Raw genomic sequence first — 144,179 nt, forward strand, 5'->3', positions numbered from 1 at the left:
AAGAATAGGGCAATTAATTAAAACTGACCAAGGCCCCTCAGCAAATATCAAATGGTGCTGAAACTCAAATTCAGGCAAGCTGCCTCCGGTATTTGTCCTCTTTAATACACTATGCTATACCATGACATAATTCAGAAAACATAATTTGATTTCACTGACAATTGGAGAAAGAATCTCAGGTATAAATAACAACTATAAAAATACTGAGTTGGCCAAAAAGTTTGCTCAAGTTTTTCTGTAAGATGTTACTAAAAACTCCAAACAAACTTTTTGGCCTACTTGATACTAATATTTACACTGAGGAGTTACATAAAGTTTCATAAAAGTTTTGTGTTCATCATCCCTAATGAACTTCAAATCCAAGGTAAATAAATGTTGTTGAATAAAGTTGAAGTTACGATACCAAAAATATATTACAACTTACGAGGTGCTTCACTTTTGTTGAATAACTAAAAAAAAAAAGTTTATTGCCATTCAGAGAGTACTGAATACAACTCCAAATTGGGGAAATTTTTTTGTATTCCTTGCCATGGGAAAGGCAGTGGCCTTTCCCATGCTGAGTTTCATGCAGCTTCTTTTTTATGTTCTTGCAAAAAGATGAATGAGATGCAAGTCAAAGTTACTTTCATTCATAGTTGACAGGCAGAGATCAGTTGACCTATTTGCTCCGTCATCAGAGAGAAGAGATGAGAATTGTGATAGAATATGTGTCTTGGAGAGAGTCTTAAGAGCCTTACTTCAAAGAAGGCTATTCTTTAAAATAGAAAGCACTGTAGATTATGATACAAGGTAATATTCAACCTATTCCAATTCATTGCAGATATATCTTATTTCTTTACACTGGGCTCTCTTGTAAAGTATGGTATCCAGACTGTGAGGTGATAGAAAACAAATGGACAGAAGAGTACTACATAAACTTTCACTCTTTAGTTTTATAACTTTTTTCTTTGACTTTCATAGGAAACAAATTCTAAATATGAGTAATTGACTCTTCAATTTCCCAGCCTTGGCTTCAAATCTATTTTATAAGCTTCAAAATCGTTTTAGTTTGAACAATCAAAATAGATGTCATACATACTTAAAGATTTTTTTAAATCACTTATGAAATCAGACAGAGCAGGTCAGGTACCTTTTCAGTACGTGTATTAAGTACACATTTAAATGATTATATATAACATTGCCACAGTAGGCCTCTCTGCCATCCTGCCATCTTCATGTTCCAATACATTTATAAACCCTTTTTGCTATGCCTTTCATAAACCAGCAGTGGTATCTGTTTTTGTTTGTTTTTGAGCATTTCAATGGTTTTATTGTAGACAGCATGAACAATTTAAGCAGATCATATAAAAATAAATTAGAAACTAATGAAAATAGTCTGTCCTCTATGAAGAGGGGGAAATGACCTGGTATTGGGGGAGGGAGGAACCTGCTGATGGGGCTGCGTCTCCTGAGCCAGGCGGGTGGGGGCCCAGGCCCGACACCTTCTCAGGATGTGGGCCGACCCTCCGCAGACAGGCCTTACTTGGCTCCTGACTTGCAGGCACTTTCTTCTCATTCTACGTGTCGTCCTGTTTCCTCCCAGCAGTTCCCAGCATCCCGACTGCCCGTAGCGGCAGTCCAGACCATGAAGGGGGAATAGCCCCCACGACCGCCCCCACCCATGTGTTGGCGATGCTGACCCTCTTGAGTGGGGTGTAGCAGAAGGTGTACAGGAAAATGTTGAAGAGGCCCAGGGCGCCCGTGAGCAGGTTCACGCCCCAGGTCAGCAGGGCAACTCCGGGAACCACACAGCATGTAGCGAAGGACAAGGCGAGCAGCGGGCTGATCTGTCCACGAACCAGAGGTCTGTTCTTTGTCTTGTTCATGTTTGAATCAAACGGAACCTCAAAAAACTGATTGATGGAGTTGGCATCGCAGGAAGCCAGGCCTGTTCCAACAAAAGCAAGCAGTAAGCAGGAACAGGACCAGTCAAAAGGCGATGGAGCCAGGACAAAGCCGGCCGAGGTGGTGCTGACGACCAGGGCTGTGAGTTTGATTTTGGACAGCCAGGCCAGAATTCCTGGCAAATCATCTGCACGGAGCTACATCTCTTTCCACTGCTTCTCTTCTTTCATCTCTTTCCCCAGAACTATGGAGCCCTCAATTACTGAGGTGGGTTCTAGTTCTATCAGTGCTTTTTCATTTGGCTTTCTGGGCAGAGACAGGCTGGGGGGTACAAGAGGTCTCATCTTGCATATTTCGGCTTTGGCCTCATCCAAAGAAGTTTTTTCAAGGAAGGGAGATTCTGCTGGTTCTGGCTTCGGTTTTATTTGCTGCTTGAGGCTTCTGTTTAGTTGTGTGACATACATGAGCTGGAGGAAGTTAACGTGTTGAAATGTGACCCACTGCTGATTGATGTTCCTGAGAAGATGCAGGAATCTACGAGGTGACTCCCGCGTGGCTCTTCTTTCTAGATACCAGATGCATCCTCCTCCCCATCCTGTCAGGAGGTGTGAGGAGAGATGTGCGGGGATGCAGCCATCACGCAAGAGTCCAGCCGCCCCCTTGGAGCCCCGTGTCCTCTCTCCTCACCAGTTGCTGGGCGCCGCCACCTTCCTTCCCAGCCCCTTCGTGGGAAGAGCTGTTTTTTTTTTTTTTAATATGCAATATACTGAAAGTTCGGAGAAGGCAATGGCATCCCACTCCAGTACTCTTGCCTAGAAAATCCCATGGACAGAGGAGCCTGATGGGCTGCTGTCTATGGGATCGCACAGAGTCAGACATGACTGAAGTGACTTAGCAGCAGCAGCAGCAGCATACTGAAAGTTAAAAGTTGTACATGTATTGATAAAAGGATTTTCTCCTTAATCAAAAGAATGGTGAATGTATAAAGTAAATATTACTCAACCTTTAAGAGAAGCTGTGTTTTCATTCTTGCACCATTTATTATATAAAAGCAAGGTAATAATCTCCTTCAGCTTGATGGAAAGAAACCTGTGCCTAATTCTGATATTCTCTCTGTATTTAGGATTTGTATTTTTTCTCATAATAACCTTCACTTATCTGTACAGAAATTATAAAAGTAACCTGCAGTGAATCTGAGTCAGAATTCCTGATCTACCATTTATTAGTCATGGTAACATTGAGAAAATTAACTTTTCTGAGGATTTACTTCCTCTTCTTTTAGTAAGGTTTATACTACTTACCTCACAGAATTATTGTGAAAATAAAACAAGTTAGAATACTTAAAATATTTAGTAGAGTACTTAACACATACTGTACTCATTGTACATAATGTAGGTGCTGCTGTTGCTTTGGGCTTTCCTTGTGACTCAGACTCTGTAAATAATCTGCCAGCAATGCAGTACACCCAGGTTGGAGCCCTGGGTTGGGAAGATCCTCTGGAGAAAGGAATGACAACCCATTCTATTCATGCCTGGAGAATTCCATGGATAGAGGAGCCTGGTGGACTACAGTCCATGGGGTCACAAAGAGTTGGACATGCTGAGTGACTAACACTTTTACTTTTTCACTGTTGTTTTTGGTATTTTAAGATCTCAAATGACTTTAATAAGTAGCTAACCCAATCTTAGGCAAAAAAAAAAAAATACACAACACTTACTTTACAAAAACCATAGTTATTCTGATTTGGTTAGCTAAGATCCTGAGGGATAAAACCAGGAAGGTACTTCCTTTTCAGAATAAGACAATTAAAGGAGTCATTTATAAATATGAAATCAATGATGGTTGTAAAATTTAAAGCTAATCTATTAAAATTTTTCCTATTTTCAAACATAACAACTGGAACATAACAACTGGGGGAGGGAGTTACTAATTATAAAAAAAAGGTATATTCTAAAATAAATGTCATTCATCTAAGTAGTACATAATTCTTTAATGACTAGGCATATTATTAAAGCTTAGGACAATAGTTGACCTATGCGCACAGGTAAAATGACTAAGCACAGAAGTTAATTCCAGATTCTAACAATGCAATTTCTACATTAAAATATATATTTTTAAAGTTTGGTATTATGAGGCCATGCATTCTTATTTATATACTTATCAACATTTTCACTAGGTATTATCAAATATGAAATGACCGCCTCTCCAAAAAATAAAAAAAAATCAGAATTTGGTATCCTATCATTTTGCCTAGACATTCAATAACATGGTAAAAATCCATTTAATATGGATATCAATTACTAGAAAAGAAAACACATACACACACACACACACACACACATTAGTTTCAGAGTGTCTGAAGAACTTGATTTTCAGTGGAATCCAGTTACAATCCTCAAAGTGACACTGACTCTATTAGAGACCAAGTATAAGTAAACGATCAAGCTTAACAGAAGTGCTTAAAGAGCCATAAGTCAGGAAGAGTTTGAAAGTGAGGCATTATTAAGGTTAACTGTTGTAAGATAAGAAGGTGAGAAGCCTTGACAGAGCAACAAGATAGTTATCACTGCTTTAAGGTAAAAATCATTACTTTAGAAGGGCAATTTAATTTGTTCCTAAATAAAAGAAGATTGATTTTTGTTTTCATTTTGTAGGTTTTATTTTCAAGCTGGGGATGGAGGGTGGTGGGAAGGACAGAATTAGTGACGCATTAAAAAAAAAAAAAAACTTTGTTATGAGAAATTTATAAACATAAGTTTCTTTTTGTGACATTACAAAGTGAAAAATAAAAGTCCCCAAACAATTTAGTTCAACATTATATTTACAAGACTAGAAATTTTCATGAAATAAAGATAATTTATAGAAGAGAGATAAGTCTAGGGAATTGCCAACCTTTTGTATACAAGTTTACCTTAACTGAGTGATTTTACTAATGTTAAGTAATTACTGACAATAGCAAAATGATAGTAATAAGATCTTCAGATGTATTTTATATCTATCTCTAAAAGCAATTGTGAGACAATTTTCAAGGTGGGGATCAGGACTCAAATAGCTCTTTCCTAATTAAGCGAGAACAATTCTCAATTGCCTTTGGTAGAATCTAATCTTCAGAGCATAATGAAACTAAATTGACAGAAAAACACATACAGAGAAACATATAAATACAGTGGATAAATATTGAGTCAGCAAAGTCTATGGTGAAAACAGCTTTTCTTTTTCTCTCTCCCTCTACCTTTTGAAGTGATGACTGTAACCTTGGGCAAGTTTCAGTTAAATATTTTGCTTCTTAAATTGTGCAATAAAAATATCCCTTTCTGCACCTACTATGGGCTAGGTGCTATGTTAGACACTGAAAGTTCAAATACAAATTAAATGTATGTTCTGCTCTCATGAAAATCAAAGTTTACAAATATATCAGATAGCAAAGAACATTCTATAGAATGAGTGTTATAATTGATATTGAATACTTGAATTATCCTCTAAAAATGGATATAAATAGGTAATATCTTTTTTTCATTTCTTCACTACCACCAGCTCTGTCAGAAAGTTAAATATTGTAGAAGATAGTAAGAAACTAAGCTCAATGGAAGTTAATAGCTTTATGAAATTTCTGCAACTGTTTTAAACTTGCATATGATAGAATCACCAAATCTTTCACCTTTCATAGTTGGATTACCATTTCTTTCTTATGTTAGTGCCCCTTTATACAACATCTGGGCTTCCCTGGTGGCACAGTGGGTGAAGAATCTACCTGCAATGCAGAAGGCACAGGTTGATATGGGTTTGATCCCTGGGTCAGGAAGATTCTATGGAGGAAGGAATGGCAATCCACTTTAGTATTCTTGCCTGAAAAATCCCATGGAGAGAGGAGCATGCTGGGTTACAGTTGAAAGGGTTACAGAGAGTTGGACACGACTGATTGACTAAGCATGTATGTATGCACCCAACATCTACTGTGTAGATTACACCATTCTAGTAAGTTTCATATTCATTTCAAAGAGTATTATGATACACTAACCAACCATTGCTGCAGAAATGCTAGTCACTTTAACCATCAAACATTATATGGCATTTTCATTTAAATCAGGAACTATTAGGGCTTTTGCATTCACTACCAAGTTGAACTTCTTCAGAATACTCTACCCAGGGTTTTATCTAAATCCACAATGGGTTGGTTCGATGCAGGATACTAGATCTTGGGGCTGGTGCACTGGGACGACCCAGAGGGATGGCATGGGGAGGGAGGAGGGAGGAGGGTTCAGGATGGGGAACACATGTATACCTGTGGTGGATTCATTTTGATATATGGCAAAACTAATACAATATTGTAAAGTTAAAAAATAAAATAAAATTTAAAAAATAAAAGAAAATTAGAGAGTCATAGTCTACCCTCAGTGGACTGGGAGATGCTGAAATTAATTTTTCTTGTTTAATTTGTAGTCAGTTAAATCTGATTTATCTCACATCCTTGTAATCTTTGAAATTCTCCAATTTGAGAGTCCTTAGTCCATCATCATAGTCTACTTTGCTCCTCTCTTTATCCAATCCTATCAGGCATGTTATCTGAAAACTCCATTATATGAATAACAATTTCACATAAATCTTCAGTTCTTCATTCTTGTTTTTAATTGAGAAAATGTCTTGTTGAGGAGGGAATGACTTTACATAAACTCTTTTCAAGTCCTAAGTCTGGTGAACACTAAAATTGTGACCTAGAGCTCCTCTAGTCTGACTACTTTCCAGGCTGTTTCTCTTATTTGCTCATGAGTAGGGATCAGTTAGATGTTGTTTCTCTGACACTTTATCTACTCGACTAAAATATTCTTCCACTTCTTGAACTTGACTCTTCTAATACAATACAGATTTCAGAATTTAACTTATGGTCTTTCTTTCCACACCATGTCAATTGCCAGCCTGACTTAACAATTCCTTTCCAATAACCTCCAAATATTATTCAAAGAATAATTTGAAATAATATTTTCAGACTACTATCCTTTTAATTATCCAACTATAGTATGATCCAACTCCAATATTTCTATACTTCTTTCCTACTTAACAGATCCTTTACTTTCTTTCATTTCTAGATCAAATTTCATATTCCAACAGCTTACCTAATCTCTCATCAAGGTTCTTAACTCACTTTTTCAATATCCTGTCAGTGTCTGTTAGTGTTAATATCTGTTAGTGTCCACAAGGGGCTCATAGAGCATTGTGAAAAATGGCCCATTATGGCCATCTGACAAACAAGGGATGAAGTCACAGGGGCCACATTGCCCTGGTGACATCCTGCTTTTTCCTTAAGGTGATATCCTGTTTTTCCCTGCTGGTGCCAGTTTCTCAAGACTATGTGACAACCTGACCGTAAGACCCCTCTATGTGACCACAAGACCCCAGCTGCTGCTCAAGATAAACTAAGGCCCTCTCCCTTTGGGGCACAATTTCCTATCAATGGGGTAAAAGAAGGGTTAGCTGTAAATGGAGAGCACTGGTTTCTCTCTAAAGCCAGTCACTTTCTTTCTTCCTATAATAAATCTTTGTCTGCCTGAATGCCTGGCTCACCTTACACTATTGATCTGATAAAATCACCCATTTGTGAATTTGGCCACATTCTTTTTCCTTGCCTCTAGATTCCAGGGGCAGCCAGTCTCAAATTGGCCTTTAGTGATTCAAAGCTCTGGGTATGCAGCCTTCTCCCACATTGTACCAAGATTGTTTAGTGTGAAAAGTAGAATATGGCAAAAGTGATAGTATTAGGTCCTAAAAGGCACTGTAACTTGTGATTCTTTCTGTCTCTGTCTTATCACTTGCTGTAGGGAAACCATGTTTTGATCAGCTGTATGAAACCTCTTAACGGCCATGTGAGTGAGCTTGGAAGTGAATCCTTTGGTCCTCATCAAATCTTTAGAAACTATAGCTCATATAAATCAATATCACGACATAAGCAACCCAAATAAAAAATGATGGCTCACACAGTAAAGAATCTGCTCCAACGTGGGAGACCTGTGTTCGATCCCTGGGTTGGAGAGATTCCCCGGAGGAGGCCATGGCAACCCACTCTAATATTCTTCCCTGGAAAATCCCCATGGGCAGAGGAGCCTGGTGGGCTACAGTCAATGGGGTCGCATAGAGTTGGACACGACTGAGAGACTAAGCACATACATATATAGGAGACTTGATTAGAGCATTTACTTCAGAAAACTTGCAATGTAATGTCTTTCTCTTCCCCTTTGAGTTGTAAATCTCCCAGGTATTTTTGTCAGTTTTATAACCTAGAAATATCTTTCTCAAGTACCAGGGAGCCATCCCTTTGAAATGTAACCATCAAGAAATACAGTGCCCCTATTTTCCAGTCTCTGTTGGGGCATATGAGCCTAACAATATTATGTGCTAATTTAGAAAACACAGAAGACCTCATTACTTTGACCAGCTCTTAATGTCCTTCAATACTTTTCCACTAGCTTAAGTCAACATTTCAAAACTCTCCTGCCTTTTGGTTAATAGTTCACTTCAGTCTCTCTTTCTTGTTGCAATAGTATTGAATAAAATCTTCCTTACCTGCTTAACTTATTGGGTACAATCTTTTTGACAGCACCCCTGTGTATGTGCTGTGATTACCTAGGGGGGCACCAAGGTGTTAAGTTCAGTTCAGTTCAGTCAGTCACTCAGTCATGTCCGACTCTTTGTGACCCCATGAACTGCATACCAGGCCTCCCTGTCCATCACCAACTCCTGGAGACCACACAACCCAATGTCCATTGAGTCGGTGATGCCATCCAACCATCTCATCCCCTGTCGTCCCCTTCTCCTCCTGACTTCAATCTTTCCCAGCATAAGGGTCTTTTCAAATGTCACCTCTTCTATAAGGTGGCCAAAGTATTGGAGTTTCAGCTTCAATATCAGTCCTTCCAATGAACACCCAGGACTGATCTCCTTTAGGATGGACTGGTTGGATCTCCTTGCAGTCCAAGGGACTCTCAAGGGTCTTCTCTAATACCACAGTTCAAAAGCATCAATTCTTCGGCACTCAGCTTTCTTCACAGTCCAACTCTCACATCCATACATGACCACTGGAAAAACCATACCCTTGACTAGATGGACCTTTGTTGACAAAGTAATGTCTCTGCTTTTTAATATGCTGCCTAGGTTGGTCATAGCTTTCCTTCCAAGGAGTAAGTGTCTTTTAATGTCAAGTCTGCAATACCATCTTCAGTGATTTTGAAACCTAGAAAAATAAAGTCAGCTACTGTTTCCACTGTTTCCCCATCTATTTGACATGAAGGGGTGGGACCAGATGCCATGAACTTAGTTTTCTGAATGTTGAGCTTTAAGCCAACTTTTTCCCTCTCCTCTTTTACTTTCATCAAGAGGCTCTTTAGTTATTCTTCACTTTCTGCCATAAGGGTTGTGTCATCTGCATATCTGAGGTTATTGATATTTCTCCTGGCAATCTTGATTCCAGCTTGTGCTTCTTCCAGCACAGCGTTTCTCATGATGTACACTGCAGATAAGTTAAATAAGCAGGGTGACAATATATAGCCTTGACATACTCCTTTTCCTATTTGGAACCAGTCTGTTGTTCCATGTCCAGTTCTAACTGTTGCTTCCTGACCTGAATACAGGTTTCTCAAAAGGCAGGTAAGGTGGTCTGGTATTCCCATTTCTCTCAGAATTTTTCACAGTTTATTGTGATCCACACAGTCAAAGGCTTTGACATAGTCAATAAAGCAGAAATAGATGTTTTTCTGGAACTCTCTTGCTTTTTCCATGATCCAGCAGATGTTGGCAATTTGGTCTCTGGTTCCTCTGCATTTACTAAAACCAGCTTGAACATCTGGAAGTTCACGGTTCATGTATTGCTGAAGCCTGGCTTGCAGAATTTTGACCATTACTTTACTAACGTGTGAGATGGGTGCAATTGTGCGGTAGTTTGAGCATTCTTTGGCATTGCCTTTCTTTGGGATTGGAATGAAAACTGACCTTTTCCAATCCTGTGGCCACTGCTGAGTTTTCCAAATTTGTTGGCGTATTAAGTGCAGCATTTTCATAGCATTATCTTTTAGGATTTAAAATAGCTCAACTGGAATTCCATCACCTCCACTGGCTTTGTTCATAGTGATGCTTCCTAAGGCCCACTTGACTTCACATTCCAGGATGTCTGGATCTAGGTGAGTGGTCACACCATCATGATTATCTTGGTCATGAAGATCTTTTTTGTACAGTTCTTCTGTGTATTCTTGCCACCTCTTCTTAATATCTTCTGCTTCTGTTAGGTCCCTACCATTTCTGTCCTTTATTGAGCCCATCTTTGCATGAAGTGTCCCCTTCGTATCTCTACTTTTCTTGAAGAGATCTCTAGTCTTTCCCATTCTATTGTTTTCCTCTATTTCTTTGCATTGATCACTGAGGAAGGCTTTCTTATCTCTCCTTGCTATTCTTTGGAACTCTGCATTCAAATGGGTATATCTTTCCTTGTCTCCTTTGCTTTTTGCTTCCCTTATTTTCACAGCTATTTGTAAGGCCTCCTCAGACAACCATTTTGCTTTTTTGCATTTCTTTTTCTTGGGGATGGTCTTGATTCCTGTGTCCTGTACAGTATCACAAACCTCATTCCATAGTTCATCAGACACTCTGTCCATCAGATCTAGTCCTTAAATCTATTTCTCACTTCCACTGTATAGTCATAAGGGATTTGATTTAGGTCGTATCTGAATGGTCTCGTGGTTTCCCCCACTTTCTTCAATTTATGTCTGAATTTGACAATAAGAAGTTCATGATCTGAGCCAGTGTCAGCTTCTGGCCTTGTGTTGGCTGACTGTATAGAGTTTCTCTATCTTTGGCTGCATAGAATATAATCAATCTGATTTCAGTGTCGACCATCTGGTGATGTCCATGTGTAGAGTCTTCTCTTGTGTTGTTGGAAGAGGGTGTTTGCTATGACCAGTGCCTTCTCTTGGCAATACTCTATTAGCCTTTGCCCTGCTTCATTCCATGCTTCATTTGCTCAAAGGCCAAATTTGCCTGTTATGTCAGGTGTTTCTTGACTGTACCTTTCAGAAACTATCATTCTATGCTTACTTTAATTCCATGGACCTAAGATGTAAAAACAGGGAATAGTAAAACAAAAACAATATTATTTATAGAATGCCTCTCCCTGGGAAAGATTGAGGGTGGGAGAAGGGAATGACAGAGGATAAGATGGTGGGATGGCATCACCAACTCAATGGACATGAGTTTAGGTAGGCTTCAGGAATTGGTGATGGACAGGGAGGCCCGGCATGCTGCAGTTCATGGGATCACAAAGAGTCGGACATGACTAAGTGACTGAACTGAACTGAACTCCCTCCCCAACCCCTTTCTCTGTTCCTCCTCTCAATTTCTACCCCATTTAACCTCAGTTTCAAAATAAACAGCTGCAGAGAAAAGTTAGCTAATATAATTGGGACTTTGTGATTCTAATAAAAGCAAAGGAAAATTTTTCTTCTTCTCATTTCTTAAATTGTATTGTGCTTAAGGATTCTCCGTAGCTCCTTTCTAATCCAACAAAATCTCCAAACAATTTCATCTACTGCCAGATCTTCAATTACTATCTGTCATTTATCTTAAATGGGATAGAAACATGCAACTTCCACTTGGAAGGGGAAAGCTAATATCAAGTCCATAATGGGGAATTTCAAAATTACATGCCCCTTTCCACCACTGAATATACAACATAATCCAAGAGAATATAACCACTATATATATATGATTGGATATATAATATGTAATCCAATACTGAGGGGAATTCTTAACATGAATTCTTCTGTATCATTTTTAACGTGAGTTACTGCCATAAAAAGGGTTATTATATAAAGAGTACTGGTAACTGTTGAATGCTGTTGATCTTCATCAGAATTCAATGTATTTTTATGCATAAAACTTCTTTCCTGAGATCAGAACATGTATTTCGAATGGTCTGTGGACAGCTGATATACACTACAAAAGAAACAAATAAGAAGTGAAATTATTCTTTCTTTATCCAAAATTAATTTTGCAATAAACAAGAATTAATTTTTGTTTATTAATTATTGTTAATTAATAAGACTCATGTTATTAACTTGTTATTAATTAACTCACATTTTTAATGAGTTAATTAAAAATGAGTCAAACTGATTTTAGTTTGAGTCAAACTGAGTCAAACTGATTCTGCCCCCTTACAAAACTGAACATGGAATATGATTACCCGTCTTCATGTACACTATTGCTATTCAAGATCAGGTTACCAGGTTTTCTCAATTGGATTTTTAGAAGTCTTATCACTGTTATACAGGCTTTTAATATGACACTATATTAAGTATGGTAAATAGAAATAACATTCTACACAAACTCCTGCACACAAGCTTTACTCACAATTTCCAAAACTTGGAAGCAACCAAAATGCCCTCTAGTAGCTGAGTGGATATATAAACTGTGGTGCATCCATACCATGGAATTCCTTTCAGCATAAATATCAATGAGTTATCAAGACATGGAGGAACCTTAAATGCCTATTAGTAAGTGAAAAAAGCCAATCTAAAAAGGAAAAGACAACCTTCAGAATGGGAGAAAATAATAGCAAATGAAGCAACTGACAAACAACTAATCTCAAAAATATACAAGCAACTCCTACAGCTCAATTCCAGAAAAATAAATGGCCCAATCAAAAAATGGGCCAAAGAACTAAATAGACGTTTCTCCACAGAAGACATACAGATGGCTAACAAACACATGAAAAGATGCTCAACATCACTCATTATCAGAGAAATGCAAATCAAAACCATTATGAGGTACCATTTCACACCAGTCAGAATGGCTGCCATCCAAAAGTCTACAAGCAATAAATGCTAGAGAGGGTGTGGAGAAAAGGGAACCCTCTTACACTGTTGGTGGGAATGCAAACTAGTACAGCCACTATGGAGAACAGTGTGGAGATTCCTTAAAACCTGGAAATAGAACTGCCATACGACCCAGCAATCCCGCTGCTGGGCATACACACTGAGGAAACCAGAATTGAAAGAGACACGTGTACCCCATTGTTCATCGCAGCACTGTTTATAATAGCCAGGACATGGAAGCAACCTAGATGTCCATCAGCAGATGAATGGATAAGAAAGCTGTGGTACATATACACAATGGAGTATTACTCAGCCATTAAAAAGAATACATTTGAATCAGTTCTAATGAGGTGGATGAAACTGGAGCCTATTATACAGAGTGAAGTAAGCCAGAAAGAAAAACACCAATACAGTATACTAATGCATATATATGGAATTTAGAAAGATGGTAACAATAACCCTGTGTACGAGACAGCAAAAGAGACACTGATGTATAGAACAGTCTTTTGGACTCTGTGGGAGAGGGAGAGGGTGGGATGATTTGGGAGAATGGCATTGAAATACGTATAATATCATATATGAAATGAGTCGTCAGTCCAGGTTCAATGCATGATACTGGATGCTTGGGGCTGGTGCACTGGGACGACCCTGAAGGATGGTATAGGGAAGGAGGAGGGAGGAGGGTTCAGGATGGGGAACACATGTATACCTGTGGCAGATTCATTTCGATATTTGGCAAAACCAATACAATATTGTAAAGTTTAAAAATAAAATAAAATTTAAAAAAAAATAAAAAGGCTCCATATTCTATGATTCCAGTTATATGACGTTCTTGAAAAGGCAAAACTATGGTGGCAATTAACAACAAAAAAATCAGTGGTTTCCAGGAGTTGAGGTTGGAGGGATAAATAGGCAGAGCACACAGGATTTTTAGGGCAGTCAAAATACTTTGTATGATATTCTAATAATGGATATATGTTCTTATGCATTTGTAGAAATTCATAGAATGTACAACGTCAAAAGTAAACTGTACCTATTATACAGAGTGAAGTAAGCCAGAAAGAAAAACACCAATACAGTATACTAATGCATATATATGGAATTTAGAAAGATGGTAACAATAACCCTGTGTACGAGACAGCAAAAGAGACACTGATATATAGATCAGTCTTATGGACTCTGTGGGAGAGGGAGAGGGTGGGGAGATTTGGGAGAATGGCATTGAAACACGTATAATATCATGTATGAAATGAGTTGCCAGTCCATGTTCGATGCACGATACTGGATGCTTGGGGCTGGTGCACTGGGACGACCCAGAGGGAGGGTATGGGGAGGGAGGAGGGAGGAGGGTTCAGGATGGGGAACACAGGTATACCTGTGGTGGATTCATTTCAATATTTGACAAAACTAATACAATATTGTAAAGTTTAAAAATAAAATAAAATTTAAAAAAATCATTAGATTTAAGTGCTTGCCACATTAGTAAAGCTGATGTAATCTCTAAATAATGTTATGAAAATTAAAGATATTTAAAAAAAAGTAAACTGTAAAGTACTATATATACAGTTCACTTTTGGATGATTATGATGTGTCAGTGTAAGTTCATCAATTCTAACAAGTATCCCTCTCTGATGGGGATGCTAACTAATCGAGGAGTCTATGTCTGTGTGGGGACAGGAAGTATATGGGAAATCTCTCTCAATTTTGCTGTAAAACTGAAAATGCTCAAAAAATAAAGTCTTAAACCACATAATATAAACTTTACCATCTTAACCAGCTTTAACTGTATAGTTCAGTGGTGCTCCACTGCTTTGCAGCAGATCTCTAGAAATTTTTCATCTTGCAAACATGAAAGTACTGTCTACCCATTAAGCATCTCCCTATTTCTCCCTCACCTAGTGTTAGTAACCACCACTGTACTTTCTATTCTTATGAATTTGACTACTTTAGATACTTCACACAAGTGAAATCATACAGTATTTGTCTTTTTGTGCATACCTTATTTCACTTAACGTCCTCAAGGTTCATCCATATTGTAGCATGTGACAGGATGTCCTTCTTTAAGGTCAAACAATGTTCCATTGTATGTATATAGAACATCTTGTCTATCCTTTTTAACTTTTCAACAGACATGTAGATCAGTTTTATGAAATGTAATGGTATCATTCACTTCCTTAAACACCTTTAGTAACATCCTTGGATAATACTTGGATAACATATTTGGATAATCAGTATAAGTGATATGCAATTAGTAATTTGATCTGCTTTTTAATTTAACCTACTTAGTCTCATATCTCACCATTCTCCCTGCCTTGCATTCTTCCTGTTAACCTTTAATTTGTTTATAGTGAACTTCTTTTAGATTTTCAAGCTCCTCAGGATTATTCTCATTTTTGGACTTTATATTGTCTTCTCTATCATAAACACTGTTTTTGTTCAGCAAATTTCAATTCATCTTTCATATTGTACATTAAATGCTAATATCTTTGTGAGGACAGCAATAGAACCTATATTTTTCATTACCTTATCCCCCAAAGCTAACAAAATAACTGCTTACTGAATGATTAATGAATAAATTGAATAGCAAAGAAATTAAATAATGAATGAGGATTCAGCCCGGTCAGTTATTTTTCACAAGCTATATTTTTAAAATAATGAAATAAACTGCATTGTACTAATTTATTAAGACATGAGATATCAGAATGAATCTTTGTGATATAATCTAGGAAGTTGTTCAACAATGTTAGAGGGAAGTGTTTGCAATTAAACAGGAAGTCCAATCAGCAGAACTCTACACAAGCATTGAATTTGATTAAGAATTCATCAGTAATGCAAGGCTGAGATGATACAATAACAAATTATTGATGTCTAGCTCTAATTCTCTGGCTCCACAGACTTTCAGAACAAATATTTCCTTAGCAAGTGAATACAAAGAGTACTGGAACTCAGAAAGAAGTACAAATTCATGTTTATCTGATTCTGGCTGTTGAACTCATTTCACAGCTGAATCCTTGGTAGTTTTCATTAAGTCCAAATATACCTTCATATGCTTTCAACTATTTGATGTTACTTTTGGAAAATAAAATTCTATCCTAAATTTCAGATCCACTAGTAAAATGGTATTTTACCCAGTCTCAGTTACACTGGCTTACTCCTTATGCACTGGGATCTTTACATATTCTCTTTCTCTGATAGCCCATTACAGTGATAACCCATAACAGTAATAAACCCATTTGACTTAAATACCATTTGCCCCATACTCACCTGCATCCTTACTCTATTTTCATATATAAATGCTTGTTTATTTATTTAACAACTCTTTCTTGATTGCTTACAGTGAACAAGGCATACATATATAATTGCAATTATAACATAAATGAGCATCAGCATTAAGAATAGTGAACTTCAAAGAGTACAGATTCTGGAACTGTATGGTCTAGATTTGAATCCCAGTTTTGCCATTTGCAAGGTGTGTGCAATTGGGCAGTTTACTCAACTCTTTTATTCTAATTCCTTGTTACATGTGGTCAGGTCACCAAGGAAAGAGCCTATGTAAGCCTAAAATACTTTACAGCTAACTAGGATACCTCTCTTCAAGTCTGTAAAGATCTCTAGCTTTTACTGTATCCAAACATATCGAGCCTATTAAATGGAAGATAATACAACTCAGCCCAGAAATAAATTTAGCTTTAAGTGCCTTATACTCATACAATGATAGTACTGATTTCCTCCCCAAGTTCATCTCTTGAGTCTTCTGAATCCCTTAGCTTCCTCCTGTCATTTTCCTACAGCTTCTTAACCGTTTTATTCTAATAGACACTCTATCTTAGAGAGAAACTTGGACTGCATATTAAGATTAGAGTAAATCTCCCACTGTTGTACATGAGTTAATAACTAGCATATCAAAAAAGACATTACACCTGAATATACTCTAGGCATCACTAAATACCTGGATAGAGCCCTTTTATACCTTATCCCTATTCAAAAATGTTGAGTGGTTTTTCTTTTTATTTTTTTTCTTTTGGTTTGTCTGTTTTATGAAAGAGGAGCATGAGAGATCTGCCTATCATGATGTTTCTTTAGGACACAGATAGAGACTATCATCAGACCTGTTGGTTGTCTATACCTACCTAAAATTAAGTAATGCTGAACACTTTAGAAAAATGTGAGCCATTAGCTAAACAAAAATAAATTTAAAACGTTCTTATCAGGTAGAAGGCATCTAAATATTGCAGGTGTCTCAATGATCTCTTAAGTTACAGGGAAGATGTGTGCATAAAGAACACCAATTTAAATTTCACAGCACTAAAAAAGGATGTAGAATTGACTGAGTTAGAATATTTAACTTCAATTTCCAATTTTGTTCTAAAATATTCAGTGCAAACTAATACTATGTGAGCTGTCTGTTGGGGAAGAAATTAAAGTCCTGAGTTTCACTAATGTATAAGCAGGGAAACACAAGAGAAATACAATATGATTCCCAAGTTTAATTAATTTAGCAAAGCAGAAGCTCAGAGCCAGCAGTAACCAAGAAAATGCTAGGGCTAGGAAATATGAAGCTCAATCTTTGAGAGAGCCTCACATCCTTGTTCTTCTGCAGGGATGTAAAAAGATCCTTTACATATTAAAGGACAAAAAACCCTACCTGGCATCTGGCTATAAGTGCAAGACTTTTTATTTGTCTTACAAGCATTTTCCAAGGTGTTTCAAGGAACTAGGAATTCTCAGATAAAATTAAATATGCAGTATTAGTTCAACTGCCTTTCTGCTTTTTATCCAAAATACTTTTATTTGTTCAGAATCAGAGGTACTTTTAGAAACAGTGTGAAAACAGTAATGCTGAATATTTTAGAAAATATGAGTCATTAAAAGTAAAAATGCTAAACAACTATTTCAGTGGTAAGATTGTAATCTTATTGGAGGAGAATGGTAAGATTGCAGATAATGCTGGGAATAAGGCTCATGAGTCCAAGACACTGAGTTAGAAAATACCACCTGGGACAGTGCAGTCTTAAAATATTTCAAATTAAATTTTTCCAAATATTTGAGAGTCACTGTGAATTTTAGTGAACTGTTCTTCCTGAAAGGAAAAAATTTTGCTATTGGTAGAATAAAGAAACTGACTGAAGAACAGCCCATTGCTTAATTATAACAAGTATTATTATACTATAGTTCATTGACTAAATTCCTTGAACTTTCGCTTGCTTTGAATTTAATAATTATGGTTGATACAATAGTATATGTTCTTTCAGCTATATATTTGCATGTTGGTAATTTTGTTTACATTGATTCACTGGAGGCAATTTCCTTATGTTGTGAGTGAAAGTCACTCAGTCTTGTCTGACTCTTTGCAACCCCATGGACTATACAGTCCATAGAATTCTCCAGGCCAGGACACTGGAAGAGCTAGCCATTCCCTTCTCCAGGGGATCTTCCTAACCCAGGGATCGAACCAGGGTCTCCTACATTGCAGGTGGGTTCTTTACCAGCTGAGCTACCAGGGAAGCCTTTGTTATGCTATCATTGTTTTATTTAGACTGAGACTGTTTATAGGTCATACCTATATTTTCCACAGAACCATGTTCCTTAAATACATTGCATAAGCAGAAGCCCATTCAAAGAAAGGCAGTCTCCCTTTCTGTTAGGCACAGCAACCTCGAGGAACTGATCTCTGGAACATCCTTACCTAACTGAAAGGACTGCACGGTCAAAATTCCCTCCTGGTGAAGAAAAAGGAAACAAAACCACAGTCTCTCTTCCTCCATAATTCAAAAAACCTCTTCTTTCCCTATCCTAGATTTATGGTAGTCCAAAGAGGGCAGCCTTTTCATGGATCACTGCCCTGTAGTGGTGAAGAGGCTTGCGTAACTCAGATTAGATTAGGTAGACAGAGTGCCTGAAGAACTATGGATGGAGGTCTGTAATACTGTATAAGAGGTAGTGACTGAAACCATCCCAAAGGAAAAACATGCAAGAAGGCAAAAGGGTTGTCTGAGGAGGCTTTACAAACAGCTGAGGAATGGAGAGAAGTGACAGGCAAGGGAGAAAGGGAAAGATATATCCAATTGAATGTAGAGTTCCAGAGAATAGCAAAGAGAGATAAGAAGGGCTTCTTAAATGAACAATGCAAAGAAATAGAGGAAAACAATAGAATGGGAAAACTCAAGATCTCTTCAAGAAAACTGGAAATATCAAGGGAACATTTGATGCAAGGTTGGGCACAATAAAGAAATGGTAGGGACCTAACAAAAGCAGAAGAGATTAAGGAGAGGTGGCAGGAATACATAGAAGAATTATACAAAGAGGTCTTGATGACCCTTATAACGATGATGGTGTGGTCACTCACAAAGAGCCAGACATCCTGGAGTTTGAAGTCAAATGGACCTTAGGAAGCATTACTATAAACAAAGCTAGTGGAGGTGATGGAATTCCAACTGAGCTATTTCAAATCTTAAAAGATGATGCTGTTCAAGTGTTGCACTCAATGTGTCAGCAAATTTGGAAAACTCAGCAGTGGCCACAAGACTGGAAAAGGTCAATTTTCATTCCAATCCCAAAAAAGGCCAGTGCCAAAGAGTGTTCCAATGATCATACAATTGTGCTCATTTCACATGCTAGTAAGGTTATACTCAAAATCATTCAAACTAGGCTTCAGTAGTATGTGAACTGAAAGCTTCTATATATACAAGCTGGGTTTAGAAAAGTCAGAGGAACCAGAACTCAAATTGTCAACATTTGCTGGATCACAGAGAAAGCAAGAGAATTCCAGAAAAACATCTACTTTTGCTTCACTGACTACTCTAAAGCCTTTGATTATGTGGATCACAACAAACTGTGGAAAATTCTTAAAGAGATGGAAAGACCAAACCACCTCAAGTACGAGGGTCAAGAAGCAGCAGTTAGAACCAGACATGGAAAAACTGACTAGTTCAAAATTGGGACATTCTACCTATTTAACTTATATGTGGAGTAAGTACATCATGCAAAATGCCAGGCTGGATGAAGCAGAAGATGGAATCAAGATGCCGAGAGAAATATCAATAACCACAGATATGCAGATGACACCACCCTTATGGCAGAAAGCAAAGAAGAACTAAAAAGCCTCTTGATGAAAGTGAAAGAGGAGAGTGAAAAAGTTGGCTTAAAACTCAACATTCAGAAAACTAAGATCATGGCATCCAGTTCCATCACTTCATGGCAAATAGAAGGGGGAAAGTGGAAACAAGACAGATTTTATTTTCTTGGGCTCCAAAGTCACTGCAGATGGTGACTGCAGTCATGAAATTAAAAGACACTTGCTCCTTGGAAGGATAGTTATGACAAATCTAGACAGCATATTAAAAAGCACAGACATCACTTTGCTGACAAAAGTCTACATGGTCCAAGCTATAATTTTTCAATATATCATGCATGGATGTGAGAGTTTGACCATAAAGTAGGCTGAGTGCTGAAGAATTGATGCTTTTGAAGTGTGGTGTTGGAAAAGATTCTTGAGAGTCCCTTGGACTTCAAGGAGATTCATCTTGTCAATCCTAGAGGAAATCAACCCTTAATATTCACTGGAAGGACTGATGCTGAAGCTGAAGCTTTAATACTTTGGCCAACTGATGCAAAGAGCTGACTCACTGGAAAAGATGATAATGCTGGAAAAGATTGAAGGCAAAAGGAGAATATGGTGGCAGAAGATGAGTGAGATGGTTAGGTAGCATAACCAATTCAGTGAACATGAATTTGAGCAAACTCAGATTTGCTTCTCTGGTAGCTCAGTTGGTAAAGAATCCACCTGCAATACAGGAGACCCTGGTTTGATTCCTGGGTTGGGAAGATCCCCTGGAGAAGGGAACGGCTACCCACTTCAGTATTCTGGCCTGTAGAATTTCATGGACAGAGGAGACTGGCAGGCTACAGTCCAAAGGGTTGCAAACAGTCAGACACAAATAAGTGACTTTAATTTTCACTCAGAGATAGTGAAGGACACGGAGGAGCCTTGTGTGCTACAGTCCATGAGGTCACAAAGAGTTGGATACAACTTACTGATAAAGGAATCTCAATATTCCTCTATGATGAAGCTTTCTTGACTCCTCCTAACCTTTAATTTGCATTTCCAGTTGCCAAATGCTTGGTAAAAACAGTGAAAGTCCAGTCAACATCTTATCCCTTGTTCATAGAGGAATTGTAACTTTTTGATAGAATATGCTGCAAATAAGTCCACTGACATTTATTTTAAATACTGTTCATAAATAGATTAATAGGTGGAATTCAATTACTATAAGATATTAATTAAACATATGATACAGTAGATATTTTAGTATTTTGGAAACTAAAACCATTTTAAAAAAGAACAGCAGAAAAAATAATAGGGGAACCACTGATCAAAACCACAGCCCTGGCCAGGCACCATAATAACCACTTGCATGAGTTATCGTACAACAGGAGGTACTGGTAAGGAATTCAGAACCAACAAGCTACCACCAACTGGAAGAATTCAGGAAAAGTCAAAAGGAGAGATTAGTAGCCAGTCCATATGTCAGACCCACCACCTAGAATTCTCTCTTGAACCCATCTTGGCTGAGCAATGCCTGTGCCACCAGGAAGGACTATGAGTCAGTGATTGGCCAGACACACCCCCAAAACTAACCCCATTACCATAAAACCTGAGACTGCAAGCCATGTGGCAGAGCAGTTTGCCAAGGTCCCCTTACTCTGCTGCTCTCCACCAAGGTGCTGCTGCTGCTGTTGCTGCTAAGTCACTTCAGCCGTGTCTGACTCTGTGCGACCCCATAGATGGCAGCCCACCAGGCCCCCCCATCCCTGAGATTCTCCAGGCAAGAAAACTGGCATGGGTTGCCATTTCCTTCTTCGATGCATGAAAGTGAAAAGTGAAAGTGAAGTCACTCAGCCCTGCTTGACTCTTAGCAACCCCATGGACTGCAGCCTACCAGGCTCTTCCATCCATGGGATTTTCCAGGCAAGGGTACTGGAGTGGGGTGCCATTGCCTTGGTGCCCCTTCCCAATAAAGTCTCTTGTTTTGTCAGTATGTGTGTCTCCTCAGACAATTCATTTCCTAGCGTTATACTACAGCCCACTCTTGGGCTCTGGAAGGGGCCCTGTTTCTTCCAATAAAAATTCCCTTAAAGAATTCTCTTTTCTTCCTTTTTTTTCACACCCTTCCCCTCCCCCCCTCCCCCATGCTAGCCACTCTTAATTCTTCTCACACACAGATATACACACTTTAAACTATCCCAAATTCAGGACGCACTGCTGTTTTCTAATTTTTTGATATAAAAAAAGAAACTACTGCCAAAGGACACAAAGTAAAATATACTGTCAAAGAACTATTTCTGTAAAGATTTATTCCTCCATAGACATATTTTAATAGCAATTATACTAGGAAGAAGACGTGTATAAAAAAATCATTTTTAAGTTTGGAGATGCACAGAGATATATATACTCAGAAGATACAAAACTTATACAGATTGACTCAGGTTTCCTTATGTCTAAAGTATATGCTTTTTTGACTGGTGTCTCCATGTCTCATTAGCATGGAGACCACTCCAATCTTATAAAGATTAACTTTAGAATAACAGACCATATTTTCTTTATTATTAAATAAATTCAGGAAATTCTTACTGGTACTTCAGATTTCATGTTAAAATATGTTCTCCAATTCTATAGAGTTACTAAATCAGAACCAACTGAAATTCACAATTTTACAGGTTTAATTCAAATTTTACTGACTCTAAATATGATTTAAAAGAAACTATATAGCTTCAACTCTTTTTTGATTTTGTGTAGAGAGATACTGTAAACAAAACTGACACTTTTTATCTAGCAATCAAAACAACATACTTCAAACTATCCTCATGAAAAAGGACTATGAGTTGAGTAAGTTTTTGGGACAAGGTAACATTAAAAAATCCTATTTATTCATCTCATAATCTGTACTACTAGATGACTAAAAAAATAATTTAACTGCTAGATGACTCATTTTATTGATAAATACCTCCATGCAATAGAGCATTATTATTGTAGTATTTGCTACAGAGCAAGATACTGCATATATCTTTTTTTCCCTCAGACATCTCCAATGGAAAGAGTTTAAAATTTTATATATTTAAATTTGTACAGATGTATACTTACACATATGTACATGTATATGTACATACATATATACCTGTGTGTTTACATATCTAACATGTCAGCCTCTTCCTGATATGCTTGTGCTTCCTCAGAGGGAGATATGTGGGTTCCAAGGAGTATTCTAAGATGCAAATGCAGAACTTCTGGTTCTCTTAAAATTCGACCTTGAAAGTTACACAGCATTGCTTCCACAATATACTATCTGTCAAAATATTTCAAAAGGTCAGCTCATATACCCAGAAAGAAGAAATACACTCCTTCATTTGATGAGCCAAGTTACATTTCAAAATAGAATGTGGAGTTGAAAATATGTTGACCAATCTATAATAGATATTCCTCATACTCAGGGTTTATATATTTTGAAAACATAAAAATACTGTTATAATCTTTCTCCAACTAGATATCTAGTATTTAGAAGTGGTTTATTTTAATTGAATTAATAAATATATGCACTGTGAGCAATCTGGATACTGTTTGTGTATGTATGTGCAATATTTTAGATGCCTAAGAAAAAAATGTATTTTATTCTGTTATTTACTGCTACCTGCCAATCTCTGTCTTCTTCCACACACACACTTCTTTGCATACACTATGGTATTAGACTGTTTGATACTTACTACATAATGAAAGGAATGTTACCATAGAAAACAGAAAAAAAACTGACTTTTAAGTTTCAAAAGCCTTTGTCCTGAAAAGCGACATGGAACCTCGGAGTCTGAGGCATAGAACAATTATCCCTTCAAAACAACCAATAAATCAGAGGAAGGTTTCCAACTGTCAAAACTACAAAGAGATTTCTAAGGCTGGAAAGTTTAGCTTAGGTGATTGTATTATGTAATGTTTTAATATTACATGGTACTCAGGATTATTTCCAGCCCTCAATAAATACTTGATAAATTAATTAACTTTCCTTCAGGAAAATCAGAGAAATAAGTAACCTATAGTACAATGTGCAAAAGAGAGACTCAAAGAGAGAAATCTCACAATAGCTCAAAACACCATATGTGACCATTTCAATTCAGTTCATTGCAATCGCTCAGTCATGCAATGAGTCAGCTCTTCACATCAGGTGGCCAAAATACTGGAGTTTCAGCTTAAAAATCAGTCCCTCCAATGAACACCCAGGACTGATCTCCTTTAGGATGAACTGGTTGTATCTTCTTGCAGTCCAAGGGACTCTCAAGAGTCTTCTCCAACATGACAGCTCAAAGGCATCAATTCTTCCATGCTCAGCTTTCTTTATAGTCCAACTCTCACATCCATACATGACCACTGGAAAAACCATAGCCTTGACTAGATGGACCTTTGTTGGCAAAGTAATGTCTCTGCTTTTTAGTATGCTGTCTAGGTTGGTCATAACTTTTCTTCCAAGGAATAAACGTCTTTTAATTTCATGGCTACAATCACCATCTGCAGTGATATTGGAGCCCCAAAATAAAGTCTGCCATTGTTTCCATATTTCCCCATCTATTTGCCATGAAGGGATCAAGACCATTCCTAAAGAAAAGAAATGCAAAAAAGCAAAATGGCTGTCTGGGGAGGCCTTACAAATAGCTGTGAAAAGAAGAGAAGCGAAAAGCAAAGGAGAAAAGGAAAGATATAAACATCTGAATGCAGAGTTCCAAAGAATAGCAAGAAGAGATAAGAAAGCCTTCTTCAGCAATCAATGCAAAGAAATAGAGGAAAACAACAGAATGGGAAAGACTAGGGATCTATTCAAGAAAATCAGAGATACCAAAGGAACATTTCATGCAAAGATGAGCTCGATAAAGGACAGAAATGATATGGACCTAACAGAAGCAGAAGATATTAAGAAGAGATGGCAGGAATACACAGAAGAACTGTACAAAAAAGATCTTCACGACCCAGATAATCACGATGGTGTGATCACTGACCTAGAGCCAGACCTCCTGGAATGTGAAGTCAAGTGGGCCTTAGAAAGCATCACTACGAACAAAACTAGTGGAGGTGATGGAATTCCAGTTGAACTATTCCAAATCCTGAAAGATGATGCTGTGAAAGTGCTGCACTCAATATGCCAGCAAATTTGGAAAACTCAGTAGTGGCCACAGGACTGGAAAAGGTCAGTTTTCATTCCAATCCATAAGAAAGGCAATGTCAAAGAATGCTCAAACTACCCCACAATTGCACTCATCTCACATGCTAGTAAAGTAATGCTCAAAATTCTCCAAGCCAGGCTTGAGCAATATGTGAACCGTGAACTTCCTGATGTTCAAGCTGGTTTTAGAAAAGGCAGAGGAACCAGAGATCAAATTGCCAACATCCGCTGGATCATGGAAAAAGCAAGAGAGTTCCAGAAAAACATCTATTTCTGCTTTATTGACTATGCCAAAGCCTTTGACTGTGTGGATCACAAACAACTGTGGAAAATTCTGAAAGAAACGGGAATACCAGACCACCTGATCTGCCTCTTGAGAAATTTGTATGCAGGTCAGGAAGCAACAGTTAGAACTGGACATGGAACAACAGACTGGTTCCAAATAGGAAAAGGAGTTCGTCAAGGCTGTATATTGTCACCCTGCTTATTTAACCTATATGCAGAGTACATCATGAGAAATGCTGGACTGGAAGAAACATAAGCTGGAATCAAGATTGTCGGGAGAAATATCAATAACCTCAGATATGCAGATGACACCACCCTTATGGCAGAAAGTGAAGAGGAACTCAAAAGCCTCTTGCTGAAACTGAAAGTGGAGAGTGAGAAATTTGGCTTAAAGCTCAACATTCAGAAAACGAAGATCATGGCATCTGGTCCCATCACTTCATGGGAAATAGATGGGGAAACAGTGGAAACAGTGTCAGACTTTATTTTTCTGGGCTCCAAAATCACTGCAGATGATGACTGCAGCCATGAAATTAGAAGACGCTTACTCCTTGGAAAGAAAGTTATGACCAACCTGGATAGCATATTGAAAAGCAGAGACATTACTTTGCCAACAAAGGTTCGTCTAGTCAAGGCTATGGTTTTTCCTGTGGTCATGTATGGATGTGAGAGTTGGACTGTGAAGAAGGCTGAGTGCTGAAGAATTGATGCTTCTGAATTGTGGTGTTGGAGAAGGCTCTTGAGAGTCCCTTGGACTGCAAGGAGATCCAACCAGTCCATTCTGAAGGAGATGGGTCCTGGGATTTCTTTGAAAGGAATGATGCTAAAGCTGAACCTCCAGTACTTTGTCCACCTCATGGGAAGAATTGACTCATTGGAAAAGACTCTAATGCTGGGAGGGATTGGGGGCAGGAGGAGAAGCGGAGGACAGAGGATGAGATGCTGGATGGCATCACTGACTCGATGGACATGAGTCTGAGTGAACTCCGGGAGTTGGTGATGGACAGAGAGGCCTGGTGTGCTGCGATTCATGGGGTCGCAAAGAGTCGGACACAACTGAGCCACTGATCTTATCTGATCTGATCTGAAGGGACTGGATGCCGTGATCCTAATTTTCTGAATGTTGAACTTTAATCCAACTTTTTCACTTTCCTCTTTCACTTTCAACAAGAGGTTTTTTAGTTCCTCTTCACTTTCTGCCATAAGGGTGGTGTCATCCGCATATCTGAGGTTATTGATATTTCTCCCAGCAATATTGATTCCAGCTTGTGCTTCTTCCAGCCCAGCATTTCTCATCATGTACTCTGCATATAAGTTAAATAAGCAGGGTGACAGTATACAGCCTTGACGTACTCCTTTTCCTATTTGGAACCAGTCTGTTGTTTCATGTCTTGTTCTAACTGTTGCTTCCTGACTTGCATACAGGTTTCTCAAGAGGCAGGTCAGGTGTTCTGGTGTTCCCATCTCTTGAAGAATTTTCCACAGTTTGTCATGATCCACAGTCAAAGACTTTGGCATAGTCAATAAAGCAGAAATAAATGTTTTTTCTGGAACTCTCTTGCTTTATTAGAATTGGAAATTTTAGGCCAAAGCACAATGCACAGAACAGAGTTTCTATATATGTTTTTTTTTAACCTTCACATAATCCTTCAGCCTTTGAAATTTATTAATATTTTATATTATAATGTTAATCTACAAATTAATATAGCCACATTCTGAATCATCTGGATAATCACCCTAAAACTCAATATTCAATTTCATTTTATTAACCAAAAATTTGTGCTTCTAATTGTCAATTGACACGATTTTACTGTGTAGCATATGAGTAAAAAATTTCAGATTTTAATATAGATATATAAAGGAACAATTGAGAAATCATACTGCAAGTTCGTAAAGATGAGTCTAATTTAAAAGAACTTGTGTTACTGTATACTATGCTATGTACATATCTTTCAAGCAGATGTTTTGTAACAGCACAATATTTCTTTGAAGTAAGTTTATTTATAAATACATCTCTAAATCAGAGAAAATACTCCAATATTTTTGAGAATTTATTTATAGCATGTGTTAGTAAATAGATAAAACATAGTGGACTTCAATTTAAAATTATCTTTTAGAAGGAGACACATGTATGTATAGCTGATTGATACTGATGTATGGCAAAAACTATCACAATATTGTAACATAATTGTCCTCCTATTAAATAAATAATTAAATAAAATTATCTTTTAAATTCAAAGTAATAGTTTTTTGAATTATTTGTGAATAACTCAGAATTTTTCATATATCAGAATATTTTCTACATTACTTATGCTCCATGTCCTAAAAGCCCAAGTCTATCTGCTGCTGCTGCTGCTGCTAAGTCACTTCAGTCATGTCCAACTCTGTGCGACCCCATAGACGGCAGCCCACCAGGCTCCCTGTCCCTGGGATTCTCCAGGCAAGCCATTTCCTTCTCCAATGCATGAAAGTGAAAAGTGAAAGTGAAGTCGCTCAGTCGTGTCCAATTCTTTGCGACTCCATGGACTGCAGCCTTCCAGGCTCCTCCATCCCTGGGATTTTCCAGGCAAGAGTACTGGAGTGGGGTGCCACTGCCTTCTCCTACAAGTCTATCAGAGAAACACAAAATATAAAAATTCATTAGTACTGTGTGTTAATTGCTCAGTCATGTCCGACTCTTTGCAACCCCATGGACTATAGCCCACAAAGCTCCTCTGGTGGGATTCTCCAGGCAAGAATACTGGAGTGGGCTATCATTTCCTTCTCCAGGGGATCTTCCTGACCCAGGGATTGAACCCAGATCTCCTGTATTGCAGGAAGATGCTTTACCATCTGAGCTACAGTCCAAAGTAATACCTAAGCATCTATCCAATTTTAAATTTTATTGAATCTATTAATGTTTTACTTTTATTTGTATTGGTTGGTTAGAGTTTTATGTAAACTGAAAATAATATAGTTTGTATTAATACAGTAAATGTCAAAGTAGAATAAACCATTCCATACTGTAAATGTTTCTATCTTATAATTAAAAAATATTTAATTCAGTAGTGGTAGTCCTCATGATTTTTTTTTTTTCTCAAGAAGATTAAGCTTGAGATAAAGCCACTCAAGACAATTTCAACTATTGATATTATTTAGCATTTAAATAGTTTGTTTCTTCCTATTAATTTGAGGCACACATATTGATATTTGCATCTCCCAAATTTGGTAATTAAACAAGAATTGAGCTCTTTGTTAAACATCTTACTACAATTTTGCCAATAACTAAATTACCACTCAAAGTTGTCAAGCTATATGCACTCAATTTTTAGGATGTTAGCAATTTGTTCTACTTGGGAAACCAGATTAACAAAGAGGATATTGTTGTGTGGAGATTAACTGCTTTGATCGTGTGAATGATGGATGGTTACTTTTGAATGTGTTAAAATACAAATATCTTTGTAAAACAATAAAAATTATTCATTTTATTTAATTGCTTATTTTCATTTTCAGTAATGTTAGTAAGTAAAATAGCAGATTTTCTGGCATCTTAGATGAGATACTTGACCTTTACTCAGTCACAGCTTTCAGGCTTACTAGTTCAAATTACAATCACATTAAGAATCCTAAGAACTTCACTATCTATCATTACATTGAAATTAAATGCTGTATAATTTAAGTACAAATATTCAAAATGAGACAATATCATAAATACTTTTTTCGTAAAAGCAATTTCTTTGAATTAGCAATAGTTAATAGTATTCTAGTTGGTTTGCTGATGATCCAAAGATAAGTGAAGTCACTCAGTCGTGTCTGACTCTTAGCAACTCCATCGACTGTAGCCTACTAGGCTCCTCCATCCATGTGATTCTCCAGGCAAGAATACTGGAGTGGGTTGCCATTTCCTTCTCCAGATCCAAAGATAATTACTGCTTAACAAAAAAAAAGAGTGGAAACTACATGTTTTTAAATATTTAATGAAAACCTACCATTTTAGTGATGTTTTGATAATTGCATATGGGCTTTAAATTGTGTTTTGGAAGACCATGAAACTTGGCCCTCAATACTATGTATTTTCTCCATAGAATAATAAATCTTTCAACAAAAGAGTAGAAAAAAGGATAACCAAAAAAAAAAAAAGAAAAAAGGATAACCATATGAAGTGATTTTTAAAAGTCACATAAATTTTAAGTATAATATTATAAGATATACAAAGTTGTGTGATGAGACACATATTTAACACCTTTTTGAATTAATCTGTACCATCTATTTGTGTATCTGGCATTATTAAGATTTGTGGTCAATGGAAATCTATAGTAGTAAGAATCCACAGTTCCTTATGCTTCCAGTTCTCAAACATTTTGTTTTCAGGACCACTTAAAACTCTTAAAAGTTGTTGAGGGCGCCAGTGAACCTCAGTTACTTAGGTACATGTATAACTTTTTCACAAATATTTCACATATATATTTTTTGTATTAAAAAAAAAACTCAGAAATTTATACATCTTAATATGTATTGAGTTTATTAATAATTCATTTAATAATAGTAAACACATTGTTACTAAAAATTTTTAACCAAGAAAAATAAATGTAGATATGCAAATCAAAGTGTGTCATGAGTAACTAACATACAAAAAGCTGTAAATATTTTATGTATTCAACTTAATGAGTTTACAGACATATACAGATAATATATGAAGTTAATATGCAATAAACATATATTTCCTTCTAAAATTTTTCTCTTGTACACTTTATTTACTATTATTTATTATCCAATAATAATTAATTGATAAAAGATTTACCCTCAGCAATTTTTAAAGTGTGTAATATAATAAGTACTATGTTGTACAGTATATTTCTACTGTCTTTTTCTTGCATAACTAAAACTTTGTACCTTTTGACTCAGTTCAGTTCAGTCGCTCAGTCATGTCCGACTCTTTGTAACCTGTGAATCACAGCATGCCAGGCCTCCCTGTCCATCACCAACTCCCGGAGTTCACTCAAACTCATGTCCATAGAGTCGGTGATGCCATCCAGCCATCTCATCCTCTGTTGTCCCCTTCTCCTCCTGCCCCCATCCCTCCCAGCATCAGGGTCTTTCCCAGTGAGTCAACTCTTCACATGAGGTGGCCAAAATACTGGAGTTTCAGCTTCAGCATCAGTCCTTCCAATAAACACCCAGGACTGATCTCCTTTAGGATGGGCTGGTTGGATCTCCTTGCAGTCCAAGGGACTCTCAAGAGTCTTCTCCAACACCACAGTTCAAAAGCATCAATTCTTCGGTGCTCAGCCTTCTTCACAGTCCAACTCTCACATCCATACATGACCACTGGAAAAACCATAGCCTTGACTAGACGAACCTTTGTTGGCAAAGTAATGTCTCTTCTTTTCAATATGCTATCCAGGTTGGTCATAACTTTCCTTTCAAGGAGTAAGCATCTTTTAATTTCATGGCTGCAATCACCATCTGCAATGATTTTGGAAACCAGAAAAATAAAGTCTGACACTGTTTCCACTGTTTCCCCATCTATTTCCCATGAAGTGATGGGACCGGATGCCATGATCTTCGTTTTCTGAATGTTGAGCTTTAAGCCAACTTTTTCACTCTCCACTTTCACTTTCAACAAGAGGCTTTTTAGTTCCTCTTCACTTTCTGCCATAAGGGTGGTGTCATCCGCATATCTGAGGTGATTGATATTTCTCCCAGCAATCTTGATTCCAGATTGTGTTTCTTCCAGTCCAGCATTTCTCATCATGTACCCTGCAGATAAGTTAAATAAGCAGGGTGACAATATACAGCCTTGTTGTACTCCTTTTTTTTTTTTTTATTTTATTTTATTTTTAAATGTACTCCTTTTCCTATTTGGAACAAGTCTGTTGTTCCATGTCCAGTTCTAACTGTTGCTTCCTGACTTGCATACAGGTTTCTCAAGAGGCAGGTCAGGTGGTCTAGTATTCCCATCTCTTTCAGAATTTTCAAGTTCCTTGTGATCCACATAGTCAAAGGCTTTGGCATAGTCAATAAAGCAGAAATAGATGTTTTTCTGGAACTCTCTTGCTTTTTCCATGGTCCAGCAGATGTTGGCAATTTGATCTCTGGTTCCTCTGCCTTTTCTAAAACCAGCTTGAACATCTGGAAGTTCACAGTTCACATACTGCTGAAGCCTGGCTTGGAGAATTTTGAGCATTACTTCACTAGAGTGTGAGATGAGTGCAATTGTGCGGTAGTTTGAGCATTCTTTGGCATTGCCTTTCTTTGGGATTGGAATGAAAACTGACCTTTTCCAGTCCTGTGGCCACTGCTGAGTTTTCCAAATTTGCTGGCATATTGAGTGCAGCACTTTCACAGCATCATCTTTCAGTTAAAATAGCTCCACTGGAATTCCATCACCTCCACTGGCTTTGTTCGTAGTGATGCTTTCTTAGGCCCACTTGACTTCACATTCCAGGATAATACCTTCTTATTTTCCCTGTGCCATCCGGGCTCTTAACAGCTATGATTCTACATTCTACTTTTTGCTTTTATGAGTCTGAGATCTTTAGATTCTTCACGAACATGGTATGAAACAGTATTTGTCATTCTGTTCCTGGTTTATTTCACTTAGTATAATGTTCTCCAGTTTCATCTATGTTGTTGCAAAAGGCAGGATTTCTTTCCTTTTTAATGCTGAATCATATTCTACTACATGTATGCATATATGTGTATATTTTCTTTCTATATTCATTAAGCAATGGGTATTTAAGTTACTTTTATTTCATGACCATTGTGAACAATGCTGATGTTATTATGAATATGAGAGTGCAAGATATTTCTTTGAGATACTGATTTCTCAATATCTATATATATAATTATATATTTCTTTTGGTATAATATATAATATATATATTCTTTTATTTATATAGTCTTATATGTATATTCTTTGGAATAATATATATATATATATATCATATATATAAGTAAGACTTAGATAGATAGATAGACACACACAGACACACACACTTTAGAAGTGAGATTGATGGATTATTCAGTACTTCTATTTTTAAAGTTTCAAACTAGTGTTAGATGATATCTTATTGTGGTTTTGATTTGCATTTCTTAGGTAACTAATGTTGAGCAGCTTTTCATACACCTGTTGGTCATCTGTGTATCTTCTTTTAAGAAAGTCTAATCAAGCTCTTGCCCATTTTTAATGTAGGTATTTGATTTTCAGCTGTTGGGTTGTAGGAATTCCTATATATTTTGGATATTAACCCTTTATCACATATTGGGCTTACAAACATTTTGTACTGTTCTATAGCTTGTCTTTCATTTATTGCTTCCTCTGCTATACTAAAGTTTTAGTTTGTTGTTTTTAATTTGATGTTAGTCTTATCTGTTTTTGTTTTTGATGCCTATGCTTTTGGTTCCATATCCAAGAAATCATTACTAAAGAACCTTTCTCCTATGCTTTATTCTATACGTTTTATAGTTTTAGGTCTTGCATTTAAATATTTTGAGTTGATTTTTGTGTATGGTGTCAGATAAGGGTCTAAATTCATTTTTTTTTTTGCAAGGATATGCATTCTGTGGTAGATATCCAGTTTTTTCAAAACCATTTATTGAATAGATCATTCTTTCCTTATTGTGTATTCTTCTACCTATTTTTAAAAATCTCTGTGGGACATCTGTTGACTATCTATGCATGGGTTTATTTCTAGACTGTCTATTCTGTTTCAGTGGTCTATATTTGTTTTTATGCCATTCCCACAGTATTTTTATTACTTTAACTTTGTAATATACTTTAAAATCAGGAAGTGGAATGCCTCTAGCTTTGTTCTTTCTCAAGATTGTTTTAGCCTTTAGGGGTCTTCTTTGGTTCCATATAAATTTTAGGACTGTTATTTTCATGTCTGTAAAAAATGTCACTGGAATTTTATAAGGACTGCATTGAATCTGTAGGTCACTTTGGTTGGTATGGACATTTAGTTTTCCATGAACTAAACAGCTAGTACAGCTCACCTCCAAACATGCAAGTGATTTACTGGATCCAACCATCATTATGGGGCATGAATCATAAATGTGTTATGGTCTCTTCTCATTTCAGCACTAAGAATATTCTTTCTTGAAGCTGTCAATTATCCTTTGGTTTCACTCTGTGTAGGGTTTGCAGTGAAGAATACAACAACAACTAAAAAGTTGGATGCCATCTTTAAATCAATCAGCTTTATAATTCAAGAGCAACAATAATTCTTTAATATATTTAATTATTCTATAACAGTATTTATCTCAATAATATTTTACACTTCTGAATGTACAGATTAAGAAGATATTTTCTAAAATTTATTCCTAAGTAGTTTACAGTTTCTAGTGATATTTAATTGGTATTTCTATGAAATTTCATTTTTTACATACACATATATTTCATCTGTACAATATAATATTCAAAATCTTATTTTTCAGTTGTATGCTTCTTACCTATATTTATCACTTTATTACACTATCTGTAATAAATAATAATCTGGCCCCCCATGTTACTTGATAAAATTGTTGCTATCAGATATATTTTTATTCTTGAATTCAGGAAAAACTATCAATAAATCACATTAATATATATATATATACTCTATTGTTGTTGTTCAGTTGCTCAGTCATGTCCAACTCTTTGTGATCCCATGGTTTATAGCACACCAGTCCTCCCTGTCCATCACCAACTCCTGAAGTTTACTCAAACTCATCTCCAGTGAGTCAGTGATGCCATCCAACCATCTCATCCTCTGTCATCCCTTTCTCCTCCCGCCTTCAATTTTTCCCAGCATCAGGGTCTTTTTCACTGAGTCAATTCTTCACATCAGGTGGCCAAAGTATTGGAGTTTCAGCTTCAACATCAGTCCTTCCAGTGAATATTCAGGACTGATTTCGTTTAGGATTGGATCTCCATGAAGTCCAAGGGACTCTCAAGAGTCTTCTCCAACACCACAGTTCAAAAGCATAAATTCTTTGGTGCTCAGCTTTCTTTACAGTTCAACTCTCACATCCATACATGACTACTGGAAAAACCATAGCCTTGACTAGACAACCTTTGTTGGCAAAATAATGTCTCTGCTTTTTAGTATGCTGTCTATGTTGGTCATAACTTTTCTTCCAAGGAACAAGTGTCTTTCAATTTCATGGCTGAAGTTACCATCTGCAGTAATTTTGGAGCCCCCCAGAATAAAATCAGCCACTGTTTCCACTGTTCCCCATCTATTTTCCATGAAGTGATGGGACCAGATGCCATGATCTTAGTTTTCTGAATGTTGAGCTTTAAGCCAACTTTTTCTCTCTCCTCTTTCACTTTCATCAATACTTTAATACTTCTTCACTTTCTGCCATAAAGGTTGTGTCATCTGCATATCTGAAGTTTTTTATATTTCTCCCAACAAGCTTGATTCCAGCTTGTGCTTCATCCAGCCCAGCATTCCTCATGATGTACTCTGCATGTAATTTAAATAAGCACAGTGACAATATACAGCCTTGACATACTCCTTTGGTTTTTGGGAACAGAATTTAGAACAAACTAACATAATGTTTATTCAAGTAATGGTTTTTTAAAATGGGTCAACTGAATTCTATTGCAAAATGTATAGAAAGTTTCTAAAGTTTTAAGGAAAAGTCAGCTTATTGATAATCACTAAATTAATTTCTCTACTTTATGCCTGGACTTGAATTGTTCAATTAACTAATTTGAATGAATGAGCCAGCAACTGGTCAATAATGAGGTACTGAAGATTAGACGTGATGTTTAGAAGAGTGGCTTTCCTTGACATCCTTTCCAGTATTCATTGAAAACGTAGCTCTGTTTAAGTACTAGAAACTGTTCTCTGAAATCATTGGTTTAAGTGTCAAAAGTGTCACAAAATTTAAGGGATCCATAATCATCTCACACGCTAGTAAAGTAATGCTTAAAATTCTCCAAGCCAGCCTTCAACAATATATGGACCGTGAACTTCCAGATGTTCAAGCTGGTTTTAGAAAAGGCAAAGGAACCAGAGATCAAATTGCCAACATCTGCTGGATCATGGAAAAAGCAAGAGAGTTCCAGAAAAACATCTATTTCTGCTTTATTGACTATGCCAAAGCCTTTGACTGTGTGGATCACAATCAACTTTGGGAAATTCTGAAAGAGATGGGAATACCAGACCACCTGACCTGCCTCTTGAGAAATTTGTATGCAGGTCAGGAAGCAACAGTTAGAACTGGACATGGAACAACAGACTGGTTCCAAGTAGGAAAAGGAGTACAACAAGGCTGTATACTGTCACCCTTCTTATTTAACTTATATGCAGAGTACATCATGAGAAACACTGGACTGGAAGAAACACAAGCTGGAATCAAGATTGCCGGGAGAAATATCAATAACCTCAGATATGCAGATGACACCGCCCTTATGGCAGAAAGTGAAGAGGAACTAAAAAGCCTCTTGATGAAGATGCAAGTGGAGAGTGAAAAAGTTGGCTTAAAGCTCAACATTCAGAAAACGAAGATCATGGCATCCGGTCCCATCACTTCATGGGAAATAGATGGGGAAACAGTGGAAACAGTGTCAGACTTTATTTTTCTGGGCTCCAAAATCACTACAGATGGTGATTGCAGCCATGAAATTAAAAGACACTTACTCCTTGGAAGGAATGTTATGACCAACCTAGATAGCATATTCAAAAGCAGAGACATTACTTTGCCAACAAAGGTTTGTCTAGTCAAGGCTATGGTTTTTCTTGTGGTTATGTATGGATGTGAGAGTTGGACTGTGAAGAAGGCTGAGCGCCAAATAATTGATGCTTTTGAAGTGTGGTGTTGGAGAAGACTCTTGAGAGTCCCTTGGACTGCAAGGAGATCCAACCAGTCCATTCTGAAGGAGATCAGCCCTGGGATTTCTTTGGAAGGAATGATGCTAAAGCTGAAACTCCAGTACTTTGGCCACCTCATGTGAAGAGTTGACTCATTGGAAAAGATTCTGATGCTGGGAGGGATTGGGGGTAAGAGGAGAAGGGGACGACAGAGGATGAGATGGCCAGATGGCATCACTGACTCGATGGGCATGAGTCTGAGTGAACTCTGGGTGTTGGTGATGGAATGGGAGGTCTGGCATGCTGCGATTCATGGGGTCGCAAAGAGTCGGACACAACTGAACGACTGATCCGATCTGATCTGATCTGAATCATATCAGAAATAATTATTACATCTTAATGACTCTTCCTAACTAACTTCTTCTAGTGAGTGCATTTCAGAGTCATGGAAGAAAAATTATGTTCATATACGCATAATTTTTACTGGTTAATTGATGTTATTCTATATGAGGAGAAAAGTGAAGAGAAGATATCATTATTTTTTTTAGACATTAGGGACTTCATATAAATAAAAACAAATGCAGCACCAGTGCTAAGACAAAAAAAGAGTCTAAATAAAAATGCATTCTGTAAAAATGCTAATATTCTGGCCTGAAAAACTCTTTTAAAAATTTGCTTTACAAACTTTCTCTCTTAAGTAGTTTCACTGTTACCTGTCTCCAAAGGGTATTTGCATTTTAAGTACCTTCTGTAATTATGTAAGAATGTGTTTGCATCCTATAATCATCAAGAGGGATGTGTAGAAATATAGCTAAAAAGTTGCAAGAATTTAGTAGAAATCTGAGTAACACAAATTGTAACAGGAGTGAGGGGAGCATCTGAGGCTCATAATGTGAGCTCATGTGTATATAAAAAATGAGTAAAATTTCCCAGGTGCTTTAAATCTGAACTATTTCAAAACACAATGTCTGTTAAATATGAAATATATGACTACATTCCCAAACCTCCACTCCATTATAAGGAAAGTGATAAGAAGTCACAGTGCTTAAGAAATGTTTATCATATTCTGCTGTCTAATTTTGTTTCCTAATAGTTATTGGCTCTTTCCATTATCATTCAGTAATGAATTAATTTGTCCTTAAATAACAACTCTAATATTTTAAAAGTATGACAAAGTGTCTGATTTTCATAAAATCAGAGTTTATGAGACTTCTAAATGAGAAAATAAATACATAGTACCATTTTAAATAGTTTTGGATTCAATAGGAGAATCACAGCCGGATAAGGGGTATGGAACTATAAATGACAAAGTATAGTACTTCAGTGATGCTATGGACTGAATATTTATGTTTCCCTCAATCCAGACATTGCAATTCTAATCTCCAATGTAGTTGTGTTTGGAGATGGGGCCTCAAAAGAAGCAATCAAGGTTAAATGAAGTCATAAGGGGTGGGGTCTTCATTCAAAAGGACTATTGTCCTTATGACACCAGAGAATTTATACCCTCTCTGCCCCCATTTCCCAGGAGGCACCGAGGAAAGGCCCTGTGAGGACATAGCAAGAAGGCAATCATCTACAAGTCAAGGAGCATTTCCACTCTAGAAATTGAATTTGCCAGTACCTTGAACCTGAATTTCCCAGACTCCAGGGCTGTAAGAAAAGAAATAATTGTTGTTTAAGCCATCCAACCTTGTGGTTGTCAACTACAAATTGGCACTTGCCAAGAGTATTTGCCAGCAACTGAACTACAACTACAAGGGCATTTACCATTTCCCTCTGTGGAGATTGAACCCTGTGCTCCTGCAGCTGTTTGACTTTCAACATCCCCTTAGGAAGTTCAGGGTGGAGGTAGGCACTCTGGGCTCCAGGGAATCTGGTGAAATGGGTCTTTAGGTAGATATTTCCAGGAACTGAGTTCATGATCCCAATATTTTTGCATCTATTCATATCGAGACTAGCACTGAAACACTTCATGATGACATCAGTTCCTCATAACTAGCAGAAAACTTTTTGTATGGTACACTCTTGATTGCATTGAACTTTCGCTTCACCAAAATCCTATATATTGACCTTTCCTCACTACCTCTCAGAGCAGTCTCTCAGAACTATCTAAGGTGCTGTCTCCTAGGCTGCAGTCCTTATTTTGTCCCAAATAAAACTTAACTTGCAGCTCTCAAATTGTGCATCTTTTTAAGTCGATATGGCATTCTGTTTTGTAGACTGGGCAGACCAAGAGAAGTGCCAACAAAGACTTCTCTGAGATAAGCAATATATGTATTTCCTACATGAAAAAAGATACAAACGTGAAAAAAGGAGACAATAATCATAAGGTTTTAAAGCATTAATCAGATAGGTATGTTTGACAAATATTAAGAAGTTCCATGTAGCTCATCTGAAATACACCAGGGAAACAGGGTTGGAAATTAGAAAACTTAATTTTAAAAATTGACAGGGACCAAATTATATAAAACCTACCTTCTAAAACTGTTACAGAGATTTTGAATTAGATTCCAAGGATGATGTGAAACTCTAGGAATGGTTTGAACAAAGTAGAGACATGGTATTACTTATGTTTTTAGAAGACGACGATAGCAGTTGTAATTATGTATAGGCATGGGTGTGTTTAAGGAGACTGATAAGGAGAATTCTGAAATACTTCATGTCATCTTAAATAAATACTCTATTAGGTCAAATGGCAAAAGAAATTATTGCATCTCATCTGAGCAGAATGTTGAGGTTTACGGAGAAATAGCAGTGTACCTTAAATTACTAAGAAACTTCTCTGGCTCATTTTACAAAATAAAAACCAACACACATTGTAAAGCACTTTTTCTCCAATTAAAAATAAAAAAGAAGAAATCTAAGCTATAGGGGTATTTTACATTTCCATATCACTTTCTTAATAAGCTGAGAATATAAACGGATTCACATCTTTATGATAGGAATTCAAAATTTTATTTTTTATTTTGCTAAGAAATGTTCAACATCCATTCTCAGTGTATTAAGACATTTTGCTGTGAATGTTTACCAGTATAAAAGTAAATATCTTTATCTAAAAAAAAAATTAAAACCTACTGTACCAACTTATTGAATAATCTGTTCTAAATTCAGTGCTGTGTCCAGTGTTAAGGCAGAGGACAAAAATATATATAGAGAGATTGAATATATATCAATGTAGTGCTATTTGGTTCAGTTCAGTTCAGTCACTCAGTCGTGTCCAACTCTTTGCAACCCCATAAATTGCAGCACGCCAGGCCTCCATGTCCATCACCAACTCCCGGAGTTCACTCAAGCTCATGTCCATCGAGTCAGTGATGCCATCCAGACATCTTATCCTCTGTCGTCCCCTTCTCCTTCTGCCCTCAATCTTTCCCAGCATCAGGGTCTTTTTCATTGAGTTAACTCTTTGCATGAGGTGGCCAAAGTATTGGAGTTTCAGCTTCAGCATCAATCCTTCCAAAGAACACCCAGGACTGATCTCCTTTAGAATGGACTGGTTGGATCTCCTTGCAGTCCAAGGGACTCTCAAGAGTCTTCTCCAACACCGCAGTTCAAAAGCATTAATTCTTCAGTGCTCAGCTTTCTCACAGTCCAACTCTCACATCCCTACATGACCACTGGAAAAACCATAGCCTTGACTAGATGGACCTTTGTTGGCAAAGTAATGTCTCTGCTTTTAAACATGCTATCTAGGTTGGTCATAACTTTCCTTCCAAGGAGTAAGCATCTTTTAATTTCATGGCTGCAATCACCATCTGCAGTGATTTTGGAGCCCCCCAAAATAAAGTCTGACACTGTTTCCACTGTTTCCCCATCTATTTCCCATGAAGTGATGGGACCAGATGCCATGATCTTAGTTTGTAGTGCTATAAACATATATATATATATATGTAATTTTATAATTACCTATATATGTATGTATGTGGAGAAGGAAATAAATCACATAATTATGTACCTTTTTATAAAGATATGTCCAAAAAATGTCATTATGACTTGGATAACATGACTTTAGAAGATAGAAGATGTTAGATTCCTGCAGTATAAAATAAATTTATTCCACAGAAATAAGAGAGAGCGAGACCTTCCATTCTAAACTTTCAGAAACAGCACCAGGATATAAGAAAGCGACTAGCAGATTTTTTTTTAAAAAATAGGCTGAAAACTTTGAATAACAAGATGGTAAAGTGAATTACTTTTTTAATATCATGTAATTTTTTTAAATTTATTTTTAATTGGAAGACAATTTCTTTACAATACTGTGTGGGTTTCTGCCATATATCAATGTGAATCAGCCACAGTTATACATACATCCCCTCTCTCTTGAACATCCCCTCCCATCTCCTACTGCATCCCACCTCTCTAGGTTGTCACAGAGCACCAGGTTGAGCTCTATGTGTCACACAGCAAATTCCCACTGGCTGTCTATTTTACATACGGTAATGTATATGTTTTGCACTATTTCTTTGCATTGATCACTGAGGAAGGCTTTCTTACCTCTCCTTGCTAATCTTTGGAATTCTGCATTCAAGTGGGTATATGTTTCCTTTTCTCCTTTGCCTTTCACTTCTCATCTTTTCACAGCAATTTCTAAAGCCTCCTCAGACAGTCATTTTGGCTTTTTGCATTTCTTTTTCTTGGGGATGGTCTTGATCCCTGCCTCTTGTACAATGTCATGAAACTCCATCAATAGTTCTTCAGGTACTATATCAGATCTAATCCCCTTGAATCTATTTGTCACTTCCACTGAATAATGTGTAAGGAATTTGATTTATGTCATACCTGAATGGTCTAGTGGTGTTCCCTACTTTCTTCAATTTAAGTCTTAATTTGGCAATAAAAAGTTCATGACCTGAGCCATAGTCAGCTCCTAGTCTTGTTTTTGCAGATTGTATAGATCTTCTCCATCTTTGGTTGCAAAGAATATAATCAATCAGATTCCAGTATTGACCATCTGGTGATGTTCATGTGTAGTCTTCTCTTGTGTTGTTGGAAGAGGGTATTTGCTGTGACCAGTGTGTTCTCTTGGCAAAACTCTATTAGCCTTTGCCCTGCTTCATTCTGTACTCCAAGGTCAAATTTGCCTGTTACTCCAGGTATCTCTTGACTTCCTACTTTTGCATTCCAGTCCCCTATAATGAAAAGGACATCTTTTCTGGGTGTTAGTTTTAGAAGGTCTTGTAGGTCTTCATAGAACCATTCAACTTCAGCTTCCTCATTATTACTGGTCAGGGCATTGACTTGGATTACTGTGATATTGAATGGTTTGCTTGGAAACAAACAGAGATCATTCTGTCGTTTTTGAGATTTCATCCAAGTACTAAATTTCAGACTCTTTTGTTGACTATGATGGCTACTCCATTTCTTCTAAGGGATTCTTGCCCACAGCAGTAGATATAATGGTCATCTGAGTTAAATTCACTCATTCCAGTCACTTTAGTTCACTGATTCCTAAAACATCAATGTTCATTCTTGCCATGTCCTATTTGAACACTTCCAATATACCTTGATTCATGGACCTAATTTTCCAGGTTCCTATGCAATATTGCTCTTTACAGCATCAGAGTTTACTTTCATCACCAATCATATCCACAACTGGGTGTTGTTTTTACTTGGACTCCATCTATTCATTCTTTCTGGAGTTTTTTTCTCCACTTATCTCCAGGAGCATACTGGGCACCTACTGACCTGGGGAGTTCATCTTTCAATGTCCTATCATTTTGCCTTTTCATACTGTTCATGGGGTTCTCAAGGCAAGAATACTAAAGAGGCTTGCCATTCCCTTCTCCAGGGGACCACGTTTTGTCAGAATTTTCCACCATGACCCGTCTTCTTTGGTGGCCCTATGTGGCATGGCTCATAGTTTCACTGAGTTAGACAAGGCTGCAGTCCATGTAATCAGATTGGTTAGTTTTCTGTGATTGTGGTTTTCAGTCTGTCTGCCCTCTGATGGATAAAAATAAGAGGCTTATGAAAGCTTCCTGATGGGAGAGACTGACTGAGGGGGAAAATGGGTTTTGTTCTAATGGACAGAGCCATGCTCAGTAAATCTATAGTCCAATTTTCTGTTGATGGGTGGGGTTGTGTTCCTTTTCTGTTATTTACCTGGGGCCAAATTATCGTGGCGGTAATAAAGATAATGGAGACCTAGTTCAAAAGGTCCCATGCATTCACTGCTATATTTTGCCCCCACCTCTGCAACAAGCCACTGTTGACCCACGCCTCTGCCAAAGACTCATGGACACTCCCAGGCAAGTCTGGGTCAGTCTCTTGTGAGGTCACTGCTCCTTTCTCCTGGGCCCTGGTTCACACAATATTCTGTTTGTGCCCTCCAAGAGTCTGTTTCCCCAATCCTGTGTGAGTTCTGTCAGCTCTACAGTGGGGCTAATGGCGACCTCCTCCAAGAGGGCTTATGCCATACTAGTTCTGCACACGCAGAGCCCCTTCCCTATGGCAGGAAATAGAGGTAAAAAAATAAAATGGGAAAGAATAGAGTTTTCTTCAAGTAAATTAGAGATACTAAGGGAATATTTCATGCAAAGATGGTCACAATAAAGGACAGAAATGGTATGGACCTAACAGAAGCAGAAGATATTAAGAAGAGGTGGCAAGAATACACAGAAGAACTATACAAAAAAGATCTTCACAACCCAGATAATCATGATGGTGTGATGATGCACCTAGAAACAGACATCCTGGAATGCAAAGTTAAGTGGCCCTTAAGAGGCATCACTATGAACAAAGCTAGTGGAGGTGATGGAATTCCAGTCAAGCTATTTCAAATCCTAAAAGATTATTCTGTGAGAGTGCTTCACTCAAAATGTCAACAAATTTGGAAAACTCAGCAGTGGCCATGGGACTGGAAAAGGTCAGTTTTCATTCCAATCCCAAAGAAAGGCAATGCCAAAGAATGTTCAAACTACTGCACAGTTGCACTCATTTCACAGGCTAGTAAAGTAATGCTCAAGATTCTCCAAGCCAGGCTTCAATAGTACATGAATTATTAACTTGCAGATGTTCAAGCTGGATTTAGAAAAGACAAAGGAGCCAGATATCAAATTGCCAACATCCTCTGGATTTTCAAAAAAACAAGAGAGTTCCAGAAAAACACCTACTTCTGCTTTTCGACAATGCCAAAGTCTTTGACTGTGTGGATCACAACAAACTGTGGAAAATTCTTCAAGAGATTGGAATACCAGACCACCTGACCTGCTTCTTGAGAAATCTGTATGCAGGTCAGGAAGCAACAGTTAGAACTGGACAAGGAACAACCAACTGGTTCCAAATTACGAAAGGAGTACATCAGTCTCTATGTTGTCACTGTGCTTATTTAACTTATATGTAGAGTATATCATGAGAAATGCTGGGCTGAATGAAGCACAAGCTAGAATCAAGATTGCTGGGAGAAATATCAATAATCTCAGACATGCAGATGACACCACCCTTAAGGCAGAAAACAAAGAAGAACTAAAGAACCTCTTAATGAAATTGAAAGAGGAGAGTGAAAAAGTTGGCTAAAAACTCAACATTCAGAAAATTAAGATCATGGCATCTGGTCCCATCACTTCATGGCAAATAGGTGGGGAAACAATGGAAACAGTGAGAGACTTTATTTGGGGGGCTCCAAAAACACTGCAGATGGTGACTGTAGCCATGAAATTGAAAGACGCTTGTTCCTTGGAAGAAAAGTTATGACCAATATAGACAGCATACTAAAAAGCAGAGATATTACTTTGTCAACAGAGGTCCTTCTAGTCAAAGCTATGATTTTTCCAGTAGTCATGTATGGATGTGAGAGTTGGACTATACAGAAAGCTGAGCACTGAAAAATTGATGCTTTTGAACTGTGGTGTTGGAGAAGACTCTTGAGAGTCCTTTGGACAGCAATGTGATCCAACCAGTCCATCCTAAAGGAAATCAGTCCTGAATATTCATTCAGGATATTGAAGCTGAAACTACAATACTTTGGCCTCCTGATGCAAAGAACTGACTCATTTGAAAAGACCCTGATGATGGGAAAGACTGAAGGTGGGAGAGAAGGGGACAGCAGAGGATGAGATGTTGGATGGCATCACTGACTCAATGTACATGAGTTTGAGTAAACTCCGGGAGTTGGTGATGGACAGGGAGGCCTGGTGTGCTGCAGTCCATGGGATCACAAAGAGTTGGACACTACTAAGTGACTGAACTGAACTGAATGTTTATGTTCCCATGATGAACTCTCAATTCCTCCCTTCCTCTCCTTTCCTCACTGGGCCCACAAGTCTGTTCTGTCTGTCTGTGTCTCCACTGAGGCCCTGCAAATAGGCTGCACTTTTTTAAGGTATCAGTTTATCATTGAAGGGAAAAGGATAGCCACCAGTTTTCTGAAGTTCATTGGAGAATGATGAGCTCACCACAGACCTAAGATACGAAGATTTATATTCATTTTCAAGTGGATAAGTAACAGGAAAAAGGTAATGACACAGTTAAACAATGAAAAATATCTTTTCTAATTGAGTATAGATTTAATTCTTCAATGGATAAGGAAGACAGATGGCATTATTAAAACAGCTTCAATAATAAGTAGATTTCTAAAGATAGGATATAGTTTAGACACAGAAATCAAAACAAAAAGTGCTTTGCAAAAGGACTCTAGATAAACTTGTTCAGATACTACAAACGGGCATGTGTCACAAAATCTCTTTATATAATATAAAATCTTCAGTGTTTTATAAGGAAGATTGCTTGCATCAGTAGCCATGTTTTTAGGCCCATTTGAGAATAGATACAACTTGTCCTTGAAATATTAAAAATTTCCGAAGAAGCTAGGATATACGGCAGTAACAAATTTACACTCTCATCTCAGTGGCTCATATGACAAACAGTCTCACTCAAGGTTCACAAGAGTATGCAGGGATCCAGTCTCAGGGAACCTCCACAAACATCAGCTGTACAATTTTAAATGTACGCTGATTTGACTTAAAGTTTTCTTCTCAGTGTTAAAGACCTTGGAAAAGACTCTGATGCTGGGAGGGCTTGAGGGCTGGAGGAGAAGCAAGTGACAGAGGATGAGATAGTTGGATGGCATCACTGACTCAATGGACATCAGTTTGAGCAAACTCTGGCAATAGTGATGGACAGGGAAGTCTGGTGTGCTCCAGTTCTCAGGGTCGCAAAGAGTCAGACATGACAGCAACTGAACAACAACTACTCATCAGATCAGATCAGATCAGTCACTCAGTTGTGTCCGACTCTTTGCGACCCCATAAATCGCAGCACACCAGGCTTCCCTGTCCATCACCAACTCCTGGAGTTCACTCAGACTCAAGTCCATCGAGTCAGTGATGCCATCCAGCCATCTCATCCTCTGTCGTCCCCTTCTCCTCTTTCCCCCAATCCCTCCCAGCATCAGAGTCTTTTCCAATGAGTCAACTCTTCACATTAGGTGGCCAAAGTACTGGCGTTTAAGCTTTAGCTTCATTCCTTCCAAAGAAATCCCAGGGCTGATCTCCTTCAGAACGGACTGGTTGGATCTCCTTGCAGTCCAAGGGACTCTCAAGAGTCTTCTCCAACACCACAGTTCAAAAGCATCAATTATTTGGCGCTCAGCCTTCTTTACAGTCCAACTCTCACATCCATACATGAGCACTGGAAAAACCATAGCCTTGACTAGACAAACCTTTGTTGGCAAAGTAATGTCTCTGCTTTTGAATATGCTATCTAGGTTGGTCATAACTTTCCTTCCAAGGAGTAAGCATCTTTTAATTTCATGGCTGCAGTCACCATCTGCAGTGACTTTTCAAGCCCCCCAAATAAAGTCTGACACTGTTTCCACTGTTTCCCCATCTATTTCCCATGAAGTAATGGAACTGGAAACCATGATCTTCGTTTTCTGAATGTTGAGCTTTAAGCCAACTTTTTCACTCTCCACTTTCACTTTCAACAAGAGGCTTTTGAGTTCCTCTTCACTTTCTGCCATAAGAGTGGTGTCATCTGCATATCTGAGGTGATTGATATTTTTCCCGGCAATCTTGATTCCAGCTTGTGTTTCTTCCAGTCCAGCCTTTCTCATGATGTACTCTGCATGTAAGTTAAATAAGCAGGGTGACAATATATAGCCTTGACGTACTCCTTTACCTATTTGGAATCAGTCTGTTGTTCCATGTCCAGTTCTAACTGTTGCTTCCTGACCTGCATACAGATTTCTCAAGAGGCAGATCAGGTGGTCTGGTATTCCCATCTCTTTCAGAATTTTCCACAGTTGATTGTGATCCACACATTCAAAGGCTTTGGCATAGTCAATAAAGCAGAAAAAGATGTTTTTTTGGAACTCTCTTGCTTTTTCCATGACAAATTAAATAAGAGATGAGTAAATTATTCAAATATCTGATCTTCCCTGACTGCTTATTGTATACAGTTTACTCTAGCCTTGGTCATAGACCTTTTAAACTGATGGAAGCACCAATCTTATTCTGCCTGTTGTCTTCTTTAGTCTGGTTAGGTAATTGGCTGATAACTTATATTGCTGTTTTGTTTTAAAGGCATTTTTGGTACATCTATCTTTTTACAGAGATTAATTAAAACCTCATTAATATGAAGAATAAAAGATGACAATGTCTATCAAAATATTTTAAAACTTTTATGAAGACTAGCATTTTTTCTCTATCACTATAAATTTCATAATGTAACAATTTCACTACATTGATGAAAAGCAACTCACACTGTTCATATAGAATAATCAAAACTCACCCTGGATACAGCAGAAAATTTATAAGTGAATCAATTATAATATCCAGTATTAAATCAACCCCATATCATTTGTAGGATTGTTATGAGAAATTACATTTCACAAAACAAGTGAGTAAGATGTTCACTGACTCTGAATAAGTTAAAAGAGAGAAACATCCAGATGTCAGCCAACTCATTCTCAGCCTTATACCTTGGTTTTAGATGATCCTATTTAGGGGATATAATTATTTATTCAAGGATGTTTAAATCCATCTATTTCTTGAGCTGACAGCAGGAGTAGCTATAATTCAGGGAAAAGTCTTCTATTTTCTCTAATAAAATTGTATGTATTAAGGAAGTATGCATACATCCAAAGGAAAAATCAGTGATTTTTCCTTTGGATGTAGTGATTAACCAAAACTTCCATCTCAATGCTTTAAAAATACAGATTCTTAATTTAAAATGTAAATCTTACACAAATATTTGAACTGAATATTAAAGTATATGGGCTATAGGTTATTAATTTTATGTATTGCTCAGAGTCCTTTATACTTCTTATCACTTTGTGTATGTAAATAAAAGTTTATTTATTGGTTATCCATCATCAAGAATTGCTTCTAAGTTGTACCTCATCTGAAAAAAGATAAGGTTCTCTCAATATACTTGGAGATGGCTGGATTCAGAAAGAATCACTCACATTAGCCAAACTTACATAAGACAAATGAATTACCCAGAATATCAACTTCTTGAATGTAAATGAGAAACAGAATTATTAAGAAGATGGTATCATGCATACCCTTCCTAGGAGTTAAGGGAGTAATGTGATATTTTGCTTTTCAATATTCCCTGGACATAGTATATATCATGTTCATATTCTAGATTGTAATAAAGGCCATTTATCATATTTTCCTAAATTTTAGTTGATTAAAATTAATTGGGATTTCAATGTCAGTTTGGAGATATAATTTAAAAGTAAATTATACATTAATTAAATAGACAAATGAATATTATAATATTTATTTTGCTTTCTTCCTTGAAATAATTATATATAATTGTGTCATTTCTCTTGATTTTCATCACTTAAAATTGCCTAACTTGCATATTTTCTCATAATATTTGAAAATATACTTAGTGTTCATAAGATTTTTTAAGCATAAAGTAAGCTGAAGCATGTTTACTAATAAGGAATTATGTTACATCCTTACACACACAAAATAAATATTTATTGACTAACAGGTAGGTACTGCTCATAATTACTGGCATGAGGTTATAATTTTGAATAATACCACAAGTGTTTACTTTCACATAGGGCAGATTTTATTGGACAAGATGGACCATAAGCAAGAAATAACATAAAACTACTTGACATGCAATGTTAAGTTCTATTCCCTTTATAAAGAAAATAAAGTGAGATAGATTCAGCAGAGAATAACTGATGATTGTGATAAGGGTTATGTTTCTTTATACCAACAATGATCAAGAAATGTCTTTCTAGTAACATGACATTTAGTAGAGACAAGAAGAAAGTGAAAAAATCAGACATGCAGCTATTGAGTGGAAAGGTAAAAAGAATGATAATATATGGTCTCCAATGATAGAAAAGGCACACTGATTAATGGATGCATAATAAATTATTGACAATTTTTTTACATCAAAACATGAGTAAAGTGCTTCTATTTTCCCAAGGAAAGAATGGATGATCAGTTCAGTTCAGTCACTCAGTCATGCCCAACATTTGCGACCCATGAATTGCAGCACACCAGGCCACCCTGTCCATCACCAACCCCCAGAGGACACTCAAACTCACATCCACCGAGTACGTGATGCCATCAAGCTACCTCATCCTCTGTCGTCCCCTTCTCCTCCTGCCCCCAATCCCTTCCAGCATCAGAGTCTTTTCCAATGAGTCAACACTTCATATGAGGTGGCCAAAGTACTGAAGTTTCAGCTTTAGCGTCATTCCTTCCAAAGAACACCCAGGACTGATCTACTTTAGAATGCACTGGTTGGATCTCCTTGCAGTCCAAGGGACTCTCAAGAGTCTTCTCCAACACCACAGTTCAAAAGCACCAGTTCTTCAGCGCTCAGCTTTCTTCACAGTCCAATCCTCACATCCATACATGACCACTGGAGAAACCATAGCCTCGACTAGACGAACCTTTGTTGGCAAAGTAATGTCTTTGCTTTTGAACATGCTATCTAGTTTGGTCATAACTTTCCTTCCAAGAAGTAAGCGTCTTTTAATTTCATGGCTGCAGTCACCATCTGCAGTGATTTTGGAGCCCTCAAAAATAAAGTCTGACACTGTTTCCACTGTTTCCCCATCAATTTCCCATGAAATGATAGGACCAGATGCCATGATCTTCGTTTTCTGAATGTTGAGCTTTAAGCCAACTTTTTCACTCTCCACTTTCACCTTCATCCAGAGGCTTTTGAGTTCCTCTTCACTTTCTGCCATAAGGGTGGTGTCATCTGCATATCTGAGGTTATTGATATTTCTCCCGGCAATCTTGATTCCGGTTTGTGCTTCTTCCAGCACAGGATTTCTTATGATGTACTCTGCAGAGAAGTTAAATAAGCAGAGTGATAATATACAGCCTTGACATACTCCTTTTCCTATTTGGAACCAGTCTGTTGTTCCATGTCCAGTTCTAACTGTTGCTTCCTGACCTGCATATAGGTTTCTCAAGAGGCAGATCATGTGGTCTGGTATTCCCATTTCTTGAAGAATTTTCCACAGTTTATTGTGGTCCACACAGTCAAAGGCTTTGGCATAGTCAATAAAGCAGAAATAGATGTTTTTCTGTAACTCTCTTGTTTTTTTGATGATTCAGCGAATGTTGGCAATTTGATCTCTGGTTCCTCTTCCTTTTCTAAAAACAGCTTGAACATCTGAAGTTCACGGTTCACGTTTTGCTGAAGCCTGACTTGGTGAATTTCGAACACTACTTTACTAGCATATGGGATGAGTGCAATTGTTTGTTTCAAAGTAAACCATTCAATATCACAGTAATCCAAGTCTATGCCCCAACCAGTAATGCTGAAGAAGATGAAGTTAAATGGTTCTGTGAAGACCTACAAGACCTTTAGAACTAAAACTTTAAAAAAATGCCCCTTTCATTATAGGAGACTAGAATGCAAAAGTAGAAAGTCAAGAAACACCTGGAGTAACACGCAAATTTGGCCTTGGAATACGGAATGAAGCAGGGCAAAGGCTAATAGAGTTTTGCCAAGAAAATGCACTGGTCATAGCAAATACCCTCTTCCAACAACATAAGGGAAGACTCTACACATGGACATCACCAGATGGTCAACACTGAAATCAGACTGATTATATTCTTTGCAGCCAAAGATAGAGAAGCTCCATACAGTCAGCAAAAGCAAGACTGGGAGCTGACTGTGGCTCAGATCATGGACTCCTTTTTGCCAAATTCAGACTTAAATTGAAGAAAGTAGGGAAAACCACTAGACCATTCAGGTATGACCTAAATCAAATCCCTTGTGATTATACAGTGGATGAGAAATAGATTTAAGGGACTAAATCTGATAGAGTGCCTGATGAACTATGGACTGAGGTTTGTGACATTTTACAGGAGACAGGGATCAAGACCATCCCCATGGAAAAGAAATGCAAAAAAGCAAAGTGGCTGTCTGGGGAGGCCTTACAAATAGCTGTGAAAAGAAGTGAAAAGCAAAGGAGGAGAGGAAAGACATAAGCATCTGAATGCAGATTTCCAAAGAACAGCAAGAAGAGATAAGAAAGCTTTCTTCAGTGATCAATGTAGAGCAATAGAGGAAGACAACAGAATAGTAAAAACTAGAGACCTCTTCAAGAAAATTAGAGATACCAAGGGAACATTTCATACAAAGATGGGCTTGATAAACGACAGAAATGGTAGAGACCTAACAGAAGCAGATGATATTAAGAAGAGGTGGCAAGAATACACAGAAGAACTATACAAAAAAGATCTTCACAACCCAGATAATCATGATGGTGTGACCATACACCTAGAAACAGACATCCTGGAATGTGAAGTCAAGTAGGCCTTAGAAAGGATCACTACGAACAAAACTAGTGGAGGTGATGGAATTCCAGTTGAGCTATTTCAAATCCTGAAAGATGATGCTGTGAAAGTGCTGCACTCAGTATGTCAGCAAATTTGGAAAACTCAGCAGTGGCCACAGAACTGGAAAAGGTCAGTTTTCATTCCAATCCCAAAGAAAGGCAATGCCAAAGAATGCTCATCAGATCAGATCAGATCAGGTCAGTCGCTCAGTCATGTCTGCCTCTTTGCAACCCCATGAATTGCAGCACGCCAGGCCTCCCTGTCCATCACCAACTCCTGGAGTTCACTCAGACTCACATCCATCGAGTCAGTGACGCCATCCAGCCATCTCATCCTCTGTTGTCCCCTTCTCCTCCTGCCCCCAATCCCTCCCAGCATCAGAGTCTTTTCCAATGAGTCAACTCTTCACATGAGGTGGCCAAAGTACTGGAGTTTCAGCTTTAGCATCATTCCTTCCAAAGAAATCCCAGGGCTGATCTCCTTCAGAATGGACTTGTTGGATCTCCTTGCAGTCCAAGGGACTCTCAAGAGTCTTCTCCAACACCACAGTTCAAAAGCATCAATTCTTCGGCACTCAGCCTTCTTCACAGTCCAACTCTCACATCCATACATGACCACAGGAAAAACCATAGCCTTGACTAAACAAACCTTTGTTGGCAAAGTAATGTCTCTGCTTTTCAATAGGCTACCTAGGTTGGTCATAACTTTCCTTCCAAGGAGTAAGCGTCTTCTAATTTCTTGGCTGCAGTCACCATCTGCAGTGATTTTGGAGCCCGGGAAAATAAAGTCTGACACTGTTTCCACTGTTTCCCCATCTATTTCCCATGAAGTGGAGGGACCAGATGCCACGATCTTCGTTTTCTGAATGTTGAGCTTTAAGCCAACTTTTTCACTCTCCACTTTCACATTCATCCGGAGGCTTTTGAGTTCCTCTTCACTTTCTGCCATAAGGGTGGTGTCATCTGCATATCTGAGGTTATTGATATTTTTCCGGGCAATCTTGATTCCAGCTTATGCTTCCAGCCCAGCGTTTCTCATGATGTACTCTGCATAGAAGTTAAATAAACAGGATGACAATTTACAGCCTTGACGTACTCCTTTTCCTATTTGGAACCAGTCTGTTGTTCCATGTCCAGTTTTAACTGTTGCTTCCTGACCTGCGTACAAATTTCTCAAGAGGCAGGTCAGGTGGTCTGGTATTTCCATCTCTTTCATTTCCCACAGTTTATTGTGATCCACACAGTCAAAGGCTTTGGCATAGTCAATAAAGCAGAAATAGAAATTTTTCTGGAACTCTCTTGCTTTTTCCATGGTCCAGTGGATGTTGGCAATTTGATCTCTGGTTCCTCTGCCTTTTCTAAAACCAGCTTGAACATCAGGAAGTTCACGGTTCACATATTGCTGAAGCCTGGCTTGGAGAATTTTGAGCATTACTTTACTAGCGTGTGAGATGAGTGCAATTGTGCAGTAGTTTGAGCACTCTTTGGCATACTACCTCACAATTGCACTCATCTCACACGCTAGTAAAGAGTGGATAATAACCGTCTTTAAAAAACTCACCTATGATTATTTTCTCAAACTACATTTGAGATGTGGAATATGAAAAGCTTCATTACCTCATCAATGCAGAAAAAGGTTTTAAAGAAAATTTTAAAAATTTACACTTTCGCTACATTGTTTGGTACTCCATTTCACTATTTTAGCCAGCATTGATTGCTACGGAATACTATTTTTTTCCTATTTTAAATTGTATTAATATGAAAAGCAAACAAATGTAAAATTCTACATTTTTCTGGTATCTGATAATTACTTTTGTGAGTTGTGTTTCAAAAACTTTCTGTGTTATTATTTACGTAGCAAAAACTCAATTAGCACTTATAGGAAAGTGGCCAAGATGGCAAAGTAGGAAAACTCTGAACTCACTGTCTACCCTGAACACACTAAAATTAAAACTACTTGAGAGCAACTATCTATAAGAATGTCCTGAAGATTAGCAGAAAAGATTTTCCATAACATAACTAAATACATAAAAAAGGAACCACATGAGTAGAACCAGTAGAGACACAGTATATTTAGATCTAACATCCCCAGGTTAGCAACTCCAAAATGGGAGGAATATTACAACTTTAGAGGTCCTCCCCATGGAGCCAGGATTCCAAGCCTGAGCTCCACACCTGGGCTCTGGCACAAGGAAGATGAACAGATAGAATGCCTGGCTTTTAATATCAGCAAGGTTTACATTTAGGAGATCCAGATAACTATAGGCAACACAAGATTCTTGACTCAAAGGGTGCATCCAAGCTTGCACATGCTCCAAGATTCAATACAGAGGCAGCAATTTGAAAAGAATCTGAGTCAGATCCACTTTCTGATTTTGGAGAGCTTTTCCAAAAGGCAAGAGGCAACTGGTACTCTCCCTGGCTGTAGAGATAGAGGCAGGAGCTGACACTGAAAGCCTGTTATACTGCAAGAACATGGGTGCTGGCACATGCCATTTTGCAACCCTATCTCTGGCCTATTAGCCCCAGAGACCTGGCTCCACCCACTCACATAGCACCAGCTAGGGGCCCCTTGAGGCTTCATAGGCAGCGTGTGGGGATTCAGCCCCAGTCCCTAGTGGGCTGGCCCTGGCTCTGAGGCCCCCAAGCTATGAAGACAGCCACGTGGGGAACTTGCCTTGCCCAGCGATCGGCTGAATGGCAATAACTCCATACAACCCCTAGGCCAAACAGACAGCCATATTCCTACGAGCAGACCAGTTCCTACCTACCAGCAGACCAGCACCAGCCTGGGACTGCCTGGGCCATGAGCCAACTCTGTAGGAAGCCTGAAACACACTTCAGTGACCTCACAGCTATAACACAGTCTTACAGCCAACAGGACCAGGAGCCAGTCAGGCCCACCAGCCCGGCGTACCAGCCCAAAGTATTTAGCCTGGCCACAAAAGAAGGGTGTCCTCAATCCACATGGGGGCATCTAGGAATATAGCTCTGGTGAGCAGAAGGGAGTACACTATTGGCTCCCACTGAACATCTACATAAGGCCACTTCTCCAAGACTGGGAAATGTAACCAATCTACTGAACACGTAGAAATAAACACAGAATTGGGAAAATGAGGTACAAGAATATGTTCTAAATGATAAAAAATGATAAAGCTCAGAAAAAGAGCTAAATGCAGTAGAGATAAGCAATATATCTCATCAAGAGTTCAAGGTAATGATCATCAAGATGCTCAACAAACTCAAGGAAGAATGGATGAATCCAGTGAGAATATCAACAAAGACAGAAGATATAAATAGTAACTAAACAGAACTGAAGAATACAATAAGTGAAATTTAAAAATAAAAAAGAAAAAAAAATTAGAAGGAGTCAACAGTACGTCATATAATACAGAGGAACAGATCAGTGATCTGGAATACATAGCAGAAATCACACAAGCTAAATAGAAAAAAGAATTTTAAAATATGAGGATAGTTTAAGAGATCTCTTAGACTATATCAAGGGTAATAACATTCATATTATAGGGCTCTCAGAAGGAGTAAGAAAGGAATGGAGAACCTATTTAGAGGTAAGAGCTGAAAACTTTCCTAAACTGGGGAAGGAAACAGACATCCAAGTCCAAGAAATCCTGTGATAACACAGATAGACCATAAGTGTATTATCCTTAGTGAAATAAGTCAGACAGAGACAAGTACTATATATTCCACTTATATGTGGAATCTAAAAAACAAAACTAATGAACAAACATAAGAAAAGAGAAACAGAATCACAGATACAGAGAACAAACAGGTAGTTGTCAGAGGAAAGGGGGTTGGAGGGAGGAGAGAAGTAGTTGAGGGAGATTAAGAGGTACAAACTTCCAGTTATAAAATAAATGAATCATGGGTATTAAATATACAGTGTGAAGAATACAGTCAATAACTACATAATATCTGTCTGTAGTGACAAATATTAATGTCTCAGATGGTAAAAAGATCCTCCTGCAATGCAGGAGACCCAGCTTCAATCTGTGGGGCAGGAAGATCCCCTGGAGATAGGGGAATGGCTACCCACTCCAGTGTTGTTGCCTCGGGATTTTCATGGACAGAGGATCCTGGAGTGCTACAGTCCATGGGGTCGCAGAGTCAGACACAAGAGCGAAACTAACACTTTCACTTTTTTCACTGTGGTGAATATTCTGAAATTCATAGATATAGCGAATCACTATGTTGTGCACCAGGAACTAAAATAGTGTTGTAAGTCAGTCATATTTCAAAAAAACTAAACTCACAGAAAAAGAGATCAGATTTCTGGTTACCAGAGGCAAGGGTGGAGGGTACAAACTTCCAGTTCTAAGATAAGTACTAAGATATATGTACAACATGATAAATATGATCAAAATTACCCTAGGTTACATATGACACTTTTTAAAAGAGTAAATCCTGAGTGTGATGAAAATCACACACACACACACACACAAATTCTATTTCTTTTACTGTGTATCTGTATGAGATGCTGGATGTTCATTAAACTTACTGTGGTCATCATTTCATGATGCTGTACACCTTAAACTTATATAGTGAGTTATGTCAATTATATTTCAATAAAACTAGAAGAAAAATTTTTTAAAAATTTAATATGGGAGAAGATGAGGTGATTCTCTGATTACTGGTTAATAAAATGATAGTGATGATGATATTATTATGGAAATATCTTCCATCTGTTCATTCTAGCCAAGCCTGTGTTAAGTTAAACTTGGGATTTTACCCTTAGTAAGTAGATATACTACATAGGTGAAGAGATTAGTTTTAGTCTCCCAGGAATAAGAATAGTGTCAGTTGATCTGTCTGTTTCACAGAAACTAAAGTTTTCAAATAACGAATACACATATTGTCTTATAGCATAAGCTACTTTTGATAATAATAGATACAACACTTTTTGAGATGTTCATGCTTTTTTTCTTTTGGTGCTTAAATAAATAAAGAATTTTAATATTTACTTTTGCCAATACATTTCAATATCTTAATTCGGACAGTGTTTTTTCACTCAAAGAGTTTTAGGACTTGATTTACTTGTATCCTTTATTAAATCATATCCACAGTTATCATCAAATGTTACCCTGGTATTCCTCAAACTCTGTTGAACAATTTCTGACTACTAGGCATTAGATTTAATATGCTTATTTCAGTTTGATCAGAACACTGTTTGCCTGAGGAATCATCCATATCTTTTTGCTGTTCACTATAATTAAAATTAATCAGGTCTTTCCTTTTCATGGTCTTGAGATTTAATATAAAATATGCTTGAGGCTTGGGATTCTCTATGAGGGAAACTCTTATTATTACATTTCCCCCCTTCGTGAAAGTGAAATATATTTTTAGAAATAACTCAAATTTTTCAATTAATAGAAAGTGCATTAGTAAACATACTGTGTAAATCCTGGGCTTAAGTTCAGTATACCCAGGCAATTATTACAGAAAGAATTGTGTTACATGCTAATAATTTATCAATGAAACATACATTGAAATTTACCATTTAAAAATATAAAATCTTATTTATTCAAATTATATTGCTTCGATGGATTTTTGGAATTGGAAGCCCTTGTTAGATAGTATAAAATTTAGGATACAGAAAAACTTAAAGTCTAATGCTAATCATTTAATGTAACTTAAGAGATTTGGGTCTTTGTGAAAACAACAAACTACTTATTTAAAAAAAAAATAGTTCAAGCTAGGGAATGCATAACAAGTTTAGGAACCACAGAATTTTTATATATTATCAGAGTAGTATAGAAAACTATGCAGAACTCATCTTGGTGTGTCTCTAGCTAGTCATTTCTTATCACCAGAATTATAAAGAAGCCCTTATAAATTGAACACTAAGTTTATCTTCTGTTCCAATCCATCTTGCTGATTCTTTTTTCTTGTTTTACAGCCTAAACTCTTTACCCCTAAACACAACTTTTCCCATTTTTGCTATTTGGCTTTGCTCCAGTATTGTCTATGGCATATGGGAGAAAGTAACAAATCTAGAATATTAATTTGTTCACCATTTGCCAATGAAAGTAATTGAAATCTTTCTGAAGTTACTTTCTGAAGTTACAAACTGAAGGTCAGAAGAAAGGTCTTAAATTTGAGAACTTAAAATAGTATCAGTAGGGTTTATGCCATTGTACAGAAATCTTTTTCTTTCAGAACGTCTGCTATATGAACTAAACTTATTCAAAAAATAACAATAATTGATATTTACTGAGAGCTTCATAAGTGCTGAATAAAAATACCAACTTTTTCACTTTTTTCCGTATAGTCAAGGATTGGAGAAGGCAATGGCACCCCACTCCAGCGCTCTTACCTGGAAAATCCCAGGGATGGAGGAGCCTGGTAGGCTGCAGTCCATGGGGTCGCTAGGAGTCGGACACGACTGAGTAACTTCCTTTTCACTTTTCACTTTCATGCATTGGAGAAGAAAATGGCAACCCACTCCAGTGTTCTTGCCTGTAGAATCCCAGGGACGGGGGAGCCTGGTGGGCTTCCGTCTATGGGGTCGCACAGAGTTGGACACGACTGAAGCAACTTAGCAGCAGCAGCAGCAGCAGTCAAGGATATGGTTTTTCAAGTAGTCATGTATGGATTGAAGTTGGACTATAAAGAAAGCTGAACACCGAAGAATTGATGCTTTTGAACTGTGGTGTTGGAGAAGACTCTTGAGAGTCCCTTGGACTGCAAGGAGATCCAACCAGTCCATCCTAAAGATCAGTGCTAAGTGTTCATTGGAAGGACTGATGTTGAAGCTGAAACTCCAATACTTTGGCCACCTCATGCAAAGAACTGACTCATTTGAAAAGACCCTGATGCTGGGAAAGACTGAGGGCAGGAGAAGAAGGGGACAACAGAGAATGAGATGGTTGGATGGCATCACCGACTCAATGGACATGAGTTGGGTAAACTCCAGGAGTTGGTGATGGACAGGGAGGCCTGGTGTGCTACAGTCCATGGGGTTGCAAAGAGTCAGACATGACTGAGTGATTGAACTGAACTCTGAGTTGTTATTATATTCCAATTTTATAGATGGGAAAAGTGAGATACAGAGAGATTAAGTGGCTGACACATGTCTCTCAGATTCATGCCACTGTCTAAAGCCTGCCCAAATGGTCATTATGCCACAATGGTAACTTTAAACAAAATCTTAAAATTAAGGACAGAAATTATATACCTTCACTGTTCTGATCGTCACATTTAGAAATCTATGGCAAAACCAATACAATATTGTAAAGTTAAAAAATAAAAGGAAATAAAATTAAAAAAAAAAAAAAGAGAAATCTCATCTCAGCACCTGGACCTCTCCTGTCCCATGGACCTCATCCTCTGCCTTGCTTCAACCATTTACTAGATGCATACACCTGGGAGGGCTTTCCTGGTGGCCCAGACAGTAAATAATTCATCTGCAATGCAGGAGACCTAGCTTTGATCCCTGGGTTGAGAAGATCCCCTGCAGAAGGAAATGGCAACCCTCTCCAGTATTTTTGCCTGGAGAATTCCATGGATAGAGGAGCCTGGCAGGCTATAGTCCATGGGGTTGCAAAGAGTCTGACACAACTGAGCAACTAACACGTTCAATACTTTACACTAGAGAGGTCTATACTCATAATCATCCCCCAAGCTTCCATTGTAAGCATCGCAGTCTCCAACCAGCACCTTTTCACTTTACAACTTACTCCTGTTAGTATCCTGACTCCACATATCATTGACCTTCTAAGTTAAATTAGTTAAAGTTAAAACTGCATTGATTATACCAACTTTTCACTACTGCTTGTCCGATTCATATCATCACTTTCCTTCTTAACAAGTGAAAATCTCACAGTCCAATGTTAATCATCCCTTCACTGTATCCTTACCTCATTTGCCATGTCTACTTTCATCACACCTATCCAACAAAAACCTCAAAATCATCTAATTCCTACCTTCTTCCTACTCTTCACCTGCAGGTATATTGCTGTGGCTAATGTGTCTGAGCAAAACAAAACCCATACACTAAACAAAAATGTACTCACAAACATGCCAACTGCCCTCATTGAAAATCAACAAATACTTTAGGTTGTTCTCAGTGCTTCCCAGTAACCATTCTATATTTTCCCAACCTACTAATTCACATGACTGTTTCACACCATCTCATCTATGTTCAGATTCAAACATCTTTCCACTATGAGTTGTGAACTTTGCAATTCCCATGGTCACAGTACTGTTTTTGTTCTCCATTTCTCTGTGACAGTATTTTCTTTCTTTTCTCTCATTGTTGTTATTTAGTCATTCAGTGGTGTCCAACTCTTTGTGGCCCCGAAGACTGCAGCCTGCCAGGATCCTCTGTCCATGGGATTTTCCATACAAGAATACTGGAGTGGGTTGCCATTTCCTTCTCCAGAGGATCTTCCTGATGCAGGGATGGAACCCGCATCTCCTGCATTAGCAGGTGGATTCTTTACCGCTGAGCCACCAGGGAAGACCTCTTTCTTTTTATTGTTCTATAAAATATGCTCACATTTGCAATGAACATCATCCTTTGTCACTTACCTAAGAATCTCTCCAGTCCATCTATGTATGTGCAATTTTTCTCACCTTAATTGTTTTCTCTGAAGCCAATACTCATCTAGCTACTAACTCAGTTTTTCTGCTCCCCTTCCAATTCCTGGTCTTCCCCCCCCCCACCTTTATCAGTTATTTGAAGCAGATTTCTAGCTCACAACCTCACCTAAACCATTCCTGTCAAGGTTACCAGTGATCTCAACATTGTTAAATCTAATTGTCTATTTTCAGTCTTCATCTTACTTGGTCAGCAGCAATCAACATAATTGATGACCTGATTTTTTTTTTTCCAATTTGGCTAAGGAACATTCCACTATGATTTTATTCCTAATTCATTAATCATTCCTCTCAATGACTTTTTTCTAGTTCCTTCTTATCCCTTGATTTTAAACATTTGAATTCCCTGGGGCTTTAAATTTTTGACCTCCTATCTTCTCTGACTTCACTCAATTCACTCTTTCATAATGATATCTAGACTTATGGTTTAAAAATCATTTATGCACAGATGACTCCCCCAAGGTAGATACTGTACTTCTCCAGCTGTACTTCTTCCATATATTTTAGATAAATACATCCATGCTTTCAATATCTCCATGTGTATATCTAATTCACATCTTAAACCTAATATACAAAAATTAAAATTTACTCTTTTTATCCCAAATTATTCTTCCAATTTCTTCCTTCACTGTTAATTGAAATTCTTTACAGTGGAATAGGCAAAAAAATGTTGAAAACTCTCTTGATTCTTCCTATCTCTCATACTGTACAGCTAACCATTCAAAATAAATTTGCTTTTGAAATAATTTTGTAATATAATAACATCTTATTACTTTCATTGCTTCTACTCGTGTGCTTAAGCTACCACCATATCCCCATACTTTCAAGACAATGGTTACACTGATGTATATTTATATATTTTAATTGAAATATGGTTGACTTACTAAATCCATTAGTTTCAGGTATGTAGCATAGTGATCCAGTGTTTTTATAGATTATACTCCTTTTCAAGTTATTACAAAATAATGGCTATATTTCCCTGTATATATATCTTTGTTGCTTCACAGTCATGCTGATATTTTTAAACATAAGTGTAAGCATATCTAACTGCCCAATATTCTCTAAGGAGTTTTTTGTGCTATAAAAAATAAAGATAAATACAGTGAGACATAGTTTCCTGCATAAGCAGGACACTGGCTCTGTCATATATTAATTACTAGCACTGTCTTCCTGGCAGACTCTTTCCTATCCATGCTGCTACTGCTAAGTCACTTCAGTCGTGTCCGACTCTGTGCGACCCCATAGACGGCAGCCCACCTGGCTCCCCCATCCCTGGGATTCTCCAGGCAAGAACACAGAAGTGGGTTGCCATTTCCTTCTCCAATGCATGAAAGTGAAAAGTGAAAGTGAAGTCGTTCAGTCGTGTCTGACTCTTAGCGACTCCATGGACTGCAGCCTACCAGGCTCCTCCGTCCATGGGATTCTCCAGGCAAGAGTACTGGAGTGGGTTGCCATTGCCTATCCATACTTCCTTACAATACCTGTATCGTAAGGATGTTCCCACCACAGGGTCTTTGCACTTGCCATCCTCTCAGTCTAACAGCTGTTTCTTCTTATGTCAATGACCCTTTGACTGTCTCATCTTTTCTGGATTTTTGCTTAAATGTGAGAGTATTAGAAAAGCCTTTAATACTACCTATATTCTTCATTGCTCATTTTTTCTTTAAAGGACACATCACTACCTATCATAATGTGTGTTTTACTTTTTATTAGTTTACTATCTTCCTTATGAAGATGTGTACTGTGAGGTCAGGTAATTTTTAAACTTTTTTACTGCTATATTCATTCATTATAAAAACACTGCCAAAATAGAAAGGTACAATATGCATTGTTGAATTAATTAACAATAAAATAGACAAGTGTCTTATAAAGTATACAGATAAAACAATACAGTATTGTAATTCCAGAGAATCATCAATAAACAAAACAAAAATTAACAAACAAAAGGCCAATAAGTACTGGGGAAACCTGTACAGATGAAGTGGAGTAAAGAATAAATTTTAAAAATGGTTTAGTTTGCAGATACCCACGACATCCCCTGCCTCCAACCCTCAACACATACATAAACTAGGGAGATACTAAAGAAAAAAAGAAAACAAACCAAAAATAGCCAACCAACCAAACAAAAAAGTAACTATGTGCTGGGAGGCATGGTAGGATATATTCCTAAAAGATTAAGTACTCAACTGGGGTATAAAATACCATTACAAAGTCTGTGAAAAATAGTTCAGTTCAATGTAGCTTTTTAATTAATTTCAATTAATGTTTCTAATACAGTATTTCAAGTCAAGCCTGGGATATTACTTCTGATGTATCTTTAAAAAACAAAAATATATAAAATTTACAATGAAAAGTATCAAGAAGCTTTTCACAGTGTGATAGCCAATTAGGCTGTTAACTACTTCCAGTTGTAATCCATTCCTGATTTATCATAAGATTAAAATTCTGTCCTCCTTTTGGTTGAGTGTAGTTACCACCGCTGGAGAAGGCAATGACAACCCACCCCAGTGTTCTTGCCTGGAGAATCCCAGGGACAGCGGAGCCTGGTGGGCTGCCGTCTATGGGATTGCAGAGTTGGACACAACTGAAGTGACTTAGCAGCAGCAGCTATCACTGCAACTTCGGATCAGTGAGTTGTTAGCAGATATGTGCCACCTGTGGGCCAAAATATTAATTCCTAGTCTAAGACACTCCAGAGCTGCTTTCTTTCTGGCACACTGCTCAGTAACATGTCAAACTGGTGAGTGTTTCAGTAATAACCTTGGAGTCTGACTATGATGAACAGATGTTTAATCCCCAAACTGCACTAATTTGTAATACAAGTAGCATGATAGAGTAGTAAACTATACATATATACCTATACCTCTGTATCTTGGTTTCTATTTCTACCTTTATCTCAGCATCTATATCTAGCCTATTTTGAGTGATGCAAAGAGGAAGCCAAGAAAACATCTGTGTCTCTTACTATGGAGTTAGCTATGCTCAAATTACCACACAATTGCACTCATCTCACACGCTAGTAAAGTAATGCTCAAAATTCTCCAAGCCAGGCTTCAGCAATATGTGAACCGTGAACTTCCAGATGCTCACACTGGTTTTAGAAAAGGCAGAGGAACTAGAGATCAAATTGCCAACATCCATTGGATCATGGAAAAAGCAAGAGAGTTCCAGAAAAACATCTATTTCTGCTTTATTGACTATGCCAAAGACTTTGAGCAGATCACAATAAACTGTGGAAAATTCTGAAAGAGATGGGAATACCAGAGCACCTGACCTGCCTCTTGAGAAACTTATATGCAGGCAGGAAGCAACAGTTAGAACTGGACATGGAACAACAGACTGGTTCCAAACAGGAAAAGGAGAACGTCAATGTTGTATATTGTCACCCTGCTTATTTAACTTCTATGCAGAGTACATCATGAGAAACGCTGGGCTAGAAAAAGCACAAGCTGGAATCAAGATTGCCAGGAGAAATATCAGTAATCTCAGATATGCAGATGACACCACCCTTATGGCAGAAAGTGAAGAGGAACTAAAAAACCTCTTGATGAAAGTGAAAGAGGAGAGTGAAAAAGTTAGCTTAAAGCTCAACATGCAGAAAATGAAGATCATGGCATCTGGTCCCATCACTTCATGGGAAATAGATGGGGAAACAGTGGCAACAGTGTCAGACTTTATTTTTCTGGGCTCCAAAATCACTGCAGATGGTGACTGCAGCCATGAAATTAAAAGATGCTTACTCCTTGGAAGGAAAGTTATGACCAACCTAGATAGCACATTCAAAAGCAGAGACATTACTTTGCCAACAAAGGTCCATCTAGTCAAGGCTATGGTTTTTGCAGTGGTCATGTATGGATGTGAGAGTCGGACTATGAAGAAAGCTGAGCGCCGAAAAATTGATGCTTTTGAACTGTGGTGTTGGAGAAGACTCTTGAGAATTCCTTGGATTGCAAGGAGATCCAACCAGTCCACTCTAAAGGAGATCAGTTCTGGGTGTTCATTGGAAGGACTGATGCTGAGGCTGAAACTCCAATACTTTGGCCACCTCATGCGAAGAGTTGACTCATTGGAAAAGACTCTGATGCTGGGAGGGATTGGGGGCAGGAGGAGAAGGGACGACAGAGGATGAGATGGCTGGATTGCATCACCGACTCGATGGGTATGAGTTTGAGTGAACTCTGGGAGTTGGTGATGGACAGGGAGGCCTGGCATTCTGTGATTCATGGGGTCGCAAAGAGTCGGACATGACTGAGCAAGTGAACTGAACTGAACCAATACTTTTTAAAAATATCGCAAGTGATGGCTGTGCTATTTTGAAAATGAAAGTCAAGTCCGACTCTTTGTGACCTCTAGACTGTATCCCACCAGGCTCTTTGTCCATGTAATTCTCCAGGTGAGAATACTGTAGTGGGTTTTTATTTCCTTCTCCAAGGCATCTTCCTGACCTAGGAATCGAACCCAGGTCTCCTGCATTTGCAGGCAGATTCTTTACCATCTGAGCCAACAGAGAAGCTCTAGTTTAGTATACTTAAATAGTTAACATTAGGAGAAACTGAGTGAAAAGTATGGGTTTTTTCTATATTATTTTTTATAACTGCTTGTAGATGTACAATTATCTGAAAATTAAGTTTTTTTAAATGCCAAAAAAAATATTGCAGGTGAAATCACTCCTTTATTACATTTATTTTTTCATAATCATCTGAATATATTTTGAAGTCAGCTGGGCTTTTTCTTATTGTAACAGTCATAAATTGCTGCATAATAAAAAGTAGCAGCATAAAACAGCAAAATATATTCTTATAGAGTGTCTGTGGGTGGGGAATTCATGATTGGCTTAATTGGGTCCTCTGTCTTTGGTCTGCAGTTAAGGGCTTTGGTCATCTCAAGGTTTAACTTGGGGAAAACACACTTCACTCCTCCGTCCATGGGATTTGCCAGGCAAGAGTACTGGAGTGGGTTGCCATTGCCTTCTCCAAGATTATTTTTGCAGGCCTCAGATTCTTGCTGACTGTTTGAAAGAGTCATCTGTTTCTTACCTCATGGGCCTCTCTGTAGGATAGCCTATAACATGGGAACTGGCTTCCCTTCAGAGCAAGAAAGACAGTAAGAAAAGAAACAGATTTTAAAACCTAATCTCTGATGTCATAAACCTTTTTTGTATTTGTTTGATATTAATCATTACATCTAGTCCACTCTCAAGAAGAGGAGACTCACACAAAGGGGTAAACATTAGCAAGTGGAAATAGCAGGGGGCTATTTCAGAGGCTGCCCACCACATCATTATCAGATCCTTTGCTGTCTCTAACCCACTGCTCTGGTCAATAAATGCTTAGTTGCCTTTAAGAAGGTAACTTAGAGCACATTATATATTATCTGTGCTTTTAACCCCCACTGTTGCTTTTTAAAAAACTAAACCTAATATTCACAACTTGAAAAAAATGTACTCTCTTGATCTTAATAAATTTAAAGGAATAAATGTAATAACTTCCTATACCTTAAATATTCCTGATCTATAAGAATTTGTATGGTAGATGGTATTCTTTAAAGACCAATATCTGCAAATCAACCTCTAATTGCTTACTTTTTTCCCTCAAATCAAGTTATAAAACTTACATAAGTTGAAACACTTGTTGTGGATCTACTGTTATAAACTCTGTGACATGAGTCATTATGCCTTTTGTTTTACAAGCTATTTTCCTATAATAATTTTAGTATAAAGTACCTCTGTGTAAATTTCAATTATTTAGGGAAAAAACTGAGGAAATTATATAACCTAAACATAGACACAAGGGAGAGAGCAAAGAGATTGTTATATGGCAATTAGAACTCTGAGACACAGAGTAATTATTTAAAAATTGAAAGGCTTGATAGATAATAGCTATCCATAAAAATTTTTGTTGTTGTTCAGTGGCTCAGTTCTGTCCAACTCCTTTTGACTCCATGAACTGCAGCACATCAGGCTTCCCTGTCCTTCACCATCTCCTGAAATTTGATCCAACTCATGTCAACTGAGTAAGTGATACCATCCAACCATCTCGTCCCCTGTCATCCCCTTCTTCTTTTGCCTTCTATCTTTCCCAGCATCAAGGTATTTTCCAATGAGGTGGTTCTTTGCATCATGAGGCCAAAGTATTGGAGCTTTAGCATCAGTTCTTCCAATGAATATTCAGGGTTGATTTTCTTCAGGATTGACTGGTTTGATTTCCTTGCTGTTGAAGGGACTCTCAAAAGTCTTCTCCAACACCACAGTTTGAAAGCATCAATTCTTTGGCACTCAGCCTTTTTTATGCTCCAATTCTTACATCTGTATAGGACAACTGGAAAAACCATAGCTTTGACTATATGGACCTTTGTCAGAAGAGTAATGTCACTGCTTTTTAATACAATTATACTGTTGAACTGTTCAAATCCCATGCTCTGTGACAACATAGAGGGGTGGGACGAGGTGGGAAGTGGGAGGGAAGTTCAAAAAGGAGGGGACCTATGTATACCTATGGCTAATTCATGTTGATGTATGGCAGAAACCAACACAATATAGTAAAGCAATTATCCTCTAATTAAACATAAATTAAAAAAAAAAATAACCTGTGCCTAAACTCAGTTGAGGGATATTCATAATCCTTCAAAGTCTAAGCATAAAAATTTTCAAAATATTTCAGTAGGTTTTTCAATTATACTTAAAAAAATGAAAATCCCTGTTAGACAAGCTAGAAAATTCTGCCAATCTCACCATTTGCCTTTTGCATCAATGCTCTCTTTCTTTCTATGAGGCACACTTGATATAGAGTAGGGTGATTATATAATTTAGAAATCCCACTAGAGGCTTAAAGACAGGGGATTTTAAGGAAGTTTGAGAGACTGTTGTGAGCTACTGACCACCCAAGAAAAGAATCCAGTAACTTAGCAACAATCTAATCTACCTTGAAGGAAGATAGGTGCATTCAAGTGTCAGGCACACTCAAGCCACAAACCCTGATAGTCATAACTCAAGACAATAGATCTTTCCAACGAGCAGCCATGTTTAAAAACAACTGGACTATATGATGATCTGTTACTTTAAAAAAAAAAAAAAAGACAATAGATCTGGGGACTGAATCTTGTTACATAAAGTCAGGGAGTTAACGGTTCTTGAAGAGTTACATTTCTGCATGTTGTCAAGACAGGAATACCTGAAAGGGAAAGGAAACTAGGTGAAAGGGGACATTATACTAAAATCTGAGGCGAATTAGCATATTTTAGTACATGTTACCACCCTCCTGCTAATATACATATGATTTAAATAGCATCATAACTGGCCCAGTCAGACCATGTAGGTCCAAAGGAGAAACTAACAGTATAAGTCTTCACGTCTACCCAAGAACGAGGAAGAAGGTGATGGTCTCTTCTCTCTGTTTTTTCCTATTATTATAAAAATGAAATTTTTTTCTCTAGGCTGTGCTCCCTTGCCTGCCCACCTGTATATCTCACAACTGACGCGTGCTAATAAACTCACATTTTTCCTGTCACTTTGCCTCTCGCTGAGTTCTTTCTGCCACGAGATTAAAGACCCTGAATGTTTGTAAGTCCTGGCACCAAGTGAGCAGTTTCAATTAAAAGACAATGGGTTTGAGTCCCCTCTTAATTCAGGCATTGTGGACTCAAGTCCCAATCTGAGTTATGGCTAGGTTCGAGTCTCATCTGAGCAGGAATGCGGTTTCATATTGACCTTTGCTTCTGTTCCCATAGTCACTTCTGTATCCTCATAAACACAATTATACTTATTTTGAGAAAAGAGTGAGCAAATAATTTATACATTACATATCCAAAAGACAGATACTACAGAGAGATTGCTTGGTGATATGGAATCTCTTAGCCATATAGTATATATTTCTAAACTGAAAGAGGTTTATACGATACAGGATACAAGGAAGGTTCTTTTCCTGATAAGCTTTATTTTTTTTAACACATACACACACACACGTGTGTGTGTGTGTGTGTGTGTGTGTATAATGATGAGCAATTGAATTAAAAATTTTAAAAATTGAAGGATAATCAGGAAATTAAGCTTCTGTGTATCCTAAAAACATCAACTTGTAGTTGAAGTGAATAGAAAGTAGAAAAGTTTTTCATTTTTTGGAGAGAAGTACAGCAAATCCTCTTGGAAATTATATTCATTACAATTGTTCTCTTACGAAAGATTTTCTGCTAATTGGCATTGGGTATTTCACAAGCCAGCTGTCACCTAATTACAGAACCTGAAAATATTTTAGGAAGTTTTACTCTGAATTGAAAACTCCACATAAAAATAAACAAAACTGCTGTCACTTATAAAATCATAAAGCCTAGTTTCATTTCTTACTTGGTTTCATATATAATAGGGTTTAAAATAAGAAGAAAATACAGTGTGACACATGAGAATGAAAAAAAAATTTGGTTTTGGCAGGGAAAGAAAAAATGATCCTGAAGTTTTGAGTGAATAAACAATGTTCTTAATGTTAATTTCCCACATGGTGCTCACTAGTTTCATTTAACCACGTGCAACTCTTGAATCTGGCAAGTAAAACAAAGTGCTCCAGTCTGCTTGAAAATAAACCACCTGTATTTGTTTATATTTAAATCAGTTATCTCTGGAATAACAAGAATATTTCATTAAACTCTCAGAGTTTTGCATTTGTTGTTCAATAAAAGTAGATTTAGATTTTCATCCATAATAAAAAACAGAAATATTTTAAGTTGGACTAGAATAACTTGCACACTATATCAAAACTTAGCTGTGCACAAACTTTACAAATGCAAGCCACCTTATGTTAAAAAACAAACAAAAACTATTACTTACAAAAGGTCAAATTTATAATATTGAAAATTTTAATTGTCATATCAGATATTTCAATATCCATAAAGCAATTATATGGCAAAATAATTTATCTTCAGTGTTGGTGCATTAAATGAGTTAGCATTGATTTGTGATAACAGAATAAACTATGACTAATATAGATAAATAAATCCCAGGATAGCTTAGATACTGGCTGTATTTCTACTTTAATTCCCTATGAGTTTTGGATTTCATTGTGAAAAACAATTATCAAGGTATTTTCAAAAATCAAATGCCATGAATTCTCAAGATAAATTACAACACTCTTAAGACAGAAGTGACTGCATTCAAATAAATTATTTAGCAAATCCTCTTGTATTTCTGTATTTTTATAATTAATATATCTCATATTTTAGTACATTTTTAGATTTACAGACTAACTGACCAGCTATATAATGAAATTCCACATAACCACCTCCCACTTAGTTTCCTCTATTAATAACATCTTGCATTCATAGTGTATACTTCTTACAATCAATATTGATACATTACACATAATCCATAATTTACACCAGGACTCACTCTTCATGCCATACAGTTCTATCAGTTTTGAAAAATGCATACTGCCATGTATCCACCATTATAGTTTCATACAGGATAGTTTTAACCACCCTAAAAATTCCCTGTGCTTCATCTATTCATCCTTTCTGATGGAAAGCAAAATATATAAACCTAAGATGTGGCACTTTGGCATACTATTTTGAGCTGGTTATTTTTAAGAAACAGCAGACGTAGGAGAGGCTCTGAAAACTTACCCTTCTGTAAGAAATATTTACACTGTAAGAGAAATGTCCATTTGTAAGAGTTTCTCCCTTTCTGTACCAGGAAGAGGACTGAGATAGGCTGGAACCTGGGACCCTTTGCTGAAGTGCTTGTACCTGGACAAATGTCTCCTCAGGAAACAAAAGGAGCTATAAAGGAGTAAAAATAAGTGCATGCACATGCAGCTGGGGAAAATTCTGGACAAAAGACACAAAAAGACCAAAAATAATAATAAAAATAATAACCAAACAAAGCCAACTGCCACTTCTGAAGAGCTTTCAAAACACAATGTTGGGAGCAAAACCAGGGTACTGCACATGCCCTCTGCAGTAACACCACCAAAGAGGTTGGCAAAACACTTATGCCACCCCTCTGGTCCAACCTCTAGACATACCTCTTCCCTCGTCTCATATAAGGAATCAGCTCTCCCCCTTCTTAGGAGGTGAGCAAGGGAACATGTTACTTGCTTTTGCTCCCTCTTGCAACTTCAAGAGCCCCAATAAAATCTTACCTGAATGTCCTGTCTGGCCTCTAGTCAATTTCTATTGATTGGGGAAGGCCAAGAACCCTGGTCAGTATCAGGATTGCCTACACAGCTCCAGAAGCTCTTATCAACGGACACGGCAACAACTTATATCTGCAAAATAACTTACCCCCCTTTTACTATGCACTTCTTGATATCCTCCTATAGTTGACTCCCTCTCACCTCCAACATTTTCTTTTGTCTTTAGCTAGAGTTGGTATTTAAGGTGGTGGCTTGGGCCATTTAGGGAAGTTACTCAGTTTTCCTGGGTTAATCCCATGTATATAGGAGGTATGCATGTTATTAAACTTCTGTTTATTTTTCTCCTGTTAATCTGTCTTTCATCACAGAGAGTATTTCATCCAAGAATCTAGAAAGGTGTAGGGCAAATTTTTTTTCCTCACCTACACTTCCCTCCCTTCCAAAGAACATCTGACTATCACTCATCTTTTTACTGTCTCTGTAATTCTGGCTTGTCTATGTTATATAATTAAACACATTCATTACTCAGACTGACTTCTTTCACTCCAGAATATGCATTTACCTTACTTTGCCAACAAAGGTCTGTCTAGTCAAGGCTATGGTTTCTCTAGTAGTCATGTATGGATGTAAGAGTTGGACTGTGAACAAAGCTGAGCACTGAAGAATTGATGCTTTTGAAGTGTGGTGTTGGAGAAGACTCTTGAGAGTCCCTTGGACTGCAAGGAGATCCAACCAATCCATTCTAAAGGAGATCAGTCCTGGGTGTTCTTTGGAAGGAATGATGCTAAAGCTGAAACTCCAGTACTTTGGCCACCTCATGTGAAGAGTTGACTCATTGGAAAAGACTCTGATGCTGGAAGGGATTGGGGGCAGGAGGAGAAGGGGACGACAGAGGATGAGATGACTGGATGGCATCACTAACTCGATGGACATGAGTCTGAGTGACCTCTGGGAGTTGGTGATAGACAGGGAGGCCTGGCGCGCTGCAATTCATGGGGTTGCAAAGAGTCGGACACAACTGAGCGACTGAACTGAACTAAACTGAACTGAATGTTCTTCCATGTATAAAATTTGCTTTATACAGAAAAAAAAAAAACATTCAATACTGGAAATTTCATTTGGATCAAACTAAATACAATGTGACTAAAATAATGGTCTTTCTTGAAGAGTAATTTTGGCAACCAACCTCTTTATGATGGAGCATTGTAAAAATATAATAATATTATAAATAATAATTATTTATTATTAATTGGGCCCAGATTTTTTCAGTGTTACAACTTTATAAAAGGGAGTGATCTAAAAATAATTCCTACTTTACTGAGCAATTCCACTTGCATTATTCCACATGCAAGAATAATAAAAATGCTGATTCAAAAAGTGCCTCCCAGTGTTCAGAGCTGCATTATTTACAACAGCTAAGATGTGAAAGCAAGTGTCCATCAACAGATGAATAGACAAAGAGGATGTGGTATCTTTGGCCCACACCAGAATGGTACTCAACCATTAAAAAAAGAATGAAATTTTGCCATTTGCAGCAACATGAATGGACTTGGACAGTGTTATGATAAGTGAAGTAAGTCAGACAAAGAAAGAGAAATACCATCTGAGATCATTTATATGTGAGATATAAACAACATAACAAACTAGTGATATTTTAATAACAATAAAGAAACAGACCCACAGATATAGAGAACAAACCAATAGTTACCAGAAGGGAAGAGGGAGGAGCAAGAAGGGGTAGGAGATTAAGAAGTACAAACTATTAAGTATAAAGTAAATAAGCTACAAGGATGTATTGTACAATTCAGGGAATATAGCCAATATTTTATAATATCTATAAATGGAGTATAACCTTTAGAAATTATTAACCACAAATTTAAATCACAAAAAATTAATCACAAAAATCTATCTTCATATGTGAAGGTGCTTGTCTCCCAATTAGCATCTAATATGCCAGAGATAAACAGAACAGATGTATGTTCAGCTGAACATTGCACATAAATATGCATTTTAATCATTTGTCACTTACCTACTTTTGCAATTGTAAATTATAGTCTTTTTAAATTAGAGTACACAACAGATGGTTAAGAGTTAGTTAAAAGTGATGTTTCCTTTAATATAAACTACTGTGCCAAGCGATCTCACAGTACAACAATTAATTCATTCAGAACACCAATTTATATACTGTATTAAAATATATTGACTTAAATGAGCATTTCAGCCACATTTGCCATATCATGAGTCTGGCTTTAAACACTTTGTTACTGTAGTGTACTCAACATATCTAAAGGAAAGAAAAAATTTTAAGAAGAGAAGCTAGTAAGAAATCACACTCTGTGAAATGACAAGATTCAACATGGTAAGAGATTAAATTTCTATCCCCACTTTCCTTTGTGGGAAAAAAAATCTTACATATACATGATTACAATAATAATATGATTTTAACTAAAGTGAGTTTCATAATAGAAAATTAATAGCCTGCTGAAGCACTTTAGTTTCTTCCTCCGTATGTCATTATGTTTGTAAATAATAATGATAATAAAAAAGACACACCATATCATACATACAGAAGAGAATGATTACTGAGTGAGTTTTTGACTCATAGGTGGGTACCAATGTATTCAATACAGGTCATATAGTATTTATACATACACACACATGCACACATGCACGCATATATATGTATTATATATATATACACATATGTATTACCTTGTTTGTGCAAGAGTGTTCGGACATTATCTGCCAAATAATCTGATTATTACACTTTAGAACTCACTCAATTACCCTCCCCCCAGTATAAATATTTTAAATTCACTAATGATGCACCCATACAAAGGACCGAAATATTTTGAATGGGATATTAGTCTTTTTTCTTGTTATAAAGATAATGAAGTTAATTTTATAGGAAATGAACATTGAAGCACATTACAACAGCCAACGTAATCAGACCTTTCCACACTTTTACAAATCTAAATTTCTATTACATTAATATATAGAGTCTAACAGAAATCAGATTGATTATATTCTTTGCAGCCAAAGATGGAGAAGCTCTATACAGTCAGCAAAAACAAGACCGGGAGCTGACTGTGGCTCGGATCATGAAGACCTTATTACCAAATTCAGACTTAAATTGAAGAAAGTGAAGAAAACCACTAGACCATTCAGGTATGACCTAAATCAAATCCCTTATGACTATACAGTGGAAGTGAGAAATAGATTTAAAGGACTAGATCTGACAGACAGAGTGCCTGATAAACTATGGATGGAGGTTAGTGACATTGAACAGGAGACAGGAATCAAGACCATTCCAAGAAATGCATAAAATGCAAAATGGCTGTCTTAGATGGCCTTACAAAGAGCCGTGAAAAGAAGGGAAGCAAAAAGCAAAGGAGAAAAGGAAAGATATAAGCATCTGAATGCAGAGTTCCAAAGAATAGCAAGGAGAGATAAGAAAGCATTCCTCAGCGATGAATGCAAAGAAATAGAGGAAGAAATTAGAATGGGAAAGACTAGAGATCTCTTCAAGAAAATTAAAGATAACAAGGGAACGTTTCATGCAAAGATGGGCTCAATAAAGGACAGAAATGGTAGGGACCTAACAGAGCAGAAGATATTAAGAAGAGGTGGCAAGAATACACAGAACAGCACAAAAAAGATCTTCATGACCCAGGTAATCATGATGGTGTGATCACTCACATAGAGCCAGATGTCCTGGAATGTGAAGTCAAGTGGGCCTTAGGAAGCATCACTATGATCAAAGCTAGTGGAGGTGATGGAATTCCAGTTGAGCTAATTCAAATCCTGAAAGACAATGCTGTGAAAGCGCTGCACAGAGACTGAAGTGCCTTCAATCTTTCCCAGGATCAGGGTCTTTTCCAATGAGTCAGTTCTTCATATCAGGTGGCCAAAGTATTGGAGTTTCAGCTTCAGCATCAGTCCTTCCAATGAATATTCAGGACAGATTTCCTTTAGGATGAACTGGTTGGATTTCCTTGCAGTCCAAGGGTCTCTCAAGAATCTTCTCCAAAACCACAGTTCAAAAGCATAAAATTTGGAAAACTCAGCAGTGGCCACAGGACTGGAAAAGGTCAGTTTTCATTCCAATCCCAAAGAAAGGCAATGCCAAAGAATGCTCAAACTACCGCACAACTGCACTCATCTCATACGCTAGGTAAGTAATGCTCAAAATCCTCCAAGCCAGGCTTCAGCAATATGTGAACCATGAACTTCCAGATGTTCAAGCTGGTTTTAGAAAAGGCAGAGGAACCACAGATCAAATTGCCAACATCCGCTGGATCATCGAAAAAGCAAGAGAGTTCCAGAAAAACATCTATTTCTGCTTTATTTACTATGCCAAAGCCTTTGACTGTGTGGACCACAAAAAAACTGTGGAAAATTCTGAAAGAGATAGGCATATCAGACCACCTGACCTGCCTGTTGAGAAACCTATATGCAGATCAGGAAGCAACAGTTAAAACTGGACATGGAAAAACAGACAGTTTCCAAACAGGAAAAGGAGTACATCAAGGCTGGATATTGTCACCCTGCTTATTTAACTTATATGCAGAGTACATCATGAGAAACGCTGGTTTAGATGAAGCACAAACTGGAATCAAGATTGCCAGGAGAAATATCAATATCCTCAGATATACAGACGACACCACCCTTATGACAGAATGCAAAGAATAACTAAAGAGCTTCTTGATGAAAGTGAAAGAGGAGAGTGAAAAAGTTGGCTTAAAGCTCAACATTCAGAAAACTACAGTCATGGCATCTGGTCCCATCACTTCATGGGAAATAGATGGGGAAACAGTGGAAACAGTGCCTGACTTTATTTTTGTGGGCAAAAATCACTGCTAATGGTGACTGCAGCCATGAAATTAAAAGACGTTTACTCCTTGGAAGGAAAGTTATGACCAACCTAGACAGCATGTTAAAAAGCAGAGACATTAGTTGGCCCACAAAGGTCCATCTAGTCAAGGCTATGGTTTTTCCTGTAGTCATGTATAGATGTGAGAGTTGGACTATAAAGAAAGCTGAACACCGAAGAATTGATGCTTTTGAACTGTGGTGTTGGAGAAGACTCTTGAGAGTCCCTTGGACTTCAAGGAGATCCAACCAGTCCATCCTAAAGATCAGTCCTGGATGTTCATTGGAAGGACTGATGTTGAAGCTGAAACTCCAAAATTTTGGCCACCTGATGCAAAGAGCTGACTCATTGGAAAAGACTCTGATGCTGGGAAAGGTTGAAGGCAGGAGGAGAAGGGGACGACAGAGGATGAGATGGTTGGATGGCATCACCAACTCAATCGACATGGGTTTGGTGGACTCTCGGAGTTAGTGATGGAGAGGGAGGCCTGGCATGCTGCCGTTCATTGGGGTCCCAAAGAGTTGGACATGACTGAGCGACTGAACTGAACTGATAGAGGCTAAAGATGTATGATATGTGAAACTGGAGAATAATTTAAATTCAGTTATTTACCTGGCTTTAGCCATTTAATTATAACCACCCCAGATTATTTTCCAGACAATAAATACTGTGCCAAGTAAACAGAGGTGTGTGAGAAACCACTGAATTCATCATATAGAAATATCAGTGTAGATATATTTACTTCCACTCAAAACACCTTTATGAAACTTTTAGATCAATATCTGGTATAACCTTTTTGAGTGAGCTGATTTCAGTGAGGGTATAAATAGGAAAAGCAGTATGTAATGGGACTATCAGCTTTTCACCAAGTACCTCTCTTTGTATTTTTCCATAGTCAGATGCTCTCTAGCATCAGATGTCCTCCTTTGGGTTATTTGTTGGAGACCTGATGTGTGCCTTATTCACTGATCTTGGAGGACCCTCTGAACTACTCAACTTTCACATTCTGTGATGCACTTTCTCAGCTCTTGTCCACCCCCACCTAGTGACTTACTCTATACATTCTTTCTGCTGAAGTTACTTTGTTTCAACAGACCCAGCCATTGGTTGTTGCTACTGCTGCTGCTAAGTTGTGTCAGTCGTCAGTTGTGTCCAACTCTGTGCGACCGCATAGAGGGCAGCCCACCAGGCTCCCCAATCCCTGGGATTCTCCAGGCAAGGACATTGGAGTGGGTTGCCATTTCCTTCTCCAATGCATGAAAGTGAAAAGTGAAAGTGAAGTCACTCAGTTGTGTCCAACTCCTAGTGACCCCATGGACTGCAGCCTACCAGGCTCCTCTGTCCATGGGATTTGCCAGGCAAGAATACTGGGTTCCCATCAAATGGCGAATATTCAGCTCCTATTCTGGATATACATGTTGTCCACTAGAAATTTCTGGAAAATTACAGGTTGTACTGACTTCTCTAAAGCTTTCTTCCTTCATTCTGCTTTGACAGAAAGTTCTAGGTAGCCACTATTGTCAAAATTCCCCAGTTTTTTTTTTTTTATACAGGCTAATTAATGTATTAATTAATACATTCAATTTTAGAAAACAGATGGTGACTTTTCCAAAGAACTCCTCACTACTTCTCTGTCAGATACACTGAAGTGGTTATACAATTTTCTACTGCTTACTCAGCAAATACCTAGCCAGGAAGAAAGAGACCCTTCTCTTTATGAAGAGACCTCATTCTCACAACCAACTTTGTATAAAGTGGGGCAGAAATATCTCTAAATAGAAGAAGAGGGATTTGTAGTGACAATCCACTATGCCAACACACCACAGATTCTAGACTTGTCCTTTTTTATTTTTATTTCTTACAAAGGCTGGAAGTGATAGCCAGTAAGTTACTGTTAGGACCTTTTCAATTTATTTATTTTTTTGTATATCTTTCATGAACTGGTCAAGCACTTCTCTTCAGAAAGTGGAGGTATTTATCACATATTATTCCAAGATAACAAAGACAAAATTTAAAACTACTATCTTGGTGCATAGGATTTTGTTTTGAATATTTTGGTTACTTAGGGTTACACCCTACTTTTTGAGCATACTGTTAGGTTGATTTTTAACATAACCAAAATATGTTAAATTGCACTTTTTTAAACTTAAGACAGCAATATTTTATATTAATCATTCCAAATCTAAAAGATTAAGCATTATTTTTAAATGTTGATATACTTGACATTTCCAAGACTGTGCCAATACATGAAGTGGATTGCATTTTTAAAGTCTGAATGGAATGTATGGTAAACATGGTTCATAATTACTAGGTTACAATGCATATATATACATAAGTATTTGAATTTACCTTCTTAAATGTCACTTTTACATATAATTAATTAAAACATAATTAAGTCACAGTAGAATTTTATGTCTTGTAATTTTTTCCACAAACTGAATATTTTTAAAGAAATTATAGATTAGAATACTTAAATTGTTTTTAAAGCACCTGAAAGAGGCTTAAATTATCTGTATGTCTTAGTCTGTTCAGGCTGCTATAACAAAATACTATAGGATGGGTGGATTACAAACAATAAACACTATCTAACCTTACTCTGAAAGCAACTAGAGAAAGAAGAAAAAACAAAACCCAAAGTTAGTAGAAGGAAGGAAATCATAAAGATTAGAGTAGAAATAAATGAAATAGAGACAAAGGAAATGACAGAAAAGATCAATGAGTCTAAAGTCTGGTTCTTGGAAAAGATAAACAGAATTGATAAACCTTTAGTCAAACTCATTAAAAAAAAAGAAAAGGGCTCAAATCAATAAAATTAGAAATGAAAAAGGAAGCATTACAACTGAGAACACAAAAATCCAAAGGATCATAACAGACTACTACAGGCACCTATATGCCAATAAAATGGAAAACCCAGAAGAACTGTTGTACAAATTCTTAGAAAGGTATAATCTCCTAAGACTCAACCCACAAGAAATAGAAGATATGAAAAGATCAATCAATCACAAGTACAGATGTTGAAACTACGATTTTAAAAAAATCAAAGAAACAAAAGTTTAGGACTAGATGGCTTCACAGGAGAATTATATGAAATATTTAGAGACAAGCTAACACCTATCCTTCTGAAACTATTCCAAAAATTTGCAGAGGAAGGAACTCATTCTATGAGGCCACCATCACCCTGATGCCCAAACCAAAGACACCACAAAAAAAAAATAAATAAATAAATAAAAAATTTCAGACTGATATCACTGATAAACAGACAAAAAAAAAACTCAACAAAACACAAGCAATCCAAGACAATACATTAAAAGGATCACAAAACATGATCATATGGGATCTATCCTAGAGATGCAAGGATTTTTCAATATGTGCAAATCAATCAGTGTTATACACCACATTAACACATTGAAGAATAAAATCAAACAGGTTGTCTCAATAAATGCAAAAAAACCTGTTTAAAAAATTCAACACTCATTAATGATAAAATATCTCCAGAAAGTGGTTATAGAGGGAACATATATCAACCTAATAAAGGTCTTACATGAAAAACCCACACTAACATAATACTCAACAGAGAAAAGCTGAAAGCATTTCCTCGAAAATCAGGAATAAGACAAGGATGTTCACTATTGCCATTCTTAATCAATATAGTTTTGAAAGTGAAAGCCCTAGTGAAAAAATCAGAGAAGTAAAAGAAAGGATCCAAAGTGGAAAGGAAGTAAAACTGCCACTGTTTGCAGATGACATGATACTATACATAGAAAATCCTAAAGATGCTATCAGAAAACTACTAGAGCTCAATCAACAAATTCGGTAAAGTTTCAGGATACAAAATTAATATACAGACATCTCCTGAATTTCTAAACACAAAAAATGAGATCAGAAACAGAAATTAAGGAAACAATCCCATTTACCATTTCATCAAAAAAGAATAAAATACCTAGGATAAACTGACTTAAGGAGGCAAAAGACCTTTACTCTGAAAACTGATGAAAGAAATTGAAGATCACACAAACAGGTGGGGAGATATACCAAGTTCTTGGATTAAGAAAAGCAATATTGTCAAAATAAGTACACTACCGAAGGCATATATAGATTCAGCACAACCCCTGTCAAATTACCTATGGCATTTTTCACAGAACTAGAACAAAAAATTTTACAACTTGTATGGAAAAACAAAAGATCATGAATAGCCAAAGCAAGTTTGAGAAAGAAAAACAGAACCTGAGGAACCAGGCTCCCTGATTTCAGATTATACTTCGTAAGTACAGTCATTAAAACAGTATGGTACTGGCACACAAAACAGAAATATATATCAATGGAACAGGACAGAAAGCCCAGAAATAAATCCATACACCTATGGTCAACTAATCTGTGACAAAGGATACAGGAATATAAAATAAAGAAAAAAAAATCTCTTCAATAAGTGGTGCTGGGAAAACTGGACAGATACATGTAAAAGAATGAAATTAGAATATTCTTTAACACTGTACACAAGAATAAACCAAAATTGATCAAAGGACTAAATGTAAGATCAGATAACTCTAAAACTCTTTGAGGAAAACATAGGCAGAACACTCTTACATAAATCACAGTAAGATATTTTTTTGGTCTACCTCAAAGAATGATATAAATAAAAACAAAAATAAACAAATGGAACCTAACTTAAAAGCTTTTGCAGAGCAAAGGAAACCATCAAAAAAAACAAAAAGTCAACACACAAAACGGGATAAAATATTTGCAAACAAAGCAACCAACAAGGGATTCATCTCCAAAGTATACAAACTACTCAGATAAGCTGAATGTCAAAAACCAACAACCCAATCAAAAAATGGGCGGAATATTTAGATAGATGTTTCCCCCCAAAAGCATGCAAATGATGGCCAAAAGCACATTAAAAGGTGTTCAACTTTGCTAATTATTAGAGAAATGTAAATCAAAACTATAATGAAGTATCACCTCACACTGTTCAGAATGGCCATCATCAAAAAATCTACAAACAATAAATGCTGGAGATGGTGTGGAAGAAAAGAAACCCTCCTACACTGTTGGTGGGTATGTAAATTGGTACAACCCATACTAATAATAGTATGGAAGTTCCTCAAAAAACTAAGACTAGAACTATTAATATCATATGATGCTGCAGTCCCATTTCTGGGCCTATATTCAGAGAAAAAAACGTACTTCAAAAAGATACATGCACCCCAAAATTCATTGCACCACTATTTATAGTATCTAAGACATGGAAGCAATTCAAGTGTCCATCAACAGAGTAATGGATAAAGATGTGGTACACATACAGTGGAATATTAATCATAAAAAAGAATAAAATAATGCCATTTGCAGCAATGTGGATAGACCCAGAGATTATCATATTAAGTGAAATCTAAAAAAAAAACTGATACAAATGAACATATTTACAAAGAAAAACAGATTCACAGACATAGAAAACAAAACTATGGTTACCAAAAAGGAAAAGTATAGGGAAGGAGTGATAAATTAGGAGGTTGTGATTAGTATATATGTACAGCACTATATATAAAACAAATAATCAACAAGGACCTATGTATAACATGGGGACTCTACTCAATGGGCTTCCCAGGTGGCTCACTGGTGAAGAATCCACCTGGCAATGCAGGGGACACCAAAGACATGGGTTCAATTTCTGTGTTGGGAAGATCCCCAGAAGAAGGATATGGCAACCAACATCAGTATTATTGCCTGGAGAATCCCATGGACAGAGGAACCTGGCGGGCCACAGTTCATGGGATCGCAAAGAGTTGGACATGACTGAACAACTGAGCACTCATGCACTTTCCTCAATATTCTATAACAACCTATATAGGAAAAGAATCTGAAAAAGAATGGATATATGTATATGTAAAACTGAACCATTTTGCTCTACATCTGAAACTAACGCAACCCTGAATTAACTATAATATAAAATAAAAATTAAATTAAAAATATTTTTAAAGTACTTATCTCTGATTGTTTTGGAAGTTTATAAGTCCAAGATCAAGGGACCTACAGATTCACTGTCTGGTGAAACGCTGCTTCCTGGTTCTTACCTGGTGGAAAGGGTTAGGGGTCTCTCCGGTACCTCTTTTACAAAAACACAGATTTCATCCATAAGGACTCCACCCTAAAGAGCTAATAACCTTACTACAGATACCACCTTCTAATCCTGTTACCTTGATGGTTAGGATTTCAACCTATGACTTTTGTGGGGACACAAACAATTCAGTCTAAAGCAGTATGGCTGTTTCACCTCTCCAGTTTAGTCTAGATTTATTAGTTTTCTCTTAGAAAGAGAAATACAAAACACTTCTTCTGCTTACATTTGTCAAATTTTGAAGTTGTATGAGTTAATATGCAATATTTATGCAACTTGCATGTGTGTGTGTGAAAAACCACTGGGAAAGGGAATATGCTGTATATGTTGCCAAAAAATTATTGAATATTGTATATATTATTCTACCTCTTGATACTGATCTTCACTCATTTATGATTCCAATGCACAAAACAGCTTTTAAAAAGTGTTTGTTATAGACCTTTTCAAGATCACACTATATATGATAAAAGCCCCTTCACTACCAGTGCCATCAAAATTACACCAGCAAGTCCCAATTTACAGTACTTTACCTTAATAAGGAAAATAATAGAAATTAAATATGTTTGTTTCCCTGTAATCAATGTAAGAAAAAAAAATATGGAATAACAAAAAACTTTCTGAAAAAAAGACTTATATAGATAATACATACAAATGTATGAGATATATTTGTATAATTGGGAGAAAGGAGGTTCCCTGGTGGCTCAGAGGGTAAAGAATCTGCCTGCAAAGGAGGATACCCAGGTTCAATCCCTGGTTTGGGAGGATCCCCTGGAGAAGGGCATGGCAACCCACTCCATTATCCTTGCCTGGAGAATCCCATGGACAGATGAGCCGTCAGGCTACAGTAACGGTGTTGCAAAGAGTTGGACGCGACTGAGCTACTAACACTACTACTAATAGCATAAGATAAAAGGTCTAGTTAAAATACAAACCATAAAAATAACATCAGCAAACAGCATATTTTATAGTATATTATTAGTAGAAAAATATTTATTATACATTGTTAATCAGCATTTATTTATAAACCATTTTTAAGCTGACCATTTCTAGTTTACATTTGAAAATAAATACTTTCACTGTGCACAGTTTTTCTTGTAATGAAAAGCACTAAAGCTTTAATAAGTACTGAGTATTGCTGATTTACATCATGGAGTATATATCCATATAATAGATAACTTGCAATGTAGTAATCATGCATAAGAGTTAACCTAATTTCAGTTAACAGCTAACACTTTAGCAAAAGTCAAAATTTTTATGGTATATTACTTTCAAAACCAACAATGAAAAAAGTGATAATAAGAAAGCAAAAATCTCTAATAGGAAATAAGGAACATTTCCAGGATTAAGCCATTATAGCTGAGTGATGATAAATAATAGCAACTGGGTATACAAATATTAACTCCATGACACTATTCTGATTCCTGTAGCTCAATGATGGTAGAGTTTTATTATAATTTCTCATTATATTTCCTGTACCTCTAATGAACATCACTAATTGTGTCATTCTCAGGCAAAGCTAACATCAAGAGCAAAAATTTGATGAGAATGTTATGTTCTGGAAAGAGAAATTACCCTTGAACAACACATAGGGATAGGTTAAAATCAGGAGTATGAGTCAGAATGATAAAAACAACTCAGGTTCTTGGAATAAGAAAATAAGAAGGGGTCAGTAAGAATATAAATAATGTCAGAAAAAAGTAACATAAGTTAGACAGGCACTAGTCAAAAGTACACAGAACTACAGAAAAGAGTAAGTTGAAACACTTCAAGTTCAATATCAAGCAACATTTAGCATGACTTAAGCAAGAAACTGATTCAATGCATTGCAATCAATAAAAATTGCATATATATGAAAGAAAATAAGACATTATTATGATATAGACTATAGGAAATGAAGTGATTAGAGAAGAGACTTAAATAGCCATAAAAGCATATGTATGAAAAGCTTTGAGGACCAAGCTAAGGAAGGTGAAGCTTGATGGTAAGCTTTAAGAAGCTACTGGGAGTTTGAAGAGACAGTTAGAAAATCATAAGGTAAAATTGTCCATAATATGGGATCTAGTGTTAAAGTACTTAGGTTTAATCCTTGTTTTGTCACTTACTAGTTCTAGGATCTTGGGCCAGGCAGTTAACTTCTCTGTGCCTCAGATTTCTTTCCTGTAAAATAGAAATAACAACTATAAGTATATAATGTTATACAAACTAAACAGACTAAATAATTTAGTATTTATAAAGCTTTTTAAGCAGGGCTTCCAGCACAGCAAGTGATAACTGCATTTCAATAAACAAAACATAAAAGTACATAAAATGAGCAAAGAGAATGTTATTGGCTTTTGGAAAATGATGAACAGTTACAAACAATGTACTAACTGAAATTTTGTCTAGGAGATGGTGATGACTGGATTGCTAAAGCTTCTTGTGCACTCCCTCTGGAACCTCCTGAGACAAATGAGGAGGTTTTATTGTCTGCATTTATTTTAATAAAGAGAGAGTCTTTCATTGTCGATTTTGGGTTTGGCACAGTTACTCAAATATCAGGCAACCTCTGGTGGATTAATAATCTGTACAGACTTCTGTCAAAACTTCTGATCATTGATGGGAGAGACTCAATGATAATCAACAGTCTAATGTCATACAGTGATGAGGCTAGGTGGAAGGGGATACCATGCTAGACACTGAAATAGAATTGTCACGTTTCAGAGATATATCTCTCTCCCCGCTTCTGTCTTACATGGACACACACACACACCATGTTGCTGCTCTTGTTTGCTGACACATAAGAAAACAAATCACAAATATCTTTATATTCCATGCCAAATATTTCAGTTTTAGCATAAAGACAGACAAACAGACCAATGGAACAGAACAGAGTGCCAGTAAATAAATCCACATATATTGTCAACTGATGTTCAACAAGGGCACCAAGATTACACAATAAGAAAAGGATAATCTCTTCAACAGGTAGTACTGGAAAAATTAGATATCTACAAGCAAAGAATGATATTGGACCCTTATCTCATACCATATGCAAAGCAAACTCAAACAGGATTAAAGATGAACACATAAGATTGAATCCATAAAGCTCCTAGAAAACAGAGGAATATCTTCTTGAGATTCGTCATGGCAGTGATTTCATGGGTATGGCACAAAAAGCACAACAACAAAAGCAGAAATAAACAAGTGGGACTATATCAAACTAAAAAGTTTCTGTGATGGTTGATGGTTTAGTTGTTAAGTCATGCCAGACTCTTGCAACCCCATAGACTGTAGCCTGCCAATTTCCTCTGTCCATGTAATTCCAGGCAAGAATACTGGAATGGGTTGCCAACTTCCTCTTCCAAAAAAAGTTTCTGTAAAGGAAATTAACCCTTTATATATAGATATATGGCCTGCCGGGGACCAGCCCCGGCTGATCCAGGGTATTCGAAGGAGAGACGGCATAGGCGAGGATCAGGATACAATAGCTTCAATTAGATATTAATTAAAGATATAAAGAGTAATAGAATAAGGATAGCTCAGTAGGAAAATTCAGTGGAGAAAAGAGGCTGAGTAGCTTGGTTTACGCGGGGGACCAATAAAACTTCAAGACAAGAAGCTTGCACCACTTACGTAGGCCGCAGGCGTCCTTCCGTTCTCCCGAAGGAGAGGAGACACTGAGGCCTCCCCGGTCGGATCTTAGAAGCCCAGGCATAATTAGTAAGCATGGTGGGTTCCGCGCTCCAGATGGAGACTCAGCCAGAGTGAGAGAGAGAGAGCGACATGGGGAGACCAGTATTTCAAGAAACTGATCCCAATTCTTTATTTTCCAGAGTCTGTTTTTATACACTGAGATATTATACAAAAGTCACGTGGGGACAGCAGTCCTGACTTTTATCAAAGTCAGGTGCTTCATACAAATGTATACAGAGGTCTTAGGGGTGTTACATCATCTTCTGGCCAGGGGGGCCTGCTGACAATTTACGACCCTCTCCTTGTGACAGCAGTCAGTCAATCAGGACACTTATTTCTCCAGGGCTGATTATTCTCAAAACAGACGCCACCCAAATAAAGTTACATTCCTACAGGGTGAGGGTGTAATGGGTTTTAGTTAAGGAAAGAATTTACTTAGCCTAAGGTCTAACGTGATTAATATTAAAGGTTAATACTTATTTCTTCTATATATTCATTAATGTGTGTAAGGGCAGGGGATGTGGAGACTTAGCAACAAACATTGGCTCAACAAATGAAAAACCCTTCACCAACACAATTTCTAATTAGCCCATTATACTTATACTAATAGTTTTCTAACTTCTCTAAAGAACCTGTTTTTAGAGGGTTTAAAGCATCTTGTGCCTCTCACGGTTGGGAGGCTGTGAGCAATCACATGTGGCTGGACGAGCCTGTCAGGCAGGCTAGAGAACCTTCAGAGGAGTTTGTAGGTTAAAACACTCTTATCACGCCCAGGAATTATTATTAACTGGAGCTCTAGGTTAACTCCTTCTCCGAAAGAGGTGGTGGGGGACAGCCCCCTGTAAAGTCAGAGATGTAGGTAAGAGCACAAAGTAGTAAAGTAGGCAGGCTCTGGTTATGGGGGTAGATGCTCGAGGAGTTCCAGGGGGACTCCTGAGGCTCGATCCCGCCTTTGCGTATGTCGAGCCTCCTTCCTCATGACCTTTGTCACGGGCGGAGTACCTCACTCTGGCCCCCAACAATATGGTTTGCAGATATTTTCTCCCATCCTTTTCCTTTTGTTGATTATTTCCTTTGTGCTAAGTTGCTTCTGCTGCTGCATCGCTTCAGTCGTGTCCGACTCTGTGCGACCCCATAGATGGCAGCCCACCAGGCTTCCTGTCCCTGTGATTCTCCAGGCAAGAACACTGGAGTGGGTTGCCATTTCCTTCTCCATAAGTTGCTTCAGCCATCTCCAAATCTGTGCGACCCTATGGATTGTAAGCCCATCAGGCTCCTCAGTCCATGGGATTCTCCAGGCAAAAATACTGGAGTGAGTTGCCATTTCCTTTTCAAGGGGATCTTCCCAACCCAGAGATAGAACTCTTGTCGCTTAAGTCTCCTGAATTGGGAGGCAGGTTCTTTAGCTTTACAGCAGCTTTACAGACATGTTTTCTGTATAAGCAAAAAAGACAAAAAAACAAAAAAACAGTTCAATTAAAACATGGGCTAAGGACTTGAACAGACATATTTCTAAAGAATACATACAAATGGCCAACAAATATACAAAAAGATGCCAACATCTCCAATCATCAAGAAATGCACATTAAAACCACAAAGGTATCATCTCACACCTCTTAGGATGTCTGTTATCAAAATATAAAAGACTAGTGTTGGAAAAGTTATAGAGAGATTAGAATTTTTTTTTTTTTACACTACTGGTAGAATGCAAAATGGTATAGTTGCTATGCAAAATAGTACAGAAGCTCATAAAAATGGAACTACAATATAGTTCAAAAGTTATACTTCTGAGTGTTTATCCAAGAGACCTGAAATTAGAATCTCAAAGAAATATTATCACTAGTATGTTCAGTGCAACTACTAACAGCCATATCAGACATCAAGAGTAATCAGATATTGAGGATGGAGGGTTCTTACTAAACTGAGAGCAAGATTGCTACAATTGAGTTTTATAAGGAAGAACACAGATGGGCCTTAGAAGAGGGTTTGGGAATCTGACTAAAGCTTGAAAGTTTGATCAAGCAAAGAATTTTTTTTCATCAGTGAAATTGGACTCTCAATAGTTAATGAAGCCTGAGTTTAACTGTATCAATACAATTTTGACAACTGGAAGCAAACAAAAAGCTAAAGCATGATGAAGCAGTCTGGACAGGTTCAAGTAGTAAAAATAGGTGCTGAGAAACAAGATTATTCAATAGATGTAATTATTATCTAAATAAAAATCTTGATAAAAGACAAAAAATCTTTCAGTATCCATAATTCAGGAAATGTAAGTTAATTTCCCCAGGACTAAAATAAAATTCATACATGAACATGTATAATATCATGTATGAAACGAGTCGCCAGTCCAGGTTCGATGCACGATACTGGATGCTTGGGGCTGGTGCACAGGGACAACCCAGAGGGAGGGTATGGGGAGGGAGGAGGGAGGAGGGTTCAGGATGGGGAGCACAGGTATACCTGTGGTGGATTCATTTTGATGTTTGGCAAAACTAATAAAATATTGTAAAGTTTAAAAATAAAATAAAATTTAAAATAAATAAATAAATAAATAAAATTCAAACTCATTACAATGGAAAATTTAGTATGGGTATGTTTTTCTGTGAGAATAGTTACAACAAATTTATTTGGTCTGTGACCTGTTTCTCTCATATTATTGAATGACTGGCCTTTATTTTTATTTTTTAAATGTTATTGGTTTTTGGCTTCAAGACAGTTTACTGAATTCATAAAAATAAGTTAGAAAGCAGTCCTTTGTAAGCTGGTTTTGACTCTCTGGAAGGTTTCATTAAAATTGTTGACATTATTAATCATTTCAAATAAATTACCACTGAACATACTTCTCTTTATAGAAAAGTTTTTATTTACATTTTAAATTTAATAACTAGAGGACCACACTGTTTTTGCTCTTTTTTTCATTTGTCACATTATGTTTTGCACAAATATCCTCATTCATGCAAATGTTTAAATTTATTTTCTTAAACTTGTGCAAGCTATATAAATTTTATTATTTTTAATATTAAAATATCCATAGTGGTAATCATAGCTTTTGTTTCCAGTACTGGCAATTTGTACTCCTTTATTTTATTCATAAGATGTCCAAGAAGTCAAACATTCTTGATTTTCAAAGAATTTAATCTTTGGTTTGCTGACCTCTCTGTATATATTTAAATTTTTATTTCTGATTTTGTCTCAATTATTTCCTCCCTTCTACTTGTATTTATATTTAATGTCTTTTTTCTAGATTATTAAGAAAAATGAAAGCTCCTTTACAATGGTTATTAATATTTTTTATGTTTCCATTTTTCATTTCAAAATATCTGCAAATTTTTTCATTTAACCTATGAGTTATTTAGAAATGTACTGCTTGCTTGCTTAATGACTTTTCTATTATTTTATTATAGCTTAATCAAACTGTTGTAAAAACATTTTTTTTTTCAAATTTTAGTCTGACTTTGAAATTTGTGGAGCCATACTTTTATTAATCAGTTCATGTTCCATTTTGGTAAATGGCTCAAGTACATTTGAAAATTGTTTTCATTGTGAAGGTGAGAGTTGATGTGCTTTATATGCATCAACTCACACTGCCTTTGTTCAAGTTTGTTTTTCACGTTGTTCAGTTATATATATATATATATATATATATATACACACACACATACACATTTGGTTTATGCCTATCAGTTACTAATAGAAGTTTCCCTTAAGCTTCCAAATAAAGACTTTCCTGGTGATCCAGTAGCTAAGATTCTGTGCTTCCACTGCAGGGAGCACAGGTTCCATCCCTCCTCTGGGAAATAAGATTTCATGTGCTCCATATCTGTACAGCATGACCAGATCAATTAAACAAACAAAAGCAACAAAAAACTTCTAAATATGATTCTGAATTTATCTAATAATCTTTTTATTTCTGTCAATTTTGCCTTATATCTTTGAAACCATGTTAATTAATCATATTATATATGGAAGTTTAATTGACCTTTAAGTTTAGGATGCTGGAATTACTAAATTGTCTTAGTTATTTTTATAGTTTTCCTAGCTTTTTATTTTTAAAACTTCTATTTTCTAATACTGAAGATAAATCAGGAGGAAATGATGTACCTAGATGAAATGGGACATTTTCCCTAATCTTCAACCTTATCCATGTAATATTTATATTATGGTAAATGTAGGAACATAACATTTGTTTAATAATATATTTTAGAAGAAGATTGAAAATATTATTGGATTTTTATGTAATGTTATGAATTTATCCACATCACAGATCACTGTTCAATTAAACTGTTTCATAATACTGTCAAGAAAAATTTAATCATCCTTCAAACAACATAAAGCTTAAGCAATACACCTTGCCACTTATAGAATTTAAAATAAGTTAATTATTCTTATTTTTATTTCATGTTTGGGAAGGATTACCAATGAACTGGGGGAAAACGCATGATTCAAATTAATATGAACTTGACAGGTGATAGGGAAATAATGTAACTGAGCAGTTCAGTGATATGGAAGCTTTTAAGGTGGAATGTTTATAATTTAGACAACTTCAATATGAACATCACTGACAAGAACAACCTTTTAGTAGTTTCTCTTTGATGCTAAGAATAAAACTTTGCAGAAGCATGCCATGAGTGCCCTCACTACCTCCAATATGATAATGCAGTGTTTTATTTGAAAAACTGAAATAAATCAGGAGCTGCTTACTTTGTGGAAAAGAATATGAAAAATATGCTTTTCAAACCCTTTCACAAATAAAGGCAAACACCTTTTACAAATAAAGGAAAAATACCTTTTTGCCATCTCATTATGTCTCAAATGACTTGACATTTAATAGCTTAAAATGCAATCAGCACTAAAAATTAAGAATTAAAGAAAAATTGTGATCAAATATTTATATTTCATACTTTAAAGGAAAAAAAAAAGTTAATAGCACTAGACCAGTGATTTCAATTACCAAGGGAAATGCAGGATAATTAGACTTAAAATGTTTACAAGACAACCTTTGTCTTTTCATCCAGAATCATTTTCTCTACCTGCTTGATGATCAGCAGAATAAGTTCTTCATAGTGTAATTCTATGTCCATCTATTTGTTATTCAATCTCTCACACAGGTGGGAAAAGGGAGACAAATGTAAATTGGAATACTGATTTGCTTAAAATATTTTTTAAAATATTTTTTATGTTCTTGGTTTTATAATATACTGGTTGACTGAATTTAAGAGACTCCTAGAATGAAAATCTTAGCCCAGCCAAAAACAAGTTTAGTGAAAATAAAGATCTTATATAAAATCAATGATTCTCATGTTTTCTCATATGTAAGTGGGAACGGTAATGCCTACTTTATGAACTGCTTCACTGCAATGGTTACTTTTTTTTTTTTTTTTTGCTACATTGATAGATGCCCATTACACTTACATACTTTATCAACTGGCACTTGGACTGTTTCTAGTTTTCATTATCTCTGAATAGTTCTGCTATGAAGTTCTTTACACAGCTTACCTTTGGTCATCTTTTAGCCTAATTCCTTAGGATGTACCCTTCAAAGTGAAATTATAAAGTATCAAATATAAATATCTTCTGGTTCTTTTTCTCATATTGCCAGATTTCTTTCCAGACTGAAACAACTTATAATATCTACAGTAATAGTTGTATTTTCCCACAGAATTGTGAAAATATTGGGATGTGTTACTTATATTTATTTTAATAGGTATATATTACTATTTTGTGGTAGTGACTTTTTCTGTCATGGTGGCCTGGTAGAAGGAATTTGGATATGTCCCCTCCTCAATTTTCTGGAATAATTTGAGAAGAATAGGTATTAGCTCTTTTACTATGTTTGGTAGAATTCCCCCTGTGAAGTTGCCTGGTCCTGGACTTCTGTTTGCTGGGAGATTTTTTTTATTAAAAATGTAATGTCACTACTGGTGACAAGCTTGTTCAGCTTCTCTATTTCTTTCTGATTTAAACTTGAAAAATTGCATATTTCTAGAAGTGTACCCATTTCTTCTAGGTTATCCAATTTGTTGCCTTATAAATGTCTGTAGTATTCTCTTATAAATTTTTTGGTATTTCTGTGGTATCCTTTGTTATTTCTCCTCTTTCATTTCTTACTTTGTTTATTTGAGTCCCTTCTTTTCTTCTTCTTGAGTCTAGTTAAGGCTTACCTTTTTGTTTCTCTTCAAAAAATTAGCTCTGGGTTTCACAGTGACCCAACAGGAGACTGAACCAAAACAACCTGCTAGTGTCGAAGGGCCTCCTGTGGAAACATGGGTAGGCAGGGGCTCACCACAGGGACAGGAGCACTGGAAGGTCCCCCTTGGTGTAAACCTTCCAGGAGTTCCTCATTTACCCTACCGTGGAGCTCACAGACCCCAGGGCTGGGTTGCCTCAGGCCAAATAACTACCAGGGAGGGAGTGCAACCATCAGCAGATAACTGGATTAAAGCTTTACTGAGCAGGGCCCTGCCCACCAGAGCAAGACCCAGTTTTTCCCATTGCCAGTCCCTCCCATCAAGAGGCTAACACAAGCCTCTTAGCCTCATCCATCAGAGGGGAGGCAGATGAAGCAAGAAGCACAGTCTCACAACAGCTAAATCAAAAGCCATATCACAGAAAGTTAATCATGATTAAAAAACAGAAAGTTAAGTCCCAGATGAAGGGACAAGTCCAAGAAAAACAACTAAATGAAGTGGAGATAGGCAACCTCCAGAAAAAGAATTCAGAATAATGATAGTGAAGATGATCCAGGATCCAGGAAAAGAATGGAAGCAAATATTGAGAAGATATAAGAAAAGTTTACCAAAGATCTACAAGAACCAAAAAACAAACAAACTAAATGAATAATACACTAGAAGCAATCAAGCAGAATAACAGGCAGAAGAACAGATAAATGACCTGGAGAACAGAATGGTGGAAATCACTGCCACAGAACAGAATATAGAAAAAAGAATGAAAAGAAATGAAGACAGCCTAAGAGACCTTTCTGAACAACATTAAATGCACTGACATTCACATTAAGGGTCCCAGAAGGAGAAGAGAGAGAGAAAGGACCTGAGAAAATATTTGAAGAGATAATAGCTGAAAACGTCGTGAACACGGGAAAGGACATAGTCAACAGGAAGCACAGAGAGTCCCAGGAAGGATAAACCCAAGGAGGAATACACCAAGACACATAGTAATCAAAGTGACAAAAATTAAAGTCAGAGATACAATATTAAAAGCAACATGGGAAAAATAACAAACAACATACAAGGGAACTCCCACAGACTGTCAGATGATTTCTTCAACAGAAACTCAACAAACCAGAAAGGAATGACATATTTAAAGTGATGAAAAGGAAGAACTTACAACCAAGAATACTTTATCCAGCAAGACTCTCCTTCAGATTTGATGGAGAAATCAAAAGCTTGCCAGACAAGCAACAGTTAAAAGAATTCACCACCACCAAACCAACTTTACAACATATGCTAAAGGAACTTCTCCAGACAGGAAACACAAGACAAAGAAAAGACCTACAGAAAGTACACCCCAAACAATTGAGAAAATAGTAATAGGATCATACATATCAATAATTACCTTAAAGGTAAGTAGATTAAATGCACCAAGCGAAAAACTGACTAGATGGATGACATCATGTACAGGTGTGCACATCCATTTATCACATCACTCTTCTTGACCTCCCCCCAGTTGTATGTAACTATTTTATATTGTTAAGTTAATCATGTTCCCATTATGACTTGTAATTGTACTTATCTTTTATTTTCTGTCTGGCTATTGATTGTGAACACTGATAAACAACTTTTACTATTGGATTATGTAACTATCACTCACTTAATACCATTGTATCATGATTGGTCAACAGAAAAATAACAGAAATCGGTATCACCAAAACTAGGACCTAATAGAAAAACCTGTAATCACTTTTTAAAATTCAGATGCATGTCTGAATAATCTTAAATTTTTTTGAAAAATATAAATTCTCAGATGTTGCTTTTTTTCTCCAGAGCTTCAGATATGTTTCTAATGAGTAGTCATGTTTAAAACCACCTGGACTATATGACAATCTTTTATTTTTACCTAGTTTTACTTTTTATATTTCATTTTCAGTGCTCCCATTTCATTTAGTTTATGCTCTCCAATTTCTCCATCTCTCTCTCTCATTTTTTTTTTGCTATTCTTTCTCAAGCTTTATCAAGTGTAGTAGAAAAGCTTTTGTAAACATATAAATATGTATAATATGTATATTTTAGAAAGCTTATAAATTTTTGCCAAAAAAAATTATGACATTTTGACTCCACTTGTTTGACTTAGTATGATAGAATGCTATATTCATAATTAAAAACTAGATATGCAACAAGCAACAAATGTTTACTGTATAGCACAGGGAAATATAGTCAATATCTTACAATAACCTATGAAAGAAAATAATATCAAAAGTAATATGTGTATTTTTATAACTGAATCAACTTGCTGTGCACCTGAAACACTGAATAAGTTGATACTTCAATAAAATATATATTGAAAAAAATTAGCTCCTGGTTTCACTTATCTTTTCCAATTTTATTTTTCTAGTTTCTGTTTTATTTCAACTCCAGTCTTTATTATTTCCTTCCTTCTGACTTTGGGCTTTGTTCTTTTTTTCCCAATTCTTTTTTTTTTTTTTTAGTTTTTTTTTTTTTAATTTTATTTTATTTTTAAACTTTACATAATTGTATTAGTTTTGCCAAATATCAAAATGAATCTGCCATAGGCATACATGTGTTCCCCATCCTGAACCCTCCTCCCTCCTCCCTCCCCACACCATCCCTCTGGGTCGTCCCAGTGCACCAGCCCCAAGCATCCAGTATCGCGCATCGAACCTGGACTGGCAACTCGTTTCTTATATGATATTCTACATGTTTCAATGTCACTCTCCCAAATCTTCCCACCCTCTCCCACAGAGTCCATAAGACTGTTCTATACATCAGTGTCTCTTTTGCTGTCTCGTACACCAGGTTATTGTTACCATCTTTCTAAATTCCTTCTGTTTTTCCTTCTGGCTTACTTCACTCTGTATAATAGGCTCCAGTTTCATCCACCTCATTAGAACTGATTCAAATGTATTCTTTTTAATGGCTGAGTAATACTCCATTGTGTATATGTACCACAGCTTTCTTATCCATTCATCTGCTGATGGACATCTAGGTTGCTTCCATGTCCTGGCTATTATAAACAGTGCTGCGATGAACATTGGGGTACACGTGTCTGTTTCAGTTCTGGTTTCCTCAGTGTGTATGCCCAGCAGTGCGATTGCTGGATCATAAGGCAGTTCTATTTCCAGTTTTTTAAGGAATCTCCACACTGTTCTCCATAGTGGCTGTAGTAGTTTGCATTCCCACCAACAGTGTAAGAGGGTTCCCTTTTCTCCACACCCTCTCCAGCACTTATTATTTGTAGACTTTTGGATCGCAGCCATTCTGACTGGTGTGAAATGGTACCTCATAGTGGTTTTGATTTGCATTTCTCTGATAATGAGTGATGTTGAGCATCTTTTCATGTGTTTGTTAGCCATCTTTTAGATGTTACATTTATTTATAAGTTAATTTTTCTTTTTCTTGTCATCCTGAAGAAATATGCCAGAGATTTATCAATTTTGGTAGAAGTTCCAAAAAACATTTTTAGGGTTTTGTTTTTTATTCTTGTCAGTGTATTTTATTTCTTCATTAATTTTTACTTCTTCCCCTACCTCATTTTTTCTAATTTATTTGAGTAGAATGTGCTTTTCTTCCATATTCTTTAGATGTAGACTTTTTCTTGCAACTTCTCTCTCCCTCCCTTCTCTCTCTTCCTGTTGTTTATCATTATCTCTTTGATTGGGAGTAACACAATATTAAATCCATCAACTGAACTTTAATTTTGATTACTATGCACTTCAGCTGTGAAAGTAGCTAGGTCTCTGCCATATGCTTAATTTTTTATATATTTTTAAATATAAAACATAGTTATTTTATATTTAAGTCTGATGACTCCATTATCCAGCACTTCTATTTTCTGTAACTTTGTTTCTGGTCATGTTGCTCTTTCTTTTCTTCTGGCTGTTTTTTTTTTTTTTTTTTTATGAAGCACCATGTATGCATGAAAATTGTAGAAATAATGTGAAGTACAACATATCATATTAATCTTTGAGGAACTTATCTTTGTTTCTGCCCTGTCTTAGAGGCACATTTAGTTTGCAATCACTTAATCCAATTTCAGGAATGGAAATTATGTGAGCAACTGGGTTCATCAGGGTTCCCTCTTGTGTTCTTGACATAACAGCCCAACAATAATGTTAAAATTTTAGTTCAACTTTTTAATCTACTCATTCTCCTTGCGGGGGGGGGGGGGGGGGGGGGGTGGGCGGGGGGCGGGGGCGGGCGGGGATTGATTTAAAAAACAGAGCAAAGGGGATCAATTACTAGTCTCATGTCATTGGAATGCCATTCTGTCCAGATATGGCCTTATTTCTCCACTAAATTGTTAGGTATCTAGTACCCACAAAGCACACCTGTTACATACTTTTCCAAGGGAATGTGTGGTCCAAACTATGTGGTCTACCATCACTCAAACTCTGTATATTGCTTTTGACTCTCCAAAGAGATCTTTAGCTACCAGAGAACATAGTTATATTATAACATTTTTGGATAAAGATAAGCACAAAATGTAGCATTTAAGTAACTATGAATAGTGTATCACCATCTTCTCATGGCTATCAAACTATTTCTTTTCTTTCCTAATTATCCTATTTCAGTGCCTTCTCCACAGACTCCTTTGATAGTTTATTTCCTTAAATTGTAATTCCCCAGGGCTCTGCCTCTTGACTTATCTTACATTTATGACCACCTTCTTCCTGACAGTCACATACCTTTATCTACATGCTATGTTCATGTATATTTTGCATATTTCAAATTTATATCTCCAGTTAGAATTCTCCTCTGAGTTCTGAGCAGATTTGTTGTTGTTCAGTCACTAAGTTGTGTCTGACTTTGAGACCCCAATTACCTACTAGATATTTCCAAACTTATCCAATTTCCTGCTTGACAGAAACTCAACATGTGCTGAATTGATTTACTGTTCTTGTTTATCCTTAAACTTGCTTTTTGCATAACATTTCCCTTCTCATTTAAGAAGAACTCCATCCCCAAGTGAAAACCTTACAATTCAACTCCAGTCTTTCTCTTACACCTTACTTTGTTGTTTGAACACATCCTTTTGCCTCTGTTTTTGAAAAATTAAAATACCCATTCACTTCTTCTTTTTTTTTTTGTTGAATATTTTCTTGAATATTTATTCAGGATCAGAGGAAAAACCCATTCACTTCTTACCACATCCATTGCTATTTGCCAGGTGGAAGTCACCACTGTTTCCAATCTGGATTAAGAAATTAGAAGGTTTAAAAGCTAGAGTAATCTTGTCACAACATAAGCTGGATCTTACCACTTGATCCTGTTGTTGGTGTTATTCAGTCAGTTGGTCATGTCCCACTCTGTGTTCCAGTCCAGACCCCATGGACAGCAGCATGCCAGGGTTCCCTGTCTTTCACCATTTCCCAGAGCTTGCTCAAACTCATGTCTATTGAGTCGGTGATGGTGATGCCATCCAACCATCTCATACTCTGTCATCCCCTTCTCCTCCTACCTTCAATCTTTCCCAGCATCAAGGCCTTTTCTAATGAGTCAGCTCTTCTATGAGGTGGCCAAAGTACTGGAGCTTCAGCTTCAGCATCAGTCCTTCCAATGAATATTCAGGATTGATTTTTGTTAGGATTACTCCAAAGGCTTCCTCTGACACTTAGGGTAAATGTCAAAGTCCTTTCAATCAAAGTCCTTTCAATCCTTGATCTCTTCAAGTACTAATTTTCTTATTTTTCAAAGCCCCAGCTTATTTTATTTCATCATATACTCAAATGGTTCTAATTCAGAAACAGTAACTAATGAAAGTAATTCATAAGAATTAAATAAAATGTCAGTTTCCCAGGTGGCTCAGTGGTAAAGAATTTGCCTGCCAAGCAAGAGACCCTGAATTTGATCCCTGGGTCATGCAGATCCCCTGGAGAAGGAAATGGCAATCCACTCTAGTATTCTTGTCTGAGAAATACCAAGGACAGAGAAGCCTAGTGGGCTATATATAGTCCATGGGATCACAAAGAGTCAAACATGACTGAGTGCACATACACACAAATAAAATGATGCATATCTAAATATCTGACACAACTGCTAGTGAGAAATGGATAATCAGCACTTTCCTGGTGGCTCAGTGGTAATGAATCTGCCTACCAATGCAGAAGATATGGGTTTGACTGCTGGGTTGGGAAGATCCCCTGAAGATGGAAATGGCAACCCACTCCACTATTCTTGCCTGGGAAATCTCATGGACAGAGGAGCTTGGCAGGCTACAATCCAGGGAGTCACAAAGAATTGGAGAGGACTTAATTCACTAAAACAACAACAACAAATGGATAATCAATTGCTTTTTGTTCTTGCTGTTGACCTTGTATTTATTATATTTAAACGAACCATATTTTGGTCATGGAAGCACACACTATTTTAAGGATATATGTTTCCAAATCCTTGAATCTGCCTATCTAAATGTCTTGAGTGATTCTACAAAATATTAATTAATTTTCTAAAAGTGTATGATCTTTATGATACTTTTTACCTAAATTAATTAAAAAACAACAACAACAACAACCCACTTCCTGTGATTTACAGAATAATAAGCACTTAAACTTGTTTGGATTTCACTGTTTTTGCCTCTTTCCATGTACCTATTATAAAACTAGTAGAGATTTGTAGAATTTGTGATTTCCACTAACCACCATTTTTTAAAAATCCATCTGTAAATATTGAGAGACAGTTCCTCATCGATTTGTCCTTGTACAAAGTCCATTACCTGACCATGTTTTGACCCTTAAAGATATTTTCTCCAAAGAAGAACACAAGGTGCCCAGTATGATTATCTCAGCAGTATAACAAATCACTGCCTCTGTGAACTTTTAGTCACTGACAGTGGCCTTCCAGACTTTATTGCTTTTACAATAATTTTACAGGATTATTTGGTCATACGTTTTACAAAAGAAACCATTGAAAGGCTTTAGGTTAAATTTTATCTAATATTTAATTATTGTGTCATTTGTATTATACAACAGTAGATGAAGTATTTTCTTAATTAGAAAGTGAAGTTGCTCAGTCCTGTCAGACTCTGCAACCCTATGGACTATAGCCTACCACACTCCTCCACCCATGGGATTTTCCAGGCAAAAGTACTGGAGTGGGGTGCCATTTCCTTTTCCAGGGGATCGTCCCAATCCAGGTTTTACTCTTAATTAGAGTAAACCTCAATTATTTCTCAGAATGACTATTTTGATCTGTACTTTATAACATATTAGTAAACATTTTAACACCTACAGTATTTGAAGAGCATATTAGTAAAATACATTTTATCCAATGAATATAATATATTGAAGACCTCAAAGGAAAAAAAGTATATTTTTTACCATAATGATTCCAAGAAAATATAAGTGAAACCACTATGCATTCTGAATTAGTCACATATCAATGACAACTTTAGGTAAATAATAGTCAAACAGCACTAATTTTCATGGAAAAATAATTAAGGACTATTTTTAAGGTAAAATTCAACTTCAAAATAATGCCCATTTTCTTATTTGTTTCAAGTTCTAATATCACAGAATAAATCAGAATCTGTTTATCCTGAAAATTTTGAAACATTCATAGTTATTCCCAGTTCTGAATCTTTTAGCAAGACAATACTGAGTTTTTTTTTATTTTTTTTTCCTAGCCTCTTTTGGAATATATGGACTTTAATATCCTGCTACCAGTTCTTTTATGGCTCAACTGGTAAAGAATCTGCCTGCAATGTGGGAGACCTGGGTTCAGTCCTTGGGTTGGGAAGATCCCCTGTAGAGGGGAAAGGCTACCCATTCCAGCATTCTGCCCTGGAGAATACCATGGACTGTATCGTCGATGGGTTTGCAAAGAGTCAGGCACAACCGAGCCACTTTGACTTCACCAGTTCTTTGGGACAAAAATGATCATATTCTTGATCAATTAAACTCTAAACCTGACCATATTTCTACTTTTATTATTCCATGGAAGGTATAGAAGAATGCATTCTGCAATTTTATGTGATTAAATACTTTTTCCAGTTCCAAATTATAAGTAATTCATTTATTCCTTTTTAAGGAGCTACTAGATGCTATATGGGGGCTTCACTGGAGGCTTAGTGGTAAAGAACCTGCCTGCCAATGCAGGAGATGTGGGTTCGATCCCTGCATCAGAAACATCCCCTGGAGAAGGAAATGGCCACCCACTCCAGTATTCTTGCCTGGGAAATCCCATGGACAGAGGAGCCTGACGGCTACAGTCCATGGAGTCACAAAGAGTCAGACACGACTGAGCAACTAACACATATGCAAAGAGTCACACAGGACTTAGCAACTAAGTAACAATGACAACAAACAGATGTTGTGTGCCCAAGAGTAAATCACACTGCTCATACCTTTAACATCCCCTGGAGTCTAATGGGACAGTTATCACTATTACTAACTTCCTTTTCTGTCTTCTGCCACTGCCACTAATTATTCCTTGTACAACATTTTTCATATACTAGACACAGTTTTAAATTCTTTACATGTTCAATTTTATATGTAATATCTCATGTTGTTTATTTATAACAACATTGTTCCAGTTAAAGTGTCTGCGCCAAAGTAGTTAAAAGTGCTATTCATGAGTAACTATTATGACTTTTATTTCCTATGTAGAAGAATTAGAATGCATGAATAACATGGATAATCTTCCATAAAAATGCACTGCTGCATATATTTTGGCAATCACTTGTCAGAGAAAATAACTCAAAACTGAATATTCATATTTTAAAATAACTTATTTCTCACCCTAGACAAAGATGCAAAAATAGCTACTTAATTCTAGGGGAATAATGCAACAAAGAGAGTAGAAATTATTGTAATGGTTTTTCCTATTTATTTCTTCTTGGCAAAGTTAAGCTACAACCTCCTCCCTCTACTGAACTCAATTAACACATATCTATTTATCTTAGTTGTTTTTTGATACATGTAAATCTTATGATATTGTTATTTCAACTATTACAAAGGAAAAAAAAATTAACTTGTGAGAGGGTGTGTGTCTCATCTACAGATACTGAGTTAGTATGCAGTTGAATGAAAACATACATTAGTAAGTCTAGCTCAAGTTCCTGTGTACTTAACATTACACAATCTTGCCTTCACACAAGATTAATCAATTTTACCTACATGAATTTAAGAGAGGAATTTCAGAAGAGCCAATTTATCGATTCTGAATGACCAAGACAAGTAAATGAGTAACCCGGATGAGATGGCTGGATGGCATCACTGACTCGATGAACGTGAGTCTGAGTGAACTCCGGGAGTTTGTGATGGACAGGGAGGCCTAGTGTGCTGCGATTCATGGGGTCGCAAAGAGTCAGACACGACTGAGCAACTGAACTGAACTGAACTGAAGAGTATTAGAGACATACAACCACCATACCAATTGAAAAAAAAAAAAAAAAAACCAAAAAACCTGCTGCACTACGAAATTATGACAAAGAAGAAAAGATGAGGCGACATTGTAGAGTTAAGTAGTGGCCGTTTGAAGTAGAGATCCTGGTCTTTAATGTTATCTCTGCAACTTAAAAAGTTGTGTGTGCTGTGCTTAGCCACTCAGTTGTGTCTGACTCTTGGTGACCCCATGGACTGTAGCCAACCAACCTTCTCTGTCCATGGGGATTTTCCAGGCAAAAACACTTTACTGGGTTGCCATGCCCTCTTCCAGGGGATCTTCCCAACCCAAGGACTGAACACAGGTCTCCCACATTGCAGGAGGATTCTTTACTGTTTAAGCCACGTGGGAAGCCCAGGAATACAGGATGGGTAGCCTATTCCTTCTCCAGGGGTCTTCCTGATCCAGAACCGAATCAGGGTCTCCTGCATTGCACGTGCATTCTTTACCGGCCGAGCTACCAGTTAGTTCAGTTCAGTTTAGTTGCTCAGTCGTGTCCGACTCTCTGAGACCCCATGGACTGCAGCAGGCCAGGACTCCCTGTCCCACCAACTCTTGGAGCCTACCCAAACTCATGTCCATCGAGTCGGTGATGCCATCCAACCACCTTATCCTCTGTCATCCCCTTCTCCTCCTGCCCTCAATCTTTCCCAGCATCAGAGTCTTTTCCAATGAGTCAGCTCTTCGCATCAGGTGGCCAAAGTATTGGAGCTTCAGCTTCAATATCAGTCCTTCCAATGAACACCCAGGACTGATCTCCTTTAGGATGGACTGGTTGGATCTCCTTGCAGTCCAAGGGACTCTCAAGAGTCTTCTCCAGTTCAAAAGCATCAATTTTTTGGCGCTCAGCTTTCTTTATAGTCCAACTCTCACATCCATACACGACTACTGGAAAAACCATAGCCTTGATTAGATGGACCTTCGTTGGCAAAGTAATGTCTCTGCTTTGTAATATGCTGTCTGCTGCTGCTGCTAAGTCGCTTCAGTCGTGTCCGACTCTGTGCGATCCCATAGATGGCAGCCCACCAGGCTGCCCCGTCCCTGGGATTCTCCAGGCAAGAACACTGGAATGGGTTGCCATTCTTTCTCCAATATGCTGTCTAGGTTGGTCATAACTTTCCTTCCAAGGAGTAAGCGTCTTTTAATTCCATGGCTGCAATCACCATCTGCAGTGATTTTGGAGCCCAGACAAATAAAGTCAGCCACTGTTTCTACAGTTTCCCCATCTATTTGCCATGAAGTGATGGGACTGGATGCCATGATCTTCATTTTCTGAATGTTGAGCTCTAAGCCAACTTTTTCACTCTCCTCTTTCACTTTCATCAAGAGGCTCTTTAGTTCTTCTTCAGTTTCTGCCATAAGGGTGGTGTCATCTGCATATGTGAGGTTACTGATATTTTTCCCAGGGCAGCCCAAAAAGCTGTATGACCTTAGCCAAATATCTCAATCTCTCTGAATCTTAGTTTCTACATTTTTAAAAGAGACAACAGTAGCAACTACCTCATAATGTGGTAATAAATAATAACTGAATTAATATATGTAAATTATATAACAGTGCCTGGTATGTAGAGTTATTGGAATTTTAATTATTGACATTATTATTACACAGTATTGCTCAGCAGATATTACTCAATTTATAAATATTCCCTCTGTAAAATGAATATATATGTGTATGTATATATATATATATATATATATATAATCCTCATGTAATGTACTTTAAAAACCTATTGTTTTTATTTGTTATAAATGACTACTCGGGTTGGTCACTAAGTTGTACTATGTCCTTAATAAGAGAGCCAGAAATATTCTATTTGGTCACAGTACCAAAAGCAATTGTACATCTCATTAACATCTTAATCTGTTTTAAAAAATGTTTTAACATGGTATGGATATTGATGAACATGTGATAACAACAGGTACTAATTTGTTAGTATCCACTGATAGCAAGTTCAGAGCAAGTTTTTACCTATCATTCAGTGATAATTATTTTTAAACTAACATTTAACTTGTCACAATATGATATTTATCATTTATTTTTCTGCTCATTAAATCTATTTCTTTTTCAATTACATTGTATTGTGGTTTCCAAAGTTTGCTGATACTATGCACTACAAAATGCATTTGCTAACAGTTGCAGATTACTCTCTCTGGAACAGACACTATGATAAATGCTGTATGTATATTAATATATTCAAACATGTCAATCATTAGAACTTTTGAAGTAGATTCAATTATTATTAGAATAAAACAAGAGAATTGCTCCCTGGGAAGTCAAAACATACCAAATAGTAACTTTTCTGTAGATTCATTAATATTTAGAAAACCAGACTGCCTGCAAATATTTTTTTTATTCTTCCTTTCCAATTTTTCTTTTATTTCACTTTTTTAACATATTGCATTGTCCAAGATCTTCAGTGCAATGTTGAGTAGAAGTCATTAGATTAGAAAATCATACCTTGTTCTCCATGTCAGAGAGAAGATATTTAGTCTTGCACTATCAACTATGAGATGGCTGGATGGCATCACTGACTCAATGGACATGAGTCTGAGTGAACTCCGGGAGTTGGTGATGGACAGGGAGGCCTGGCGTGCTGCAATTCATGGGGTCGCAAAGAGTCGGACACGACTGAGCGACTGATCTGATCTCATCAATTATGCTGTTAGCTGTGGGTATCACATGAAAGAAGATTGATGTTTGCCAAATTGTTTTTATGTTCCTACCAAGGCAACCATATAGCTTTTCTTCTTTAGTCTGTGAGTATAGTGAATAGATTTTTGTGTTACCAGAAAAATCCCTACTTGGTCATGATGTATTAATCTTTTAATATATTACTGGATTTGATGTGCTAATTTTGTATTAAGGACTTTTGTGTTTAAGTTCACAGATTTTGTTCTTTCATAGTTTTTGTTTTTTTGTTTTTTTTCCTTTGGTGGGGGTTTGTTTGTTAATGGCTTCATTTGAATCAGAGTAATACCAGTCTTAAAATATACAGTTTGCAGTAGTTTTCTCAATTTTCTAGGAATATCTATGTGGTGTTAGTATTAATTATTTCTTAAATATTTTGTCTAATCATCCATGATGTAATCTAGGAGTAAAGCTATTTTTATGGAAATTTTTTGACATGACACCAATTTCTTAATAGATATAGGACTACTCAGTATATTTAATTCTCCTTGAGTAAACTTTGGTAATTTTTGTCCTTCAAAGAATTTTTCCATTTTATTTATCTAACCAGACTTCTTGATGGCTGTTAATAACATTCTCTTATTGTTCTCATTGTGTAGGTAAGAGCTGTATTAATGTCACCTCTATCATTCCTGATACTAAAGATTTATATCTTCTTACTTTTCTAAGTTTATTGGTCATTTCAAAGAAATTGTTTCATTGTTTTTATCTATTGTATGCAAATGTTTACAGCAAATATAAAAATCACCTAAAACATGTAAATACATTCCATCATTTAAAACAGAGAACAACCAAAATGTCTACCAACAGTTGAATGAATAAACAAACAGTGGAATATCCATCCATACAAGGAGATACTAGTCAGGAATACTATGATACCTGCAAAACCATGAATGAATCTCAAAATAATTATGCTGAAAGAAAGTCAGGCCAAAAAGGTATCTACTGTAATGATTCCACTTGTTAAAATATAAAAAAGATAAATTATCCAGAGAGACAGAGAGTAACTCAGTGATTTCCTGGAGAAAAAGATAGGGAGATAAGGATTTAAAAGGGGTACAAGAAAAATTTCTGGAGTGACTGCTATGTTTAAATCTGTTTATGGCAATGTTTTCTTAGCTATTTATGTATTTATGAAAACTTACCAAATTTCACACTTTAAATGTGTGTGTGTGTGTGTGTGCATGCATGAACACTAAGCAGCTCAGATTTTTTGTGATCCCAGGACTGTAGCCTGCCAAGCTTCTCTGTCCATGGAATTTTCCAGGCAACAATACTAGAATGGGTTGTCATTTCCTTCTTCAGGGAATATTCCCAAGCCAGGGATTGGACCCACATCTCCCATACTGCAGACAGATTCTTTACCATGTGAGCTTGTTGTAAATCAATTGCACAGAAATAAAGCTATAAAATAGGATAGCCAAATATAACAGTCTCATATGGTTTAGCCTAATATCTTCTCCATTTCACAGAAAAATATCCAGAGACAGAAATAGAATTGTCTAAAGTCACAAAGCTAGAATGTTACAGAGATAGGATTCAAAGCCATAGAATATGTCTTCAGAGCCTGAATAACATACCATGCCCCTTCAAGTGTGTGTTTTTTAAATTACATTCCCTTTACCATCCTTCTTTCCCTTATCTTTTTGTGTATGACTTGCTAACATTCAAGATTAGCATATTTACATTTATTTAAACAATTCAATTTTACTTTATGTTATTAGCAGTACTATTGAAACTATATCACACTATTTTTGTTTTCCTGAAGGTACAAGATGGATCAAATGGGTTTTTTTAAAAATTAGTTTACTTAAGGGTATTAATCTTTAAGTAAGCTCACAAATCAACATATGTTATCTATAGAACAATATTGAATTGCTCTTTACAGGTAATATATCTGAGGGGAAATTGTCATCCAATTGGTAAACACCTATCGTCATATACTCTTTCTCATATATGTTGTTCCTATTTAACAATAATGGAGACTCCTCATTCCTCTTAAATGCTTTGACAACAGTTGAGGTCTATCCTTATTATAATATTTATCCTACTTTATTAAAATTAGTGATATAGTAAACAATTTATTTTATTTATTCAACAAAATCTTTAAGACAAAAGCTGTTACATTGACACTTGCTTACCCAGGGCAAAGACACAAATATTCAGAAAGAATCATTACAGTTAATATAAAAGATGCATATTTTAGATGGAAATCCTGAAGACTCTAAGTAGACAATATGCTAGAGCTGAAATATGAGAACTGTCAAAAACTGAGTTTAATTTCAGTAGATAAAAAGATCAGATTAGCATGATGGATATGTATACTGGAGAGATATCTGTCTAGTTTTTCATGTGCAATTACAAAAAATTGAAATACTTTCAAAGAATAATCTTGTATTGAGTTCACTATGCCACACATATATGACTCTGCATACAGTGGTTCTAGAAAATGTACCTTTAAAATTACACAGAATTTTCAAGCAATAATTTGAAGGTGCACAGATATGTTCATAGCACAACTTTCACATACATATGTAACTTGGGAAATATTGCATAACACAAAATTACATTACAATTTTTCTCTAATGAAAACAATTGATCACTGAAGTAATGAAGATTTTGCATTTCAGAATTCCTCAGACTAATATATAATTATATAGCATAAGATTAATAAATCTTAAATGATAGCATTATATGGAATGAGAATTAAAAATCTTGAAAATTATTATTTTTTTAAAGTATTATTCCCTAAGATATAGGAAATTCATGTTGTTACAATTAACAATCTGTAGTCATTCTCAGCATCTTAACTATCTCTTCCTTTAAATCAACTTAATCTCATTTTCTCCTAATTCTGTGTTTTTTTCTTAATAGCCAATACCTAACTCAAGACACACAGGTTAGATCTCTAGGTGGGGAAGTGGAGTAAGAAGTGGAGTAAGAAGTGGCAACCAACTCCAGCATTCTTTCCTGGGAAATCCGGTGGACAGAGGAGTCTGGTAGGCTACAATTCATGGGTCAAAAAGAGTCTGATGAGACTTAGTGACTAAAACATTAACAACAACAAAAATTGGGACACGACTCCCAAATACTCTGCTTATATAGTGGCACCCCAACCACTCTTCCCAAAAGAAGTTCACAGGATATCTGGAGGGAAGTCCTGGGATGAGAAAACACCTTGGTGTCTTTGGTACCATAATATCCTCCTTTCTTGCAAATACTAATCCTCTAGAGAGAGACTGCTTCCTCTTTTCCACACTGCCCCCTCAATCTCATATTTCGACTCACAGGGCAGCAGCTCCTCGCCCCAATAGGCCGCTTTAGGAGGGTGTAAAGTTTGGGTGTTACGTTTAAGATTTTTGATTTTTTCTAATTCCTAAGTAAATAAAATAAAATATAGATATTTTTTGGAGTGGGTGTAGGGTAGGGGCCGTAGGTGACTTGCCCTCCCAGTATCATTCCTCATCACAGTTCTGGTTCGGGAGGAAAATCGCAGATGCGGTCAAGTGCGAGGGAAGAGCGTTAGCTTCGGCTTCAGGCTAGTGCAGAGAGACAGCGCTGGAGGTGCGCTCAAGACGCTGGCGCAGGACCAAACTGCGCATTCGCGGTTTGGAAATCTCTAGCTTTTCAGGTGCTGGAAGTGCCCTGTGTGGCAACGAGGGCTTTCTGCATGGATCACACCATCCGCCCAGTTCCAAGCCGCGGGAACCCACAAGCACTGTGCTTCACATCCTCTGGGCAAGATGTTCCTTCTAGCGGCTGCGAGGTAGGATACTGTTGCTACCTGTTCCTTGAGCTTTTCCCGTAAGAGCAGCTTTGGGCATTAGTCTTTCTCTTTGACCCAGTTCATCTGGCAACACCACGGCAGGAGGGGCCTGACTCCTTAAACTTTTATTTATTTATTTAACTTTAAAACTTTACTCCAAAATCTTTTTCAGAGACACATTTCTATGCTGGGGTAGAGGGTGGACTTGACCTGCAGAGAGGCTCTGACCTTATTGCTTCTGAACCAGGCAGTACAAATTAGACCTCTCCTTTCCCAGTAGAAGGATACAGGCTGGAGGTCAGGACCAGACAGTGGAAGGGGCCTCAGGACTCCAAGTGCTCACCCCAGATGGAAAGATTTGAGTCATTCCAATGGCGGATCAAAGTTTGGGGCTCTGACTTCCCCTCACTCTGGAAGAGGGGTAGGGACGTCTCAGGGGTTCTTCGTGGGTAGAGAAAGCAAGCACCTACCTCTCTGGCAGGCTGCAGGAAGCTGCGACAGTGGCCAACAGGGGCCCATCTGTCACTTCCATTCCTGTCAGGAGGCTGAGCTGGTTCAAAGAATTGGAGACAGTCATCTGACCTGGGTCATCTCAGGCTAAGTTGGGAATGGGGCCCCTTTAGGAGGGTGGAAAGTTTGGGTGTTATGTTTAAGATTTTTGATTTTTTTCTAATTCTTAAGTAAATAAAATAAAACATACATATTTTTGTGGAGTGAGTGTAGAATGGGGGCTTTGGGTGGCCTGCCCTCCTAGTATCATTCCTCATCACAGTTTTGGTTCAGGAGGAAATTGCAGCCAAGTTCTCTGGGGTTTTTTTGTTTGTTTGTTTGTCTGTTTGTTTGTTTTTTCCACAAGAAAAGTGGTTCTGGATGACCAGGTTCTCTGGAAGCCCCAGGCTTTCATCTTCCCTATATAGCTTCTTTGTCCTGCATTTTCATTTGGATGTAGTTCAACTGCCGGGTTTCCTCTCCTGTGGACCCACCTCATGCTCCACCTCTGAGATACCCACCAGCTCCCCAGGGTGCTCTTTTCAGCATCTGGATGATTGGCTCTATTGCTGGCTAACTTGCTAAAAAACAGTTCTTCTGGCCCACAATTAAATAAAAGGATGTGCACGGATTTTAACTCACTTTCAACATTTCACAGCAAAAGTCAATTTCATAGGGTAGAGGGTATAAATGAGCAGTGTGCATTTATCAGGCAAGAAATTTTTTATTTGCTCACCTACATTGGCAGGTATAAGATTATCTTTGTGGGTAATATTTTATTTATACATTATAAAAATATTCTGACTGAAATTTTATGTGTAAGGTTTGGATCTAAGCACTGGGGAAACAGTGATGAACAAGAAAAAATAAAAAATTCTTCAGTATTGTAAATTAAATGTCACATGAAGACAGGCAGCACCATAAGGGCAATGAGAACATTTGATTATAGAATATGAACTTAGCTTACTTTAATATTTCTCCATGGATACACAGAATCAAAGAAAGCTAGTAGAGGGATCTTCTAAATTACTGAGTGTAGCATTCCCAGTGCTTGTTACAAGGCACCAGAAGAAATCACCAGAAGAGGCTTTGCTGTGATTTCCTTTGTAAATGCGTCGATGTTAAAGCCTTTTGATGGGAAATGCATTTTACCTCTTTTGCCCTTATGTATTCAGAAGATCAGAGATAACAGTTTAGAGAGCATCACTTATTTTGCAACACTCCACATAGAACAAGAAAGCAAAACAAGTTTCCTCATGAAAAAATAAAAAATCCCTGTGCTCCCTTTATGCTTATATTTAATTGTGAATAAGAAAAAAAAATTATGGAAAAAGTACTTGGATGTAATTCAATATATATATATATATATGTATATACATTAACACACACTTAAATATACATATGGGGAAGGCAATGGCAACCCACTCCAGTACTCTTGCCTGGAAAATCCCATGGATGGAGGAGCCTGGTAGGCTGCAGTCCATCAGGTCACTGAGGGTCAGATATGACTGAGTAACTTCCCTTTCACTTTTCACTTTCATGCATTGGAGAAGGAAATGGCAACCCACTCCAGTGTTCTTGCCTGGAGAATCTCACGGACGGGGGAGCCTGGTGGGCTGCAGTCTATGGGGTCGCACAGAGTCGGACACGACTGAAGTGACTTAGAAAATATACATATATATGTAAAATATTGACAGTTGATCTTTGGGAAAAGAAACTTTAATGCCATTGGATAGAGAGATAAGTACTGGAAAAATACAGAACACTTATAACAATAATTAACTGAAAAAGTAGATTTTGCTATAACTTAAGATAGATAAAACTATTTAAAAATTTTTAAATTGAAGTATAATTGATCTTCAACACTATTGATTCAACAATATTGATTCTAGGTGTATCACATAGCGATTTGATAGTTCTGCACATTGCAAAGTGATCATTACTACAACTCCAGTAACAATTTGTCACCATATAAATGTATTACAGTATTGTTGTCTACATTCCATGTGCTGTACATTTCATTCCTATGACACATTTTGTAACTGGAAGCTTGTGCCTCTTAATCGCCCTCACCTATTTCAGTTATTCCCTCACCCACCCTCCTCTCTGGCAACCACCAGTTCTATGAGTATCTATGAGTCTGTTTCTGTTATGTCTGTTCATTTGTCTAGTTTTTCACATCTCACATATAAATGAAATCATATGGATTTGTCTTTGAATTATTTCACTTAGTATAATTCTCCCTTGCCTCAGGAGACAAATCAAAAGATGTTGTGAAGGCCAGTGTAAAACAGCTTACTGACTATGGTTTCTTCTAGAACTTTTGTGTTTTCAGGTTTCAGGTCTTACACTTAACTCTTTGATCCATTTTGAGGGTTGTTTTTTTTTTTTTTTTAATATGTGAGAAACTAGTCCAGTGTGCTTTTTTTTTTTTTTTTTTTTTAATGTAACTGTCCAGTTTTCCTGACTCCATTTATTAAAGAGGCTGTCTTTTCCTGGTGATAATATCCTTGTCTCCTGTGTCATAGATTAATTAACCATATGAATGTGGATTTATTTCTGGGCTCTCTTTTCTATCCCATTGATCTATGTGTCTATGTGCCAGGACCATACTATTCTGATTACTGTTGCTTCATAGTATGGTTTGAAATCAAAGAATGTAATACCTCCAGGTTTCTTTTTCTTTCTCAAGCATGTTTTGGGTTTTTTGAGCTAGTATGTGTTTCCATACAAATCTTAGAATTATTGTGAAAAACCCCATTTTATTTTGATAGGAATTGTGTTGAATCTGTGGATTACCTTGGGTAGTATGGTCATTTTAACAATATTAACTGTTCCAGTCTGTATCTTTCCATTTGTCTGTATCATCATCAATTTAGTTCATCATTATTTTCTAAGTACAGATCTTAGACTTCCTTCTTTTTACTGCATTTGTAAATGAGATCATTTTCTTAATTTCTCTTTCTGATAATTCTTTATTAGTGTATAGAAATGCATCTGATTTCTGGGTATTAATTTTGCATCCTGCAATTTCATTGAATGCAAGTCCTAGTTCAAATAACTTTCTGGCAGCATTTTTAGACTTTTTTATACATACTATCATGCCACTGACTAATAGTGACAGTTTTACTTCTTTCTTTTCAATTTGGATGACTTTTATTTCCTTTTTCTACCCTATATGATTGCTGTGACTAGGATGTCTAATACTATGTTGAATAAAAGTTGTGATGGTGGGCATCCTTGTCTTGTTACTGATCTGCTTAGACTGGAAATATCATTTAATTCGTGTACTTTATATGTAGTTGACGTAACTAAATTTATTCCTAGTTTTTCCAAAAACTGATAAATACAGTGTTCAGAGTCTCAGTCATTTAGCCAGACTGGGTATGTAGAGAGGGAATACATGTTGTAAGCATGTCCAGGACAGAAAAGAGATGCTTCACTTAGGTCACACACAAATTTGGCAAACATTAAGTGATAGGTTCATCAACCTAGAACTGGCTGGGCTAATGTGAGTCAATCCAAAATGGGTAAAATAACACATGGGCTTGGATTTAAATGTGAGGGTAGTTAACTAAAATGCTTCAAGTTGAAGAAACCACAGAGAAGATTTCCAAGGGTGAAAAATTTGGCATGACCATTCAGGATGGGGAACACGTGTATACCTGTGGTGGATTCATGTTGATATATGGCAAAACCAATACAATATTGTAAAGTTAAAAAATAAAATAAAAAATATATTAAAAAATAAAAAGAATGGAGAAGGCCATGGCACCCCACTCCAGTACTCTTGCCTGGAGAATCCCATGGATGGAGGACCCTGGTAGGCTACAGTCCATGGGGTCGCTAAGGGTCGGACATGACTAAGCGACTTCACTTTCACTTTTCACTTTCATGCATTGGAGACGGAAGTGGCAACCCACTCCTGTATTCTTGCCTGGAGAATCCCAGGGACAGAGGAGCCTGGTGGGCTTCTGTCTATGGGGTCACACAGAGTCGGACATGACTGAAGTGACACAGCAGCAGCAGCAGTAGCAATAGGTAAGAAAAAGGAGCATAGCAGAAAGAGAGGCGCAAGAGTAGATTCACACACTTTTATACAAAATTTGTTTTGGTATATTATTTTTGCAATTGTCCTGTATCTCCAGGTGCTTCACCTGTAAACCCTAAAGATTATTATCAAATCTCTGATACTCACTATTTCTATGCTTTCCTTGTCTGTAATTTGTTGGCAGAGTGGCACTAATAGTTCTATGCTTACCAACAAGAGCAATCTTAATCCTATCCCCCATATACTGCAACACTAAAACTTTGAAAAGTGTAACTGTATTTCAGTTTGCAAGGAAAGCAGTATCTTTGCAGATTTGTACTTTTTTCGTTTTTGTTGTTTATGTAATTTGGGAATCTAAGAAAAATGATTATGGAGGAACACTTTGTTTCTAAGTAGGATAAAATTTTTAAGCAAGCGGATGGGAGGAGCTACCCCAAGCCCGAGGCCAGGGGCGGCGGCGAGAGGAGATACCCAGAGCCATGGCTGCCTGGGCGCAGAAGGGCCTAGAGGACCTATCCCACATTGAAGGTCAGGAAGGGCGGTGGTGAGGAGATACTCCTCATCCAAGGTAACGAGCAATGGCTGCACTTTGCTGGAGCAGCCGTGAAGAGATACCCCATGCCCAAGGTAAGAGAAACCCAAATAAGATGGTAGGTGTTGCAAGAGGGCATCAGAGGGCAAACACACTGAAACCATACTCACAGAAAACTAGTCAATCTAATCACACTAGGACCACAGCCTTGTCTAACTCAATGAAACTAAGCCACGCCCATGGGGCAAAACAAGACAGGCGGGTCATGGTGGAGAGATCTGACAGAATGTGGTCCACTGGAAAAGGGAATGGCAAACCACTTCAGTATTCTTGCCTTGAGAACCTCATGAACAGTATGAAAAGGCAAAATGATAGGATACTGAAAGAGAAGTTCCCCGGGTCAGTATGTGCCCAATATGCTACTGGAGATCAGTGGAGAAATAACTCCAGAAAGAATGAAGGGAGGGAGCCAAAGCAAAAACAATACCCAGCTGTGGATGTGACTGGTGATAGAAGCAAGGTCCAATGCTGTAAAGAGCAATATTGCATAGGAACCTGCAATGTCAGGTCCATGAATCAAGGCAAATTGGAAGTGGTCAAACAAGAGATGGCAAGAGTGAATGTCGACATTCTAGGAATCAGAGAACTGAAATGGACTGGAATGGGTGAATTTAACTCAGATGACCATTATATATACTACTGTGGACAGGAATCCCTCAGAAGAAATGGAATGGCCATCATGGTCAACAAAAGAGTCCGAAATGCAGTACTTGGATGCATCTCAAAAATGACAGAATGAACTCTGTTCGTTTCCAAGGCAAACCATTCAATATCACAGTAATCCAAGTCTATGCGCCAACCAGTAAAGCTGAAGAAGCTGAAGTTGAACGGTTCTATGAAGACCTACAAGACCTTTTAGAACTAACACCCAAAAAAGATGTCCTTTTCATTATAGGGGACTGGAATGCAAAAGTAGGAAGTCAAGGAACACCTGGAGTAACAGGCAAATTTGGCCTTGGAATACGGAATGAAGCAGGGCAAAGACTACTAGAGTTTTGCCAAGAAAAGGCACTGGTCATAACAAACACCCTCTTCCAACAACATGAGAGAAGACTCTATACAAGGACATCACCAGATGGTCAACACCGAAATCAGATTGATTATATTCTTTGCAGCCAAAGATGGAGAAGCTCTATACAGTCAGCAAAAACAAGACTAGGAGCTGACTGTGGCTCAGACCATGAACTCCTTATTGCCAAATTCAGACTTAAATTGAAGAAAGTAGGGAAAACCACTACACCATTCAGGTATGACCTAAATCAAATCCCTTATGATTATACAGTAGAAGTGAGGAATAGATTTAAGGGCCTAGATCTGACAGATAGAGTGCCTGATGAACTATGGAATGAGGTTCGTGACATTAGACAGGAGACAGGGATAAAGACCATTCCCATAGAAAAGAAATGAAAAAAGCAAAATGGCTGTCTGGGGAGGCCTTACAAATAGCTGTGAAAAAAAGAGAAGCGAAAAGCAAAGGAGAAAAGGAAAGATATAAACATCTGAATGCAGAGTTCCAAAGAACAGCAAGAAGAGATAAGAAAGCCTACTTCAGCGATCAATGCAAAGAAATAGAGGAAAACAACAGAATGGGAAAGACTAGGGATCTCTTCAAGAAAATCAGAGATACCAAAGGAACATTTCATGCAAAGATGAGCTCGAAAAAGGGCAGAAATGGTATGGACCTAACAGAAGCAGAAGATATTAAGAAGAGGTGGCAAGAATACACAGAAGAACTGTACAAAAAAGATCTTCACGACCCAGATAATCACTATGGTGTGATCACTGACCTAGAGCCAGACTTCCTGGAATGTGAAGTCAAGTGGGCCTTAGAAAGCATCACTATGAACAAAGCTAGTGGAGGTGATGGAATTCCAGTTGAGCTATTCCAAATCCTGAAAGATGATGCTGTTAAAGTGCTGCACTCGATATGCCAGCAAATTTGGAAAACTCAGCAGTGGCCACAGAACTGGAAAAGGTCAGTTTTCATTCCAATCCTAAAGAAAGGCAATGCCAAAGAATGCTCAAACTACCACACAATTGCACTCATCTCACACGCTAGTAAAGTAATGCTCAAAATTCTCCAAGCCAGGCTTCAGCAATATGTGAACCGTGAATTTCCAGATGTTCAAGCTGGTTTTAGAAAAGGCAGAGGAATGAGAGATCAAATTGCCAACATCTGTTGGATCATCGAAAAAGCAAAAGAGTTCCAGAAAAACATCAATTTCTGCTTTATTGACTATGCCAAAGCCTTTGACTGTGTGGATCACAATAAACTGTGGAAAATTCTTCAAGAAATGGGAATACAAGACCACCTGATCTGCCTCTTGAGAAATTTGAATGCACGTCAGGAAGCAACAGTTAGAACTAGACATGGAAGAACAGACTGGTTTCAAATAGGAAAAGGAGTTTGTTAAGGCTGTATATCGTCAACCTGCTTATTTAACTTATATGCAGAGTACATCATGAGAAACGCTGGGCTGGAAGAAACACAAGCTGGAATCAAGATTGCCGAGAGAAATATCAATAACCTCAGATATGCAGATGACACCACCCTTATGGCAGAAAATAAAGAGGAATTCAAAAGCCTCTTGATGAAAGTGAAAGTGGATAGTGAAAAAGTTGGATTAAAGCTCAACATTCAGAAAATGAAGATCATGGCATCTGGTCCCATCACTTCATGGGAAATAAATGGGGAAACAGTGGAAACAGTGTCAGACTTTATTTTTCTGGGCTCCAAAATCACTACAGATGGTGACTGCAGCCATGAAATTAAAAGACGCTTACTCCTTGGAAGGAAAGTTATGACCAACCTAGATAGCATATTCAAAAGCAGAGACATTACTTTGCCAACAAAGGTCCATCTAGTCAAGGCTATGGTTTTTCCAGTGGTCATGTATGGATGTGAGAGTTGGACTGTGAAGAAGGCTGAGCACCAAAGAATTGATGCTTTTGAACTGTGGTGTTGGAGAAGACTCTTGAGAGTCCCTTGGACTGCAAGGAGATCCAACCAATCCATTCTGAAGGGGATGAGCCCTGGGATTTCTTTGGATTGAATGACGCTAAAGCTGAAACTCCAGTACTTTGGCCACCTCATGCGAAGAGTTGACTCATTGGAAAAGACTCTGATGCTGGGAGGGATTGGGGGCAGGAGGAGAAGGGGACGACAGAGGATGAGATGGCTGGATGGCATCACTAACTTGATGGACGTGAGTCTGAGTGAACTCTGGGAGTTGGTGATGGACAGGGAGGCCTGGCGTGCTGCGATTCATGGGATCGCAAAGAGTCGGACACGACTGAGCGACTGTCTGATCTGATATGATTTGTGACTTTATTTATATGTTCTAATTACTTTCTGGAATATTAAATAGTTCTCTGTTTAATATAATAATATTTCATCCATTCAGTTCAGTTGCTCAGCCATGTCCGACTCTGTGACTCCATGGACTATACCACGCCAGGCCTCCCTGTCCATCACCAACTCCCAGAGTTTACTCACACTCATGTCCATTGAGTCAGTGATGCCATACAACCATCTCATCAAATCAATCCAGATTACAGGTGTTTTTTTTTTAAATGTGCAGTGGCATTTTTATTAAATGATGGTATGACAAAAGATACTGAATATTTATAAAATCATTAATTTCATAGATACAAGTGCCCGGATCTATTAATATCAATTGATGTTGCTATCATTGATATTAGTTTAATTAACATATATCTAATATTTAAGCCAACCAAACTTCAATCTCTTTTAAAGGAAGCCATCACAAAATATGGGCACATGTGAATATACTGTAGTTGATCAAAAAAATTCTTTTAAATATTTACATAAGCAATCATTTTAAAATATAAACGTATAGACTTGCAATTATTCCATTCACTCACAAATCATGTCTTGTTTTTTATATGCTTCCCACCTGTTTACTGTAGTCATTGATAATACTGAATTTAATTAAGTTAAACAGACTATTTCAAAATTTTATGTGTACAGTTACAGTTCCTCTAACAAAAGTGATAAGCATATAACTAAATAGTTCATACTTATGAAAAGATATTTTAAATGTTATAATAATTTTAAAGCATATACAACCCACCATTGAAAAAAATAACATTTTCTCAAGCATTCTGAAATCTACCTAAAAGCACAAAGCTTGATATTTACTAATTTGAACAATGCTAAAATGAAAACACACTTATTCAAATTAGAATAAATAAAAGAAACTCAGCATGATTATTTTAGGGTATACAATTGCTAAGTAATAATTTACAATAGAGATATAATGCATATGAAGCTCTTGGCTCATTATCCTGTCAGGGAATGAAAGGATAATGGCTGTTAAAATTCTTTCTACATGTCATTATAATCTGACTTCAAATATTTCAAACCCTTTATAGACTATTGAATCCGTTGGTTCATGCATGAAGTTCTCTAGCTTTTCAGCTCACAGAAATAATTGCTTTGCATGTGTCCATGCCAAGGTTCTAAATCCTTTCATGTGTTGTTCTCTCTGGTGTTTTATTGGCATTGACCCCCCGCTCCATTCTTCTATCTCAAAATATGTTATTAAAATAAGTACTATAATAGCAACAATAAATGGGGAACACAATGTGGGTCTTTAGAAAAGCAAATGTCTAGAATAAAAGAAAATAGAAAAGAGTGGGATTGGAAAAGTAAGTGTCAATTTTATGAGGAAATTGAGGTTTCCACCAGTCTGATTTTGCTGGCTTATAGGTGACCACAGTTTTAAAACAAAATACTTATTTAATACTTATTTTAAACAAACGTTAAGAGTAACTCTGTATACTATATCTAAACCAGTAGTCTTTAACACAGACTTTTCTGTAGTCATGTTCCAATAAAAATGAAAAATAAATGCCTCTCTAGAAGATTATTCTTCATTAGCAAAGCCCCACTGCTTTCTATAATCTTAAATTCTTTCACTTCACATATTTTATGTTATTGTCCATTCTCTTAGGATATTAATTTGAAACCCCAGCAAAATATACCAATTGTTTGAAAAGAACAAGATCATGTATGTGCTGTGAGGAAAGTCATTTTCTTCCCTTGTAATCTTAGAACTTGCTCATAGTTACAATTCAGTAATTTTAGTTACCTTGTAATTAATATTTGGTATTACTTAATTCTCTCATTGCTTCCCTGGTGGTTCAGTGGTAAAGAATCTGCCTGCAGTGCAACAGACATGGGATCGATCCCTGGTTCACAAAGATCCCCTGGAGAGGGAAATAGCTACCCACTCCAGTAGTCTTGCCTGGGAAACCCCAGGGACAGAGGAACCTGGCGAGCTACAGTTCACTGGGTTGCAAAAAGTCAGACACAACTTAGTGACTTAATAACAGCAACACTCCTTTCCAGATTCAATAGAAAAGGACCAGCAGGATTATATGGCATTTCCAAAGTCACACAACCATATTTTAGGAACTCTGACTTTCTAAGACTGAACAATAGAGTGAAGAAGCTATACTCTAGATAAACACTAGATAAAATATAATCTTTCTATAGCTGTATTATTCTTTTCTGTGACTATATAATGTATAATTCATTCTTTATGGACAATTTTATTCTTTGTCAAGATCCTGTTTTTTGGCCTGGCTCAACCACAAATGTAAGCAGATAACAGCTGTTCAGGCTTCTGATCAAGGCAGCAATTTGAATTTATACTCCAAATATGTAACAGTGGAATGTAAAGTATTAAAATAGAAAAACATTTAAAATGGTAAACAAGATTAAAAGTTGATACATCTCTCTGGACAAGAAACAGATTAGAAAATCACATTCATGAGTAGAATTTAAGCACAGGTTCTAGGTTCAGGATGAATTAGTGCTGATTAGGAATTCATATTTTTATGAATGCAAGTCCAAAATTTTGTGATATCTCTGAAACAGTTTACCTTCGGGCCTCAAACCCAGCAATAAACATCTGACTCTAGACACAGAGCTGAGAGACAGAATGGAAGACATTACAAAAATCAGAGGAAAGTAGAGATCAGGTAAAGAATATGGGGGACAAGGATGGGGGATCCATAATCAAATGAAGCCACTCAATAAAATACTATAATGTTAGAAAAGAAAAACAAACAAACAAACAAACAAAAAAAACTCATTAGAAAAAACTCAACTAATGCAGCCAAAAAGTAATTAGAAAAAGTTGAATTTGCTTCTCATGAAGCTAGATTTAAGATCATTTAAAATATATATGTATAGGATCCTCAAATAGATAAAGTATCAACCACAAAAAGAGAACAAAAATTAAGAAATTTGAGAAAAACAAACAAAATATCACAGGGAGCTTGATTTTTTTTAAAGGGCCAATAAAAAAAATCTTGGAAATATAAGGCTGCAAAAAATAAACAAAAAATTGAAGGATTACATTCTAGATTGGTGCAACAATCTAAGAGTCAGTTAGTGATGAATTCAGAAAAAATGAGCAATAATGAGACCTCAGCCCATTATTTATATAGCCAAAATGTTTAGCTTTATCAAAAGAAAATAGAGAATTTATTTTGAAATTAACAATTACATAGAAAGCAGTCTTCTTATCAGAAGCAATATAAATAAGAATTATATCATCAACGTTTGGGGGAAAACTAACTGTAAGTCTAGAATTCTATATTCTGTTAAATTATCTTTTAAGAATTGGAGGAAACATGTCACTTTCAGGAATTGAAAAAAGCAAATACTTCTTATACCCAGAAATTTCCATCAGCACTTCTGAAATTGTATTATATATGTGACAGCACATTGAGAATGTTGGTGGTGTTTTAATTGGTTTACTCTTTTTCAGTCATTTCAAGTATAGCCACAACTTCAAAAATAACTCAAAAGTCCATTACTCCTCATTTTTCATCCATCCTCTAAACTTCAAATAATGAAGATTGGATAAGAATATATTCTCTTCATACATATTCTCTTTGTTATTCTCTCTCTTGCTGTCTGATACAAACACACAGATATATGTAATTGTTCATTTATTGGCTTTATATAAATTTATTTTAGTATATATTTCCCCTGAGTTATCTAAATTTCTTTATTCTTCTTCAATGCTATCATTTGTTCTGTTAATAGTAAATAATTATAAAATGCAAAAATGCAAACAATTCAGGGCACATAGCATTTATAAGGGCAGTTTTTGAAATAGTTTATGTGACACTCTATTAAAAAGTCAAGACTCTGCTCTATTAAATAATTTTTCTCTGGTCTTCCATGTCCTCTCTCTTGATCCATTATCCTCACTATTCTTGAGAGAAGGATTCACCAGTGCCTCTAGATATATTCCTAGGTATTAAATTCATTCTCATCAGATCAGTAGATTTAAGAAGATAACAGAAATGGAATTTAAATGATAACCATCACATTCTGTAGCATGTGACCGAAATCTGTTTGTGGTAGTAAAGTTCTTCCTTGAAATGGATATTGGGGAAGGTCAGGTTGTATTTAACTGCACTAATAGCACTTTCTTTTCAAAGATACACTAATTATAAATGTCACTGCTGGTAATCCCTCCTAGGTGTACTTAAGCAACACAACCATTTTCTGAGTTTCTTGAAAAAGCTAACAGTAAAATGTTAAATAGAATTAATTGGCCATGTAAACTGACAAGATTAATTTTAATGCTAAATAAACCTTGTCCTTTGGGAGAACAATATAGCAAGCACACTTTCCTTTCTGCCAAAATAAATAAATAAATGTGTATGTATTGTATCAGTAAATGTATATAGAAAAACCCCAAGTAAATAAAATTTAGTAAAACTAACTGAAGTATACAAACATGCATACTTTATGTTTAAGCTGATTATAAATTAAGCAATTAAGTTTAATGAATTAAAGACACCTTTACTTCATTAGGCAAATGCTCACCATGTATTACCATAATATAAAGAACCCAGTTGAGTGATAAAGGAAGTTGGATCATGGATAGAATAAACCAGAGAAGTTACTAGAACCTCTGTCCAAAGATGAGTGCAGATTGAGTTTCAGAAGGAATTAACTTCTATGGAGATGTAACTTGATCTGGGGAGACATGATAGAGAGAATCCTAGAGGAAAGTAATAGTTAAACCCAGGTGGATAGATAGGAAAGTAATCTGTTTAAGGCCTATTTGTATGAGTTAAAGTTTCTTAGCAGGAAGTTGTTATTTCTGGATACATAGATATCTATGTCTCCTGATAATCTAGTAAAAAAAATTTCAGATACTTACTCCAGATAAAACAAATCTCAATGTTCTGATAAATTTAGAACTCACTTATTTTCAGGGTGATGCAAGGCTAAACTCAGATTGGCTGAGCTTCATATCAGAAACAAAGTTTTTAGATGGAAAGTATTAGACAAGGGAAACATTGAAATAATATGAGTATAATTTCATTTTATCATTTATAACTCTCAGTTTCCACTTTCATGTACTTTTAATCACAATTTTCATGTTATCATCAATAAAAAATTTTATCTGATATATCTTTCCATTAAGTTATGTATTGACTAAGATAAAATAATATGTTCCTGCATATATATATGGGCTTCCCTGATGGCTCAGATGGTAAAGAATCTGCCTGCAATGCGGGAGACCTGAGTTTGATCCGTTGGTTGGGAAGATCCCCTGGAGGAGAGCATTTCTATATGGTTGTCTCATTCTAGGTAAACTAATCAATGAACTGATCATTAAATACTGTCTAATGATTTCAATAATAATGATGATGATGTGCATTTAGGAAGCAATGAAAAATACAATAAAGTAAAAGCATTTTAAGAGGTGTGAGCATAAATAGATTAGATATTTATATTTCTTTGAGAGAAGCACATGCACTTTTGTTTTCTAAAAACTTGTAATGCATTGCAGATAAACACCTTATAAATATAGTCTGTAATCTTAAGTGTATGAATAACGGTTAAAGAAAATTTCTACCACTATATGTGTGTGTGTGTGTGTGTGTGTGTGTATTTATTTAAGGAAAATATATTTATTTAGAAGTATTGTTGTTTAGTCACTCAGTTGTGTCTGACTCTTTGCAACCCCATGGACTGAAGCCGGCCAGTCTCCTCTGTCTATGAGATATCCCAGGCAAGAATACTGGGTTACCATACAGTATTGGTATGGTAATACAGTATTACCATAATACTGGGAGTGGGTTGCCATTTCCTTCTCCAGGGGATTGAATTTAGTTCTCTGCATTGGGAGATGGGTTCTTTACAACTGAGACCAAGGAAGCCCATATTTAAATGTATGTATTTAAAGAAAAACATAATCCATAACTTCCTCCATTATCCCTTTTATAAGTAGGTAAAAAGCATTATTTTCCTAACAGGGATTTAATCAAATCACAGTTATCTGCCTTGAGGACAAAAGGAGAACAATTCACCCCAAAACAAAAGAAATGTAAAAACCACATATGCTGACTTTTGAATATGAGTTATATTTCCAATATTTATAGATTACTATTAATGTTGCAATTAAGGGTGTTAAAATCACCTTATATACCAGAAGCACACATTTAAATAATGGAGAGGAAATATGAACAAGACTTGGTTTGTGGTTCTAGAAGCCTTCCTGACATTAAACATACAGCATAAATCATGTCCTTACTATATAATCAATGAAAAAAATTGATTGGCATCATATCGAAGTTTAGTAATTAAGATGGACATGTGGAGACAATTATTTGATTCCTAGTTTACCTATAATATGGCTGAATTCTTAGAATATTCAATAATAAAAGCAATACTATTATAGTATGTTTTTTACTTACCACAAAGCAATGGTAGGCATGGTAGAAATTTTCTTTCAATGTCATTTTGACACCAATCATTTATAGTTCAAAATTCCCTTTCTTTGGGGAAGTACGAGAATCTCATTCAGGCATAAAATAAATAAGATCCATATTCAACAAACTCTTGTTAAGATCTGAATGACTGAATTTTAATATGTCTTCAGTTCAGTTCAGTCGCTCAGTCGTGTCCAACTCTCTGCGACTCCATGAATCGTAGCACGCCAGGCCTCCCTGTCCATCACCAACTCCCGGAGTTCACTCAAACTCACTTCCATCGAGTCGGTGATGCCATCCAGCCATCTCATCCTCTGTCGTTCCCTTTTCCTCCTGCCCCCAGTCCCTCCCAGCATCAGAGTGTTTTCCAATGAGTCAGCTCTTCGCATGAGGTGGCCAAAGTATTGCAGTTTCAGCTTCAGCAAAGAACACCCAGGACTGATCTCCTTTAGGATGGACTGGTTGGATCTCCTTGCAGTCCAAGGGATTCTCAAGAGTCTTCTCCAACACCACAGTTCAAAAACATCAATTCTTCAGTGCTCAGCTTTGTTCACAGTCCAACTCTCACATCCATACATGACCACTGGAAAAACCATAGCCTTGACTAGACGGACTTTTGTTGGCAAAGTAATGTCTCTGCTTTTGAATATGCTATCTAGGTTGGTCATAACTTTCCTTCCAAGGAGTAAGCGTCTTTTAATTTCATGGCTGCAGTCACAATCTGCAGTGATTTCGGAGCCCCCAAAAATAAAGTGTGACACTGTTTCCACTGTTTCCCTATCTATTTGCCATGAAGTGATGGGACCAGATGCCATGATCTTCGTTTTCTGAATGTTGAGCTTTAAGCCAACTTTTTCACTCTCCTAATATGTCTTAAATACTCTTATATTGGCATTTACAAGAAAAAATAAGGTAGCGTTTTATAGTTAGTACTGAGTTTTAATCATAGAACAAAACCAAAGTGAAGAATTTTACCCTTTGAGTAATGTTTAGAGTATCATGTGGATGGAACATTATTTTATTGCCTCTTAAATCTGTTATATGAAGAGAATTACTCTCTCTGCACATAATGCAAGAGTTGAAGTCATCATATTCCATTTCTCAGTTGTACTAAAGTTATACTGTACTATGCTATTTATTTTTTCTTTGTTCCTTTAACCCCCATTTAAAAAATTTCCACACTTTAAATGCTATTCATAGGATTAACACCTATCTCATTATATAGCTTTAATACTTGTAATCTAGTGTGATTTCTATATATTGCACAACTTTAAGTACCTGAAAGAATGCCAAATTACAACCACCTAATGATAAAGCAGAATCACTGTAAGAAAAGCAAACCTATGGTTTTATTTGATACAGAGGATTTTTGAAATTTTTATTGATCTGTTTCTGAACAAGGCTAAGAAGATTGCATAATTTATCTGGCAGTGATGTTAGCATCCCAGATAAGCAAGAAGCCCATCCATTTTTAACTTTTACGATGAATTCACCTTCGACTTGAATACATTAAATAGCCACTACTAATGTTACATCACTGCATATGTATTAATAATAAAATACTGTTGTGGGAGGAAGAATATATGCAGTTGATGTGTGAAGAATTATGGAACAGAACTAAAACACTCAGAGATATTTTAAACATCACAGAATCTACCAAGTTTCATTTAAATGCCAAGAAAGAAAACACACAGTTAAACATCTCTGTAAAGGTATTGTCCACAAATTTTGAAGTTCTTTCCTCTACTTAAAGTTCATAGAATTGCATCCCACTGTAGTATGGCAAGAAGGGATATTGGTGACAGAAGGAGAAAATGATTTCTTGAGATGACTTTCTCATGTGAATAGGGACTTCAGATTGGTATTCAGTGCTTTGTCAACTTTGCTTCTAGGTAACTGCCACTCTGAGTTATTTCCTAGCTTAACCAGAAAAATAGAACTTTTGGAAAAAAAGAAAGCAGAGACTTAGAGCAATGATTAGTAGTGAGTGAGATTTACTGAGGGTAAAAACTTATTCTAAATGTTTTATTTTATAAAAAATAAAACAGATTGAAGTGTTTTTTTTCTCAAATTTGCAGATAGTCATTTCCTCTCAGAGCTTGGAAGAGAATCAGTTCTCTGTTCACTAATGAAGGCTCCAGATCTACACTATGATTGAAGCTAAAAGATGGGAGAGGTGCATGGAATTAGTGGTTTGGATACTAATTACTGACAACAAATTGTCTTCCAGGGACTATAGTGAGTACTGTTATTCAGTAGAATAAGGATACACCCTCATTCTTCCAAACTTCTTTTAAGTGATAGCATTAAAGAATATAGGGTATTAAGTATGTTAGGGGAAGCACACTGATTGAAACCACCCACCCTGGCCAGGCACCATAGTAACCATTTGCATGAGTTGTTTTATGACAGGGGATCCTGATAAGGAATATGGAGCTAATAAGCCACCACCAACCGGAAGAGTTTGGTAAAGGTCTAAAGGAGACACCGCATGTCCGTCCACTTCCCAGAATCCCTCTCGCTAGCATCCATCTTGGCTGAGCAATGCGTAGCCACCAGGAAAGACTATGAATTAGAATGATTGGCCAAAGACCACCTAGAAACTAATCCCATCACGATAAAACCCGAGACTGTGAGCCAGGCGGCAGAGCAGTTCTCCTGGGTTCCCTTACCCTACTGCTCTCCACCCAGGTGCCCTTTCCCAATAAAATCGCTTGGTTTGTCAGCAGATGTGTCCCCTTGGACAATTCATTTCTGAGTTTTAGACAAGAACCCAGTTTCGGGAGCTGGAAGGGGTCCCCCTTCCTGCAACAAGTAGATTCAGTAATTTAAATGCAGATATAAGCTTTCTCTATACTTTCTCTTTTAAAATTGTTGTGTTTCCTAGACAACAATTTTGCTTTTTTATTTTGCCCTTTTATTTTCTGTTTGTATTTTACTTTTGATGGCTACTGGAAAACAAGAAATTCCACTTTCTTTAAGGACTTCACAGTTTGTTCTCAGTTGTTTAGTCCTGCCTGACTCTTTACAACCCATGGACTGTAGCCCGCCAGGCACCCCTGTCCATGGAATTTTCCAGGCAGGAATACAGGAGTGGGTTGCCATTTCGTCCTCCAGGGGTTCTTCCCCACCCAGGGATCAAATCCACATCTCCTGTGTCTCCTGCATTGGCAGGCAGATTCTTTCCCACTGTGCCACCTGGGAAGACAGATTTGGAGAATGATAATTCCTCTTGCTGTTGGACTTTTTTTTGTTGTTGTCTTACTGAAATTTCCTCTGGTGCTTTTTGGAAATCCTCATCATGATTAAGACAAATCAGAGTTGGGTTGAATTTATGTGGGAGGAGAACAGTAAACAGGTAACAATCCAAAGCAGTAAAGAGCTCTTAGTAGAGTAAGAAAACTTTTAGAATGCAGACAATAGTAACTCAGTCTGTCAAAGAACTGAGAAGTCTTCAGAAAGGAAGTGATTTGTGAGTTGGTATTTGATCATTGAATAGAATCTTGCCAGCGATGGAGAGCAAAATGGGCAGCAGGAGTTATGCTGTTGATGGAACTCAATGCTAGAATCTAATAAACGCAACTGCCACATGTGTCCATGCTCAGTCACTTTAGTTGTTTATGACTCTTTGAGACCCCATGGACTATAGCCCACCAGGCTCCTCTGGTCATGGGATTCTCCAGGAAAGAGTACTAGAGTGAGTTGCCATGCTCTTCTCCAGGGGATTTTCCTGACCCAGGGATCGACACTGCATCTCCTGCATCTCCTGCCTTGCAAGAAAATTCTTTGCCACCAAGCCACAGGAGAAGCTCCCCAACTGGCACAATAGGGGGCTATTCTTTGCTTATGTGCATTTTGCTGTCACTAGATCATAAAGCACTAATAAAAGTGTTATTTCTAAGTATGTCAATGCATAGTCCCTGTCCTTCAATAATGAAAAAGTATCAATTTCTTGAAGTAGAATAGAGGAAACTACACTCTTTTTTATTCATGATGAGGCAGGTTTCTTTCATCGATGTGTAAAACTTACCTCAGCAATGGATGTTGAAAGAGGAAATGACTTCCATTCTCCACCCTGGCAAGAAACATATCTTTATTGTCCTCTGCAGCCCTTAACACACTGTGGATGTTTAATTAATGAAGGCCTCTCTCACTGCCCTGAGTCATATTGAATTCTAACGTCAAGGCTTATGTTTCACCATTTCTACAATGGAAATTTAGAGTGTCTTCTCAAGTGACAAGTTGGTAATTCTTTTCTGTCAAATTCAGAGTCAATAACACTTAACAGAAAGTTCTTAATTTTAAATTTTCTTGTTCAGTGACTGCTAACTTCATGTTTCTATAGTTATAAGTTAAAACTTGATTGATTTATACTAGGCCAACTACTGTCTATCACTAACTGTGGATTTTAAGAATATTAAACATAGGACACTCACTATGTTTGTCACAAGAACATTCATGATTTGGCATTTGCTTTTAGTCAGCATTGGAACATTTTCTACATTTAATAGACTTGCAAGGTTTTCACCTCAAAAGAAAACAAAGGAGTGACTGGTGCCTTTACAGTATGTTTCTAGTATAAAATTAGGTCGGTTCTACCCCAATAATGAGCTTATTAGTGTTAAGACTTTAAATAGCAATATTTTTTAAAAATTAATTTTATATTAGAGAATTTTTCTTAGCATACTATTGGTGTAAATTTGTGAGAGGTGAATACTAAATAGTAAGTCAAAGTAACCCTGGACTATAAAAAGGCCCAGAGATACCCATTTAGATTTGGAAGATTCTCATATCTGATCTGTAAGCAGATGAAAAACCAGTCCTAGATTTTAGGACTAGTGAAGAGTTATTATCAGATAGTTATCATTAATAACTGCAAACATAGTAAAACACATATGAACATGTATATATACATACCAATGAACACACACACTGTATTCTTAGAAATGACATTAATTATTACCAGTCATAAAAGGTATTTAAAACAAATATGTTTCATCTTTGAATTGCAATTGTGGGATATTTCATAAAGAGAAAAAGGAAACAAACAGAATCAGCAAAAAACAACAGCAAAGAAAACGAAAATAGAAATTTCCAAGAAATACTGATACTGACTTAACATTTCTTAATATTTTTAAGCAGTATCTAAACTAGTTATATTAACTGAATGAAATCAAGCTCAGGTTTCAGTTGTACTGGGTATGTTTTTCAGAAATTTTGGCTACAATAACTTACACTCTCTAGGAATAATGCAAGTCTTACTTTGTAACCCTTAATCTGACCAAGGATGAGAAGTGGGATTTAGAAATAAAATGTTGTAAAAATCTTCACTAATGGTAAAATAAGGCAAGATTATTTGACGGTAGTTTGATTAATTAAAGATGTATAACCTAAATCCTGGAGTAACCAATCAAAAATAAATAAATAAAATCAAGGAAATAAAATTAAATCATAGAAAAATTATTCAAAACCAGATATGGCTAATAATGCCATGTAAATTGTGTATTTTTCCAATTTGACTGGTATAAATGCTTAGAACTCGTCTATAACTAGCACTCTACCAAATTCTACAGGGACATCCTTTTCAAATTTCTGAAAGAGTTAATAGAGTTTTCTAATATTCACCATATTTCGCCATTTAATGGTTAATGGTGAGCATATACTATAAACTATGCAAATGTGATTTTTAAAAAATACTTATTGAATATTAGGTTGGGATAAATAATTATAAAATTTTAATTTACTTATTGCTATAACATTAGGGGAGCTGGGCGGCTTGGGGCCACTCAGGGCAGCTCGGGGCAGCTCGGGCATCTCCACAACTGGGTGCCTGATGGCCCCTGAGAGCCTCCTATCCCTGGTAGACACAACAGCGATAAGGGCACCGGTCATGGTGGAGCAGCAAACAGAGCACGGGCCCTGAGCTCCACTGCATGGAGCTGGACTACAGCTGCCTAGCAGAGGGGGAGGGTGGGGGCTCAGCAGGGTTCCTGGAGCCGCTCACCACACTCTTGCTGCCTCCACACAGTGGTTTTTGTCAGGACAAACTGGCAGAGCTCAACTCAAGGACTAAACTCTACAATTACAACTCACTGCTGAACAGCCATCAACAGGAGAATGTTGGATACCACCAAAAAAATATACTCCACGTTCGAGGGCAAATGAGAAGCCCCAAAAAGGTAGAAGGAGGGTTGAAATCACATTTAGAATCAAACCCCATATGATCCAGACATCCTTGGAGGGCTCAAACAAAATCTTGTGCTCACCAGGAGACTCCACAGAGACTTAGCCAGACCTGCCTTTGAATGTTTGAGGGTCTCCTGTGGAGGTATGTGTGAGCAATTGCCTACCACAGGGGCAGGAACTCTGGGTGCAAAAGACCTGGGTATGGCATAAGCCCCCTTGGAGGAGGTTGCCATTAACCCCACTACAGAGCCAGCAGAACTTACATAGGACTGGGGAAACAGACACTTGGAAGGCACAAACAAAACCTCGTGTGCACCAGGAACCAGGAGAAAGGAGCACTGACCCCACAAGACACTGACCCAGACTTGTCTGTGAGTCCAGGAGTCTTTGGTGGAGGTATGGGTCATGGTGGCCTGGTGCAGGGTCAGGGTCACTGAGGGCAGCAGTGCCTGCCTTTGGAAGGAGGTCACCACTAATTTCATTATCTCCACCATAGTTTGTCCCCAGGTCAAAAAACAGGAAGGGAACACAGGCTCACCCATCAACAGAAAATTGGATTAAAGATTTACTGAGCATAGCCCACAAAAAAAGACCTTCACGACCAAGATAATCACCGTGGTGTGATCACTCACCTAGAGCCAGACATCCTGGAATGTGAAGTCAAGTGGGCCTTAGAAAGCATCACTACAAACAAAGCTAGTGGAGGTGATGGAATTCCAGTTGAGCTATTCCAAATCCTGAAAGATGATGCTGTGAAAGTGCTACACTCAATATGCCAGCATATGTGGAAAACTCAGCAGCGGCCACAGAACTAGAAAAGTTCAGTTTTCATTCCAATCCCAAAGAAAGGCAATGCCAAAGAATGCTCAAACTACCACACAATTGCACTCATCTCACATGCTAGTAAAGTAATGCTCATAATTCTCCAAGCTAGGCTTCAGCAATACGTGAATGATGAACTTCCAGATGTTCAAGCTGGTTTTAGAAAAGGCAGAGGAACCAGAGATCAAATTGCCAACATCTGCTGGATCATCAAAAAAGCAAGAGAGTTCCAGAAAAACATCTACTTCTGCTTTATTGACTATGTCAAAGTCTTTGACTGTGTGGATCACAATAAACTGTGGAAAATTCTGAAAGAGATGGGAATACCAGACCACATGACCTGCCTATTGAGAAACCTGTATGTAGGTCAGGAAGCAACAGTTAGAACTGGACATGGAACAACAGACTGGTTCCAAATAGGAAAACGAGTTCATCAAGGCTGTATATTGTCACTCTGCTTATTTAACTTATCTGCAGAGTACATCATGAGAAACGCTGGGCTGGAAGAAGCACAAGCTGGAATCAAGATTGCCAGGAGAAATATCAATAACCTCAGATATGCAGATGACACCATCCTTATGGCAGAAAGTGAAGAGGAACTAAAAAGCCTCTTGATGAAAGTGAAAGAGGAGAGGGAAAACGTTGGCTTAAAGCTCAACATTCAGAAAACTAAGATCATGGCATCTGGACCCATCACTTCATGGGAAATAGATGGGGAAACAGTGTCAGACTTTATTTTTGGGGGCTTCAGAATCACAGCAGATGGTGATTGCAGCCATGAAATTAAAAGACACTTACTCCAAAAAATAAAAAATAAAAATAAAAGACACTTACTCCTTGGAAGGAAAGTTATGACCAACCTAGATAGCATACTCAAAAGCAGAGATATTACTTTGCCAACATAAGTCTGTCTAGTTAAGGCTATGGTTTTTCCTGTGGTCATGTATGGATGTGAGAGTTGGACTGTGAAGAAGGCTGAGCACTGAAGAATTGATGCTTTTGAAGTGTGGTGTTGGAGAAGACTCTTGAGAGTCCCTTGGACTGCAAGGAGATCCAACCAGTCCATTCTGAAGGAGATCAGCCCTGGGATATCTTTGGAAAGAATGATGCTAAAGCTGAAACTCCAGTACTTTGGCCACCTCATGCGAAGAGTTGACTCATTGGAAAAAACTGATGCTGAGAGGGATTGGGGGCAGGAAGAAAAGGGGATGACAGAGGATGAGATGGTTGGATGGCATCACTGACTCGATGGACCTGAGTTTGAGTGAACTCCGGGAGTTGGTGATGGACAGGGAGGCCTGGATTGCTGCGATACATGGGGTTGCAAAGAGTCAGACACGACTGAGCGACTGATCTGAACTGAACTGAACTGAATAGAGTTTTACCAAGAGAATGCACTGGTCATAGCAAACACCCTCTTCCAGCCACACAGAGAAGACTCTGCACATGGACATCACCCGATGGTCAATACTGAAAGCAGATTAATTATATTCTTTGCAGCCAAAGATGGAGAATCTTTATACAGTCAGCAAAAACAAGACTGGAACCTGACTGTGGCTCAAATCATGAACTCCTTATTGCCTACTTCAGACATAAATTGAAGCAAGTAGGGAAAACCAGTAGACCATTCAGGTATGACCTAAATCAAATCCTTTATGATTATATAGTGGAAGTGACAAATAGATTCAACGAATTAGATCTGATAGAAAGAGTGCCTGAAGAACTGTGAACAGAGGTTCACATCCAGAAAACTATGGATGGAGATTCATGATATTGTACAGGAGTCAGTGATCAAGACCATTCCCAAGAAAAAGAAATAAAAAAAGGCAAAATGGTTGTCTGAGGAGGCTTTACAAATAGCTGAGAAAAGAAGAGAAGCTAAAAGCAAAGAAGAAAAGGAAACATATGCCCATTTGAATGCAGAGTTCTAAAGAATAGCAAGGAGAGATAAGAAAGCCTTCCTCAGTGATCAATGCAAAAAATAGAGGAAAACAATAGAATGGGAAAAACTAGAGATCCCTTCAAGGAAATCAGAGATATCAAGGGAACATTTCATGCAAAGATGGGCACAATAAAGGGCAGAAATGGTATGGACCTAACAGAGCAGAAAATATTAAGAAGAGGTGGCAAGAATACACAGGAGAACTGTCCAAAAAAGATCTTCCTGACCCAGATAACCACTATGGTGTGATCAGCTAGAGCCAGACATCCTGGAATATGAAGTCAAGTGGGACTTAGGAATCATCACTCAAACAAAGCTAGTAGAGGTGATGCAATTCCAGTTGATCTACTTCAAATCATAAAAGATGATGATGTGAAACTGCTGCACTCAATATGCCAGCAAATCTGGAAACTCAGCAGTGGCCACAGGACTGGAAAAGGTCAGTTTCCATCCAATCCTAAAGAAAGGCAAATGCCAAGGAATGCTCAAACTACCACACAATTGCGATCATCTCACTTGCTAGTAAAATAGAGGTCAAAATTCTCTAAGCCAGGCTTTCACAGTACGTGAACTGTGAACTTCCAGAGGTTCAAGCTGGATTTAGAAAAGGCAGAGGAACCAGAGATCAAATTGCTAACATCTGTTGGATCATTGAAAAAGCAAGAGAGCTCCAGGAAAACATCTACTTTTGCTTTGTTGACTATGCCAAAGCAGTGTGGATGACAACAAACTGTGGAAAATTTCCATCAAGAGATGGGAATACCAGCCCACCTGACCTGCCTCCTGAGAAATCTGTATGCAGGTCAGGAAGCAACAGTGAGAACTGGACATGGAACAACAGACTGGTTCCAAATTGGGAAAGGAGTGCGTCAAGGCTGTATATTGTCACCCTGCTTATTTAACTTATATGCAGAGTACATTATAGAAAACGCTGGGCTGGATGAAGCACAAGGTGGAATCAAGATTTCCAGGTGAAATATCAACAACCTCAAGTATGCAGATGACAACACCCTTATGACAGAAAGTGAAGAAGAACAAAAGAGCCTCTTGAGGAAAGTGAAAGAGGAGAGTGAAAAAGTTGGCGTAAAACTCAACATTCAGAAAACTAAGATCATGGCATCTGGTCGCATGACTTCATGGCAAATAGATGGGAAAACAATGGAAACAGTGAGACACTTTATTTTGGGGGGCTTCAAAATCACTTCAGATCTTGACTGCAGTCATGAAATTAAAAGACATTTGCTCCTTGGAAGAAAAGCTATGACCAACCTAGACAGCATACATTAATCAGACATTACTTTACCACAAAGGTCCGTCTAGCCAAAGCTATGGTTTTTCCAATAGTCGTGTATGGATGTGAGAGTTGGAGTATAACAAAAGCTGAGCACTGAGAATTGTTGCTTTTGAACTGTGGGGTTGGAGAAGACTCTTGAGAGTCCCTTGGACTGCAAGGAGATCCAACCAGTCCATCCTAAAGGATATCAGTCCTGAATATTCATTGGAAGGACTGATGCTGAATCTGAAGCTCCAATACTTTGGTCACCTGATGCGAAGAACTGACTCATTGGAAAAGACCCTGATGCTGGGAAAGACTGAAAGTGGGAGGAGAAGGAGATGGTAGAGGATGAGATGGTTGGATGGCATCATGACTTGATACACATGAGTTTGAGTAAGCTTTGGGAGTTGGCAATGGACATGGAAGCCTGGCATTTTGCAGTCCATGGGGTCACAAAGAGTTGGGCATGACTGTGTGACTGAACTGAACTTACAACATTATGACATCCACTTTTGAAATATTGTCCAGAAAATAATTTGAAAACAATAATGTGCACTGATTTGGGAGAGAATAGATTTCTTAAGGGGATAAATTTTTTGTAGTTTCTGATATCATTTTTTCCCCCCAGTAGTAACTGGCAGTTCTTTACTCTAACCGTGACTCATATTTATTGAGTAAAGGAATGACTATGTAAGTAAATGACTGACATGGAATAATATGAATAAAATAGATGGTTACAGATATTGTTATTATTTATCTGCTTGCTTTACTTTTTATTTGCCAGAATACCTTTAGAAAGGCTAAATAATTTGGGTCTGTTGCAGCAAGAAAATAATTCCTAATTGAGTGTATTTCAACAATAAAAAGTTATTTCTGACTCAATATTCCACAGATCAGTTACAATCAGTTCTATTCAACTTAGCTCTCTTGTGTTCTGCTCTGTTCCTCAAGTTCAGTTCAGTCATTCAGTCATGTCCAACTCTTTGCAACCCCATGAACCACATCATGCCAGGCCACCCTGTCTATCACCAGTTCCCGAAGTCCACCCAAACCCATGTCCATTGTGTCGGTGATGCCATCCAACCATCTCATCCTCTGTTGTCCCCTTCTCCTCCTGCTCTCAATCTTTCCAAGAATCAGGGTCTTTTCAAATGAATCAGCTCTTCACATCCTGCCCTCAATCCCTCCCAGCTTCAGAGTCCTTTCCAATGAGTCAGCTCTCCGCATCAGGTGGCCAAAGCATTGGAGCTTCAGCTTCAACATCAGTCCTTCCAATGAACAGCCAGGACTGATCTCCTTAAGGATGGATTGGTTGGATCTCCTTGCAGTCCAAGGGACTCGCAAGAGTCTTCTCCAACACCACAGTTCAAAAGCATCAATCTTCAGTGCTCAGCTTTCTTTATAATCCAGCTCTCACATCCATACATGACCACTGCAAAACCATAACCTTGACTAGACAGACCTTTGTTGGCAAAGCAATGTCTCTGCTTTTTAATGTGCTATCTAGGTTGGTCATAACTTTCCTTCCAAGGAGTAAGCGTCTTTTAATTTCATGGCTGCAGTCACCATCTGCAGTGATTTTGGAGTCCATAAAAATAAAGTCAGCCACTGTTTTCACTGTTTCCCCATCTATTTCCCATGAAGTGATGGGACTGGATGCCATGATCTTAGTTTTCTGAATGTTGAGCTTTGGGCCAACTTTCTCACTCTCATCTTTCACTTTCATCAAGAGGCTTTTTAGTTCCTCTTGGCTTTCTGCCATAAGGATGGTGTCATCTGCATATCTGAGGTTATTTATATTTCTCCTGGCAATCTTGATTCCAGCTTGTGTTTCATCCAGCCCAGCGTTTCTCTTGATGTACTCTGCTGCTGCTAAGTCGCTTCAGTCGTGTCCGACTCTGTGCAACCCCACAGATGACAGTCCACCAGACTCCGCCGTCCCTGGGATTCTCCAGGCAAGAATACTGGAATGGGTTGCCATTTCCTCCTCCAATGCATGAAAGTGAAAAGCGAAAGTGAAGTCGCTCAGTTGTGTCTGACTCTTCGCGACCCCATCGACTGCAGCCTACCAGGCTCCTCTGTCCATGGGACTTTCCAGGCAAGAGTACCAGAGTGGGGTGCCATTGCAGAAAAGTTAAATAAGCAGGGGGACAGTATACAGCTTTGACGTACTCCTTTTCCTATTTGGAACCAGTCTGTTGTTCCATGTCCAGTTTTAACTGTTGCTTCCTGACCTGCATACAGGTTTCTCAAGAGGCAGGTGAGGTGGTCTGATATTTCCATCTTTTTCAGAATTTTCCACAGTTTATCGTGATCCACACAGTCAAAGTCTTTGGCATAGTCAATAAAGCAGAAATAGATGTTTTTCTGGAACTCTCTTGCTTTTTTGATGATCCAGCAGATGTTGGCAGTTTGATCTCTGGTTCCTCTGCCTTTTCTAAAACCGGCTTGAACATCTGGAAGTTCACGGTTCATATATTGCTAAAGCCTGGCTTGGAGAATTTTGAGCATTACTTTACTAGCATGTGAGATGAGTGCAATTGTGTGGTAGTTTGAACATTCTTTGGCATTACCTTTCTTTTGGGTTGGAATGAAAACTGACCTTTTCCAGTCCTGTGGCCACTGATGAGTTCTCCAAATTTGCTGACATATTGAGTTTCACATCATCATCTTTTAGGGTTTGAAATAGCTCAGCTGAAATTGCATCACCTCCACTAGCTTTGTTGGTAGTGATACTTCCTAAGGCCCACTTGACTTCACATTCCAGGATTTCTGGCTCTAGGTGAGTGTGCGTGGTCACACCTTTGTGATTATCTGGGTCGTGAAGATCTTTTTTGTACAGTTCTGTGTATTTTTTGCCACCTCTTAATATCTTCAGCTTCTATTAGGTCCCTACCATTTCTGTCCCTTATTGAGCCCATCTCTGCATGAAATGTTCCCTTGGTATCTCTAATTTTCTTGAAAAGATATCTACTCTTTCCCATTCTCTTGTTTTCCTTTATTTCTTTGCATGATCGCTGAGGAAGGCTTTCTGATCTCTCCTTGCTCTTCTTTGGAACACTGCATTCAAATGAGTATATCTTTCCTTTTCCCCTTTGCTTTGCACTTCTCTTCTTTTCACAGCTATTTTTAAGCCCTCCTCAGACAGCCATTTTGCTTTTTTGCATTTCATTTTCTTAGGGATTGTTTTGCTCCCTGTCTCCTGTACAATGTCATGAACCTCCATCCATAGTTCATCAGGCACTCTATCAGATCTAGTCCCTTAAATCTATTTCTCACTTCCACTGTATAGTTATAAGGGATTTTATTTAGGTCATACCTGAATAGTCCAGTGGTTTTCCCCACTTTCTTCAATTTAAGTCTGAATTTGCCAATAGGAGTTCATGATCTGAGCCACAGTCCTCTCCCGTCTTGTTTTTGCTGACTGTATAGAGCTTCTCTATCTTTCTTCCTCAAGTTACTTCCTCCCTAACCTATATCCTAAAGTGAAAGTGAAATTTGGTCAGTCGTGTCTGAATTCTCCAGGCCAGAATACTGGAGTGGGTAACATTTCCCTTCTCTAGATGATCTTCCCAATCCAGGGATCGAACGCAGGTCCCCACGTTGCAGGCGCATCCTTCCAACTGAGCAGAGATAGCTCATAACTGGAGCAGGCTGTTCTCCTGGAAGAAGAGAGAAACAAGAAACCCAACTGAACTGTGGAAGTGCGTTTTCATTTTCTGGTCATATATAGCTTACTCAACCATTTTCTTGTTCAAAAAAGTCACATGTGCTCAGTTGCTCAGTCGTGTCTGACTCTTTGGACCCCTTGGACTGCAGTCCACTAGGTTCCTCTGTCCATGGGATTTCAGACAAGAATACTGGAGTAGGTTGTCATTTTCTCCTTTGTGGGACCTTTCCTACCCAAGGATCAAACCTGCATTTCCTATGTCTCCTTCATTGACAGGTGGATTCTTTATTGAGCCACCTGGGGAGCCAACGTTATAGGACTAAGCCTCAAAATAAGAAGAGAGAATATATTGTACCTAAAAGGAAACTTGGCAAGAATGAGGCAATATGATACTTCTACAAGAGAGTGTGGATCATTGAGGATAATAATACAAAGACCTTGAAGCATTTTTATGTTATCTGAACCTAGAAATTCTCTGGGGTCTATTTACATGAATTTCCCATTATTCTGTCATGATTGACACGAAGACCTGAATATTATTTTCCAAAAATTTTTATAACGATCCTAGTATTGTGTGAACAAATATTTGCTGAATTTGCATATTTTTTGAATTCTAAGGAGGTGATTTTTTAAAACTTATTTGTCTAATAAATAAGAATGCTCCTTTTAGGTATTTCCAATCTTCTTGAGATATAAATATTTATCATTATTTATCCAAGTGACATAATCTATTGAGCTCAAAACCACAAAATTTGAGGAACATATATATAAATCTGTAAAAACGTCCTAAAAATGAAATAAAAAGAGAATGCTTCCAAAATATAAAAAACAGTTTTAACAATAACATGTTCTACTGTTAAATATGTATATTAAGTGAAATTAATAACAATAAGATATACTGGGATATATACTTTAGAAGCAGAACTCAAATACCTTTAAATGTGACCGTCTTTGTTCCTGGGATACCCATGTTCATAAGTTTCTGTGTATCTCATGAAATACAAAGTATAAAATACAGTAGATAATTTACATCAGGTTGATTAAGAGATTGATAGGACTGATGTTGAAGCTGAAACTCCAATACTTTGGCCACTTGATGCAAAGAGCTGACTCATTTGAAAAGACCCTGATGCTGGGAAAGATTGAAGGCAGGAGGAGAAGGGGATGACAGAGGATGAGATGGTTGGATAGCATCACTGACTCAATGGACATGGGTTTCGGTGGACTTCGGGATTTGGTGATGGACAGGGAGGCCTGGCGTGCTGCGGTTCATGGGGTCGCATAGAGTCGGACACTACTGAGTGACTGAACTGAACTGAATTGATAAGAGAAAAGTAAGAATTCTTTATACACACTCCTGGAAAGTGATGGAAATGAAAGAGGTAAATACCTCTATATGACAGAATAAAATTAATTTTTAAATGATCATGGGAGTTCATCTAAATTGAATGGAGATGGGCACAATTCTGCCACTATGTGAAGAATCACACAAAATTTTAACAAGATGTTTCCAGTTATACAATGGAAACACCCCAGTCTTCTGCATGATTGGCAGTTTAAACTCCTTATAATAATGATGATAGAACCATTCAAACCACTTTTAAGATTTTTTATATAAATCCTAATATTTCTGTTTAATTAAAAATTATTCATGTCAAATTGTATCAGACTGACTATACAGCTCATTAGAATAATTGGCAAGAGCAGGTTAAACACTGACAACTTTCGCCCATATGTTGCTGCTTCTGCTAAGTCAGTTCAGTCATGTCCGACTCTGTGCGACCCCAGAGATGGCAGCTCACCAGGCTCCCCAGTCCCTGGGATTCTCAAGGCAAGAACACTGGAGTGGGTTGCCATTTCCTTCAGCAATGCAGGAAAGTGAAAAGTAAAAGTGAAGTCGCTCAGTCGTGTCTGACTCTTAGCGACCCCATGGACTGCAGCCTACCAGGCCCCTCCATCCATGGGATTTTGCAGGCGAGAGTACTGCAGTGGGGTGCCATTGCCTTCTCCATTTGCCCATATGACGTATCTTTATTTAGGATGTAACCTGTTTAACTGGGAGCACACTTATTTAATATCATCTGCTGCATCTTAGGAAAGTGAATCTTGGTAATGATGTCTACAAGAGCTGTGCTTTATAAATTGCAATATTTATGATTTTTGTGTGTGTGGATTAAAACTGTTAATAATATAATCCATGCTAAAGGTAAGGGGAACTTGGGCAGAAGCAGGAGGAATCCTGGAACTAGCAGGGAAAACAAGAGATTGGCAGCAGAAGATTGATCAGGGGCAATATTAACACTCAAATTAAACCACCACTCCTACTTAGCTGTTAGAGTTGGGAACTGAGGAATTTATAAAATTGCATGCTCTGAGACATGTTATATTAAGCCTTTTCTTGTTTCTTTCACTAAATCTCTAGGTAATTGTATTATGTAACATAGTGCTTAGGATATTGATAGTGTTTCCATTTGATGAAAGGATGCTGGCTTCATTACTATGTAATGGTTAGTTTTGGATGACAGCATATGACACCAGATGTTAGATGTGGATTCTATCATTCATCCGTTTATCCAGCTATTTATTTAGAAATTGGTTAGTGTGCTTATTCATATAGAAAATAAGCATATAAAATGCCTGTAATGAAAATAACTAATGTTAATATTTTACTTTAAAATTGCAAAGTATTTTCAGATATTTGGTCTTCATAATCATCTTATGGAGTTAACATATTATATTGTCTCATTTTTTCTGGAGTGTTATGCATTATATCCAGGAGATCAAAAAATCAGGGCTGAGATATCTCTTTAAAAAAAACAAATTCTTACAAATCACTTTAAAAAAGGAACAGTATTTGAAGAATATATAAGCATTGATTGCTGTATAAATATTTCCAGTAAAGAATATTATGCCCAGACATCTGTCATTCTGACCTTTAAAGAGGTACTAGAAATGTCACGTCTAGCCTAAATAACATACCCAATACATGCTGAAGTGTTCAACAGAATCTAAGCTGGGGACAAACAAGGACAATCTGTCAAGCCAGCTGTTCCCAGAATTTGATAACACACTCTGCTTCAGGAAAAGAAGCTTGTCTCTGATACTGTTCTCCATTTAGTGATGGTAAATGCCAGTATGTCAATTCTTCACATATTAAAAGATTTCCAAATATCTAATCTGACACAACATGTGGGGTCTCCACTCAACAGGGCAAACACAACACTGCTGAGACATTTGTGCTTATAATGTAATTAGAATCTGAATCTGTAGACTGTTTGATTGGTTTGTAATGTCAAGCAGAAAGAAAGACGTAAAATGCCACAGAAACTATTTCATATTTATTTTCTTTTCCCCATCTCCAAATCATTTATTATTTCTTGTAACATTGTTCTTTTAAGCTGAATGCTTCAAATGCCAACATTATCCATAAGAAGAAAATACTATGAAGTTAATCTTCATCAAGACACCTCAAGCCACTTTCTGCCTTTTTATTGGAGAAAAACATTTAACAAAATGAAAATATGAAATGTATGACTCTGATTATTAAATAAAACTTTAAGAGGTAATTAAATCAGAAATTCAGTTAACACTGACTTTGGAAAGTGTGTTTTATCAGATATTAGTAAAAAATTAGCCTAAAGAGAAAAGAAAAAATAGTGATCAAGAATAGGGCAAGATGACATCATTGGTGGGTTTTGCTTTTGGTATCATGCCTTGGAAGGGGGCCAGATGCTATGGCCCCCTTTCTAAAATGAAGCGCAAAAGGGATATCATGTATATTCAGTGTTTGTGTTGTTTTTCTGTTTTTGCTTCCATTGTTCTTTGCATTTATTAAACCTGTATGCATGGAATTTAAAACCTCTGCCATACATTATGGGCATTATTATTGTTTTGTGTAGAGGGTCAGTTGTGTCAGTGCAGCACTCTGAATGCTGTGTTTAGCCTTGTATTTCCAGAATTGTGTTTTTTCAGTCTTTTTTTTTTTTTTTTTGAAGGAAAACGAAATGATTTAGTTGGGAAAAAAAAAGAATGGGGCATCTTTTATTAATAACATCTTTAAAAAATATTAATATTCTTTAAACCAATCATTATAATTCATTATTGCTCATTTTTTAACATTCATGGGTATAATATATAAAAACTAACAAAACAGAATGGGAAGAAAATGAAGTTCTGTTGGATCAAAGCTGCTGTGTTCCCTGGCTTGAAAAATGTAGTACATGTTGGTGCCGTTTCCTGGTATAAAGAAAAAGCAGAAATAGATTATATATAATATCTGAATTGTCTTTGAAGCATATGATGCATGTGAGACATGCTAATGTGGCAGTAAAGAGGCAGGGGATTTAAATTTGAGTATTTTTAGCATAAAGATATGGTTGATATGTGTGGGGGGAAAAAAGGTGATACTATCAGTTAAAATCACAGGGTAGAAAGAGAAGAGGTGTTGGTCTAAATTAGACAACAGAAATATTTGGGAATAATGCACACAAAAGAATCAAACTAAGAAAATATTTTCATAGCAGGTAAAATAAAGTTTATCCATATATATTTCTATGATTTGGGCTCTGAAAGAAAATCAGATCTGAGCTGAAAACTGCAAATTGATATTTAATAAAGGAACTTTTTAAAGAAAGTTTCAGGTTTTGAGGTTGGTATTAATAACATAACAAGTCCTTTAGTTTTTAAACATGTACCAGGGATTTTGCTAAGTATTTTGCATGCATCATCTATTTTATCTATGTAACTTTATGAAATATGAGTTGAAGTATTATATAATTGACTCAGTGTTTCAAATGAGAAAGCTAAGGTTTCAAAAGTGGTAACTGGGGAAGCCATGTTGCAGACTCAGGCTGATCAACTTCAGAGCCATCTTCATGTGTATAATCTGGTGGGGATGACCCACTAGAGGAGGAAGTTTGATGATGCACAGTGAGGAGTGGAAAAGGAAAAGAGATGCAATCAAAAAAGTGAGAACATAGCTAGAGAGATTAGCCTTTCATAGTAAACTATCATATCTTCTATGAATGAGATGTTAAGATAGATGCATGTTTAAGTAGATTTGTAGGTTTTACAGTATTCACATATGCTAATGTGTATTTTTCAAAGAGTTCTGAGGCATAATAGTGAACTGGAAAAGCCTACTAAAAACTTAAGATTGATATTTACACAGAGTTTTCATACATACAATGAAATTCTTTCAAAGAATGTTTGAAAACTTTATAGCTAGAAAGCAAGACAAAATGCATTTCAAGCATCAAGGACATTTCTGAATCATTTATATAGGAATATATTTTAATGGATCAATTGGTTGAGTGAAGTTAACACTAAAATCCTAATCAGAAATAGAGAGTTAATGAGACAAAGAGGAGCTAAATGCTCCATATAATGATGTAAAAAAATATCTTTTTGAACTGCAGTCCGCAGTATTATCACTCAAGCTAGAGGCAGCTATAAGAAAATGAAAAACCTCTTTTCCTCATCTGTTTGAACCCTGGAAAGAATTGAATACCTGATTTGGGAGTGGTGAAAATAGTCATTGGGGATGGCTTGGAAGTGAGAGAAGAAGGAGGTAGGGGACTGAATCCTTTCAAAATTTTAGCAGGCTGAGCTGCTACTGCTGCTAAGTCACTTCAGTAGTGTCCGACTCTGCGACCCCATAGACGACAGCCCATCAGGCTCCGCCATCCCTGGGATTCTCCAGGCAAAAACAGTGAAGTGGGTTGCCATTTCCTTCTCCAGTGCATGAAAGTGTGCCGGGAGCCGGCATATTGCACATTGAGTGCATATTGCATATTGCATATTGAGTGCAGCACTTTCACAGCATAATCTTTCAGGGTCTGGAATAGCTCAACTGGAAGTCTATCACTGCCAGGAGCCAGCATGTGGAACTCCGCCCGTGGCAAAGGTCATGAGGAAGGAGGCTCGGCATACGCAAAGGCGGGATCGAGCCTCAGGAGTCCCCCTGGAAATTCTCGAGCATCTACCCCCAAAACCAGAGTCTGCCTACTTTCTGCTTTGTGCTCTCACCCACACCTCTGACTTTATGGGGGTGGGGGTGGGGGGGCTGTCCCCCACTACCTCTCTCTGAAAAAAGAGTTAACTTACAGCTCCAGTTAATAATTCCTGGGTGTGACAGTGTTTCAACCTATAAACTCCTTTGGAAATCCTCTAGCCTGCCTGAATAGGTTTTTCCGGCCACATGTGATTGCTCAGAGCCTCCCAACTGTGAGAGGCATGAGATGTTCTAAACTGTCTAAATACAGATTCCTTTGAGCAGTTAAAAGATTGATTAGAAATTGTATTGGTTAAGGGTTTTTCACTTTTTGGGCCAATGTTTGCTGCTAAGTCTCCATATCCCTTACCTGCTGTGTCCCTGGCAGTGTATTGATTAATATAATTGGTGTAAGTAGTAGCTTTAGTGTTTGTAACCTTGGACCCTTGAGTTAATTCTTTTTCTTGTTACAGCCCACCACACCTTTGCCCTATAGGAATGCAACTTTAATGCTTTTGGAGGGTGGCGCCTGACTAATCACCTTTAGAGAAAAATAAGTTTTCTGAAGAAAGGGTCTTAAAATGTTAACAGGCCTCCGGGCCAGAAGATGATGCAAATCACCTAAACTTTTGCATATGATAAGTCTGCAGGAAGAAAGCCTGGCTTACTGCATGACTCTACCCCTTCCCCCATTATCCTCTATGTATAATTTAAGGTATAAAAACTACTTTGGAAAATAAAGTGTGGGCCTTGTTCACCAAAACTTGATCTCCCCATGTCGTTCTTTCTCTCACCTTCTGGCTGAATTATTCAACCTCTTTTCTCCACTGAATTTCCTCACTGAGCTATCCTCATTCTATTACTCTTTATATCTTTGATGAATATTTAAATAAATAGGTGGCCGATGCCATCTCTCCTTTGAATACCCTGGATCAGCCGGGGCTGGACCCCAGCAAAAGTGAAAAGTGAAAGTGAAGTCACTTAGTCGTGTCCGACTTTTTGCGACCGCATGGCTGCAGCCCACCAGGCTCCTCCGTCTGTGGGATTTTCCAGGCAAGAGTACTGGAGTGGGTAGCTGTTGCCTTCTCCAGCAGGCTGAGAGAGACTGGCAAAAAAAAAAAAAAAAAAAATCCAAGGAAGAGCAAAACCTAGATGACTACTCCAGAGGCAGCAATATCAAAAATTGTTTCATTTTAGGAATTTTTCATTGTATTGTGCTTTTCATGTACATGTTCAAGCTTTCAGACAAATTGCTTCCAACTTTAATAATAATTTTAAAAAGTTATTACAATAAATATTGACCAAAGGTCACCTTAACAATGATTGGCTGAAGTATGGAAGAACAGTGGGTTTCTGGACCATATAAGCTCTCCCTTAGTATTCTTAAAAAATAAAACAAAACAAAGAAAGAAAGAAATACTTTGGATAGAAAGCCCCAAATCCTTCAGTGGATAAGACCTTGAACTTTTATTTGGGTGTTAGAGGAATGGATTACATTCTGAAAGATGGAAGATTTGAGAATACTCATGCTTCATTATGGCACCATCTCTGCCTTTGTTTTAAACTCTGGCACCCCATTTAACTGTATGTTGGACTTACATCTATCTTTAACAACAAGCAGAGAGCACATTTCAGTCTTACCACTATCACTGGGGTTGGTTAAATGGGCCCTGGAGTAAAACCACAGACCTTGATCAGACACTTCTGAATGTTTGATTACTTCCAGTGAAATACAAGATTAGTTGTTAGAATTTTCCCAACATTACAATTCTAGGTGGATGTGTTATTTGACAGTGACTTATTTTGACATTTAGCCTAGGAATTTCAGATTATATTTTAATATGCTAAGCATATCTACATTGAGTTTCTGTAAATTAACCCTCAACTAGACTTTCTTTCACCTCTAACTATAACCTTTTTACTTTTCTCTGGAAATCCCTATATATGATTCAATTCTACAAATGTTAAGGAGAAGCTGACTGTATTTCAATCTTTACAAAGTACTTTCATGTTTATAAAGCACTATCTTATCTTGTGAATAGCATAAAATTAATCTTGTAAATCATAAAGGCTTTATTAGCTCAATCAATTTATGTATAAAAATGAAAAATAGAAAATATTTTACTATGAAGAAACTAGGAAATGGTGAGATTGCTGATAGATAGTGAAAAGAATTTTAAGTAATATTCTATCAATAACAATTTGCAAATCCTAGCAAGCAGCTTACTATACTTACCAGAAAGTGGAAATTGCATTTTGTCTCTCTCAAAATTTTACTTCTTTTAGGAGATCATTTTTCTAGCTAATTTGTGATCATGTCAGTGTGATTTTTTTAATATAAATCACTAAGGTTATATATTTTTTTAATTTTCTTACTGCAGTAGGCCATTATAAATTAGCCCCAATTACCACCACCTCCTATTATTCATGCCATGGCACAATTTCCTAGCCTTGAGTGTGTTTTTAACCTAGCTCTTGTTTCTGGCAAATAGAGAAAAACTTATGAAATGTCATTTCCAAGATTGGGTTATAAAAGACTGTGACTTCCATCTTATTCACATTCTCTCTCACTCTTGCTCTTATTACTTGTTCAGTCTGATGAAGCAAGCTGCCATATTGTGTCATGTGGGGAAGCAAATCCCTCAGTCCAGCCTGGAAAAAACTGCAGCCCTGAGCAAACCTTGGTCACAACCCTGTGAGATACCCTCAGCCAAAGGACTCAGCGAAGCCTGGTATGGACTCCTGACCCAAATAACTGTGTGACAAACGTTGCTGTCTAAGCATCTAAGTTTCTGGGTAACCTTTTATAGGTAGTAGTATATGATTAATGTCCTCATCATGTGCTTTATTCCGTTATGTATCAGACAATTTCAAATCAACTTTTTTTTTAACCAGCAAAATTCTCCCTAAAATCAATCCATATTGTCATACATCAGCAAAAATGGCAAATTTATGAAGTGAAAAAGGAAACAACAACAACAACAAAAATCATTTCTCCTATTTATATGGTTTATTAACATTTACTAAAGGATAATTTCTTTACATTTATTAGAGAATATTTATTTATTAGAACATTTATTAGAGGATAATTCAGTATTCTGGCCTTGCGAACACCATAAAGTGAAGTCGCTCAGTTGTGTCTGAGTCTTTGCGACTCTATGGACTGTAACCTATCAGGCTTCTCTGACCAT

General features: G+C 37.2%; 1 long non-coding RNA gene and 1 pseudogene across 3 annotated transcripts; both read right to left on the reverse strand.

Annotated features, from left to right (window-relative positions):
- Positions 1-1,551: 1,551 nt before the first annotated feature.
- Positions 1,552-2,521, reverse strand: LOC147371950 (protoheme IX farnesyltransferase, mitochondrial pseudogene; annotated as a pseudogene).
- An 8,859-nt stretch (positions 2,522-11,380) lies between these two features.
- Positions 11,381-85,198, reverse strand: LOC147371951 (uncharacterized). 3 transcript variants are annotated; one of them, XR_015164843.1, is made up of 3 exons: positions 84,105-85,198; positions 82,598-82,652; positions 11,381-11,856 (listed from the first exon to the last, which is right to left on the reverse strand). It is a non-coding gene; the product is annotated as an uncharacterized LOC147371951 (long non-coding RNA). The 3 variants fall into 3 exon arrangements; XR_015164842.1 differs by lacking the exon at positions 11,381-11,856 and adding an exon at positions 26,779-27,828 and having other exon boundaries at positions 84,105-85,196; XR_015164841.1 differs by lacking the exon at positions 11,381-11,856 and adding an exon at positions 66,392-66,561 and having other exon boundaries at positions 84,105-84,630.
- Positions 85,199-144,179: the final 58,981 nt, after the last annotated feature.

This window comes from Bos grunniens, chromosome 5 (assembly GCF_055505025.1).
Source record: "Bos grunniens cultivar Pamir isolate PY7600 chromosome 5, Bosgru_T2T1.0, whole genome shotgun sequence".
In the NCBI taxonomy this organism is placed as follows: domain Eukaryota; kingdom Metazoa; phylum Chordata; class Mammalia; order Artiodactyla; family Bovidae; genus Bos; species Bos grunniens.